This window comes from Rhinoderma darwinii, chromosome 2, assembly GCF_050947455.1.
Source record: "Rhinoderma darwinii isolate aRhiDar2 chromosome 2, aRhiDar2.hap1, whole genome shotgun sequence".
NCBI classification, from domain to species: domain Eukaryota; kingdom Metazoa; phylum Chordata; class Amphibia; order Anura; family Rhinodermatidae; genus Rhinoderma; species Rhinoderma darwinii.
In genome coordinates, this window is record NC_134688.1 from 370,878,440 (window position 1) to 371,022,618 (window position 144,179).

General features: G+C 43.9%; 1 long non-coding RNA gene across 1 annotated transcript; it reads left to right on the forward strand.

The window, feature by feature from the left end:
* The first annotated feature begins 27,522 nt into the window (after positions 1–27,522).
* Positions 27,523–78,684, forward strand: LOC142741359 (uncharacterized). The gene is made up of 3 exons (XR_012881109.1): positions 27,523–27,603; positions 69,122–69,296; positions 78,454–78,684. It is a non-coding gene; the product is annotated as an uncharacterized LOC142741359 (long non-coding RNA).
* Positions 78,685–144,179: the final 65,495 nt, after the last annotated feature.

The following is a 144,179-nucleotide window of genomic DNA, read 5'->3' on the forward strand; positions in this document are numbered from 1 at the left end:
GGCCGGTTCCTCAATGGTGGCATGTCCCAGTTTCAACTGTATCTGCTTCTTGTTCCAGCATTCATTATGCCGGCCATCAGTGACTCGGCACAGACAGGCGCGATGTAATGTCGTCATTGTGCCTGTCCGTGCTGAACAACACACTGCACATACCGAAGGAGCAGAAGGATCTCCTCCACTCATCATAGGAACGGGGATAGGTGAGTAATTATTTTTTATTTTTTTTATTAGGCACCTTGGGTGCATTATACTGGGTATGGGGGCCGCTATGGGGCAATATACTTTTTGAGGGCAGATATGGGGGCAGCTTTAGGGGCATTATACTGTGTGGGGACAGCTATGAGGGCATTATACTGTGTGGGGGAAGTTCCAGAGCATTATTCTGTGAGGGGCAGCTTTAGGGGCATTATACTGTTTGGGGAGGCACTATAGGGGCACTATACTGTGTCTGGGCAGCTATAGGGGCATTATCCTGTCTGGGGGCAGCTATGGTGTCATTATACCGTGTGGCTTTGGGCCCACTCAGATGTGTTTAAACCCCCCTCTGTGCTTAACCTCTAGCTATGCCTCTGATGACCACTGATGGATGGGACGGGTCACATTACCCACCATCAGCAGCCAAAATCAGGCCTCAGCGACGCACAGCAACAGGGTGCGTTGAGCCCTCCCCAACCCTTGCCTGAACAATTATCGTTGTCTTTGATGTTGCAGGGACTTTTTTGGGGAATGGAGCTAAGTACCGGCATCTAACTGCGAATGATGTTGACTTACATCAAACAATAAGTAGGGTGTCCCAAACAAAAGTCTCAGCCAATAGTGGGTCCCGGCCTAAGAAAATTTGGGAAACACTGGTCTAGATCATGGTGTTTGGCTTAAAAAGCCTAGACACCAGACTAACACATTGAAGCAAACTATGAATCAGATTTGTGCAGCTGCTACTGATGTATTTAATTCACAGAACATTACCTAGATTGATACAATTGCATCCACTTCTCAGCAGAACTAGGTACGTACAGTAATGGACAGAAGTAGAGATGAGCGAACTTATGAAAAGTTCGGTTCAGCTAGTTCGCCGAATTTCACAAAAAAGTTCGATTCGGACCGAACTAGTTCGGACCGAACCTGTAATTTCTGTGCGCCGAGCATGGTACTGTCCAGGGTGCTGATAGAGTTAATGGGCCGCACTAACTCTTTCAGCAACCTTGACAGTACATGCTCGGCGTGCGGAAAATACAATTTTAATGTAATAAAAAATAATAATAAATACGTTCATACTTACATTCCTCCTGTCCGGCCTCCAGCGATGACGTTTCATCCATGTCGCCGCTGCAGCCAATCACAGGCTGTAGTGGCGGTCACGCACGTCAGGATGACGTCAGAAGGCCGGCCTCCAGGGATGACGCTTCATCCCACGTGACCGCCTCTGCAGCCAATCACAGGCTGCAGCGGCCTCTGCAGCCAATCACAGGCTGCACCGGCCTCTGCAGCCAATCACACGCTCCTCTCCTGAAATACTCTGTGCTGCGCTGCCTTAAACTCTGTGGACAGGTCAGGATCCTGTTTCTTTTAAATGCTGCTGGGGAACCCGCTCGATCCACTGTATAAGGCTGCGCTACAGTGCAGCATTTAAAAGAAACAGGATCCTGACCTGTCCACAGAGTTTAAAGCAGCACAGAGTATTTCAGGAGATGAGTGTGCAAATTCAGTGCTGCTGTGAACTTTGCTCTTACCATTACGTAGCTCTCAGTCTGTTACCTCTCCTCCACTCCTGTCCTCAATAACACCTTCACATGATTGGCAAGTCACCACGTAATGGTAAGAGCAGAGTTCACCGCAGCACAGAGTATTTCAGGAGATGAGCGTGCGGCTCTTGTGCGGGGTGGTGACTTGCCAATCATGTGAAGGTGTTATTGAGGACAGGAGTGGAAGAGAGGTAACAGACTGAGCTACGTAATGGTAAGAGCAGAGTTCACAGCAGCACAGAGTATTTCAGGAGAGGAGCGTGCAGATTTAATACTTAATTTAATACATCTCCTTTAATACTCTGTGCTGCCTTAAACTCTATGGACAGGTCAGGATCCTGTTTCTTTTAAATGCTGCACAGCCTTATATAGTGGATCGAGCGGGTTCCCTAGCAGCATTTAAAAGAAACAGGATCCTGACCTGTCCACAGAGTTTAAGGCAGCACAGAGTATTTCATGAGATGAGCACGGCCGGCCACGGGCAGCCGGTCGTTTTTCCGAGCCGTGCTCCCATTATAAAGTATAGGAGCACGGCCCGTAAATTAAAAAAATAGAACATGTTCTATCTTTTTAACGGCACGGGCACCTTCCCGTGAGAAAACGGGAAGGTACCCGTGGCTAACAGAAGTCTATGGGCCCGCTATTTCGGGTCGTAATTACGACCCGTAATAACGGGTGTTTTTATGGTTGTGTGCATGAGGCCCCGTAATGACGGGTGGCTACATGTGTGCACCCGTCATTACGGCAGCGTTGCTAGGCGACGTCAGTAAATAGTCACTGTCCAGGGTGCTGAAAGAGTTAACTGACCGGCAATAACTGTTTCAGCACCCTGGACAGTGACTACCGATCACAATATAGAATAAACTGTAAAAAAAAAAGACGTTCATACTTACCGAGAACTTTCTGCTTCCTCCAGTCCGGTTTCCTGGCCGTTGCCTTGGTCACGCGTCCCTCTCCACATCCGGCCCGACCTTCCTGGACGACGATACAGCCCATGTGACCGCTGCAGCCAATCACAGGCTGCAGAGGCCTCTGCAGCCAATCACAGGCTGCCGCGTCAGAAAAGAAGGTCGGACTGGAGGAAGAAGAGGGACTCGTCACCAAGACAACGACCGGGTACGTATGAAATGCTTTTTATTTTATTATTAATCAGCAGCCTCTTTTCTCTATCAGTGATTGATAGAGACAAGTGGCTGCCGATTTGTATAATATTTTTGACCGGGTTCGGTCAAATGGGTTCGATCGAACCCGGTGAAGTTCGGATTCGCTGCGAACCGAACTTTTCCGGATGTTCGGACCGAAACCGGGTTCAGTTGTCCCGGTTCGCTCATCTCTAGACAGTATTAAGACACCTCTTAATAGTTGAATTCAGGTGTGTCATTCAGTCCCATTGCCACAGGTGAATACAATGAAGCACCTAGCCATGCAGTCTGTCTTTAGAACGACCCATTTTTTCACAAATGTTTATAAAGAGCTCACTGAATTTAAGCGTAGTACAGGATGTCACCGTTGTAACGTCAGTTTGTGAGATTTCTTCCCTCCTAGATATTCCATGATCAACTGTGAGTGGTATTAATTTAAGGCAGAAGCTTTTATGAACCATAACATCTCAGCCACAAAGTGTCAGGCCACGTAACATAACAGAGTAGGGTTGATAAGTGCTGCGGCGCATAGTGCATAACAGTTGCAATCGCTCTGCTGACTCTAACTGCAGAGTTGCACGTTGGGACTTTTTGGTACTTGTTGGTGGTGGACATTAATGTCCAAACTGGACCATAAGTAATTTTAGGGTGCTACAGGCATATATTACCACGTGGGTCACCATTTTCCGAGTGATTACTCTGCTTACTGATACAGTAGGTCTGCAGTGTTAGGGGTAGTATAGGGCGGGGCCGGACTGGGGCCGGACTGGCCATCTGGCAAATGCCAGATGGGCCGGTGAACAGTCGGCAGCCTGCTGGCCGCCGAAACAATTAGCACCGGCAGCCTGCTGCCTCTCCGAGGGGGCGGCAGCACCACTGAAACCAGCCACTGCCCCCTTCTGCACTAATTCTACCTTCCTTACAATTATGCTGGTTGGCAGGACAGAATGACTTACCCCGCCAATCAGCGCCTTTCAACGATGCTAGCATTGCGATTCGCACCGCTTCCATTGTTAAAAGGCACTGATTGGCGGGGCAAGTCATTCTGCCCTGCCAATCAGCGCTTTTCAACGACGCTAGGTATGACGTCAACGCGCCGTTTCCGTTGTTGAAAGGTGCTGATTGACGGGGCAAGTCATTCTGCCCTGCCGATTAGTGCCGTTGTTCAGCACCTGCAGACCCGCTCAGAAGAGAGCAGGCCCGCATTGACACAGGACAGCGTGCTAACGGGATCAAGGTGAGTATGTAAAGTTTTTTTTCCCACTTAAAAGTGTGAGTGGCATTATCTACAGGAGGGAAGCTATAAGTGAGATACTATCTACAGGGGAGGCTTTATGTGAGGCCTTATCTACAGGGGAGGCTATATGTGGAACACTATCTACAGGGGAGGCTATATGTGGGGCACAGTCCACAGGGGAGGCTATATGTGGGACACTAAGGGGGCTATATGTGGGGCACTATATACAGGGGAGCTATACGTGGGCCACATTCTATAGGGTAGACTATATGAGGGTCACTATCTGCATGGGAGCTATATGTGGGACACCTTATACAGGGAGGCTATATGTGGGGCACTATCTAGAAGGGGAGGCTATATGTGGGATACTATCTGCAGGGGAGGCTATATGTGGGACTCTATCTACAGGGGGCTATTTGTGGGGCACTATATACAGGGGGTGCTATATGGGGGGCACAATCTACCGGGGAGGCTACATTTGGGACACTATCTACAGGGGGGCTATATGTGGGGCACTATATACAGGGGGTGATATATGTGGGGCAAAATCTACAGGTGGGCTACAATTGGGTCACTATGTACAGGGGGGCTATATGTGGGGCACTATCTACAAGGGGGTTATATGTGGGGCACTATCTAAAGGGAGCTCTATCGGGGGCACTATCTAAAGGAGACTCTATGGGGCACTATCTATGGGGTTCACTGTGTGTGTGTGGGACACAGTGTATGGTGCTCCTATAATCGGGGACACAGTGCATGGTGCTATTATAATTAGAGGTGCAGTGTATGGAACTATTATATTTAGGGGTGTGTGTCACATTTACAGCTTGTCACCATTAGAATTTTATCTTCGTTTATAGGTGCAGAAATGTTTGAATAGTGAGAAGCTGAATACATCTGAGCGGCAAACTGCAGAAATTAGCCATGGCCGGGAGAAGTCATCATACACCGTGTTCCAAATTATTATGCACATTGGATTTAAGTGTCATAAACATTTAATTATTAGTTTTTCAATGAAAATCATGGATGGTATTGTGACTTAGGGCTCTTTGGATCATTGTAATCAATATCAAACATCTGTGATAATTAGTTTGCCAGGTGTGCCCAATCAAAGGAAAACTACTTAAGAAGGACGTTCCACATTATTAAGCAGGCCACAGGTTTCAAGCAATATGGAAAAGAAAAAGGATCTCTCTGCTGCCGAAAAGCGTGAAATAGTGCAATACCTTGGACAAGGTATGAAAACATTGGATATTTCAAGAAAACTTGAGCGTGATCATCATACTGTGAAAAGATTTGTGGCTGATTCAGAGAACAGACGGGTTCGTTCAGATAAAGGCATAATGAGGAAGGTTTCTGCCAGACAAATTATTAGGATTAGGAGAGCAGCTGCTAAAATGCCATTGCAAAGCGGCAAACAGGTATTTGAAGCCGCTGGTGCCTCTGGAGTCCCGCGAACCTCAAGGTGTAGGATCCTCCAGAGGTTTGCAAGTGTGCATAAAGCTATTATTCGGCCACCCCTAAACAATGCTCACAAGCAGAAACGGTTGCAGTGGGCTCAGAAATACATGAAGACTAATTTTCAAACCGTGTTGTTTACTGATGAGTGCCGTGCAACCCTGAATGGTCCAGATGGATGGAGTAGTGGATGGTTGGTGAATGGCCGCCATGTCCCAACAAGGCTGCGACGTCAGCAAGGAGGTGGCGGAGTCATGTTTTGGGCTGGAATCATGGGGAGAGAGCTGGTAGGCCCCTTTAGGGTACCTGACGGTGTGAAAATGACCTCTGCAAAGTACGAAGAGTTTATGACTGACCACTTTCTTCCGTGGTACAAAAAGAAGAACCGTGCCTTCCGTAGCAAAATTATCTTCATGCATGACAATACACCACCTCATGCTGCAAAGAATACCTCTGTGTCATTGGCTGCTTGGGCATAAAAGGAGAGAAACTCATGGTGTGGCCCCCATGTTCCCCTGACCTCAACCCTATTGAGAACCTTTGGAGCATCCTCAAGCAAAATATCTATGAGGGAGGGAGGCAGTTCACATCAAAACAGAAACTCTGGGAGGTTATTCTGACATCCTGCAAAGCTATTCAAGCAGAAACTGTCCAAATACTCACAAATTCAATGGATGCAAGAATTGTGAAGGTGATATCAAAGAAGGGGTCCTATGTTAACCCCTTCCCGCACCTTAACGTAACTGCACGTCAATGTGTGCAGTAAGTTCGCGCACCTTGACGTGCAGTTACGTCTGTGCTTTGACAGTTAACCGCCGCACGGCGCTACACCGCAGCAGCGGTTAACTGTGCAGGGCGTCTGCCCTGCATTCCCCGTTGCCGATCAGCGGCCTATCGCAGCTGATTTCGGCAGTTAACCCCTTAATTGCGGCGGTCGATTTGAACGCCACAATTAAGGTGTTTAGCGCCGATCGGCAGCCCCCATGTGAAATTACGGGGGCTGGCGATCGTACCCATGGCAACCGGACGCCAGACAATGGCTTCCAGGTTGCCATGTACAGAAGCCTATGAGGACCACCCAGAGGGTGGTCGTCGTAGGCTTCCTGTCAGTGTGACTGTTACGTCACAATGACAGTTGGAATGCATTACACTACGTGTGTAGTGTAATGTATTCCAGCATCGATCAGAGCTGCAAGTCTAAGTGTCCCCTAGTGGGACAAGTAAAAAAAGTAAAAAAAAGAATAAAAATGTTTTAAAAAAAGTGTAAAAATAAAAGTTATAAGTGACATAAACATGAACTGCTTTTTTTTCCTATAATAAGTCTTTTATTATAGGAAAAAAAATTAACACGTAAAAAAAAGTACACATATTTGGTATCACCGCGTTCGTAACGACCCCAACTATAAAACTATAATATTATTTTTCCCACACGGTGAACACCGCAAAAAAAAAAAATGAAAAACAAAGCGAGAATCACTATTTTTTGGTCACCACCCCTCACAAAATATAGTCGCATGCATGCCAAAATTGTACCGATACAAACTACAACCCGTCCCGCAAAAAACAAGCCCTTACACAGCTTTTTTGACTGAAAAATAAAAAAGTTACGGCTCTCAGAATATGGTGACACAGAAAATAAATTATTTTCTAAATAAGTTATTTTATTGCGCAAACGCTGCAAAACATAAAAAACCTATATACATATGGTATCGCCGTAATCGTACCGACCCGCAGAATAAAATATAACGGTCATTTATAGGCCAGGGTGAACGCTGTAAAAAATAAATAAAAATCATTGTCAGAATTGATGGTTTTTGGTCACCCTGCTTGCCGAAAAATGGAATAAAAAGTGAACAACAAAATCGCATGTACCCCAAAATGGTACCAATGAAAATTACAGATTGTCCCGCAACAAATAAGCTCTCACGCAGCTCCGATGGTGAAAAAATAAAAAAAGTTCCGGCTCCCAGATTAGGGCGATGCAAAATGTGCAGAGCGTTCCAAAAGCGGATAAGATCGGGCGCCATTTATAATATAAGTGCAACACTGGCCACATATCTGCGGATTATTATTTATTTACCCCATTATTATACCCTCTTATTATGCCCCTGATGTACTCTGCCTAACCTACATTTGCCCCCACATTATAAACTGAAATACCAGCAAAACGCCAGAGCTTCTACCAAGCAAAATCTGCGCTCCAAAAGCCAAATAGCGTCCCTCCCTTCTGAGCCCTACAGTCTGCCCCAACAGCCGTTTACGTCCACCGTTATGGCATCGCTGCGTCCGTAAAAGTCCAAGCTATTACAATATACCATTATTGAACTCGCACGGTGAACGCCGTGAAAAATAAAGAATTTGAAATGGCAAAATCGCAGTTTTTTGGTCACCTTCGCTCTACCAAAAAATGTAATAAAAAGTGCTGAAAAAGTCTTATGTACCAAAAAATGGTACCAATAAAAACTAAAGCTCGTCCCGCAATAAATAAGCCCCTACACCACTCTATTGACGGAAAAATAAAGACGTTGTGGCTCTCGGAAAGCGGGGAGGAAAAACGAAAAAGAAGAAGCAAAACATGGATCATTCCGGAAAGGGTTAATTTATTTTCTAATGAAAAAACATTTATGACCACATGTGGGGTATTGCCGTACTCGGGAGAAATTGCTTTAAAAATGTTGGGGTGCATTTTCTCCTTTATCCTTTGTGAAATTGAAAAAATTCAACATTTTAGTAGAAATAATGTTGATATTAATTTTCACGGCCTAATTGTAATAAATTCTGCAAAAGACGTGTGGGGCCTAAATGCTCACTATACCCCTAGATAGATTCTTTGAGTGGTGTAGTTTCCCAAATGGGGTTACTTTTGGGAGGTTTCCACTGTTTTAGTACCACCCAAATACTATTCCAGCTAAATTTGAGCTCCAAAAGCCAAATAGCGCTCCTTCCCTTCTAAACCCCGGTGTGGGTCCAAACAGCAGTTTATTACCACATATGGGGTATTTACGTAATCAGGAGAAATTGTTTTACAAATGTTGGGGTGCTTTTTCTCCTTTATTCCTTAAAGGGAATGTGTTGCCAGAAAAACATGTTTTTTTTTTTTTTTTAATTAAACATTTAGTGTCTGGGTGATTAAACATTGTTCAAATTTTTTTTATTTTTTTCACGAGTCAGGAAATATTATAAATTAATTCTAATTTATAATATTTCCCATTTCTGGTCACTAGATGGAGCTATTCCCAAAATTGCAGCCTTGCAAAATTGGGTAAAAAGCCCTCGCTCTAGTGAGCTCTCAGCATCCCCCCCCTCCTTTATCCTGGCTAGTGCCGGGATAAACGAGGGGTTTGAACGGTGTAACCTCCTACACTGTGTGTCGCCATTTTTTGAGCTAACACACAGTGTAGTAGGTTTACATACAGTAGTAAACACACACAAACACGAACATACATTGAAATCTCTTACCTGCTCCTGCCGCCGCGGCTCCCTCCGGCCCGTCCGCTCCGTCTGCTGCCGCTGGTCCAAGTGCACAAGTCCGGAAGCCGCGACCGGAAGTAGTAATATTACTGTCCGGCCGCGACTTCCGGTCCACAGGAAAATGGCGCCGGACGGCGCCAATTTCAAATTGGACTGTGTGGGAGCGGCGCATGCGCAGTTCCCACACAGACGCCGTACACACAAGTGAATGGGACGGGAGCCGTTCGCAGTCCCTATGGGACTGTGGCTGCCGTATTCCATGTCTGTATGTGTCGTTAATCGACACATACAGAAATGGAACAAAAAATGGCAGCCCCCATAGGGAAGAAAAAGTGTAAAAATAAGAAAAAGTAAAACACAAACACACAAATAAATATAAACGTTTTTAATAAAGCACTAACATCTTTAACATATAAAAAAATAATTTGTGATGACACTGTTCCTTTAAGTTCTTACAGAAAAAAAGTTGATTTTTAACTTTACAGACTAATTCCAATGACTTCAGCAAAACAACTGTGGGGTCAAAATGCTAACTTTACCCCTAGAAAAATTCCTTGAGGGGTGTAGTTTCCAAAATGGGGTCACTATTGGGGGGTTTCCATGGTTTTCATCCCTCCAGTGCATTGCAAACGTGACACGGCACTTAAAACTATTCCAGCAAAATCAGAAATCCAAAATCCAAATGGTGCTCCTTCCCTTCTGAGGCCTGCTGTGGGTCCAAACAGCAGTTTATTACCACATATGGGGTATTGCTATAATCGTAAGAAATTGCTTTACATATGTTGGGGTGTTGTTTCTACTTTATTCCTTGTAAATATTTAAAATTTTTAAGTTTTTTCACAAAAAAGTAGATTTTCATCTTCACATACTAATTCAAATAAATTTAGCAAAAAAACTGTGGGTCTAAAATGCTAACTATACCAATAGATAAATTCCTTGAGGGGTATAGTTTCCAAAATGGGGTCACTTTTGGGGGGTCTTTACTGTTTTGGTACCACAAGACCTATTCAAACCTGACATGGTACCTAAAATAGAATCTGGGCAATAAATATTGAGTTGCGTTTCTCTGGTAAAACCTTCTGTGGTACAGAAAAAATTTATTACAAATTAATTTTCGAAAAAAAAAAATGAAATTTGTAAATTTCACCTCTACTTTGCTTTAATTCCTGTGAAACGCCTAAAGGGTTAAAACACTTTCTGAATGCTGTTTTGAATACTTTGAGGGGTGCAGTTTTCAAAATGGGGTGATTTTTGGGGACTTTCTAATATATAAGGCCCTCAAAGCCACTTCAGAACTGAACTGGTCCCTGAAAAAATAGGCTTTTGAAATTTTCTTGAAAATATGAGAAATTGCTACTAAAGTTCTAAGCCTTGTAACGTCCTAGAAAAATAAAAGAATGCTCAAAAAACGATGCAAACATAAAGTAGACATATGGGAAATATAAAATAGTAAGTATTTTGTGTGGTATTACTATCTGTTTTACAAGTAAATGCATTTAAATTTAGAAAAATGCAAATTTTTTCTAATTTTCTCTAAATCTTGGTGTTTTTTACAAATAAATATTGAATTTATCGAACAAATTTTTTCCCTAACATAAAGTACAATATGTCACGAGAAAACAATCTCAGAATCACTTGGATAGGCAAAAGCATTCCGGAGTTATTACCACATAAAGTGACACATGTCCGATTTGAAAAATCGGCTTCGTCCTGAAGGCCAAAACAGGCTCAGTCCTGAAGGGGTTAACATGTAACTTGGCCTAAGTTTTTTTGATTGAAAGAGCTTTTGATTTCTGTAAATATGACCTCCTGATGTTGAAAATTCAACAAGTTACAATTTTAGTTCTCTTTACAACCTTTAAAATGTTTTGATCTCTGTTGTGCATAATAATTTGAAACAGTGCATTTTGAGTTTTTTACTTCTAAAAGAAAATCTGTTATCATTAGGAGATTTGTTCAATAAAATTCGCATTATACTTCAACGGTTGACGGCTTGAAGATTATACTGATTGTCATTTGCATCGACTATTTAGGAAAATCAGCGAAAAATAACATTTGCATAATAATTTGGAATGCAGTATAGATGTTTGGACTGGATGAAGAAGAAAAGAGAAAAACAACTACAATCTGAGACAACACCAGTGAGTCACTTAATGTAAATGTTTATTCTGCCTCTAATCAGTACTGTGGTCACTGTATGATCTGCAGCGAGATGATGGGTGGTATGATTTTTTTATGCTTAAACAGCAACTCCCAGCATATCCTTGCCATTGTTAGGTCCATGCTGGGACCTATAGTTTTACGCCGTACAAACCTATACTGCAGGTGTTGCACTAAATTGAACTGTATTTGTGCTCGTGCTGTTTTTATGTACTGGGCTTTGTTCTGGAGCTGCATATATGTACTGAGCCTTGTTCTGGGTCTGTATATATGTACTGAGTTTGGTTCTGGTGCTGTATATATGTGCTAAGTTTGGTTCTGGAGCTGTATATATGTACTGAGCTTGGTTCTGGTGCTGTATATATATGTACTGAGCATTGCTGTGGTGCTGTATATATATGTACTGAGCTTTGTTCTGGTACTGTATATATGTACTGAGCTTGGTTCTGGTGATGTATATATGTATTGAGCTTGGTTCTGGTACTGTATATACGTACTGAGCTTGGTTCTGGTGCTGTATATATGTACTTAGCTTGGTTCTGGGGATATCTATATGTACTGAGTGTCACATTCACAGGGTATGCGGAGAGGCAGCTGGCCTAGTCACAGTCTATACAAGAGTCTATAGCAGTACGTAACACAAGGGTAGCTGTGATGCATTCGACACAGTGGCCAAGGCTTCAGCACGGATGGAGGTGGGTGCAGCATGTTGCGCCAGAAGTATCGGATAACACTGGAAGTGGTAGATGACACTAGACGTAGCAGAGGAAACTGGATGTGGCAGACAACACTGGACGTGGCAGACGACATCAGGTGTAGTAGGACACAACTCCAAACTAATAGGCTCAGGAACAAGGACACAGCATGGGATACAGGATACAGGTAGCAGGGCACAGGTAACAACAGGAACGGGAAAACACTAAGGGACCATTTGCAAGACTGACATGGTATACACTAACAACACTCAGGCAAGGATCAGAAGGGCAGGGCCCTTCTTATAGTCCAGGAAATCATGGCAGTTGATGATTATGATTTCCACATATGCGTGCGCTGGCCCTTTAAGGCCGGGCAGGAGCGTACGCGCGCACCCTATGGGACACAGTGCACCGGAGCGGAAGTGAACGTTGGCATCTCCTGGGAAGGAGATGGGAGCCAGTGCTCATAGATCTGTGGCTGTCGGGGGGGGGGGGGGTGAGTAAACCCGGCGGTCTGCGGCCCTGGATGCTACACTGAGCTTTGTTGTGGTGCTGTATATATGTGCTGAGCTTTGTTCTGGTGCTGTATATATGTACTAAGCTTGGTTCTAGTGTTGTATATGTATATACTGAGCTTGGTTCTGTTGCTGTATATGTGTATTGAGCTTTGTTGTGGTGCTGTATATATGTACTGAGCTTGGTTCTGGAGCTGTATTTATGTATTGAGCTTGGTTCTGGTAGTGTATATATGTAGTGAGCTTGATTCTAGGGATGTATATATGTAGAACAGCCAGGGGGATGTCAATCAAAATCTGGGTGGCACCATTTCAAATTTCATCAGGCAGCAGAAAAGCTAGAATCGGCCTTGTGGACAGTGGTGAACACAAGCACCAACATTACAATAACTGCTGCCTCCTGGTGTTTAAAACCACATCTTTCCGAGATTTATTGCTGTGTCCTCTGCAATGATGGGAAGGAGCACTGCAGAAATGAAGTATAGTGCTTGTCGGCCGAGCTACAGCTAATCAGCTCTAAACTTGTTTTCTGCACTGATGCATCGCTCATTAGAGCACATCTCTGGCGCCGCAGAGGAAAAGGAGAATCAGTACCTGCCCTGTCTGCATGTACAAATCAAACCTAATGCTGGTTGGCTGAGCATCAGCCAATCAGTGATGGGCTTGCTCTTTCTACTGCCCCCTGAGCACAAATATGCATTTGTGTGAGTTTTGGGTCTTCTTCTAATGTATTAGTGGCATTTGTGTGCGTGTTGTTTTCAGTGTGAGTGGTATGTGTGGTATAGGTCTAGTGGGTATATATTATGTGTGGTATGTGTTTAGCATTTGTATGGTGTGTGTGCGGTATGTGTCTAGTGTAAGTAGTGCGTGCGGTATGTGTCTAGTGTGTGGTACGTGTCTAGTGTATGAGTGGTATGTGTCTAGCATGTGAATGGTGTGTGTAGCATTTGTGCCAGGTGTGAGTAGTGCGTGTTCAACATGTGTCCTTGGAGTGGGTAGACAACATGTGGCATAAGTCTTAGGTGTGAGTGGCGAGAGTGGAGGCTATATCCTAGGTGTGAGTGGTGTTCATGCGCATGTGTCCTAGGTGTAAGTGGTGCATGTGCGGCATATGTCCTAGGTGTGAGTGGGGGATGTGTTTTAGGTGTAAGTGGTGTGCATGCGCATGTGTTCTAGGTGTAAGTGGTGTGCGTGCGCATGTGTCCTATGTGTGAGTGGCACAAATGCAGCATGTGTCCAGCTTGTGGGTTGCGTCAGTGCGATGTCTCCAGAATGTGTGTATATGGCTGAATATAAAATTGAAATCATACTATTTAGTTAGAGTATGGCGATATTTTAGCATTGTATAATGGTATAATTTGCAATCTTTATACGTCAGTATTAGGTCATAATCACGCAATAAGGATTTGATTAGGATAAGTTCCTGATTCCACACCTAAATCCCTTTCAAATCCATTAACATTTTGCATCCATTACAAGTGAATGGACTATTTAAAATTTACATGCAGCGAAAATAAGTGTGCTTGAATTTTTCTTCGCTCCGCAAAAAAAATCCTCTACAATAATGAGCATGTTTATTATACTCGTAGAAAATCAGTGGATTCATTGGAGTTGGAGCTATCAGGAAAGATTCCTCTTTCATTTACACCTGTTTTAATAAATCTCCCCATGTCTTGTATAGCTAAAAGGGGGTCCCATGTACTCCAGCCCAACACTGGTGGCTGCGTATGGCCTGCGGTGGGCCTGTCTTCTTAAAAATGCCAGGGCTGATTTTAAGTCCCAGTCTGGCGATGGTTTAGGGTCAGTTCTTCATAGTAGCCAGATACTGTATGTAAAGACTTCAGTGCTGTAAGTAATCACTATATGGCTGGGTTCACACAGAGTTTTTTGCATGAGGAAAATCTGCCTCAAAATTCAGTTTGGAATTTTGAGGCAGATTTTGCTCTTCTTGCACAGCATTTTTCGTGGCATTTTTCGGCCACGGCCATTGAGTGCCGCAGGCAAAAAGCGCAGCGAAATACGCTTCTTCTGCCTCCCATTTCGCCGTCTGGCCGAACCCTCTTTTATACAGGCAGAATCTCTTGTCTGTTTACCGATCTGAATGCAGGTCCACACCATCTACAGGAGACGCTTGGGACTTGACAGTTGATCGGGAACTAGTGTAACGTCGCAACCTATGCCTGGCTGCGACGTCACATTAGAAGCGGCAAAGTTATCTTCGTTTCCCTGACAACTCGTCTGCGGGCAGTGAACATTAGAATCGCTGCACGAAGACCGAAAACATCTCCACCTTAGAAGAGATGGTAGGGAGCGCGGTCTCGGGACGGACGGGCGGTGGCTCGCGGCGCGATCGCAGCCTTATCTGGCACATGGATTTATCCCTGTGTTGGCTGCGGTCGTGCGGCGGATCTCCGCCCCTTACAGGATACATGTCCCCAAAATGTCACTGGGGGGGGGGTGTCACTAGTGGGAGGACATTAGGGGAGGAAACGGATACAAAAAGAGACAGGGAATTCCTCATTTGAGTGACGTCAGACGTCAGGAACAGACGCTGATATCTACCTTCCAGACGGGAAGCCTTTTTTCTTGCCACTGCAAGCATGCCTTTAACAAAAAGCACTTTCTTTACCAGACAGCTACATTAATCTTTATGTGCAGCTTCCCACGAACTTGGATGAAGCTGCACTGATGACCTATCTCCCCTGAGGAATCATTTGGTCAGGAAGAAACGCGTTGGGAGAGAATTTATCTTATACCAGAGGTTCAACAAAAACCAGGACATTGAAGACAACTACTAAAAGGAATATTACCATCCGAAAAAAGGGGTAGGAGGGCAACTGCCCTAAAAATCTTTCTAACACCCCTGTATCTCTTATATGCTAAACAAAGTAAACAAGCATTTATGAGAGAACCCTCTGAAGTTAATAACTACTGAAACAATACAGATTAGGAAACCTTATATAGGTGGACTTATTTGCTGTCTTAAAAAATTATGTTGGAAATGCATATCGTGAAAAATACATGAAAGATTGCATGCAACTTTGGCATATGAAAAGTTTTTATGCGCATATGTCGCAAATCACAAATGTCTTAACGAAATTCAGTAAAAGTTATATTTTATATATATATATATATATATATATATATATATATATATATATATATATATATATATATATATACTCCGGATCTATTTCTTTTTTTGTAAATGGGAGGTCAGAATCTTAAACGCCCGAAGATAGGGCACGTCCCTGCTTTTTCCCGCGAGCCGGTTTTTCCGCTCTCGGGAAAAAAAACCTCCGCCTCCCATTGAAATCAATGGGAGGCATTTTTGGCCGTTTTTTTGTCAAAAAACTCTGTGTGAACTGGCTCTATATCGTCTCATTGAGTGTCATTGACTTTATAGTTTATGTGCTATTACCGTATAATCTGACCATCCTTTCGAGTGTTATTGTCTTTACCATGTGAGTCTATACCTTATTATATAGGTTGTCGCACCACTGGTTACTATTGTCAACGGCAATTTTTGTTTTGTGCTTTTATGGGTAAGCGATTTTGTTTGCCTATTCGTAATTGTTTCATAAACGTAAAAATTGTTGTCGTTTTTTTTCTGAACTAAACTTTTAGAAAATCTTTTGTTATATGGCCAATTAAAAATCTTTGGCTAATTAAAGCGTTAAAACCCGTCCCAAACGGCTGATGACGGGGAATCTGCTACCCTCTTAACCCATCAGGTTAAACTTCATATGCCTAAAGTAGTTCCGCACTACTAACTGTGCCAGGCTTATTCTTTATCTCGTCTTACAGCCAGATTATTTTATTAAAGACATTTACAATAAAAATACATTGACATAGTCCTACCTACCTGCAGTTTATTCTTTAAGTGCAGTTCCTGTTTCCATATAGAAAGCACATGTTCTTGGTAAATATTGGTCGCTCTCAACTCAAGTATTTTACTTTCCACCATGTGTTTCTTTCAATACACAAAAGCATTTGTCACTAGAATGTTTTATTGGTGTCGCTGCAGTGACATGTTGCTCATTGGGGTGACTGTTTTGTATGTTGGTTGTTTTTCCAGTAAAATAGAAAATTTGCATTTATCATCATCTACTATTAATTCTAATCTATTACATATTCAATTTAGGGTAATTTGGTTGGTGCTAGCACTATGGCATTAATTGACAGGGGAGTTATTTTCTGTGCATTTTTTTATTAAATTTTACAGCAGCCCCAGTTACAGGGAAATTAGCCCTGTTATATAGTGATAATTGTCACTGTTAGGGCTGTGCTGGGTCTAGTTAAAACCCGCAGCTCTCTCCTATTACCTGTATCCAGGTGATCATGTGCTCACTCATGTGATTACTGCTACCTATAGAGGCAGCGGCACTACCGCAGCCTCTATTCCGTACACAGCGCTCAATGAGAGTGATAACCTCTACTTTCTCCTTTCCAGGGTCCCCAGTGCATTTTTAAAGTGGTTTTCCAGACAGTAAAAATTGATGGCCTATCCTCAAGATAGGCCATCAATAGCTTATCGGTTAGGGTCTGACTACCGGGACCCCCACTGATCAGCTGTTTTGAAGGGGGTGCAGGGATCGTACAAGCGCTGCTTCCCCTTCATTTCTACTTGCTAGCTGTGAATTGTCGACATGCATTTAGCGGTGAATCACAGGTATTGCAGCCTTTTCTCCAATTCACTTCAATGGGAGTAGAAGGCTGCAATACCTGTGAATCGCCGCTAAAAGCATGTGACGACAATTCACAGTGAGCAAATAGAAATGAAGGGAAAGCAGCGCTCGTACGATCGCTGCACCCCCTTCAAAACAGCTGATCGGCGGAGGTCCCGGGAGTCAGTACCCGACCAATCAGCTATTGATGGCCTAGCTTGAGGATAGGCCATCAATTTTTACTGGCTGGAAAACCCCTTTAAAGCTTTAACCCCTTAACAACATGTCACGTAATAGTACGTGATAGACTTTATGGGGAAGTATGGAGCGGGCTCACGGGCTGAGCTTGCTCCATACTCAGCGGGTGATGGCTGTGTTATACAGCCAACACCTCCCTGCAACTGACGGAATCAAAGATCACTTTGAGTCCACCTATTTAACACCTTAAATGCCGACCGCGGTATTTAAATTGTTAGAATCAGGGGGGCGCGCCCTCAAACACACCGTCGCACCCCCTGCAACGCGATCGGCTAGTGAAAATGGTTGTCATGGTAGCCTAGGGGTCTAATGAAGCCCCCCAGTGTCTGCCATAATTGTACTCCTTTGAAGCCCTGCCTCTGGCAGGGCTTCTAAGGAGACTGTCGGAATCACGATATACTGCAATACATTAGTATTGCAGCATATCATGCAAGCGAACCAACGATTGCTGGTTCAAGTCCCCTGGGACTGATAAAAAAAGGTAAAAAAATAGTTAAATAAAGTTTTTTTTTATGTTCCAAAAAAAAAAAAGGATTAAAAGTAAAATAAAAAACCGTTTTCCACTTTTCCCCCTAAAGCAATGTTTAAAAAAAAATAAAAGTTCAGATAACCGGTATCGCCGTGTCCGTAAAAGTCCAAACTATCACAATATAGCGTTATTTAACCGCTCAGTGAACGCTGTAAAAAAATAAAAATAAATAAATATATATATATATATATATGAAACATGCAAATTGCTGTTTTTTGGTCAACTTAGCTCTAAAAAAAAATTTAATAAAAGGAGATTAAAAAGTCAGATGTACCCCAAAATGGTATTGGTGAAAACTACAGCTTGTCCCGCAAAATTTAAGCCCTCACACCGCTAAATTGATGGAAAAATCTAAAAGTTATGGCTCTCAGAATATGGCGACACAAAACATTTTTTTCCAGCAAATAGTTTTATTTTTTTAAAAGTGATAAAATATAAAACAAAACATATAAATTTGATATCGCCGTAATCGTATCAACCTGTAGAATAAGGTGAATATGTAGTTTTTACTGCCTGATGAACGCTGTTATAACAAAACCATCCAAAAAATGACATAATCGCTGTTTTTTGACAATTTCACCCCAGAATTATTTTTTTTTCAGCTTCCCATTTCATTATGTGGTACTATAAATAGTGCCATGAAAAACTACAACTTGTCCCGCAAAAAACAATCCCTCATACGGCTAAGTGTACAAAAAAATAAAAAAGTTATGGCTTTTGGAAGGCGGGGAGGAAAAAACGAAAATGGAAAAACTCAAATTGGCCGTGTCTTTAAGGGGTTAAAGAAAGCCTGCTGTAAATTTATGGTCGGTGGTTAAAAAGGAAAAACACTTTTTCCATTTCAATGCAGAAAAAACTTACTATTGCTCATTGTTAGATTACAACCCCCATAGGCTTTGTACAATGATTAAAGTGCATGTTCACCTCTGTCCACAAAAATGTTCTGACATTTATACCAGACCAAACATCAGAAATATTGTAAGAAATCGGGCAGGGAGCTTAGCAGCGTCAAGTGACAAAATGGCCCTTCTCCCATTCCCTTCTGGTTTCATATGGTGGTTGAGGTATAAACACCTAATATTAAAAGCTGTAGTTAAATCCGGTCTCTGTAGAGAAGATGGGAAATGATTCTCATGAACTATTTTCTTACACCTTTTAATGTCGATAGACAGAAGGGAGATAGGCTGGTTGGATTCGGCAGGGATAGATTCATACCATGTTTAGGTCAAACTACAATGGTCTCCTGCATCAATTCCGGTAAACAACCCTCTGCCAATGCTGTCTGCAGTACTAATAGCAGCTGCGGCAAAAGTGACCCTACATATTTTCTATAGAATTTGCTGGGGAGGGCATTAACACTAGAAGCCTTTTACTGGGATCAATTTAATAGCCTCCTCCAACTGGATGATCCAAGGCCACTGTCAACATGGGGAAGGAGAGCAGACACAAGTTCTCAAATACTACTATCACCAATTCCATCTTTAGAAGTATATACATTTATATAGAACGTTTCCATAACACCAAGTATATATCTGATGTTTCAGTAACTATGTAACCTTTGGAATTTGTACAAGTTGCGCTATATGTGATGGACGATCTAACCACTGTTGCTAATAGATGACAAATAGATGACAATATTTGGACCTCCTTGAAATATCTCTGGTTATTAAAGTATCTTTTGTTGTCAGCTACATGCTTTAAGTGGTCCTAAAGGTGATCCTGAGCTGCTACCTATTGAAATCTAGTGATGGCTGGTCCCATTTGTCGATTTGGACTTTGCCTTACTCAGGGTGTATTTACAAAACCGCAGTAAAATGCGTGCTGCTTTGCTGCATTACGGACTACCGGCCCGTGTAAATACACTCTTAGCATTGGTTGTAGTTGGTCAGATCCCTTGTCCATTTACCAACTGACTGATTAAAGGCCTACATTTTCATATAGATACAGATTAATTAGTCACCACTCTAGATCATCTTCCACCAGATAAATTATGGTGTTTTTTTTTAGTAATTTGTTATTCTTTGTTGACATCCTGTTTCCACAGCACATAACTTTCTATATACATTGTACATTGTTGATGACTTTTATGGGACTTTCTCCTTAACTTGACTTGATATAAATGTGCTGTAATCACGTCTATCGTCTGCAGAGCTCCTGTTCATAACTGCCATCTACCACTATATGGTCACTACATGGTAACAGTATGCAGGTATTACTCAGTCACTATGAGGTTATGGTGTGGCGGTATTATTCAGTAACAGTATGGCGGTATTATTCAGTCACTGTGTGTATATGGTGTGGTGGTATTATTCAGTAACAGTATGGGGGCATTATTCAGTCACTATGTGGTTATGGTGTGGTGGTATTATTCAGTAACAGTATGGGGGTATTATTCAGTCACTATGTGGTTATGGTGTGGTGGTATTATTCAGTAACCATACAGTGGTATTATAAGTCACTGTGTGTATATGGTGTGGTGGTATTATTCAGTAACAGTATGGGGGCATTATTCAGTCACTAGGTGGTTATGGTGTGGTGGTATTATTCAGCAACAATATGGGGGTATTATTCAGTCACTATGTGGTTATGGTGTGGTGGTATCATTCAGTAACAGTATGGGGTTATTATTCAGTCACTATGTGGTTATGATGTGGTGGTATTCAGTAACAGTATCGGGTATTATTCAGTCACTATGTGGTTATGGCGTGGCGGTATTATTCAGTAACAGTATGGGGGTATTATTCAGTCAGTATGCGGTTATGGTGTGGAAGTATTATTCAGTAACAGTATGGGGGTATTATTCAGTCACTATTTGGTTATGGTTTGGAGGTATTATTCAGTAACATTATTGGGGTATTATTCAGTTACTATGTGGTTATAGTGTGGTGGTATTATTCAGCAACAATATGGGGGTATTATTCAGTCACTATGTGTGTAATGTCCCCAAAACATTACTAGAAAAATAATGTGTTGTACTTGTATTTGATGACCTTTTTCCAACGATTAGGTACTATCACTTTAAAGAAGTAAATGTGAATTTGCAATGCACTGTTTTACAGCTTATGCAGGAGTGTCGGATACGGGGGAAGTTTCCAGAAGGTGGGAGGAGCTTAGGGGAGAGAGGAGAGGCCTGAGGCAGTTGGAGAAGGCAGTTGAGGGAGAGAGTTGACGAGAGTGAGCAGTTGAGTGAACAGCAAAGTGGAGTTGCTCCTGGGTTCATCCATCTAAGATCCAGAGACAGGCTGCCTTCAACATCAGGCCATGGAAAAGCTCGCAGAAAGAAAGTGAACAAGCTGAAGGGAAATAGTTCTTAAAACAGAGAAACCAGAAGCCATTTTGGGATTTTGAACACCGCCACCATGTATGTTGGTGAGTCTCATCCTTCATTATACTAGCCCTGACTACCCATGATAGAGGCAGAAGTAGCACAGGCCATTACAGAGATTGGCAGAGATTGAACAGATTCTGGATTGTCCCGCATACTATTGGGTCAGCTAGAATTGCCACGGGTAGTATCAGAAGAGGAGCAGAGAGGGAGGGTCACCCACTCCTGCGGATTAGATGAGAAGCAGAAAGCTTCAGGGGCTTCTTTGTATTGGAAGGATTGAGTTTTACTATAAGGAATTGTGCCTCCATTCTATGTGGAAGATTGTAACTGCCATGTTGGAAACTGAAGTGAATTGGGCTGCAAGCTAGCCTGTTCAAGTGCCACCTCAGCCTCCTGTCTTATTCTGTAACAAACGTAACCATCAAGCGTATTGTGCCCAGTAAAACTACTGTGAAAGTTTATTGAACCCTGTCTCTTGGAACATCTTTATTTCGGGGTACACCACATAACACCCCAGGGGACAGAGAACAGTGTATCCCGTAAGTACCACTCTTATTTCACTGGTTCCGCAGCCCGAGAAGCGGGAGAGAGAGAAAGTGCGCCAACGTGTGCAAAGGGCGCGAAAACCAACGTCTGATTCGAGAGCCTCTCCGTCTGCGACTCGGCACCCGTGGTTTACCACACCACAAATTGGCGTCACGAACAGGATCATCACCTCTGTGTCTTTTGTGAGAGACTTTAGTGAAAATTCAGTACATAAGAGGTTAATCAGCCATTTTGCAAGATGCTTTGCTTTATTCCAGCACATGTAAGGTTAATCAACCATTTTGGAAAGACTGTGAAAAGATGCAACCTTATATTATTGATACTCTGCAGTGTGATCTGTGAGACATTTGTTTAGAAATTGCTGCCTTGAAAGTGACAAAACGTGCTGTGAGAGACTTTATTTGGGTTTCAAATTGCTTACTGCGCCACTGCTGCGCTTTACAACCTGCCCTTCAGGGGTTAGCTACGAGAGGCGCCTGTAATGTCGGGGTAGGGAGACAGACAAGTGAGCCCTAATCTACCCGCCACTCAGTCCCTGCCTACTTGCAACAACCCGCCCTAGGCGACGGGGTACAACTGGGCGACGGTCCCTACACTCAATAGGTGCACGACAGACAAACAGACAAGGGTACAAAGAAGCCAGGGAAATGGGGAAGTTGACCACGGAAACACCGTGAGCAACAAGTGAAGTGAACGAGCCGAGTCAAACCAGGAGATGAGCGAGGTACAAAAACGCAGAGCAGAAGAGTGGTCAGTAAAGCCAAGGTCAATCACAAGCAGAGGATCAGTAGTTCAAGAAGCTGCAGCAGGGCCAGGAAACCAGCAGAGAAGAATCACAAGCAAAGGAGGAACAGGAAAGGCAGGTATAAATAGACAGAGGGCGGGAGCTAGCTCCGTCTGGCCAGGCTGTGATAGGCTCTCCCAGTCCTAAGCCTGCCATCCTGGGTGGTGGAAGATGGAGTCTGTCCCACAGACATAGAAGCAGGTGCAGACTGATTACCTATGGGCGTCGACACAGAAGTTGTGTCTGGCAGATCCTTTACAGTACCCCCCTTTTATGAGGGGCCACCGGACCCTTTCTAGGTGGACCTGTTTTTTTGGGGAAATGAAGGTGGAACCTCCTGAGCAATACCCCAGCGTGAACATCCTTGGCGGGTACCCAAGCCTCCGTAAGCTGTTGTATAGTTGCAGACACAGAGTCCTTCCATGATTCCAATGCCCCCACCTTAGCTCGCAAGGCAGTTACTTCAGATTGGACCACGTGTAAATCCCGGCGCCACGCTACTTTCAGATCGCCAGCCATCACCTCCATGTCCCTCTTTGAGGGGAGAAGCACCAGCAAGGCTTGTAATGGTGACCCCTGAGCGTCTGGGCCGCCCGGTCCGGCGGCGGTAGATCTCCCATCAGACTGCCACCACCAGAGTAAAGTGGGGAGGACCTCTCTCCCACAAGCCCCCTACATCTCTGCCGCCTGCAGGTTTCTGGGGTTATCCCCTCTTCTTCCGACGAGTACTCCTCTCCCTCCTCTTCCCCAGGCTCGGCCTGAGCCTGGTCAGACCGCTGGTCCGACATCATCCCCGGGTCTGCCATCAGGGCCACTGTTCCCAGGTCCCTCCCGGTGACCTGCACACGAGAACCTGTTGACGCACTGCTTCTCACCTCCCCAGCGCCGTTCTCCTGCGCCACTGCAAAGCTCCGGTCCCGGCCGCCATCTTGGCTACGCCACGAGGTGTCGGCAGATGCAGGTAAGCAACATCCCCTGCTGTTGCTGCCCTTTCCCGGGTCTCTCCCCTCTTGCTCCTCCGTCTCCTGTGTCAGGGTCCTCCTCGGCCTCACTGCAGACTGGGCCTGCCCATTGACTTTTATAGATTTTGTCGAATTTCTGTCACAGAGCCTCTAACGCAGATGTGAACAGAGGCTAAGGTAAAGGCTCAGAAGCACACAGGAGCCACTTCAGACCGAGCTGTCAGACCAGCTAACTGATGGATTTGGCGTGCTGTAGTGAAGCTGCAGAAGTGTAACTGTACAACATATTTCTAAAAGCAAATGACAAAGGTGCTTTTTATGCTAAAATACATACATTTAATTAAAAAAAAGGCCAGCAAAGGTGTCCAAAACTTTTAACCAGCACCAGAAGAGGGGCCTATTTTAATCTTTGCTGTGTGCCCTCTCATTTCTACGTATCCACATAATAATAGGTATTGCTCCATTTCTTACACCGAGTAAAAACATCTGTTTGAAAGATAGATAACTATATAAATGACAGGTGAATAGAAGAATAATGCATGTAATCCTAAAGAGGATCTATGATAGAGACAGACGTCAAGAAATGATGGCAACATTCAGATAGCCTTATACACTAATAATGTAGATGCTATTGTACCCACAGAATAAAAAAAACAAAAAACGTGTGCCAGAAACATCTGCTTTACTGACAAATCTATTTATATAAGTGCATCACAATTGTTGCATTACAGTTTTCTTAGATTATGCAAATTGATCTGTCAAGGAGAAAAACTATTTTAATTAGGGCATCTATTAGATGCCCTAAATAGACTAAAGGCCCTTTACACCGGCCAATTATCGGGTAAATGAGCGTTCACAGAACGCTAATTTCCGGTAATTTCCCTGTGTAAACAAGGCAACGATCAGCGGATGAAGGAGCAAATGCTCGTTCATTGACTGATTGCATCGCTTTAAATGCCGAAACTATTATCGTTGTCAGCAGTGCATCATCCTGTGTAAATAGGGAAACATGCTGCCTAGATGATAATAATATATGGGGACGAGCAATCGGAGTAACGAGCGCTCGTCCACATATTAGCTCCTTGTGAAAGGAGTAAGCGAGTGCCGACCAACGAGCTGTCTCATTGATCGGCGCTCGTCTTCATAGCCCATGTCGGGTGAGTAATATCCCCTTAAGCCATTAGAGAGATCACACTGTGACCATCAGATGACCATGGACAGGTTTTTAGCCACTGCAAGCAAACACAAGTTTCCTATTGACTGACAGAAAGCAGAGAACAGTGGAGAATTTATACAGAAAGTATATTGAAAAATGTTATACATTTTCATTCTACCAAGATTAACATTTATTTGCCGAAGTTGGAGTACTGCTTTAAAATGTTATTTCGTTTTTTACACTGCAGTTTCTATGTATCCACTAAACATAGAAGCTGCATAGTGCCACAGTAAGCCAAATCCATCAGTCAACTGGTCTGACGGCTTGGCTGACAGCGGATACTGTGCACCTGCAACACTAAATATCACCCTAAGGCTTTATTCAGATGAACGTGAAAAAGGTCCGTGCAACGCGCGTGATTTGCACGTGCGTTGCACGGACCTATATGTGTCTATGGGGCCGTGCAGACATGTCCGTGATTTTTGCTCAGCGTGAGTCCGCTGAAAAAAAGTCACGACATGTCCGTTCTTTGGGCGTTTTGCACGCATCACGCACCCATTGAAGTCAATGGGTGCGTGAAAACCACGCATGCCGCACGGAAGCACTTCCGTGCGAACTGCGTGATTCGCGCAAGAGCTGTCAAAAGGATAAATGTAAACAGAAAAGCACCACGTGCTTTTCTATTTACAAACATCCAAACGGAGTGTCATTGAGAAGAGCGAACCCGGACAACCGGACCGAACTTCACCAGGTTCGGCCAAACTCGGCAAAAAAATTTCCGGTACGCGACGTCCGGATATAGTCACTGTCCAGGGTGCAGAAAGAGTTAAACTGTTTCAGCACCCTGGACAGTGACTTCCGATCCCAATATACATGAACGAGTAAAAAAAAAGTTCTGACTTACCGATAACTCCCAGCTTCTTTCTCCAGTCTGACCTCCCGGGATGATAATTCAGTCCAAGTGACAGCTGCAGCCAATCACAGGCCAAGCACAGGCTGCAGCGGTCACATGTACTGCCGCGTCATCCAGGGATGTGGGGCCAGATGTCAAGAGAGGCGCGTCACCAAGGACGCGTCACCAAGGACGCGTCACCAAGGCAACGGCCGGGAAGTTCTCGGTAAGTACGAACCTCTTTTTTTTTGTTAACAGGTTGCTAGATATGGTGATCGGAATTCACTGTCGAGGGTGCTGAAAGAGTTACTGCCGATCAGTTAACTCTTTCAGCACATTGGACAGTGACTGACGTCGGCTAGAATCATCTCTATGATGGCGGCTGCGCGAAAATCACGCAGCCGCGCATCATACACGGATGACACACGGAGCTGGCAAGTGATTTTTGCGCGCGCAAAACGCTGCGTTTTTGCATCCGCAAAAACGCCATGTTCGTGTGAATCCAGCCTAAGGCCTTATTCACATGAACATGTTTAAAGTCCGTGATACGCGCGTGAAAATCACGTGCGTTGCACGGACCTATGTTAGTCAATGGGGCTGTTCAGACATTCTGTGATTTTCACGCTGCGTGTCTCCGCTGCGTAAAACTCACGACATGTCCAATACTTGGGCGTTTTTCGCGCATCACGCACCCATTGAAGTCAATGGGTGTGTGAAAATCACACGCAGCACACGGAAGCACTTCCGTGTGTCGCGCATGGTTCGCGCAACAGTAGATAAAGAAATGAAGGAAAAAATAAAAGCACTTTCTTCATTTTTTTCTAAATATCAAAACCGCGTGTCATAAGGATGGCATATGCGTGAAAATCACGCAGCCATGCAGCAAACACTGATGACACACGGAACTGCAATGCGCAAAAAACGCAGCGTTTTTTGCGCGCGCAAAACGCACGCGTTCGTGTAAATAAGGCCTTATACTGATCTAATCGAAGTTGCAGCTTCAATCTATAGTGAATACATAGAAGATTTTGTATCTTGCATACATAGCTGATGCAGCGCAAAAACGAAACGAAATAAAATTTTAATAAATGGAATTTGCTAAATATATATATATATATAAACACATAAAACTTACTTTTTATTAAAAAAAAAATAAAAAGGCTACAAGGGTTTACTTAGCCTTTATGTAGTAGTAAATGAAAGCATATCAATGTCAATATATTTCACTTTGGGAAGTGTATACGTTTTTGTTAGGCCAGGATCACACACACAGTTTTGTTGCAGTTTTTATGGCAGTTTGACGAAAGGAAGGAAATATATGAAGGAATGGCTTATGCATCTCCTTTCTTTTGTGTCTACTTATGTGTTTGGCTCAAAAAACTGAGCCAAAAACTTGCACCAAAACTGTGTGTGTGTGATCCTGGCCTAAAGGCTATGGACACATTTGATTACATTTTTTTTATTGCATTGTATGGATGTTGGACTAAAAACCTTTTTTTCAATAGGTCTTCATTAAAAATGTCATTTTTTTTGCGTGCTGCCTGCATGTATTTATACACATTGTTGATTCCTCTGTACGCTCATTAAGCTGAATTCTGATAGTGATAAGAATTCAACTTAAATAAGTGTTTATGAATGCTCATAAGAAGAGAGAGAAAGGCTGGAGACCAAACCGTCAATGCACTAGACTGACGGACTTCACTGGGAACGGGACAGAGTAGCCTGCAATATATGTGACTATATGAAGGCTGCACAAGGAAATAAACAGTACAACATCTATAATAAAAAATTATTTTTAGCACAAAATCAGTACAATGCAATAATAAAAAAATGCATGCAAAGGTGTCCATAGCTTTTACCTTCCATTCACATTAACACAGTGAATAGAGAAAATAAACATAGAATAAAATGTGTAACACCGTCTTGCTCTTAAAGAACAACAACATTTATTTGACTTATCAATATAAATGTTTTTTGACAGACCATTATGGTTTTCTTGAAGAAATCTCTTTTCCTTGTACTTCTCCTTGGATTAGTCTCCCTTTCCATCTGTGAAAAAGAGTAAGTATTCATAAAATATGTTTTAACAATGAACTAACCATCTTAATCTGCCTGAGGGTATGTGCACACGATGAGAGGCTTTTACGTCTGAAAAGACATACTGTTTTCAGGAGAAAACAGCTGCGTCGTTTCAGACGTAAATGCTGCTCCTCGTATTATGCGAGGCGTCTTTGACGCCTGTAATCTTGAGCTGCTCTTCATTGACTTCAATGAAGAACGGCTCAAATTACGTTGCAAAGAAGTGCCCTGCACTTCTTTGCCGAGGCAGTCAATTTACGCGTCGTCGTTTGACAGCTGTCAAACGACGACGCGTAAATTACAGGTCGTCTGCACAGTACGTCGGCAAACCCATTCAAATGAATGGGCAGATGTTTGCCGATGTATTGTAGCCCTATTTTCAGGCGTAAATCGAGGCATAATACATGAAAATAGGTCGTGTGGACCCAGCCTGAGGATTGAACCTACTGAAAATGATCAATTGTAGGTTTGGTTTTTCAGTGGTTTACCTTAATTTTCTGTCCTAATGTAAACTCCATATGAGAACACAAATATAACATGAAGCGCCTGCATCATGACCACCATATTAGAGACAGCAAGAAGACCCCGAAATACAGCAGTAGTACATATAGTACCAGCAGTAGTTGTACACACACAGTGGCACCAGCAGTAGCACACACATAGTGGCGCCAGCACTAGTACCAATAGTACCAGCAGTAGTACACAGAGACACTAGCAGTAGAAAAGAAAACAGGCACCAGCGGTAGTACACACAGTGGCACCAGCAGTAGTACACACATAGGGGCAAGAGCACTAGTACAAATAGTACCAGCATTAGTATACACAGAGTTGCTCCAGTACTGGTACCAATAGTATCAGCAGTAGTACACACAGTGGCACCAGCAGTAGTACCAATAGTACCAGCAGTAGTACACACACAGTGGCACCACCAGCAGTAGTACACACATAGTGGCATCAGCAGTAGTACTAATAGTCAGGGCTGGCGTCAGCACCCGGCAAACCCGGGCAAGTGTCGGGGCCCACTCCACTTGGGGAGGGCCCACTCGGCTGCCGGGTGCTGACGCTGCTGTCGTTAAGGCATCACTGTCCATATATGGACAGTTAAGGAGAGAAGTCCCAGGCAGAGCGCTAGCAGCTCTGCTCCGGAACTCCGTCTGTAAAGGATCTGCCAGACACAGCTTCTGTGTCGACGCCCGTGGGTAATCAGTGTGAACCTGCTCCTAAGTCTGAGAGAGTGACACGATCTTCTAACAGTCAGGCTGGGAGGCTGAGGAGTGGGAGAGCCTTGCACAGCCTGGCCAGACGGAGCTAGCTCCCGCCCTCTGTCTATACCTGCATTTCCTCTGCTGATTCTGACTTAGTCTCCAAAATAGCGGCTTATCAAGTTTCAGCTCCCGGGAACCTTCCTGAGAACAAGCTGTTTATTCCCCTGCAATTCTGGCTAAGGGTACTCAGGGAAAATCATGACTCTGCTCTATCTGGCCATCCAGGCATCCTGGGTACCAAGCATCTCATTGCCAGAAACTATTGGTGGCCTGGGTTGCTTAAAGGTGTTAAGGCCTACGTCGCCGCTTGTGAAATTTGTGCTAGGTCCAAGACTCCCAGGTCCCGACCAGCGGGCTAACTATGTTCTTTGCCCATTCCCCAGAGACCTTGGACCCATACCTCCATGGATTTTATCACCGATTTGCCTCCATCTCAAGGCAAGTCGGTGGTGTGGGTTGTAGTAGACCGTTTCAGTAAGATGTGCCACTTTGTGCCCCTCAAGAAACTACCCAATGCTAAGACGTTAGCTACCTTGTTTGTCAAACACATCCTTCGTCTCCATGGGGTTCCTGTCAATATTGTTTCTGACAGAGGGGTACAATTTGTTTCACTGTTTTGGAGAGCCTTCTGTAAAAGGTTGGAGATTGATCTGTCCTTCTCCTCGGCCTTCCATCCTGAAACTAATGGCCAAACTGAGAGGACTAATCAGTCTCTAGAACAATATCTAAGGTGTTTTATCTCTGACTGTCAATATGATTGGGTCTCCTTCATTCCCCTCGACCGAATTTTTCCTTAATAACCGGGTCAGTAACTCGTCAGGGGTCTCCCCTTTTTTCTGTAATTCTGGGTTTAATCCACGGTTCTCCTCCGTTTCACCTGGTAGTTCCAACAATACCGAGGTAGATGTCGTTCATCAGGAACTGTGCACAGTCTGGGCCCGGGTTCAGAAGAACCTAGAGGCGTCCCAGAGCATACAAAAGACTCAGGCAGATAGAAGACGTTCTGCTAACCCCTTGTTTGTGGTCAGGGATCTGGTGTGGTTATGTTCTAAAAATTTGCGCCTTAAAGTCCCGTCGAAAAAATTTCCTCCCCGATATGTAGGGCTGTACAAGGTCATTGAAGTCCTTAACACTGTCTCCTTTCGACTGGAGTTACCCCTGTCTTTTCGAGTACACGACGTGTTTCATGCCTCCCTCCTTAAACGCTGCTCCCCGTCCTTGGCTCCCTCGAGGAGACCTCCGGTCCCTGTTCTCACCCCTGAAGGGGTAGAATTCGAGGTGGCCAAGATTGTGGACAGCAGGATGGTCCAAGGCTCCCTCCAGTACCTGGTCCATTGGAGAGGATATGGGCCTGAGGAGAGGACTTGGGTACCCGCCCGGGATGTTCACGCTGGGGTATTGCTCAGGAGGTTCCATCTTCGCTTCCCCAATAAGCCAGGTCCACATAGAAAGGGTTCAGTGGCCCCTCTTAAAAGGGGGGGGGTACTGTAAAGGATCTGCCAGACACAGCTTCTGTGTCGACGCCCGTGGATAATCAGTCTGCACCTGCTCCTAAGTCTGAGAGAGTGACACGATCTTCTACCAGTCAGGCTGGGAGGCTGAGGAGTGGGAGAGACTATCACAGCCTGGCCAGACGGAGCAAGCTCTCGCCCTCTGTCTATTTATACCTGCATTTCCTGCTCCTCCAGTGCCTGTGATTCTTTCCTGTTTCCTGGCTCTGCTTGTAAAGGATCTGCCAGACACAGCTTCTGTGTCGACGCCCGTGCGTAATCAGTCTGCACCTGCTCCTAGATCTGTGAGACTGACTCAATCTTCCACCACTCAGGATGGCAGGCTTAGGAGTTGGAGAGCCTATCACAGCCTGGCCAGACGGAGCTAGCTTCCGCCCACTGTCTATTTATACCTGCCTTTCCTGTTCCTCCTTTGCCTGTGATTCTGCTCTGCTTGTTTCCTGGCTCTGCTGCTTGAACTACTGATCCTCTGCTTGTTATTGACTCTCCTGCTCAGCGTTCTGTACCTCGTGCACTCCTGATTTGACTCGGCTCGTTCACTACTCTCGTTGCTCACGGTGTCTCCGTGGGCAGCTGCCCCGTTTCCCTAGCTTCTGTGTACCCTTGTCTGTTTGTCTGTCGTGCACTTACTGAGCGTAGGGACCGTCGCCCAGTTGTACCCCGTCACCTAGGACGGGTCGTTGCAAGTAGGCAGGGACTGAGTGGCGGGTAGATTAGGGCTCACCTGTCTGTCTCCCTACCCCGTCATTACACTGCTGCTATTATTATTGACCTTGCTTAATTTTGACCCTGGCTTTACTGACTACGCTCCTGCTCTGCGATTTGTACCTCGTACTCTCCTGGTTTGACTAGGCTCGTTACTACTCTTGTTGCTCACTGTGTTGCCGTGGGCAACTGCCCCATTTCCCTTAGCTTCTGTGTACCCTTGTCTGTGTGTCTGTCGTGCACTTATTTAGCGTAGGGACCGTCGCCCAGTTGTACGCCGTCGCCTAGGACGGGCCATTGCAAGTAGGCATGGACTGAGTGGCGGGTAGATTAGGGCTCACCTGTCTGTCTCCCTACCCCGTCATTACACCGTCTCTGGGAAAGCCCCTGATATCGCTGTCTATATATGGACAGTGAATATGGACAGCAATGCCAGGACCAGAGCAGTGTCCCAGCCTGACCGCACTGGTCCCGCCTCCAACTGAGCCTGCGTCCGCAGGACACAGAATCAGTTGGGTTGAATACTGGAGCCTCGCTCCAGCATTCACTGTGCCGTGAGCAGCTAGACACAGGCAGGTGCAACTGTATGCATATAGCACCATATATAACCCCTATTTGTCTACCCCAATTATCCCAAATAAATTAACCACCGACACGTAAACTTCTTTGAAAGTGGGATTGACCCGGGGGTCAGCCACAGCTTTATTAACACAATAGATATTTAAAATAACATTTGACAAAAATATAAACTCTTGATGACCTTAACAAAGGTCAATGAACAACCCGTATGCCTGCCTATACCAAGGACATGTAGGTAAATCCCCTTCTACTACCGCCATAAGGTGACCGTGTACTCCTCAACCATACGGCTCCCAACAAAAACAGAGCCTGCTCAACCCCATCCTGCAACCCAGACAAGAAAATATCCAATCCAATATCCGTCAGGTGCACCCCGTCTGGCAGCAACAATCCCCTGTTGTCACCTTCCAACACCCGATGACGAACCACCACACCACCTCTAGCTCGGACGAACCGAGACACCCTTGTATTTAACCCCTTCCCGCACCTTGGCGTAACTGTACGTCCAGGTGAGCAGTAACTTCGCGCACCTGGGCGTGCAGTTACGTCTGCGCTTTAACAGTTAACCGCCGCGCGGCGCTACACCGCAGCGGCGGTTAGCTGTGCAGGGTGTCAGCCCCGCTCTCCCCATTGCCGATCAGCGGCCTGTCGCCGCTGAAATCGGCAATTAACCCCTTCGATGCGGTGGTCGATTGCGATCACCACATCGAAGAGGTTTACAGCGGATCGGCAGCCCCCCACATGTATTTGCGGGGGCTGGCGATCCTTATCATGGCAACCAGAGGCCAGACAATGACCTCCGGTTTGCCATGTACGGAAGCCTCAGAGGATCAGCCTCCGGCCGTTCCTCCGATGCTTCCTGTCAGTGTGACTGTCACGTCACAATGACAGTTAGAACACATTACACTACGTGTGTAGTGTAATGTGTTCCAGCAGCGATCAGAGCTGCAAGTCTAAGTGTCCCCTAGTGGGACAAGTAAAAAAAGTTAAAAAAAGATAATAAAAATGTTTTGAAAAAGTGTAAAAATAAAAGTTAGAAGTGACATAAACAAAGAGTGCTTTTTATCCTATAATAAGTCTTTTATTATAGGAAAAAAATTAAAACGTTAAAAAAAGTACACATATTTGGTATCGCCGCGTTCGTAACGACCCCAACTATAAAACTGTAATATTATTTTTCCCGCACGGTGAACACCGCAAAAAAAAAAAACGAAAAACAGTGCCCGAATCACAATTTTTTGGTTACCAACCCTCCCAAAATATACAATAAAAAGTGATCAAAAAGTCGCATGTACGCCAAAATGGTACCAATACAAACTACATCCCGTCCCGCAAAAAACAAGCCCTTACACCGCTTTTTTGATTGAAAAATAAAAACGTTATGGCTCTCAGAATATGGTGACACAAAAATTAATTTATTTTATATATAAGTGATTTTATTGCACAAACGCTGCAAAGCATAAAAAAATTATATACATCTGGTATCGCCGTAATCGTATCGACCCGCAGAATAAAGTATAATGGTCATTTATAGCCCAGGGTGAAGGCCATAAAAAAACAAATAAAAAACATTGTCAGAATTGATGGTTTTGGGTCACCTTGCTTGCCAAAAAATAGAATAAAACATGATCCAAAAAATTTCTTGTACCCCAAAATGGTACCAATGAAAACTACAGATTGTCCTGCAAAGAATAAACCCTCACACGGCTCCGGTGGTGAGAAAATAAAACAGTTCTGGCTCTCAGAATATGGCGATGCAAAATGTGCAGTGTTCCAAAAGCGGATAAGATCGGGCACCATTTATAAGTACGACACTGGCCACATATCTGCGGATTATTATTTATTTACTGCATTATTATACCCTCTTATTATACCCTGATGTATCCCGCACAGATAACATGTACCCTGATGTACTCCGCACAGATTACATATGCCCCCACATTATAAACTGAAACACCAGTAAAACCCCAAACAGAACAACTACCAAGCAAACTCTGCGCCCCAAAAGCCAAATGGCGTCCCTCCCTTCTGAGCCCTGCAGCGTGCCTAAACACCAATTTACGTCCACAGATATGGCATCGCCATACCCGGGAGAACCCGGTTAATATTTTGAGGTATTTGTCTTCAGTGGCACAAACTGGGCATAACATATAGTGCACTAAAATGGCATATGAGTGGAAAATTTTAATTTTCACTCCGCACCATGCGCTGCGCATTAACCTCTGCGCGCACCATGACATAGCATGTCTTAGTGTGGGGGGTGATGTATGGAGCGTCTCACGTGAAAAATAAAGAATTTAGAACGGCAAAATCGCTGTTTTTTTGGTCACCTTGGCTCTACCTAAAAATGTAATAAAAAGTGCTCAAAGTTGTATGTACCAAAAAGTGGTACCAATAAAAACGACCGCTCGTCCCTCAATAAATAAGCCCTCGTACCGCTCTATTGACTGAAAAATAAAAAAGTTGTGGCTCTTGGAACGCGGGGAGGAAAAAACTAAGACGGAAAAGAAAAAAATGGATCACTCCAGAAAGGGTTAATTACTTTCTAATGAAAAACCATTTATGACCACACGTGGGGTATAGCCGTACTCGGGAAAAATTGCTTTACAAATGTTGGGCGGCTTTTTCCCCCTTTATCTTTTGTGAAATTGAAAAAAATGCAACATTTTAGTGGAAGAAATGTCGATATTCATTTTCACGGCCTAATTCTAATAAATCCTGCAAAAGACTTATGGGGTCTAAATGCCCACTATATCCCTAGATAGATTCTTTAAGTGGTGTAATTTCCACTTTTGGGGGGTTTCCACTGTTTTGGCCTCTAAGGGGCTTTGCAAATGCGACATGGCACCCAGAAACCTTTTCAGCTAAATTTGAGCTCCAAAAGCCAAATAGCGCTCCTTCCCTTCTAAGCCTTGCTGTGGGTCCAAACAGCAGTTTATTACCACATATGGCATATTTCCGTAATCGGGAGAAATTGTTTTACAAATGTTGGGGTGCTTTTTCTCCTTTATTCCTTGTAAAAATTAAAAATGGCTACCTTTTTTCAGAAAAAAAGTCGATTTTTACCTTTACAGAATAATTCCAATGAATTCAGCAAAACAACCGTGGGGTGAAAATGCTAACTTTACCCCTAGAAAAATTCCTTGAGGGGTGTAGTTTCCAAAATGGGGTCACTTTCCGGGGGTTTCCACTATTTTGTTCCCTCCAGTGTATTTCAAACGCGACATGGCACTGAAAACTATTCCAGCAAAATCAGAATTTCAAAATCCAAATGGTGCTCCTTCCCTTCTGAGTCCTGCTGTGGGTCCAAACAGCGGTTTATTACCACATATGAGGTATTGCTATAATCAGGAGAAATTGCTTTACATATGTTGGGGTGTTTTTTCTCTTTTATTCCTTGAAAAAATTACAAATTTCTAAGTTTTTTCAGAAAAAAAGTACATTTTCATCTTCACAAACTAATTCAAATAAATTTAGCAAAAAAACTGTGGGTTCAAAATGCTAACTATACCCCTAGATAAATTCCCTGAGGGGTGTAGTTTCCAAAATGAGGTCACTTTTGGGGGTCTTTATTGTGTTGGCCCCACAAGACCTCTTCAAACCTGACATGGTACCTAAAATATATGCTAAAAAAAAGGAGGCCCCAAAATCCACTAGGTGCTCCTTTGCTTCTGAGGCCTGTGTTTCAGTCCATGACCGCACTAGGGCCACATGTGGGGTATTTCTAAAAACTGCAGAATCTGGGCAATAAATAATAAGTTACATTTCTTGGGTAAAACCTTCTGTGGTATAGAAAAAAATGTATTACAAATGAATTTTGTAAAAAAAAAAATGAAATTTGTAACTTTCACCTCTACTTTGCTTTAATTCCTGTGAAACGCCTAAAGGGTTAATACACTTTCTGAATGCTGTTTTGAATACTTTAAGGGGTGCAGTTTTCAAAATGGGGTGATTTATGGGGACTTTCTAATATATAAGACTCTCAAAGCCACTTCAGAACTGAACTGGTCCTTGTAAAAATCGCCTTTTGAAATTTTCTTGAAAATATGAGAAATCGCTGCTAAAGTTAGAAGCCTTGTAACGTCCTAGAAAAATAAAAGAATGTTCAAAAAACGATGCCAACATAAAGTAGACATATGGGAAATGTTAACTAGTAACTATTTTGTGTGGTATTACTATCGGTTTTACAAGCAGATACATTTAAATTTAGAAAAATGCTAATTTTTGCAATTTTTCGCTAAATTTTGGTGTTTTTCACAATTAAATACTGAATGTATCGGGCAAATTTTGCCAGTAACATAAAGTCCAATGTGTCACGAGAAAACAATCTCAGAATCGCTTGGATAGGTAAAAGCATTCCGGAGTTATTACCACATAAAGTGACACATGTCAGATTTTAAAAATCGGCTTCGTCCTGAAGGCCAAAACAGGCTCAGTCCTGAAGGGGTTAAGGGGTGCCTCGCCCGCTCAATGGCATTCACATCCTGAGTCCCATGCCACAGCAACCGAGGAACAATCTCTGACCACACTAGCACCAACCGGGAAAAAAAAAGAAGCAAATCTTTCCAAATCCGACTTTATCAGCGAGATCAATTCACCCAACCTAACCAAACACAGATCATTTCCACCCAAATGCACAACCAAAACAGTTGGTACCAGACGATGCCGGCTGATATCGACCACTTCGGGCAGCGTCTGCAACCATCGCAGGCCCCGGGGGCCTCTTCAGTAGACTGCGGTATTTCCAAAGCCCAATGATCCTCCACCAGGGCGTATAGCAGCCCGACGCTCTGCCCAGAACACATATGAGTGCCCAACAATCCACACCGAGGGTCTTGGACCTAAAACTAAAACTAAATTAATGCAAAAGAAGATCAGGGCGAACATAACCAGCAATCCGACTTCCACCTACCGATGCGCCTCACTGCTGCATCAGATAACCCCAATTCACTGGCCATAGTGGACGCCCCAATATGGAAAGAATGAGACCCGTACTCCCCTGGAGGCTTACCGACCTGAACCAGAGCCTCACGAAAAATAGAAGAAAACTGAAACCTCGTAAGCAGCCTGCATATACGTCGCTCTAAGGCTGGGTTCACACGTGGCGGAATTTCACTTAAATTCTGCTGCGGACACTCCGCAGCGTTAATCCACAGCGGAGCCGTTTCTGCATTGACTTCCACTTCTATTTAGAAGTGTTCGTTTAGACGATGCGTAACATTCCGCTGCGGAGCATAGGCTGCGGAGCGGAATTTGGTGTCCGCAGCATGCTCTGTCTGTTGCGGAGCAGTGGCGGACTCATGGCGGAATTTCTCCATTGACTTCAATGGAGATTCTAAGTTCCGCAATGAAGTCCGCAGCTGTCATGCACATGTTATGTGTGCTGCGGATGCGTCTTGCTTTTTTGCCATGACATTTCTTCATTCTGGCTGGACCTATGTATTTCTAGGTCTACAGCCAGACTGAGGAAGTCAATGGGGCTCCCGTAATGACGGGAGCGTTGCTAGGAGACGTCTGTAAATAGTCACTGTCCAGGGTGCTGAAAGAGTTAAGCAATCGGCAGTAACTGTTTCTGCACCCGGGACAGTGACTACCGATCCCAATATACAGCAACCTGTAAAAAAATATAAGTTCATACTTACCGAGAACTCCCTGCTTCTGTCTCCAGTCCGGCCTCCCAGGATGACGTTTCAGTCTAAGTGACGGCTGCAGCCAATCACAGGCCAAGCACAGGCTGCAGCGGTCACATGGACTGGCGCGTCATCCAGGGAGGTCGGGCTGGATGCCGAAAGAGGGACGCGTCACCAAGACAACGGCCGGTAAGTATGAAATTCGTTTACTTTCACTAGGGAAAGTGCTGTCCCTTCTCTCTATCCTGCACTGATAGGGAGAAGGGAAGCACTTTTCCCGCAGTCCGCAGCAGCTAGTCCGCATCAATTTACTGCACATTTTGTGCAGATCCGCAGCAGAATCTGCAACGCAGATTCTGTGCGGCATTGATGCGGACAGTTGCGGAGGAAATCCGCCACGTGTGGTCATGCCCTAAGACGGATGTGTTTGGACAGGGTTGTTGGGTTTCTCTTCGGCCAGTACCGGGTGGGGCTTGTCCAGTGGCGGCTGTGGCGGCTTTCCTGGGGGTGCGTAGATCGGGGGTTCAATTTTTGTGACTTTTTGCGACAAAAATTGAACCCCCGATCTACGCACCCCCAGGAAAGCCGCCACAGCCGCCACTGGACAAGCCCCACCCGGTACTGGCCGAAGAGAAACCCAACAACCCTGTCCAAACACATCCGTCTTAGAGCGACGTATATGCAAACGAACCCCCACCGAAGAAGCCCTCAAAAAGAAGACCCCCCGGATGAGCTGCCCCCATCGGAACTAGCTTTGAAATACGCAGAGCCCCTAAATAACACAATGAAAAAGCCACTGAAAATAAAACGGATTAATAAGGGGGAAGAACAAACCGTCGGCAGCGTGCAATAAGTTCCTGCAATAAAGAAAAGGACACAGGACGACGCGACTCCCTCCTGGATGCCCACTTCTTCCAACCCTTCAATGCTTGCAAAATAAAAAAGGATTTAGTAACATCCGACCACCCCCTTAACTTAAAAAAGAAAGCAAGCCCAGCTGAGCCACCACCCCCGAAACACCACGCTCGCGCAAAGCTGACAAATATTCAAGCGTCACAGTCAAGTGCAGCCCCGGATGCTCCCCAACGAGTCTATCCCCCGTATCGCTCAACCATTCCTTCCACGCATTACCGCAAGTAGCCCACGTAGAGAGCGCAAGGGACGACCTCACCGATCTAGCAGCCTCCACAAGAACTCAGGGCAGCGCCCCCCACAATTCAACGGCGACAACTATGGGAAAGCGCTCCAACAATGTCAAATTTGCACACCAACCCATGTCCCGCCAGGAAGCAGGCCAAGCTTCAGCGCACCATGCCGAACCCAGAAACGCCCCAAATCCCACCGCACCAGCCGCGGCAGTAAACAACTCCAGGTTCACGCTGAAAATCAGCGGCGTCCTCCAACACGTACGCCCATTATAATCCTCAAAGAAAATGCGCCAGATGTGCAAATCCGTCTTAACAGAAGTAGAAATCCGAACACGATGAGAAGGCACTGAAACGCCCACTGTAGATAAGGACAACCTCCTGGCAAACACCCGTCCCATGAGCATAATACGACACGCAGAGACCAACAAACCCAACAAAGATTGAATCTGCCGCAACTCCAACTTACGCGCAGCCAAGGCCATATCCAATGCGGCACGCAAATTCATCACCTTCTCCGCCGGGAGGCGAAAGACCATAGCAACCGAATCTATTTCAATGCCCAGAAAACACAAAACCGTCACCGGTCCCCCAGTCTTTTCTTCAGAAAGGGGGACCCCGAAACGCTGAGCAAGAAATTGAAAGGACCTCAACAAAAACTGACAGTGCTCATAGGAAACGGGCCCCACAAACAAAAAATCGTCCAGATAATGAGTCACTGACCCAGAACCAGTGAGATCCCACACCGCCCATTCCAAAAATGAGCTAAACACCTCGAAATAATAAGAAATCGAACAGCCCATCGGCAAACACATGCCATAATAGAAAAACCCCTCCAAGGCACAGCCCAACAAATGAAAACAATCCGCATGAACAGACAACAAATGAAAAGCGGACGCAATATCGGACTTGGCCATAAGGGCCCCCGCCCGACACACCAAGTCGATTGCCCGATCAAATGAAGCATAGGAGACCGTCGCCAAGTCGCTGTCGATCCCGTCATTCACCAATCGCCCTTTAGGATGGGACAGATGATGAATCAGACGGAACATTCCAGGCTCCTTCTTAGGAACCACCCCCAGGGGCGACACCCTAAGATTAGGAAAGGGCAAAGCAGAAAATGGGCCAGCCATCCGGCCCAGCTCAGCTTCTTTTGCCACCTTCTCCCTAATGGCATCTGGAAACTGCACAGATTTCGTGACATAAGCGGGTCCGCCTGCGCCGTAAACGGAATAAAGAAACCAAAACAAAAACCAACTCTAAGCAGGGCAGCTTCCGCAATCTTGGGATACTGGTTTAACCAAGGGAGCATCGCGGACATGCGCACTGGCGTACTCCCCTCGACCAACATCCGTAGGGCGGGCGACCGCTGCAACCCGACGGGAACACCTAACTTCTGCCTGGGTGCCTCCACACGAGGAGCACTCGTGTCGGAATTTACAAGGGGCATAAAATCTACAGTGTCCCTCATTAAAGACCCAACAGGCCCCCGCCCTACAGACACCCTCAAACCCCCCGCTAACCCCACCCCCACTGGAAGGGGCAGAGTCGGGGGCGGCGGGCTGAAAGGGCCACTGCGCCATCATCAAGCGCAACCAAACATCAGTGGCTTTCGTATCCCAACCAACCTCGGGCCTCTGAGCCAGCCGCCTACGGAACTCCTCATCGTACCGCCACCAAGCCGTGCCACCATGCGTGTCCAAATAAACAAACAACCACCTTAGGCTTAACCAACACACCCCGCTCAAGTCGACGCTCTTTATCAACCATCGACGAGTCGACCGACAAAAGAGACCAAATGTCAATGTAATCATTCTTCCCTATTTTCTCATCCACCTCCTCAGACACATGAGCACCCAAGGGAGACACACTGCAAAAATAGGAATCTCTGAAAGCAGGGACCGAAGGAGTGGACATAGAAGTGGACGCCTCTGCCGTGGACCTCACACGGGCAAAGAGATGGCCCCTGCCACCAGAGATTGCACAGCAGACAATAAATCAGTGGCAGACATGTTATCAGCATTCCAAGCCCGAAGGCAGGCATACTTACCGTGTCCAGCAGATGGCGCACCTCCCAACGCGGACGGAACCACTTCGGCAGGCGTGGCAACATTGTTGTTTTCAGCACAGTGTGAACAAGGCTGTTTTCACATTACGTCCTGTCTGTCCATTTATCATATGCGGCGGAAAAGCTCCTGGCGTATAATTATTTTTTACTGGACGCCACTACATAAAATAGCGCAGTCCCACCCGAACTGAGGCTTTTTTAACTTCCATCAGGTGTATGGGACTGTTTACCATATGTTCTGGGTGCTTTCCCGGTGCATACATTACATGGATGGGCAGGATGTAATGTGATATTACCTTTAGGCTAATAGGGGCGGATACGCTGCATATAAGAACGCAGCGTATACGCCCTGTGCGCTGCAGGAAATTTTGGGTGAAAAACCGCACCAAACTGTGGACCAGTTTCTCGCCTGGAATGTCCGCTGCGAAAAACTGCAGCACTTAGCCAGCCTGCTTGCAGGCCGGCCTCCTGGGATGACGTTTCATCCCAGGAGATCGCTGCAACGGCGGTCACATGGGATGAATCGTGATCCCAGGAGGCCGGCTCTCTGACATCATCCAGGCCGGGCTCCTGGGGTGACATTTCATCCATGTGACCGCCGCTACAGACTTTGTTTGGCTGCAGCAGTCACATGAGATGAAGCGTCAGCCCATGAGGATGAAATACAGATTCCTAGGTAAGTATAATATATTGTTTGTTTTTTGAGTTGCGTTTTTTGCAGCAGGATCGCTGTGAACCCGCCGCAAAAAACGCAACCACTGCTATTTGTTGCAGAATTTACCTCCCCATTGAATACAATGGGGAAAATCCTGCAACAAATAAGGTGCGTTTACGCAAATACAATTGACATGCTGCGGAATAAAACTCTGCACAGCAGGTCAATTTCTGAGTTTTTTCCGCTCATCATTTACGCAGCGTGTGGATGAAATTTGTTTTATATCATCCACTTTGCTGCTACTGTATTTGCTGCGGATTTTCTGCAACGAATACCGTTGCGGAAAATCCGCAGTTTTTACGCAACGTGTGAACTGGCCCTTACTCCATTTTCTCAAAGGCTATCTTTTGTATAACAGAAAAAAATATTAAAACTACTGTCCACGTGGGCAATGTTGGTAATTTTTATTACTTCTTATTTAACTCACACTGTGAAGGCCGTAAAAAAAAAGTAAATAGCCAAAATCGCTGTTTTTTTGTTCACATTAGCTCTAAAAATAAATGTAATAAAAAATGATCAAAAGTTGCATGTACCAAAATATTGTACCAATAAAAGTTACATCTCGTCCCGCCAAAAATAAGCCCTCAGACCGCTTAGGCTCTATTCACATCTGCGTTGGGGTCCCGTTCTGACGCTCATTCGGAGGTTTCCGTCAGAACGGGACCCTGAGCAAACACAATCTGACACAGACAGAAACCAGAGTGATTTCAATGGCGACGGAGCCGGTGTCCGTGGTTTCCGTTTGTGTCTGTTGTGCACCGGACCCGTCATTTTGCGGAAGATTTAGCGTAGTCGACTACGCTATTGCTTCCCTACTGCTACCGGCAAAATGACGGGTCCGGTGCACAATAGAGACAAACGGAAACCACGGGCATCGGCTCCGCCACCATTGAAATCAATGGTGATGGAAACGAAAACCTCTAGTTTTCGTCGGTGTCAGTTTGTGTCTGCTCAGGGTCCCGTTCTGACGGAAACCTCCGACGGAACGCAGATGTGAACAAAGCCTTAGACGGAAATATAAAAGAAAGTTATGTCTCTCCGAATGCGGTGAAACAAAATGTTTTTTTTTATTTTAACAAATAGTTTTCTTTGTAAAAGTAGTAAAAAAAAACAAACAATATAAATTTGGTATCACCGTAATCGTTTTGAGCCGCAGAATAATGTTAAGTTGTCGTTTTTACCGCACGATGAAAACTGTAAAATCGAAACCCAAAAAACTATGGAGGAATCACAGTTTTTTCAAATTTTAGCCCACAAAGAATTTTTTTCAGTTTCCCAATACATTATATTGTACTTTAAATGGTGGCAATAGAAACTTCAACTCATGCCGCAAAAAATAAGCCCTCACACCACCGTATTGACGGAAAAATAAAAAAAAGTTATGGCTCTAGGAATGCAGGGAGTGAAAAACGAAAATGAAAAAGCAAAAAAGGTCTCAGTCCTGAAAGGGTTAAAATAAGGAAGCAGCCCATACTTACCTCTGTCTTTCCAGACGTTCCTGAGCAGGTGGCTCCGATCACCTCTGTTCTCGGTTTGTATACAGAGCGACTGCAGTGGTGACATCACGTCGACAGTACATCACCGCTGCAGCTGCTCTGTATACAAACGGTGAACAGAGGTGACGGTAGCCCGCAGCGCAGGAACGTCTGGGAAGAGAGAGGTAAGTATAAGTTATTTTTTTATTTTAACTTCTCCTCTACTGCTTCAACATAATTTCTTTTTAACCCCTTTAATGTAATGTGTACATGGTCTAAAAATGCAACAAATGGTAAATGTGCACTATGGAGCAAATAAATAATGTGCCTATCTGCCATTTATTACCAGTGTCGTTCAGTGCCACTTTAGTGCCCATTTGACACTTATTTCCCCTTTAGTGTCCTTATGTTCTGTGCCCCCTTGATGCATATTTGCCATTTACTGCTCCTTTAGCACCCTTTGTCACAGAACAAGAAATGGGAAATAAATGACAAATAGGCATCAATGGGGCACTGAACAGAACACTAAAGGGGTAATAAGTAGCAAATGGGCACCATGGTGGCACTGAATCCTCTACCCATTTGCCATTTTTAGACCCCCCATCAGTGCCCCCATACAACCAAAGCCCACAGTCTGACTGATCTGCTGGGCTTCTTACAGTGCACTGTGCCCACTGATGCTGCTGGAGATGAGCCCTGGGGAAATAGCGGTTTATGCCAGAGCAGGAACGCATGGTAAGATAGTCTCCTCCATCTCTTGAGTCCTGAGTGATGTCATCACGCCTGATCATCACTCAGGACGTAAGACGAGGAGGGGGAGCGGGTGAGCGGTAGTCGCGGAGCGGGGCAGCCAGTATTGAGGTCAGTGAGTGACCCCTGACCCGCTGGCGCCCCAAGCAGTAGCCGCAGCGCGGGGGCATATTTACCTGCTGGCGCCCCCCTAACAACATGGCAGCCGGCGCCCTGTGTGACCGCATCGGTCGCACGTAACAAAGGCTGGCTATGCTCGGCGAAGACAGGCGAGATAACGTAACTACATCTCACCTACCTGCGCTGAGCCGCTTGCGGCACAGTGAATGCTGGAGCAAGGCTCCAGCTTTGCACTGAACTGTATTTGCGTCCTGAGGATGCAAATACAGTTGGAAGCGCGGTCAATGCTGTGTGGCAACGGGGGCCCAATCGCAATTGCGACCGCTGCAACCCTTGTAGCTACGCCACTGTCCACTACATTAACTGTACTCAGAGAGTTATCACTGTGTTATCTGTGGTGATACATAGAACTGCAGGTAACATCTACATTATCTGTACTCAGAGACATATTACTGTTATCTGTGGTGTTACATAGGACTACAGCAGGGGCGTAACTAGGAAAGACTAGGCCCCATAGCAAACTCTTGACCGGGGCCCCCGGGTGCCACAAACAGCCCCCCTTATAAATAGTGGCCCCTGTAGAATGTGCCATAAAGCCCCCTTGTAGACAGTATCACACCCCATTTGTAGATAGCGCCCCACCTCCCCCTTGTAGATAGTGCCATATAACCCCCTGTAGATATCGCCATAAAGCCCCCACTGTATATAGCGCTGTACAGCTCCCACTGTATATAGTGCCACACAGCCCCCCTCCCGTGTATATAGTGCCACACAGCCCCCCCTAGTAGATAGTGCAACACAGCCCCCCTTAGTAAAAAGTGCCGCACACAGAACCCTGTAGATTGCGCCACATTCAGCCCCCTGTAGATAGAGCCACAACCCTCCCCTTTGTAAATAGTGCCAAACAGTTCCCTCATGTGTATAGTGCCACACAGCTCTCCCTTGTGTATAGCGCCACACAGCTCTCCCTTTGTGTACAGTGCCACAAGGCAATGGCGCATCTGAGAAAGTTGTATCAGCCAGGGAGATGTCGCTCAAACATGGAAAGGTGTGTTTGGAGGCAGGACTATGTGACTCTTCAGGATAGCGGCACCGCCCCATGATCCTTTAATGAGTAATTAGCATATAGCGTGCGCCGTTTTAAAAGTGGATTTTAATAATTTTGCTGCATCTGAAAAAAACAAACAAGGGAATGTTTGGAATTATTGTCAGGTCATGTATTACCACATGGTGGCAGTTCAAGGGGTTAAAACTACCAGACAGGCTCCCATGAAATATACAATGAATTGAGTACAATTACATCTGCCTTGCAATTTTGTTATTAGAAATATATCCTATATAATTACAGATCCAGAACCAAGCTCTGACATATATACACTGCCACATATTATTAACCCCTTGCGTACCTTCGCCGTAATAGTACGTCGCTGGCCGCTTATTCCAGCGTACCTTCGCCGTACTATTACGGCGCAGGAGTAAACTGTCACTATGTGAAATCACATAGTGACATAACAGCGGCGGCAGCTGTCATTGACAGCTATCCGTCTCTGCTACCGGCCTGGGGACCAATTAGCAGTCCCCAATGCCGGCGATTGCTGTGATTGGTCAGTCTCTGAAGACTGACCAATCACAGCCGTCTGTGATGTCGTCTGCAGGAGAAAGCTCCTTTCACTTTCTCTGATCTCCTCACTTCTGTGAGATACGTGAGGAGATCAGAGAAAGCGGTGTAAAAAAAAAACCACTATTTTTATTAACCCCTTCCCGAAAATGGGCGTATAGTAACGCCCTGAGGATGAAGCGGGCACAGGAGCTGTGCTCGCTCCATCTTCATCGGATGTCGGTTGTAATATACAGCCGACATCCCACTGTAACTACAACGATCACTGTCCTCTCCAATCGCTGTAGTTTAACCCCTTAAATGCCGCTGTCAATAGCGACAGCGGCATTTAAGTGATTGATACAGAGGGAGGGGGCTCCCTCCGCACCACATTGCCCCCCCCCGCGAAAAATCGCGGTGTTTTTGATAGTTGCAATTGCAACCAGGAAGCCTAGCAATGGCTTCCTGGTTGCCAGGTACGGGAGCCTATTAGGTCCTGCCCAAGGCAGGACGTAATAGGCTTAACTGTCAGTTGTAAAGTGACAGTTACAATACACTGCACTACATCAGTACATACAGAAGTAGTGCAGTGTATTGTGTAGGGGATCAGAAGATCAGATCCAGTCCCCTAGTATGTGTAAAATAATAAGTGAAAAAAAAGTAAAAAAAAAGTTTTAGATAAATAAATAAATACAAGTTTTACGTAATAAAAACAATAATCACCTTGTTTCCCTGATCAAGCCCTTTATAATTAGAAAAAAAAAATGAAAAAAAAGACAAAAACTAGACATAATAGGTATCGCCGCGTTCGTATTGGCCTGACCTAAAAAAATATCATATTATTTATCCCGCACGGTGAACACCGTAAAAAAAATACCATAAAAAACAATGGCAGAATTTCCTTTTTTGGTCACGTTGTTTCCAAAAAAATGGAATAAAAAGTGATCAAAAAGTCGCGCGTAGCCAAACATGGTACCAATAAAAACTACAGTGTGTCACGCAAAAAACAAGCCTTCACAAAGCTCCGTCGACAAAAAAATAAAAAAGTTATGGCTCTCAGGACATGGTGACACTAAAACATTTTATTTAGAAAAAAGTGTTTTTTTTGTGTAAAAGTAGTAAAACATATTAAAACTATATAAATTTGGTATTGCCATAATCGTATCAAACCGCAGAATAAAGTAAACATGTTGTTTATACTGTACAGAGAACGCCGGTAAAAAATTATAAAAAAAATAGTGAAAGAATTTCTGCTATTTGGTCTCCTCACCTCAGAAAAAATTGAATAAAAACTGATCAAATTATCGCATGTACCCCAAAATGATACTAATAAAAACGACAGCTCGTTCCATGAAAATCAAGCACTCACATAGCTCGTCAACCGAAAAATAAAAAGTTCTGACTCTTGGAACGCAATAATGCAAAACGACGGCCCAGACTAATTTATATGTGCAGCAGTTCTTCACCTAAAACCCCACGTCATCATTTGCAGCCCCCATTGGTAGACCCTGTAAATGCAGCGAAAACGATGACATTTTGGGGTCTGTGCTACATATGGGGCTAGTGAAGAAGTCAAAGATTAGGCAATACTGGAGTGCGGATATTTTGTACAACACCACAGACACCCTTTAGAAGTGCGACTCCTGCACCCAAAAACCCGGCCTGTGCATGAAGGATTGGTTCAAAGCGTACGTCACTATCCAGGGATAATTCATTTTATTATTCATTCTCCCCATTATTACATCATCCTATTATGACCTATTGCACTCCGCCCAGCTTACATATACCCTGATGTACTCCGCCCAGTTTACATATACCCTGATACACTCCGCCCAGCAAACATATACCCTGATGAACTCCGTCCAGCTTACATATACCCTGATGTACTCCGCCCAGCTTACATATACCCTGATGTACTCCGCCCAGCTTACATATGCCCTGATGTACTCCGCCCAGCTTACATATACCCTGATGTACTCTGCACAGCTTACATATACCCTGATGTACTCCGCGCATCTTACATATACCCTGATGTACTCCGCCCAGCTTACATATACCCTGATGTACTCCGCACAGCTTACATATACCCTGATACACTCCGCCCAGCTTACATATGCCCCCACATTATAAACTGAAACACCAGTAAAACACTAAACAAAACTACTACCAAGCAAAATCTGCGCTCCAAAAGCCAAATGGCGCTCCTTCTGGGCCTGGCAGTGTGCCCAAACAGCAGTTTATGACCACATATGGGGTATTACCGTACTCTGGAGAACCACTTAAAGGGAACCTGTCACCAGCATTTCACCTATTAAACCAGCAATACCTGGTGGTAGTGGGTGAAAAATCATTTCTATATAACCTATAATTGTCTTCTTAGTCGCTTGTGTAGCTTTAGTATTCAGCTTTTTAGTGTTCCCACACCGTATGCTAATGAGCATAAAAGAGTCAGATCTTCATTTGAAAAGAGTCAAATCTTCGTTTGAGATGAGTCATATCTTCATTCCTCAAGTCTTTCCGAGTTTATCCCACCTCCTTACTTTTGATTGGCAGCTCCTCGCCTTCCCCCAGCACACAAAATCCTGCGCTTGTGCATTGATGTCCTCTTCTGGTGTGTGTGCACAAAGGGACACCGGATTATTACGATAAAAGGCGCAAAATGTTTGCGGACCGTTATTTACAGTCGGAGGAGGAATTTAGGAGAGGGGATAACGGCAATTAACTTTTTATAGCAGCGGCCAGTGAGGGATATGTAAAGTTCAATAGGTGAAACTCTGGTGACAGGTTCCCTTTAACAATTTATGGGGCGTATGTCTCCAGTGGTACAAGCTGGGCCCAGCACATTGGGCACTGACATAGCATATATGTGGAAAATGTCAATTTTCAATCTGCAACATCCACTGTGCACTAATTTCTGCAAAACCTTTGGGGGTCAAAATGCTCACTACACTTCTAGATGAATTCCTTGAGGGGTGTAGTTTCCTAAATGGGGTCACTTCTCGGGAGTTTTCACTGTACTGGTACCTCAGCGCAATGCAACATGGCGTCAAAAACTAATTTTGTAAAATCTCCACTCCAAAAACGAAATTGCACTTTTTCCGTTTAGACCCTTGCCGTATGTCCAAATAGAAGTTTACAACCACATATGGGGTATTTCCGTAATCAGGAGAAATTGTGTAACACATTTTGGGATGTCTTTTCTCCTGTATTCCTTGTGGAAATGAAAAATTCTGAGCTAAAGCTACAGGTTATTGGAAAAAAAAAATGTTTTCATTTTCACGGACCAATTCTAATAAAATCTATAAAACACCTGAGGGCTCAAAATGCTCACTACACCTCTAATTTAATTCTTTCAGGGGGTATAGTCTCCAAATTGGGATCACATCTGGGGAATTTCTACTGTACTGGTACTTCAGGGACTCTGCAAATGCGACATGGCCCCCAGAAACCAATTCAGCAAAATCTGAGCTGCAAAATCCAAATGGTGCTCCGTCCCTTCTGAGCCCTGCCGTAGGTCCAAACAGCAGTTTATTACCACATAATGGGGTTGTAATGGCAGGAAGGAGGTGAAGGGAAAGTGAGCCCTAATCTACCCACCGCCCTGTCCCTGCCTACTTGCAACGACCCGCCCTAGGCGACGGGGTACAACTGGGCGGCGGTCCCTACGCTGTCTAAGTGCACGGGAGAACAAACAGGGAACACGCAAGGGAAGGGGCAGTAGCCACGGAACGCCGTGAGGAAACGGAGCGGTGAATGAGTAGTCAGGACCAGGATGAAGTGGAGTATACCAAAGAGAGCACGGAGAAGGAAGCAAGCCAGGGGCAAAGCAAAGCAGGTTAAGCGGAGCTGCAGCAAGGCAGAAGCACGGCAGAAGCAGGCTGGAGCAAGCAGCAGTGAGGCCAGGAATCCAGAAGAATTACAAGCACTGAGGAAGAGAACACGGCAGGTAATAAAGGACAGGGGGCGGAGCTAACTCCGACTGACCAGGCCGCGATAGGCTCTCCCACTCCTGAGCCTGCCACCCTGGTTGGTGGGAGATGGTGTCAGTCGAACAGGTCTGGCCTCAGGTGTTGATTGATTAATCCCAGGAGTATACCTAGACGTAGTACCTGGCAGATCCCTAACAGGGGTATTACCGTAATCAGGAGAAATTGCCTTACAAATGTTGAGGTGCTTTTTCTCCTTTATTCCTTATAAAAATTAGAAAATTCTGTGTTTTTTCCAAAAAAAAGTCTCTTTTCATCTTCACAGACTAATTCCAATAAATTCAGCAAAAAACCTGTGGCGTCAAAATGCTAACTATACCACTAGAAAAATTCCTTGAGGGGTATAGTTTCCAAAATGGGGTCACTTTTCGGGGGATTCCACTGTTTAGGTCACTCCAGGGCGTTGCAAACGTGACACGGCACTGAAAACCATTCCAGTAAAATCAGAGCTCCAAAATCCAAATAGGGGCCCTTCCCTTCTGAGCCCTGCTGTGGGTCCAAACAGCAGTTTATTACCACATATGGGGTATTTCCGTAATCGTGAGAAATTGCTTTACAAATGTTGGGGTGCTTTCTCTCCTTTATTTCTTGCAAAAATTAGAAATTTTTACGTTTTTCCAGAAAAAAAGTAGATTTTCATTTTCACAGACTAACTCCAGAAAATATAGCAAAATACCTGTGGGGTCAAAATGCTAACTATACCCCTAGATAAATTCCCTGAGGGGTGTAGTTTAAAAAATGGGGGTCACTTTTGGGGGTTTCCACTGTTTTGGCACCACAAGACCTCTTCAAACCTGACAAGGTGCCTAAAATATATTCTGAAAAAAGGAGGCCCCAAAATCCAAGAGGTGCTCCTTTGCTTCTGAGGCCTGTGTTTCAGTCCATTAGCGCACTAGGGCCACATGTGGGATATTTCTAAAAAACTGCAGAATCTGGGCAATAAATATTGAGTTGCGTTTCTCAGGTAAAACCTTCTGTGGTACAGAAGAAAATGTATTACATATTAATTTTGTAAAAAAAAATGAAATTTGAAAATTTCAGCTCTACTTTCCTTCAATTCCTGTAAAACGCCTAAAGGGTTGAAACACTTTCTGAATGCTGTTTTGGATACTTTGAGGGGTGCAGTTTTCAAAACGGGGTGTTTTATGGGGGTTTCTAATATATAGGGCACTCAAAACCACTTCAGAACTGAACTCGTCCCTGAAAAAATAGCTTTTTGAAATTTTCTTAAAAATATGAGAAATTGCTGCTAAAGTTCTAAGCCTTGTGAGGTCATAGAAAAATAAAAGGATGTTCAAAAAACGATGCAAACATAAAGTAGACATATGGGAGATGTTAATTGGTAACTATTTTGTGTGGTATTACTATCTGTTTTACAAGCAGATACATTTAAAATTGGAAAAATCATAATTTCTTCATATTTTCGCTAAATGTTGGTGTTTTTCACAAATAAGCAATGAATTTATCGACCAAATTTTTGCACTAAACTAAAGTACAATATGTCACGAGAAAACAGTCTCAGAATTAATTGGATAGGTAAAAGCATTCCAGAGTTATTACCACATAAAGTGATACATGTCAGATTTGAAAAAATGGGTCTGGTCCTCAAGGCCAAAATGAGCTGGGTACTCAAAGGGTTAAACCTAAAAAAACAACCTCAAAACAGAAGAACAGGGAGTCCCCACAAACTGCAGAGCAACCGAAAAACAAAGGGGACAAAACACCCACTATTATACCTATAAATGTATAACTGACACGTATTTACTAAAATATTATAATCTTTATTAGTACATGATGAGTAACAATACGTGATACCAGAAATAATGACAATGATAAAAATAAGTCAGATTCCAAGAACAGCATCAGAGTGGTATAGATGAAATTATACCTGAGGGTATACAGAAGCAACCCATCTAAGGACAGAAAAGCCAAATCATGCAAACCCCATGAGATATAAAGGGCATGTGTAGCTGTAAAAAACAGCAATGATACACAGCCCACACAAAGGTTATAACTATAGGTAAATATGAATGGTGAATAGCCATATATGTATAACCCTGAATAGAGTACTATCTAATGGGAAAAAGGCATTATACTACGAAAAATGAACCATACCTATAGACATGGTGGCAGGAGATGGACGATCCGCCTAGATGTGGCACAGAAAAAAGAGCACCTCGACGCGCGTTTCGCCTGGGACCGGCTTCGTCAGGAGATCCAGAACCAAGCTCTGACATATATACACTACCACAACCAAGCTCTGATATATATACAATACCACAACCAAGATCAGTACATAAATACAGCACTAGAACCAAGCCCAGTACATATATACAGTACCACAACCACGCTCAGTACATAAATACAGCACTAGAACAAAGCTCAGTATATAAATACAGCACTAGAACCAAGCCCATACATATATACAGCACAGAAACAACCTCAGTGCATAAATACAGCACCAGAACCAACCTCAGTGCATATTTACATCCCCAGAACCAAGCTCAGTACTTACATACAGCATCAGAACCAAGATCAGTACATATATACAACACCAGAACTAAGCTCAGTACTTACATACAGCATCAGAACCATGATCAGTACATACATACAACAGCAGAACCAAGCTCAGTATTTACATACAGCATCTGACTCAAGATCAGTACATATATACAACACCAGAAGCAAGCTCAGTACATATATACAGCACCAAAACAAATACAGCTCAATTTAGTGCAACCCCCGCCGTATAGGTTTGTACGGTGTAAAACTACAGCTCCCAGCATGTCCCGAACAATAGAAAGGTTATGCTGGGAGATGCTGTTTCACAAAAAAAAAAGGATCATACCGCCATCATCTCGCTGCAGATCATACAGTGACTGCAGTGCTGATTAGAGGCAGAATAAACATTTACATTAAGTGACACCGGTAACGTCTCAGATTCTAGTTCTTTTCTTCTCCCTCTGGTCCAGAAATCTATGATGGATTTCTACCGGCCATGACCCATTTCTGCAGTTTGCCGCTCAGATGTCTTCAACTTCTCACTTTTAAAACATTTCTGCACCTATAAATAAAGTTAAAGTGAAACAAAGTTAGTGCCCTACATAGAAACCCCTGTAGATAAGTGTCCCACATACAACCCTCTGTAGATAGTGCCCACATATGGACTCTAGAGCTGCAAGGCAATAGTGCTAACCACTGAGCCACTGTGCTACCCTACACATAGCTTCCCCTATAGATAGTGCTCCACGTATAGCCTACCTCTGTATATAGTGTCCCACATATAGCCCACCCCTGTAGACCGTGCCCTACATCTATCCCCCCTGTAGCTAGTGCTCCACAGGTACCCCACCCCTTTATATAGTGTCCCACATATAGTCCACCACTACAGAAAGTGCCCTAAAAATAGCTCCCCTATAGATAGTGCTCTAGATATAGCCCACCCCTGTATAGTGTCTCACATATAGCTCCCCCTGTATATAGTGCCTCAAATATAGACCCCCTGTAGATAGTGCCCCGCAACCCAACAAATAGACACCCCTGTAGATAGTGACCCACATATAGACGAGCCCTGTAAATAGTGACCCACATACAGTGAAGGAAATAAGTATTTAATCCCTTGCTGATTTTGTAAGTTTGCCCACTGTCAAAGACATGAACAGTCTAGAATTTTTAGGCTAGGTTAATTTTACCGGTGAGAGATAGATTATATTAAAAAAAAAAAATCACATTGTCAAAATTATATATATTTATTTGCATTGTGCACAGAGAAATAAGTATTTGATCCCTTTGGCAAACAAGACTTAATACTTGGTGGCAAAACCCTTGTTGGCACGCACAGCAGTCAGACATTTTTAGTAGTTGATGGTGAGGTTTGCACACATGTTAGATGGAATTTTGGCCCACTCCTCTTTGCAGATCATTTGTAAATCATTAAGATTTCGAGGTTGTCGCTTGGCAACTCGGATCTTCAGCTCCCTCCATAAGTTTTCGATGGGATTAAGGTCTGGAGACTGGCTAGGCCACTCCATGACCTTATGTGCAAACACGGCGAGTTGAGTTAATGCCAAAGAGCTCAATTTTAGTCTCATCTGACCACAGCACCTTCTCCCAATCACTCTCAGAATCATCCAGATGTTAATTTGCAAACTTCAGATGGGCCTGTACATGTGCCTTCTTGAGCAGGGAGACCTTGCGGGCACTGCAGGATTTTAATCCATTACGGCGTATTGTGTTACCAATGGTTTTCTTGGTGACTGTGGTCCCAGCTGCCTTGAGATCATTAACAATTTCCCCCCGTGTAGTTTTCGGCTGAGCTCTCACCTTCCTCAGGATCAAGGATACCCCACGAGGTGAGATTTTGCATGGAGCCCCAGATCGATGTCGATTGACAGTCATTTTGTATGTCTTCCATTTTCTTACTATTGCACCAACAGTTGTCTCCTTCTCACCCAGCGTCTTACTTATGGTTTTGTAGCCCATTCCAGCCTTGTGCAGGTCTATGATCTTGTCCCTGACATCCTTAGAAAGCTCTTTGGTCTTGCCCATGTTGTAGAGGTTAGAGTCAGACTGATTAATTGAGTCTGTGGACAGGAGTCTTTTATACAGGTGACCATTTAAGACAGCTGTCTTTAATGCAGGCACCAAGTTGATTTGGAGCGTGTAACTGGTCTGGAGGAGGCTGAACTCTTAATGGTTGGTAGGGGATCAAATACTTATTTCTCTGTGCACAATGCAAATAAATATATATATTTTTGACAATGTGATTTTCTTTTTTTTTTTTATATATATAATCTATCTCTCACTGGTAAAATTAACCTAGCCTAAAAATTCTAGACTGTTCATGACTTTGACAGTGGGCAAACTTACAAAATCAGCAAGGGATCAAATACTTATTTCCTCCACTGTATAGACCCTCCTGTATATAGTGGCCCACATCCCCACATATAGACCCCGTGTAGATAGAGCCCCACATCCCCACATATAGACCACCACCTGTATATGGTGGCCCACATCCCCACATATAGACCACCACCTGTATATGGTGGCCCACATCCCCACCTATAGACCCCCCTGTAGATCGTGCCCCACATCCCTACATATAGACCCCCCTGTAGATAGAGCCCCACATCCCTACATATAGACCCCCCTGTAGATAGAGCCCCACATCATCACAGTGATCTCTATATTTAAGCTGTTTGCCTGATCGGCTTCCGTAGCCGCCGGCAAGATGGCGCTGGCTCAGGACCTGATCCGGCGTCATCAGCGGTGGAAGTCAGCTGTATGTTACAGCTGACATCCACCTGTAATGGCAGGAACCAGAGCTAGCTCCGATCCCAGCCATTAACCAGTTCGATGCAGCAATCGAAAGCGATCGCTACATCTTAGCGGTTGCTAGCAAATCGCCAGCCCTGACAGGCAATCAGGACCGGCGACTGCTGCTATGGCAACAGGATACACAATGGCCTCCTGCTCTGCCATTACGGAAGCCGATTAGACAGATCTAATACATTGCACTACGTAGGTAGTACAATGTATTAGAAAAAAATAAATCTGGCAGTTGGACCATCAAGTCCCCTAGTGGGATTTGATAAAAAGTATAAAAAAGTGTAAAAAAAAAGTCAAAAAAATAAAAGTTTGAAAACAATAAAAGTTTCAAGTAATAAAATAAAACACAATCGCCGTCTTTCTCTTATCAAGTCCTTTATTATTAAAAAATAATAATAAGCCATACGTACTTGGTATCACCGAGACCGTAACGACCTGAGGTATCAAAATATTATATTATTTATTGCACTCTGTGAACAGCGTAAAAAAAGGTTCTGTTTTTTGGTCACTTTGTCCTACAAATATTTGAATAAAAAGTGATCAAAAAGTCGCACGTATCCAAAAATGGTGCCTATAAAAGCTATAGCTCGTCTTGCAAAAAATAAACCCTCATATAGCTCCGTCGACAAAAAAGTTAAAAAGTTATGGCTCTCACAACTTTGTGACAGAAAAAATACATTCTTTTAACAAAAGTAATTTTGTTGTGCAAAAAGTTGTAAAACATAAAAAAGTTCTATAAATTAGGTATCGCCGGAATCGTACTGACCCGCAGAATAAAGTTAACATGTAATTTATAACGCGTGGTGAACTCTGTATAAAAAAAACTAAAATAAAAGCTAAAGCAAAAATTCGCATGTACCCCAAAATGGTACCAATAATAACTACAGCTCGTTCCACACAAAAAAGCCCTCATACCACTACGTCTTTGAAAAAATAAAATTAGTTAAGGCTCTAATAAGTCAGCAAATAAAAAATATGCAGTTGTGACGGTGCGAGGGGAACATTTCTTCTGTTTCAAGAGGCGATTTATCAAGGACCTAAAATTAGGGAAGTGGAGAGCCCAAACATATCCGCTGGAAACGACAGTGCCCGTATTATACCTAGACAACACTTTCCCAGCAAAATTCCCCAAACTGCAAAGGTGCAGAGTGTGGACCAAAAGGGGGATAAGAAAGGACGCCATATATCAGTGCGACACCGGCCTGTGCAGAAAGGATTGCTTCACATCATAACACACATCTATGGATCATTTTATTGTTTTACCCCATTACTATGCCACCTGACTATGCCCCTGATGTACTCTGCCCAGCTTACATGTACCCCCACATTATAAATGGAAACACCAGCAATACTCAAACAAATCTACTACCAAGCAAAATCCACTCTCTAAAAGCCAAATGGCGCTCCCTCCGCTCTGAACCCTACAATGTGCCCAAACAGCAGTTTCGTTCCACATATATGGCATCGTTATACCCAGGAGAACCCTTTTAACAATTTTTGGAGTGTGTGTCTCCAGCGTCATAAGCTGGGCACGACATATTTGCCATTGAATGGTATATCTAGGGAAAAATATAAATTTTTAATTTGCACCATCCGCAGTGCAATCATTTATGGAAAAGACCTGTAGGGTGAAAATGCTCACTACACCCCTTAATAAATGCCTTGAAGGGTGTAGTTTCCATAATGGGGTCACTCCTCAGGGGTTTCTTTTTATTATTTCACATCTGAGCCTCTGCAGTTGTAAACCAATACTTTGTAAATCACCAAATTAGGCCTCAATTTTACATGGTAAGCTTTCACTCCTGAGCCTGGTCGAATGTCCAGGCAAAAGATTAGTGCCCCATGTAGGGTGTTTCTAAAACCGGGAAACACCGCATAATAATTAGAGAGCTGTCTTGTTATGTTGGCACAAGCTGGGCACCACATATTGGCATATCTATGGAAAAAATCCCATTTTCACTCTGCAACATCGAGTGCACACTAATTTCTACAAAACACCTGCAGGGTTAAAATGCATACTACACCCATAGGTAAATGCACTGAGGGGTGTAGTTTCCAAAATTGGGTCACTTCTGGGGGGTTTCAACTGTTTTGTGCCCACAGGCGCCCAGAAACCAATCCAGCAACATCTGCACTCCAAATGTCGCTCCTTCCCTTCTGAGCCCTGCTGTGTGCCCAAACAGCATTTTATGACCACATATGGGGTATTGCCGTACTCGGGAGAAATTGCTTTACAAATGTTGGGTTCTTTTTTTTTCCTTTATTTGTTGAGAAAATGAAAACTTTTGCTCTAAAGCTACGTCTTATTGAAGAAAAAGGATTGTATTTATTTTCACTGCACAATTCTAATAAATTCTATGAAACATCTGTGGGGTCAAAATGCTTACTACACCCCTGGATGAATTCCTCATGAGGTGTAGTTTCCTAAATGGAGTCACTTTTTGGGCGTTTTCATTGTTTTGTCCCCTCAGGGGCTTTGCAAATGTGACATGGCCTCTGCAAACCATTCCTGCTAAATGTGATCTCCAAAAGCCAAATAGCGCTCTTTCCCTTCTAAGCCCTGCCGTGTATCCAAACAGCCGGTTATTACCACATGTGGGGTATAGTTTTACTCGGGAGAAATTGCTTTACAAGTTTTGTGGTGCTTTTTCTCCTTCAGTCCTTGTGGAAATGTAAAAAAATTAGCTAAACCTACATTTTCTTTGAAAACAATTTAGATTTTTCTTTTCAGGGCCTACTTCCAATAATTTCTGTAAAAAACCTGTGCGCTCAAAATGTTCACTATACCCCTAGATAATTTCCTTGAGGTGTGTAGTTTCCCAAATGGGGTCACTTTTGGGGGATTTTTACTGTTTTGGCACCGCAAAAGCCCTTCAAACCTGACATGGTGCCTAAAATATATTCGAATAAAAATAAGGCCCCAAAATTCACTAGGTGCTCCTTTGCTTCTGAGGCCGGTGCTTCAGTCCAGTAGCACGCTACGGCCACATGTGGGATATTTACAAAAACTGCAGAACCTGGGCAATAAATATGGAGTTGCATTTCTCTGGTAAAACCTTCTGTGTTATAAAGAAAATTCGATTCAAAATTAATTTCTGCAAAAAAATATGAAATTTGTAAATTTCACCTCCACTCTGCTTTAATTCCTGTGAAATGTCTAAAGGGTTAAGACATTTTCTAAATGCTGTTTTGAATACTTTGAGGGTTGAAGATTTTAAAATGGGGTGACTTTTTGGGGGTTTCTAATATATAAGGCCCTCAAAGCCACTTCACAACTGAACTGGACCCTGTAAAAATAGCCTTTTGAAATTTTCTTGAAAATTTGAGAAATTGCTGCTAAAGTTCAAAGCCTTGTAACGTTCTAGAAAAATAAAAGGATGTTCAAAAAACGATGCCAATCTAAAGTAGACATATGGGGGATGTTAATTAGGCACAATTTTGTGTGTTATAACTGCCTGTCTTACAAGCAGATACATTTAAATTGAGAAAAATGCAAATTTTTTTTCTATTTTAGGCAAAATTTTGGTGTTTTTCACAATTAAATACTTAACATATCGATCAAATTTTGCCAGTAACTTAAAGTCCAATGTCTCACGAGAAAACAATCTCAGAATCGCTTGGATAGGTTAAAGCATTCCGAAGTTATTACCACATAAAGTCAGATTTGAAAAATGAGGCTCTGTCAGGAAGGTCAAAAGTGGCCAAAGAGGGAAGGGGTTAAGGTCAACCTTTCCTTTATTAAAAATAATAAAAAAAATTGACATCAATTTTTGAAGGAACCCGAGGACTGCAAAATGTAGAACAGTCTAAGAACATGTTTGTTTGTTTTTATTGCATCCAAATATGTGCATTGAATTGTAAAAGCAGAACACTATTCCTGCAAATTCTATAAATATCAAACAAAAACCTTCCCATCTGGAAACAAAGCACTTATACAGAGACGCTCCTAAAACCAATAGAACTATAGCACGTGTGCAGCAGTGAACAGAAAACAGCATGCAGCAGTAATACAAAGCATGTCACTACGGTACAGCTTAGCTACTCATGTTCTTGTTGTGTCCTGCTTCTGGTATGTCATTGCCGCTGACAACTATGGTGAATGTGTCTCCACACTCATGCTATTTAGTATGCAAGCAATAAAACAAGGACAATGCTATGGATATGTTCTTTAACACTTTTACTGCTGGGACAATTTTAACACTTCTGATATATAAAAATAAAAGTTGAATTGTAAAATAATAATAAATCACATTATACCCCCTATATCTATATATTATCTGAGAGTAGACACCTGCACATTGTGAAACTGACACCCAACACTCGCGGGCGCCTTTAGACAATTTTGCATCAAAGTGTAAGGCTGGGTTCACACGAGCATGTTACGTCCGTAATGGACGGAACGTATTTCGGCCGCAAGTCCTGGACCGACCACACTGCAGGGAGCCAGGCTCCTAGCATCATAGTTATGTACGATGCCAGGAGTCCCTGCCTCTCCGTGGAACTACTGTCCCGTTCTGAAAACATGATTACAGTACGGGACAGTTGTCCTGCATCGAGGCAGGGACTCCTAGCGTCGTACATTACTATGATGCTAGGAGCCCAGCTCCCTGCAGTGTGGTCAGTCCGGGACTTGCGGCCGAAATACGTCCTGTCCGTCACGGACGTAACATGCTCGTGTGAACCCAGCCTTACGGCTGTAAAGAAAAGAAAAGAAATTAGAAGTTTGTAGCTGAAAACTCTGACCCAAGTACAGCCCAAATGCTCAACACCACCTAAAAATAAAAGTTCAAGATGTGCTAATTTCATACATGCCACTTATGCCTATGTCTACTTGCACATACATTCCTCAACATTAAAATTGCAACACCAAGAAGGGCCAGCTGTAAGGTTATGCAAATCGAGGAAGGTGCAGGTGTCGCTAACATAGTTACATAGGTTGAAAAAAGACACAGGTGAATCAAGTTAAACATTTCTCAATAAATTACACGTCATTCATTGCAAGATTAATTATAACGCTCAATGCCATACGTCAATAAATAAGCATCTAGGCCTATTTTACATGCTGACATAGTATCTGTCGATACTACCTCTTGGGGTAGGGCATTCCATAGTATGACTAATCTAACTGTGAAGAACTTTTTCCTATATTGCTGTTTGAAACGTCTTCCACACGCAATGAATGTTCCCTGGTCCTTTGTAGAGTCCTTGGAAAGAACAGATTATGTGCTAGTTCTGTGTACTGACCACACATATATTAATACATGCAGGGGCGTAACTAGGAAAGACTGGGCCCCATAGCAAACTTTTGACTGGGGCCCCCCTCCCCTGGGTGTCACACAACCCCCCCCCTTGTAGATAGTGCCTTTTTTACAGCCCCCCCTGTAGATAACGTCATACAGCCCTCCCCCTGTAGATATCGCCATACAGCCCCCTCTGTAGATAACGCCATACAGCCCCCTCTGTAGATGGCGCCATACAGCCCCCCCTGTAGATAACGCCATACAGCCCCCCTGTAGATAATGCCATACAGCCCCCTCTGTAGATATCTACAAAGGGGGCTGTATGGCGTTATCTACAGGGGGGGCTGTATGGCACCATCTACAGAGGGGGCTGTATGGCGCTATCTGCAGGGGGGCTGTATGGCGCTATCTACAAGGGGGCTGCATGGCGTTATCTACAGGGGGGCTGCATGGCGTTATCTACAGGGGGCTGTTTGGCGCTATCTACAGGGGTGCTGTATGGCGTTATCTACAGAAGGGGCTGTATGGCGTTATCTACAGGGGGGCTGTATGGCGTTCTCTAGAGAGGGGGCTGTATGGCGTTATCTACAGGGGGGATTGTATGGCGTTATCTACAGGGGGTCTGTATGGTGTTATCTACAGGGGGTCTGTATGGCGTTCCCTACAGGGGGGGTCTGTAGGGAACGCCTTACAGCCCCCCCTGTAGGGAATGCCATACAGCCCCCCCCTGTAGGGAACGCCATACAGCCCCCCCTGTAGGGTATGCTATACAGAACCCCCTGTAGGGAATGCCATATGGCCCCCCCTGTAGGAAATGCCTTACAGCCCCCCTGTAGGGAATGCCATACGGCCCCCCCTGTAGGGAACGCCATACAGCCCCCCTGTAGGGAACGCCTTACAGCCCCCACTGTAGGGAACGCTATACAGCCCCCCCTGTAGGGAACGCCATACAGCCCCCCCTGTCGGGAACGCTATACAGCCCCCCTGTAGGGAATGGCCATACAGCCCCCCCTGTAGGGAACGCTATACAGCCCCCCGTAGGGAACGCCATACAGCCCCCCCTGTAGGAAACGCTATACAGCCCCCCCTGTAGGGAACGCCATACAGCCCCCCCCTGTAGGGAACACCATACAGCGTCCCCAACCCCCTGAAAAAATGTGACCTACAGTGTGAAAAGACAAAAGACATGTATCCCCTATCCACAGGATACATGTGTGATCGCTGGCAGCGATAAGCAGAACGGGGGACTGAAAGTCCCCCAAGTTCTCCATGACTAACCTGTGACTTCCGGCGTCTGCGCAGCTCAATAAAAATGAAAGGAGCGCTGATCACGCATGCGCACAAGCGCGACCGGCGCTCCATTTATTTCTACGGAGCTGCCGACACAGACCCCGGAAGTCCGAGGTTTGTGATGGAGAACTTCAGGGGACTTTCAGTCCCCCGTTCTCCCTATCAATGCCAGCGATCACACATGTATCCCCTATCCTGTGGATAGGGGATACATGTCTTTTGTTTAATGGCAGAGCGGGGAGATACCTCCCTGCTCTGCTGTAGTAGTGTTAAGTGTCGCCGCGCTGTAGCAGCCATAGCGGCTGCTAGCGGAGCCTCCGGCCATGGTCGGGGCCCGTGCCGGCGGGCGACACGGGCCCCCTCATGCCGCGGGCCACATAGCAGCCGCTACGGCTGCTATAGCGGCAGTTACGCCACTGAATACATGTTAATAAGATCACCACTAAGGCATCTTTTTTCCAAGCTGAACAAGCCAAATTTCTCTCGATTTTCATTGTAAGCGACACATCCCAGCTAGTCGCCAGCCTTTGAACCCTCTCCTGTTCTCCTATATCCTTTTTGCAATGTAGAGCCCAAAACTGAATTCCATATTCTAGATGTGGCCTTACAAGGTATTTATTGAGGGGTAATATTTTATGCACCATAAAATCCTATTTGCTTTTGTAGCTGCTGCTTGACATTGAGTACTGCTGCTTAGCTTATTTGTAACTAGAATACCCAGGTCCTTCTCTTGTTCCGTTATCCCCAGCTTTATTACACTTACAGGGGTTGTCCAGGAAATTTATTTTTTCTAAAAAGTGTCCCCCAGCCTTGGTTTGCCTTCCCTAATACCCCCCTTTTTTTTTTTCTTTAAAGCCCGAGCTGTGCTTTCTATCACCCCTAATTATCCCTAATACCCCCTATTAAACTTCTAACCAGTTTCTGTTTGCTCTCCATCGTCACTGCTTCTCTTTCTGTTTGTTTACATCCCTTGCTGTCTGTTTACATCTCTTGCTGTCTGTTTCCTGTCTTGTAACCCACCATACCCATGATCCCCTGCTGCATCTGAGGAGACAGTTGCATCCCCCCCTTCCTCCAAAGCATCTCAGCTATTTGCATACTGCCACGCCCCTCTATGTTCATAGGGTCCTTCCCTGCTCTAATTACAAATTACAGGCAGTCTGCTCCCTCCCTGCACACTGTCTTACACACTAATAATCATTATCCTTTGTGCCTCCATCTATTCCTGATCTAAGTTCAGGCACTTATCTCCCTCCCCCGCCCTTTTCACAGCCTGATAAATGTAAGGGGAGATTCACACGAACGTTGCGTTTTTGCGCGCGCAAACAACGCAGCGTTTTGCGAGCGCAAAAACCATTTGACAGCTGCGTGTGTCATGCGTGTCTGATGCGCGGCTGCGTGATTTTCGCGCAGCCGGCATCATAGAGATGAGGCTTGTCGACGCCCGTCACTGTCCAAGGTGCTGAAAGAGCTAACTCTTTCAGCACCCTCGACAGTGAATGCCGAACACAACAGCGAAAAACCTGTAAAAAAAAAAGATAAAGTTCCTACTTACCGAGAACTTCCCGGCCGTTGCCTTGGTGACGCGTCCTTGGTGACGCGTCCTTGGTGACGCGCCTCTCTTGACATCGGGCCCCACCTCCCTGGATGACGCGGCAGTCCAAGTGACCGCTGCAGCCTGTGATTGGCTGCAGCCTGTGCTTGGCCTGTGATTGGCTGGAGCTGTCACTTGAACTGAAGTGTCATCCCGGGAGGTCGGACTGCAGGAAGGAGACAGGAGTAATCGGTAAGTTAGAACTTCGTTTTTTTTTACAGGTTCATGTATTTTGGGATCGCAAGTCACTGTCCATGGTGCTGAAACAGTTTAACTCTTTCAGCACCATGCACAGTGAATCTCTCCCGACGTCGCGGACCGGAATTTTTTTGCCGGGTTCGGCCAAAACGAGTTTGGCCGAACCCGGTGAAGTTTGCCTCGGTTGTCGGGGTTCGCTCCTCGCAAAGACACTCCGTTTGGATGCTTGGAAACAGAAAAGCACGTGGTGCTTTTCTGTTTTCATTCATCCTTTTCACTGCTGTTGCGCGAATCACGCTCGTCCCACGGAAGTGCTTCCGTGTGGTGCGCGTGATTTTCACGCACCCATTGACTTCAATGGGTGCGTGATGCGCGAAATACGCAGAGTTATTGAACCTGTCGCGCTTTTTGCGCAGCAGACAAACGCTGCGCAAAAAGCACGGACTGTCTGTACTGCCCCATAGACTTGTATTGGTCCATGCGTGCCGCGTGAAAACCACGCAGCCCGCACGGACCGAATACACGCTCGTGTGAATCCCCCCTAAGTCTGCCCACTCCGCCTATGTCAGACATCTTGGCACACACAGGGCCAGCCCTAAGATAGATGGCGCCCTATGCGAAATTATCTTTCGGCGCCCCACCCCGTCATTAAAAAAAATGCCCCATAAAAAAATTGTAATGCCCATTTAGTGCCCCCATACAGTATAATAATAATATTTAATAATATATTACAACCCCTTCAAGGACACAGTATTTTGTCCTCTAATTGTGCCCACAGTATCATGCCACCTGTAGTACCCCTACACAGTATAATGTCCGCTTAGTGGCCCCCACACAGTATAGTGCCACTCCGTAGATTTTGCCATATAGCCTCCCTGTATACAGTGCCATAATCCCCCACCTCCTTTTTGTAGATCGTGCCATACAGCCCTCCCACCTCCCCCTTGTAGACCGTGCCATATAGCCCCGCACCTTCCCTTGTAGACAGTGCCCCCAAACAAAAACAAAAATTGTACTCACCTAGGCCCCGTTCCCATGACGAACTGAGCTGCTCCACGACGGGATCCTGTAGCCTAGTACAGAGTTTCCCAACCTTTTCGGACTCGAGGCAGCAATGGAAAAATAAAATTTTCTCAGGGCACCCCTACCAAAATTGTTTCGAGAAAGACAGAAAACGGCTAAGAACAAGCGCTACACTCGTAAGGTATGTTCACACATGTTTTTTGTAAGGCAAAAAAAATCTGCCTCAAAATTCCTTCAGGAAGTGACAGTGCTGTGTGACCTTTTTTTGTGTTTTTTCTTAAGCCGTTGAAGCGAATGCAAAAGACGCAGCAGAAAAAAGCTCCAAATGGGCAATGCAAATATTTTCTGCCTCCTATTCATTTCAATTGGAGGTCAGAGGCGGAAACTACTTAAAGACCATCAGCCCCCCACTCACAGTAAAATGACCATCAGCCCCCCACTCACAGTAAAATGACCATCAGCCCACCACTCACAGATTCCCCCTGTAGGTAGCGCCACACAGCCCCCTTGTGGGTAGCACTACATAGCCCCCTTGTGGGTAGCACCACACATCCCCCTTGTAGGTAGCACCACACAGCCCCCTTGTGGGTAGCACCAAACAGCCCCCAGCCCCCTGGTTGGTAGTGCCACACTGCCCACAGCCCCCTTGTAGGTAGTGCAAGGACTACGAAATGACCCTGATAGCTGGCGGGCAATAGACATTCAAAAAAGGACAACTGTGCAGGAGAACACAAAATACCCAGCTTTCCCGGCTATCGAATAAATGTGTGGAAATAAACTAAGATATAACTTTTATTTAGTCTAGCTAAAAGGATTAATCCTTTTAGCTACATTAAAGAAAAGTTATATCTTAGTTTATTTCCACACATTTATGCGATAGCCGGGAAAGCTGGGTATTTTGTGTGCTCCTGCACAGTTGTCCTTTTTTGTAGGTAGTGCCACACAGCCCACAGCCCCCTTGTATATAGCAAACCCCCCCCCCCTTCCAGTATAGATAGCGCCACTGTAGCTCCCCCGTGTGGCCGGGGATTCCGCTCCTGGGGCGCTCCTTGATGTCTCTGTCGATATATGGACAGTGACATTAGGGGAAACTCCTGAAGCGGAATAACCATCCACAGTGACCGGGGATTTCACTCCAGGAGAAGCTCCTGTCGTTTGTGTCCATGACGTCATTGGCTTATCCTGGAGTGACCGGGGATTCCGCTTCAGGAGTTTCCCCTGGACAGAGACATCAAGGAGCGCTCCAGGAGCGGAATCCCCAGCCACATGGGTGTCCGCTAGCAGGCGCTATGGCTGCTACAGCGGTAGCGACGGCCACTAAGTGAAGAAGCGCCCGGGCGGAAAGGCGACTGCCTAAGGCCGGCCCTGGGTGCAGTTAGCGAGTGTTCACCTGACCCGCTGGAATTTGCAACGGCGCGGGGATACACACACCCGCTGGCGCCCCTCTTGCAGTGTGGCGGCTGGCACCATGTGCGACCGCACTGGTCGAATGTATCGAAGGTCGGCCATGGGTACACACAATCCAGTCAGCACATTTTCCTCACCTGCTGCTGGATCTGTTCCAAGAGATCCTGTATTAGGCCCTGTTCACACTGAGTTTTTTTGCTGGCAGAAAATTCTGCCTCAAAATTCTGTCTTGAAATTTGAGACAGAGTTTGACCTGCCTGCACGCCGTTTGCCACATGTTTTGGCCGCGGCCATTGAGGGAAAAAGAAGCGACATGCCCTATCTTCGGGCGTTTACTCCTATGACCTCCCACTGACATCAATGGGCGGCAGACAAAGCGTTTTTCGCAGCGTTTTTACCCGTGGCGCTCAATGGCGTGCAGGCAGATCAAAATCTGCCTCAAAATTCAAGCGGAATTTTGAGGCAGAATTTTCAGCCTGCAAAAAAACTCTATGTGAACAGGGCCTTACAGTGAAGCAAACACCAATCACTACTCCAAACAATGGTAAAACTTTTCTTTTTTTACATAATTTACTATAAATGTATGTAAGGCCCAATGCACACGAACATGCTTTTCCCCCGAAAATCCATTGGAGAATTGCGGCCCCATTCATTTCTATGGGCCCACGCACACGACCGTGGTTTCCAGGCTCAAAGCAAATAATGGCCGCGGCCATGTGCACGGCCCGCGATCTGCGGGCGGCTCGCGGGTGACACTCCGAGGCCAGCTGACCTGAACATCACGGCCGTGCACATGGCTTCGGTCGGCTCAATCACAGTTACCACGGGAAACAGCCACCACCCTGATAAATGTGCGCAAAATGGTGCAAAGCACCCTGCAGAAAATGACTGCTGCAGATGATGTGGAGGCATATATAACCATGTTTGAAAGGTTGGCGGAGCGAGAGAAACTCCCTCTGAAAGAGTGGGCAGAGGTCTTGGCACCATACTTAGTGGGAGAACCACAAAAGGCATACTTCGACCTGACACAGGAGCAAGCCAGTGACTATCACCTATTAAAAGCAGAGATCATGGCTCGGTTGGGGGTTACCCTTTCTGTGCAGGCTCGTCGGGTTCATGCTTGGCGGTACAAGAGGACTAAACCGCCGCGATCCCAGCTCTTCAGACTCCTGCATCTGACACGCAAGTGGCTTCAGCCCAAAGTCCTAAATCCTAGAGAGATGGTGGAGAGAGTGGTGATGGACCGCTACATGAGTAGCCTTCCAAGAGAGTTGTATTGCTGGGTTGCCCAGGGAGACCCCCAGACTCTAGATCAAATGCTTTCGGCAGTCGAGAGGTATACCTCTACTACACCTTTACGAATCCGGTCCCCAGGACCCGAATGGCGTAGTTGCTACGAGGAGGGATGCTAAAGTTTAAACCCCTAGCACCCGGCACCCAACCGTTCCAGTCTCCAATCCGGAGTAGACCTGATTTTCTCTGTTGGAGGTGCCAGCAGCCGGGCCACATTGCGGTCCACTGTCCCCAGAACGCGGAGCCGATGGATTGCAGTGCCACTCGACGATGCTCCCTGTTTGCCCATTTGGCCTGCAGTGCTGGTACCCGACAGGATGAGCGACTACAGGAGCGACAATTCCATATGAATGGGGCCGTTGTCACAGCCCTCCTGGACTCAGGGAGTCTGGTCACGCTCTTGCGGGCCACCGTACCACATGTACTGGTTAACCCTGAAAGGCGGGTGATATGTGTACATGGTGACACCAAGGACTACCCGGTGGCCAACGTCACTATAGAGACTGACTCTGAGGTCACGGTTGTAAATAAATTGATTCATGCCTTTATCATTGGCCGTTACTTTCCCTTATTCTGGGAGCTGTGGGATCACAGGTCGGCTAGGGGAGGCAGGAATAATGTTGATACTTTGTCTTTCGACCCTGTTCCTTTTAAGTGAGGATGGGCCCACTGAGGCGGTAACTGAAAAGGGGGCCGACAATTTTCCTCTGGCTGTTTTATCAGGAGAAGAGGGTGAGCCTGCAGATCCTGAGGCAAGTCCCCCTGATCTTGAGGTATCCCGGGACAACTTTGGAACAGCTCAACTGAGAGACCCCACCCTAAAAAATGCCTTTGAAAATGTGACCGTCATTAATGGTGTTCCGCAGGGTCGTTATGCGGATAAATGTTTTCCCCATTTTGCTCTTACTTTTAAAGGGGATCTACTGCATCGGGTCACGCAAATAAGGGAGACCCTAGTTGAACAGTTGCTGGTACCCGCCCCGTATAGACGTATGGTACTGGACATGGCTCAAACCCATGTGTTAGGTGGTCATTTAGGTACAGATAAGACTCAGGAAAGGATCCTACAAAGGTTCTACTGGCATGGCTGCTATAAAGAGGGTGCTGACTATTGTAAATCATGCCCAACCTGTCAGTTAACTACTCCTGTAGCCCACTGTAGGAGCCCGTTAGTTCCCTTACCTATAATCGTGATGGACCTAGTGGGACCGTTGGTTAAGTCTGCCCGATGCCACCAGTATATTCTAGTGGTGTTGGACTATGCCACCAGATACCCTGAGGCTATCCCCCTTGCGAAACACCTCCTCTAAATATATTGCTCGGGAGTTGGTTCACATATTTTCGAGAACTGGCCTGCCAAAGGAAATACAGACACATCAGGGAACCCCTTTTATGTTTAAAATCATGAAAGAGTTATGTAGGATCTTGAAGATCAAACAAATAAGAACCTCTGTCTATCATCCTCAGGAGAAATGGAACAAAAAACACGGCGCCACATAGTGCAGGTTACCCAGGTAAAATGTAGTAAAGTGGATGAAGTACTACTAACCTGGTGGTAGATGATAAAAGGCTCTAAATCGTATGTGTGCTGCTGCCGGGACTCGATGCCGGTAATCCTTCAGGAGACTGCAAATAATATGCTATAGGTGCAGGAAAAAAAGAGAGAGTCTCCGAGGGGCGCTGCTACACTCTGGATGACATATAGACCCGTGAACTGTAATAAGTCACGTATGAGATGCAAATGAATAAAAAAGGTTTATTGTGGATGATAAAAGGCTACGCGTTTCATTGCCACACCGGCATCTTCATCAGGCCATATAGATAACTGTACAGACATCCGTGTTTAAATACAACCACGTTGTTAGAAAAAAAACCGCCAATGTCATCGGGGTCAGAGTACCTCGGTGACGTCATAGATCAAGGTTTACAATTAAAGTATCATTGTTGGTCAAGAGGAAAACAGTAATACATGGGTAAAGTGTTGAACATCAATGTTTCTACAATAAAATTGAACAAAAACATAAACATAAACATAAAACAATAAGGAATCTCATAGTAGTGTGTTAGACATCCATTTGGATGCTAACGTAGCGCATTAAACATCCATTAGGATGTTAAAACCTAAGCATCCATTTGGATGCCGAAATGACGTGTAAGACATCCATTTGGATGCTAAAACCGAGGCATCAGTCTGGATGCCAAAACAAGCGTAATAAACATCCATTTGGATGGTAAAACACGGGCGTCAAATTGAAAGCCGGAAGGCGAGTGTTACACATTCATTTGGATGTTAATGGGATTGTGAAAACAACAGCTGGTGCAATTGAAGGAAAATTTGTTTAGAATAGTATAAACCCATAAGAACAGGAGATTACGCATAAAAAATAATGAATTATTAAAATTAAAAAAATGGTGATATATGAAAAAGTATATGTATAAAACTATTTAATGAAAGTAATACATGGTATATGAAAAATTCTATGTATATAACTATTACAAGACAGTAATACAATAAAATTACATCTAAGAATATATAATAATGTATAAAAACTAAGATAATTAATTTATGTTAATACAATAGAGAAACAGAACATCGGAAAGCTTGAATTATGCAGAAAACGAAAGAACAGCATTCCAAGGTGCCACCGATTACTGGGAAACACCAACTATATCAGTGGACATATCTGAAGAAAGGACCACAGAAAACTACTGTGAAATTACCTTTGAAAGGACAAAAAGGAACAAGGCTTCGAAGTGTGAGTATTCCGACATAATCATAATACTTTTGTAGTTTATTCAAGGGTTGATTCTGATATATCGTTCAGACCGTCTGGTTGGAGGGTCTTTAATTTGAAGATCCAGTAGTTTTCTCGTTGTTTCAGCTTACAAAATCTGTTAGTAACACTATGTGGAATCTGCTCTATAGGTGTAATAAGGATGTTACTGAATTGGCTGTTATGTGCAGAGGCAAAATGCCGGTAGATACTATGTTTCATGCAACCCATATTTACATTAAACCTATGATTGTTAATTCTTGTACGTAGGCATTGTGTTGTGCGACCGACATACTGCAAGTGACAGGGACATTGCAACATATAAATTACATACTGCATAGAGCATATGCTAGAGCCAGAGCAATCCCCAGAGCAGAGCTACTCTACGGTAGAAATAACAACAACTACTCAAACAATGTTAACGGACAACAATCCTCTCCTATTTGATGTATAGGGAATTTTGACACTTGCTCCTATCAAATCAAGAATGTTTTACAAAAACATTGGTCTAGCTTACAGGCAGATTCAGATTTATGTGATGCAATTTCGAGTGTTCCCAACATCACCTATCGGAGAGGCAAGAATCTTCGGAAATTTCTTACACACAGCCATTACTCTAGACCTTCCATTGAGCGTAACAGTTGGCTTCCACCTCCCACACATGGGTCCTTCCCATGTGGCAGATGTTCCTTCTGTCCCTTCATGCCCACGACCAAGACTTTTTCCAATCCATTTGACGGAAAGAGCTTTACCATCAAACAATTCATCAATTGTCAAAGCAGTGGTATTATTTATGCTGCCCAATGTCCCTGCCCCAAATTGTATGTGGGCAAGACCATTCAACAGCTTCGAAGGAGGATCTCAAAATATATCAGCACTATTAATACTAAAGAGGATACCCCTCTTTCCAAACATATTAGATCCATTCATCAAGGCAACACCAGTGTCCTCAAATTCTGGGGTATTACCCAAATTAAATTGGGTCCCAGAGCCGGAAATTTGGATAAAAAGCTCTTACAGGAAGAAGCCAGGTGGATACATAGGTTGAGTACCCTAACCCCCAATGGTCTAAACGAAGGCTTCACTTTTGTCGCCTTCTTATAGTTTTTCGTATCTGGAGGCTTATTTGTATATCCACTCATACCTACTGACGGTATGTCAAGATGTCATCACTATTATAATACTGTCTGTATCACTACTGTAATATATGTGGCATCCTTACTTCATAACATATTCGACCATCACTTATCTGTCTGTCCATTTGGATCGACTGTATCTCTCTTCCTCGTTTAATCGATCCACTCCGAAATATAATTCATTTACGAACCTCATTCCCTATACAGCGTATTGTCAGGTAATGACAGCTACCTGGTCTATTCATTCTCAATGAATATGACCCATCACTTTACACTATTAATATACAAAGTAACTTAAATGTTACCACTTATGATTCCTATAGCTAATGCAATCCGCTGATCTCCTTAACTTCAGGAGTTAATATGTTAATATGTTAATATGTAAATACGTATATATGTATCTTTATATTATAAGTGGTCCTTTGTACACATATCTATCACTTACCTCAATGTAGCGTATATATTTCAGATTGCGGACTCTAAGTCCTCAGACATGCGCACTCGCCGTTTTGAAACCTCAAATCGGCTAAGTCCACTCTGGGACGCTACACGCATGCGCCTCCCACGCATACTGATTGGCCCACATATACTTCTCCCTGATTGGCTAACCTACACGCCAATCTTGTGATACAGAGGCTCGTCGCTGCTAGTGGAATCCTATTGACTCCCACACAGGTGATTCCTGTGTGAGGTATGTCCGAGTTTTTAAATAACGAGGAAACAGAGTGCGCGCTCATAAGCTCCATTGTGATCCCCTGAGGATGCTGTGTTACAGCGAAACATGTCGGGGGGGCTAATACAATTTTAACTGCTATAATATACTAGCCTCTGTACTATTACACACTGGGACACTAGCGTACGTTCAGCAGTCTGCAACTGCTGACGCAGGCACTCGCACCCCAGCAATTGGTATACTCTATCCTGCCACGGTCTGGCAGAGTTTACATAGAGCATCTGCTAGTTGTCTATAGCCACATTTTAACTCATTGTGCTCCTGCTGTCCATCTGTGGACCTTTTACTAGCATACTATTAAAAGTTATATTTTATCTACATTTAGTTAGTAGCTGGGAAATTGGTTTCATTGTGCCTCTGGCACATTAGTTCTTCGATTTAATCCTATACTTGCCAGCTACTAGTGTCTTTCTAGTATCTTAGTGTTATTATAAGAGAACACTGCCCACGGGAGAAACTGCACCCAACCATCATGCCGCTTGGAAATAAAGTGACCTAGATAGTTCTCCATAATCTGGTAACCCTCTCGACTTGCCCATTGGACTGGGGATGATAGGCCGAAGAGAAGTTCAATTTTACACCGAGGAGACCGCAGAGTGCTCTCCAAAACTTCGAGGTAAACTGGACCCCTCGGTCCGACAATATGCAGTGGCAAGCCATGCAGACGAAAGATGTGTTGGATATAGAGTTCAGCCAATCGCTTAGCAGACGGCAGGCCGGTCAAGGGGATGAAATGAGCCATCTTGGAAAATCGATCCACCACCACCCAGATCACACTGCAACTCGCAGAAGAAGGAAGGTCCGTGACAAAGTGATAGCGACATGTTGCCAGGGGGCAACGGGCACAGGCAGTGGTTGGAGCAGGCCAGCAGGTCTGGAGTGAGCAACTTTATTTGCTGCGCATACCGTGTATGTGGAGACAAAGTCCATAACCTCTTTGGGTAGCGTGGGCCACCAGAACTGATGGGCGATTAGATCTTGTGTCTTACGAGCACCTGCGTGACCTGCCAGTTTAGAACTGTGACCCCAGCGAAGAATTCTTCCTCTGTCTGCCAGACGCACAAAAGTCCTTCCCGGAGGAATGTCTCTAACTTGCAGGGGATTCACAGAGAAGATGCAGGATGGATCAATAATATTCTGTGGGGATTCCATAGTGTCCTAAGTTTCAAAAGACCTAGACAAGGCGTCGCCCCTCACATTCTTGTCGGCGGGTCGGTAGTGGAGTTCGAACCGGAACCGAGCAAAGTCAACGACCACCTGGCGTGACGAGGATTCAACCGCGGTTCCGTCTGTAGTTAGGTCAAATTCTTGTGATTCGTGAAGACTAGGATAGGATGAAACGTGCCCTTCAGTAGATGTCTACACTCCTGCAGAGCCAGCTTGATGGCCAGTAACTCTCGGTCCCCAATGGAGTAGTTGCGCTCTGCGGAAGAAAACAGCTTGGAATAGTAGCCACATACCAGAGCCTTGCCTTTCGATCCACCAGCACCAACAGAGGAAGCATCCACCTCTAACAAAAACTGTAGGGATACATCAGGATGGTGCAGAATGGAGGCAGACGTGAAGGCTTTCTTTAAGGATTCAAATGCAGCTTCAGCCTCCGGAGTCCACATTTTGGCATTCATACCCTTCTTAGTGAGGGTGGAGATAGGAGCAGTCAAAGATGAGAAGTTGGGATTGAACAGCCGGTAGAAGTTGGCGAATCCTAGGAATCGTTGTATGGCCCTTAAGCCTTGGGGGCGTGGCCACTCCAGGACAGCCTTTACCTTTTGGGGGTCCATCTCGAGGCCCTGATCGGAGATGATATAGCCCAAGAAGGATAGAAATAAAAATAAAAATGACAGCTCCTTCCACAAAAAAACGCGCCCTCACACAGCTCCGTCAACGGAAAAATAACACGTTATAACTCTCAAAACGCAATGATGCAAAATGATGATAAATGACGGCACAGACTAATTTTTTCGGTCCAGTAGAATTTCACTAAATACCCCACATCATCATTTGCTGCACCCCACAGGTGGAGCCCGTAGATGCAGCGGAGATGAGGAAACTTTAGGGCCTTGTGCTGCTTATAGGGCTAGTGAAGAAGTCAAAGATTAGGCAATACTGGAACACAGATATTTTGTATAATACCCAATAAACCCGGCCTATGCATAAAGGATTGGTACCACTCCAATCCATGGATTATTCATTCTCCCCATTATTACATCATCCTATTATGCCCTGATGCATTCCGCCCAGCTTACATATACCCTGATGTACTAGGCACAGTTTACATATACCCTGATGTACTCCGCCCAGTTTACATATGCCCCACATTATAAGATAAAATACCAGTAAAACACCAAGCAAAATCTGCACTTCAAAAGCCAAATGGTGGTCCAACTGAGCCTGGCAGTGTGCCCAAACGGCAATTTATGACCACATATGGGGTATTACTGTATTCTGGAGAACCCGCTTAACAATTTATGGGATGTGTGTCTATGTGTGGTACAAGCTGGGCACAACACATTGGGCACTGAAATGGCATATCTGTGGAAAACGGCAATTTTCAATCTGCAACATCTATGGTTTACTCATTTGTGCAAAACACTTGTGCGGTCAAAATGCTCACTACACCCCTAGATAAATTCATTGAGGGATCTAGTTTCCAAAATGGGGTAATTTTTTGGGGGTACCACTGTACTGATACTATAGCTCAATGCAACATGGTATCAAAAAACGAATCTTGTAAAATCTCCACTCCAAAAACTAAATGGCGCTCCTTCCTTTTAGAGCCTTGCTGTGTGTCCAAATAGCAGTTTATAACCACGTGTGGGTTATTTCCCTACTCTGAAGAAGTGGCTTTACAAATGTTACGGTGCTTTTTCTCCTGTATTTGTTGAGAAAATGAAAAATTTTGAACTGCTACATCTTATTGGAAAATAATGTAATTTTTCATTTTCACATCTATGAGACACATGTGGGGTCAAAATGCTCACTACCCCCTTAGATGAATTCCTCAATGGGTGTAGTTTGCCAAATCTAGTCACTTTTGGGGAGTTTACGCTATACTGGTACCTAATGGGCTTTGCAGAAGCGACATGGTGCAGAAAAAACAATCCAGCAAAATCTGCTCTCCAAAAGCCAAATGGCGCTCCTTCCATTCTGAGCCCTGACGTGTATTCATACAGTGGTTTATTAACACATATGGGGTATTTCCGTACTCTGGAGAAGTTGCTTTAAAAATGTTACGGTGCTTTTTCTCCTTTATTTGATGAGAAATTGAAACATTTTGACCTAAAACTACGTCTTAGTGGAAAAAAAATGACATTTTTGATCTTTACTGCCCAATTTTAATCTATAAATCTATAAAACACCTGGGGGGTCAAAATGCTCACTACACCCCTAGTTAAATTCCTCTAGGGTGTAGCTTCACAAGTGGAGTCACTTTTGGGGGGTTTCCACTGTACTGGTACCTTAGGAGCTTTACAAATGCGACATGGTGCCGAGAAATCAAACCAACAAAATCTGTACTCCAGAAGCTAAATGGCGTGCCTTCCCTTCTGAGTCCTGCCGCATGCCCAAACAGCAGCTTATGACCACATGTTGGGTATTTCCGTACTCTGGAGAAGTTTCTTTACAAATTTTGGGGTGCTTTTCCTCATTTATTTGTTAAAAAAATTAAAAATTCGGAGGTAAAGCTACATCTTATTGGAAAATAATGTAATTTTTCATTTTCAACTGCCCAATTCTAATGAAATCTATGAAATACCGGTGGGGTCAAAATGCTCACTACACCCCGAGACAAATTCCTCTAGGGGTGTAGTTTCCCAAATGGAGTCACTTTTGGGTGGTTTCCTTTTGTTTTTGCACCACAAGACCTCTTCTAACCTGACATGGTGCCTGAAATATAATCTAAGAAAAGGAAGGCCGAAAAATCCTCAAGGTGCTCTTTTGCTACTGTGGCCTTTGTTTCAGGCCCGTAGCACACTAGGGCCACATGTGGGATATTTCTAAACTGCAGAATCAGGACAATAAATATTCAGTTATGTTTCTCTGCTAAAAACCTTCAGTATTACAGGAAAAATTGATTCAAATGGAATTTATGCAAAGAAAATGAAATTTGCAAATTTCCCTTCCACTTTGCTTTAATTCTTGTGAAACGCATAAAGGGTTAAGAAACTTTCTAAATGCTGTTTTGTATACTTTAAGGGGTGCAGTTTTTAAAATGTGGTGATTTGTGGGGGTTCCTAATATATAAGGCCCTCAAAGCTACTTCAGATCTGAACTGTTCCCTAAAAAAATAGGCTTTTGAAATTTTCTTGAATGGGTGAAATTGCTGCTAAACTTATAAGCCTTGTAACATCCTAGAAAAATAAAAGGATGTTCAAAAAATGATGCAAACATAAAGTAGACATATGGGAAATGTTAACTAGTCATTATTTTGTGTGGTATAACTATCTGTCTTACAAGCAGATACATTTGAATTTAGAAAAATGCTAATTTTTGCAAATTTTCTCCAAATTTTGGTGTTTTTCACAAAAAATATTGAATTAATTGACCACATTTTTTCACTAACATAAAGTACAATATGTCACGAGAAAACAGTCTCAGAAGCGCTTGGATAGGTAAAAGCATTCCGAAGTAATTACAACATAAAGTGACACATGTCAGATTTAAAAAATGAGGCTGTGTCATTTGGTCCAAAAGTGGTTGCGTCCTTAAGGGGTTAATTATGCAGCGTTGTTTTTATTTATATTTTTATCAATTTCTTTAGCAACTTCTTCATTATGTCAACCATTGTTAAATTTAGCTGTGTTACATTGAGTTGAGCCTGGTCTGCCCGTGTTGTAGGCGAGAGTTCTGCCACTGGGCCACCAATGAAATTGTACCCAATCTTAGGCATACGTTTTATTTTATTTTATATACCTCGTATACCTTTTTGGCTCTTAATGATCTCATTTAGTGTATTTGCACTTTTATTTGTTTGAAGTATTAACATTTTAAATGTAAATTGTGGTCTATTTTGCATTGAGTGAAGTTCTTTTTCTGAACTCCTATTTTGCATTGAGTGAAGTTCTTTTTCTGAACTGCAGTTGCATCACCATGATCCTTGTGATGTCAGAATTGAACTTTGACCTATAACTTAGCAGTTTTTTCAAACCTCTTATGCATGTGACCACACTGACTATATAAGTTGACTGTTTTATGTTTTATGGTTGAAACGCGTAGTCTTTTGTAATAAATTATTTATTTTTATATTTCAAAACACTGGAGGAACAGCTTCTACCTTTTATTACCAGCAGCGCCGTTTATGGTCCACCAATTTTTTCTTCCTGCAAATACTTTACAGTGGTAACCACCTCCAGTTACCGGATAGGACCTGGCTGCAGCGGTCTAATGATACCTATTTCATTATAAGTCTACAACAGTGTTGTGCCTGTGCTAGCAGAACGCCAAGAGGTGAGCTCAATTGACTTTCCTCTGTCTTATTCCATTATTTTTGGTGATCTGCACTATGTGGCGCTGTGCGTTTTTTGCTTTCTACTCCAAATTTATTAAGAGGCACATCTCCGCTGCTCTTTAGATTCAGATGCCAGTCTTAATGAATTCCCACCTTTAGAAGGAAACCACCCTTAGCCCCCTACACACAAGACGGAATTGCTGCAGCAAAGTGTCAGGTCCGTATATCAGGGAAGCTCCTTTCTCCCTGTCATTTCACACCGAATAACCACCTCTGTAAATTGAAAGCTGAAGGCATGCCTGGAAAGAAGTGAACGAGTCAGAAATGTTCGCTAAACACTTTCCCTTCATCAGAAAAGAGGAGAACTGAACTTTATTCAGAACAAAGAAACAGACAGAGGAGACACATGCCCCTCCCTCGAGATGTGGGACTTGCTTAAGTCCCATTGGCTCCTCTGTTGTAAGTTTTCCTGTACATTCTTCTGCACACTCCTCTTTGCATTCCAGGGGGCGGTGTCTTCCATAGGCGTGTTATGCAGGCTCTTTGTGCTCCATGAATCCAATCTCTTTGAATAATATACTGAATATATATATATATATATGTAAGGATAATATTTTTCAAACAATATACATGGTAATGATCCCTGACAAAAGTAGCTGGCAATTAAACAAATCTCATCCACACGATTCAGAAAAAAATCATCAGAAAACAAGTGTGGAAATTGACCTACGGTGCGGATTCTCAATCTACAGTCATTTTATTTTGTGGAAATTCCGGATGGAAATTCCACAGCATTTCTGTCCCGTGTGCTTTAAAGGGATTGTTCAGTATTAGGAAAAAAATGTTTGCTTGTTTTTCGAGAAAAAAACACCACTATTGTCAATGGGCTGTGTTTGTGTTTACTAGAATGGGGATGAGCTGCAAAACCAGACACCACCAATAAACAATAGTGGTGCTGTTTCTGACAAAAAAAAGCACCACTATTTGTTTATTGGATAACCCTATTAACTTTTCTTTTGCACTACTTTACTAAATCTCCCCCTGTAACTGTCACTGATTATCTCTGTTGGAACCAAATCAGGACCTTCAGGGTATGTCCTAGAAACTGCAGGAATTCCAGCCTAAAAACCAGAACATTCCAGCCATAATCTCCAATGTGGAAATCATGCTGGAAAAAAAAACAATACTTGTGATGCGGGCGGTGTCCTAGTGATGCGGCCTCCTGGGTTTGACTTCTGCAGCCTGTAATTGGCTGCAGTGGTCACGTGGGTTTAAACGTCTTCCCAGGAGGCCGGCCTGAGTGAGGAACAAAGGAATGTGTCGCTATGACAACACCCGGAGGAAAGTATTAACTTTTTTATTACTTTTAAACAAAAAAAGGGATGTTTTTTTCTTCTGATATGCGATTTTTGCTAATTGTTGCGGACTTTACCTCCCATTGAATTCCATGGAGAAAATCCGTAAGAAAATAGTAGTGATTCCGCCGCATAAATTGAGATGCTGCGGATTAAACAAATGCAAAGGTCAATTTATGAATTATTTCTCGAGAGGTTTTTTCGGCAGCGTGTGTATGTGATTTGTTTGAATCTTATCCACTCTGCTGCTACTGTAATATGATGTGGGTTTCTCAACAATAAAATCCACTGTGGATAATCTGCAGTGTTTACGCTGTGTGTGAACATAACCTCAGAGATCATCAATCACCGCATTTCAAAGCAGCACAAGAAGTAAAGAAATAAAATAAATTCTAATATAATATTGATTGACAATGTGGGAATGATCAGCACAATAATGTTTCATTAAATTTGCATTGTCCCCTAACAGAAAAAGAGAAAAATAATAGGATGAACATGAAGAGGAAGATGATGACGAGGGAATTGATGAAGGGGGAATTGATGAACGGGAGAGTGAAGAACAGAGGGGTATGCCAATTGCTTTGGCAGTATGGGCTCAAAAATTTCTTAAGAGTCAACAACAATAAGTGCAATGTTTAATAACTCCAGGAAGCAGAATTATTACTAATTGTAACAAAAATACAATGAAGCATATTTAACTCATATAATGCTCTGATTATTTTTCATACAATCATTTTTCCATGTCCAAACGTGTAAAAACACAGTAATAAAGGAGTCGACTGACCAAATGTAGGCGTCTATAAGGTATGCCTCGGCGTTCACGTCTGCTCAGAGGAGGATTAGTAGTGGGTTACCCAAGATTAGTCTTTAATTTTGTTTTCACAACTGTATCTGACAAAACTTGGGATTTATTACTATTTCTCAGTTCAGATAATCCACAAAATAAAAACAAGAATAAGCATAAAAATACTTACCACAAAGTATCAGCTGTATACACAGCAATAAATGGCAACAGGTTATATAAAAATTATAGAAACAATAAAGCATACCTACATGCAGGCCCATGTTTGCCCCTAGGTACGGTATGTGAAGTGCTTAGGGTGTCCAGCAGGGGGGTAGGGGGCTTCAGGATTGTTTATATATTTATTTTTTTCTAAACAAATTAACTTTGTGACCTGACCGACCAGCGGTCAGGTCACTCACAGGGCAGGGGCAGGGGGGTGGATACCGCAGCGCTTCTAAGACACGCCATCTGTTCATGGTTTGGACAGAACTGCTCACATGGGCAGCTGTAGCGAATCAAGGAACAATTGGAGTGTCTCAGACTCCGGGCCCGCACGGAGGATACACGAGCAGAAGAAGCAAGAGGAGAGGCAGAAGCTCTGCCCACAGCCCGACCTGCAAGAAGCCTGTGAGGAAGGAGATTGGTGAGTGCTCAATCTGTCTGCTGTTTGTGCCTCTATATGTCTCTGTGTGTGTATATTTGACTATGTTTGTTTATATGTCTCTGTGTTTGAATGTGTATAAGTTACAGTATATGTGTCTCGGTGTGCGTATTTCTGTGTCTAAGTGCCTATATATGTGTCTGCAGAGCCGGCTCCAGGTTTATGTTGGCCCATGGGCGACAGAAACTTAGTGGGCCCCTTTGCGGTGCAACTTGAGCGGCGGTTGTATAAAGGCAAGAAACATAATGCCAAAAGGATGTAACCATGGATCACTTACCATTCACATGTAAGTCATGGGCCAATGAATCCAGATAGTGCCGTTTCTGCAATGTGTGAATCTTGATGTACCTGTTACCTGTTACATGGAGGTTGTGATTTCCGGAAGACCTGGTAGCTGTAGGCTTGAGTATTTCAGTACCTGGAGGAATTAGAGGTAAACATGATGTTGATAACACCCCAAAAAAGGTGACCTTCAAGAAAATAGTTAATGTTCAGATTTAGTGCCACCTTTCTACTCCCTACACAGTAATACCCCCTATGTGCTCCCACACAGTAGTAATGTCCCATTTTTGCCCCTAAAGAATAGTAGTTCTCTTTCGTGCCTCCATATATTAGTTGTGTCCCTATATATTAGTAAGGCACCCTTTGTGTCCCTATATATTTTTTAGGTCTCCTCTGTGCCTCCATATATTAGTTAGGCCCAGGGGCGCTGCTAGGGTCTTAAAAGATATGGGGCACAAACCCTGAGACATATATTTACCCCCGAAAAATAAATAAACTTTTACATACATGTCGGAGATAGCATATCTATAAGACTAAGGCTCCTATAGCTACACCGCTGGATAGAATTGGAAGCATTTTCTCAGCAGACAGTATCATACATGATGGGCTTAGATACATGGCACCAGCAGATAGTATTACACATGATAGGCTTAGACACATGGCCCCAGCAGACAGTATCACACATGATAGGCTTCGATACGTCATCCCAGCAGACAGTATCATACATGATAGGCTTATATACAGGGCCCCAGCTGTAAGTATCCTTGTACTATGAAACAGCATATCTATAGCACTACGACCCTATAGCTATGAATAGGATTAGATACAGTGGCTCAGCAGACAGTATCACATATGATAGGCTTAGATATAGGGCGCAGCTCGCTAACATTGCGCCTCCTGCGCTGGACCCAGGAAAGATAAGAATTGTTTTGCTTGTTTTATGTTACTAATTTTTTTTATATTTGTATTTTTTTACAGGTTCAGATGTTGGACTACTTCGGATTCGAGGATTACTTCGATGACGGCATTTTTTTATTCTCAATAAAATTGTTAATGAGGGTTATGTGAGGATTTAATTTCAATAAAACATGTTTTCTATGTCCTTGTCTTTTTTAAAACTTTATTACTACCGCTTGAGTAATGACCGCTGGCTGATTGACAGGGTCCATTACTAAGTCAGGCTTAGCGCTAGCCGGTGTAGAGGCTAACACTAACACCCATTATTACCCCAGTACCCACCACCACCAGGGGTGTCGGGAAGAGCCAAGTACGGTCCAGTACCCGACCAGCTGTAGCGCTGGTTGGAAACTGGGGCGGCGGCAGTCTGGTATTATTAGACTGGGAAAAGCAAAAAACAGTGGCCCTTCCATCCTGGTAATGCTAGCCTGCTGCTGCTGTGTTGTATCCGGGTGGTTATGAAAAACTGGGGGGAACCACATGTCGTTTTTTCCATTTAAAAAAATTAAATAATAGAAAGAAAAATGACGTAGGGGTCACCCCTATTTTTCATAACCAGCCAGATAAAACACAGTAGCAGCAGCCTGGCATTACCAGAGTGGGAATGACCACTGTTTTTGGCCTTTTCCAGCCAAATAACACCAGCCTGCGGCCGCCTCAATGACCAAATATCGCTACAGATGGTTGGGTACTGGATCGTACCTGGCTCTTCCCAACGATGCTGGGTACCGGGGTAATAATGGAGGTTAGTGTTAGCCTTTTTACTGGCTAACATTAAGCCCCACCTTAGTAATGGACATTGTCAATCAGCCAGCGGCCATTACTAAGGTGGTAGTAATAAAAGTTTAAAAGAAAATACAAAGACATAGAAAATGTTTTAATCGAAGTAGTCCTGGAATCTGACGTAGTCCTACGACCGAACCTATAAAAAAACACAAACACAAAAAAATGTTTGTAACATGACTGTATTCATAGTCTAGCAATGTCCCCCTCCTATTTTGTTTTTTGTTTTTGGTTTATGTCTTTACATGTGATACACATATATTTATATCGATTTTTCGCATTGTATTCTCTTTATTTTTTAGATCATAAGGTGATTGCAGGACCACTCCAGATTATAGAGTACAAGTGCGACCCTGATTAGATGGAAGATGGAAGCTGGATATTCAAATCATGATGTCCTGTGACTAGTACTCATGTATTTATGTTTGAATTATATTTTTACTTGTGTATGTGACAGGAGCGCAGTAAAAAAGTGTTGACATTATTATATTGCATCGACTCTGTTCTGAAAGGTTGTTGTGGAGTTGCTCTATGGGTTCGATACATGATTGTTGGTTTTAATGGTGAGATTAGACACACGGGAGTGTGACACGATCGATCCGCGAACCTTGTTGTTGGAGTATACAGATTACGTAACCATGACCCTGACTCCTCCCCTCTCGTGTGAATCCTATCTCCGCAAATCAATATGTATAATAATCGAGACTTACTAAATAGAATTTTACTTACTTCATTATGAATAGACCGAGAGGTGCGTGCCTATATACAGTGAAGGAAATAAGTATTTGATCCCTTGCTGATTTTGTAAGTTTGCCCACTGTCAAAGTCATGAACAGTCTAGAATTTTTAGGCTAGGTTAATTTTACCAGTGAGAGATAGATTATGTAAAAAAAAATAAAGAAAATCACACAGTCAAAATGATATATATTTATTTGCAGTGTGCACAGAGAAATAAGTATTTGATCCCCTACCAACCATTAAGAGTTCAGCCTCCTCCAGACCAGTTACACGCTCCAAATCAACTTGGTGCCTGCATTAAAGACAGCTGTCTTAAATGGTCACCTGTATAAAAGACTCCTGTCCACAGACTCAATGAATCAGTCTGACTCTAACCTCTACAACATGGGCAAGACCAAAGAGCTTTCTAAGGATGTCAGGGACAAGATCATAGACCTGCACAAGGCTGGAATGGGCTACAAAACCATAAGTAAGACGCTGGGTGAGAAGGAGACAACTGTTGGTGCAATAGTAAGAAATTGGAAGACATACAAAATGACTGTCAATCGACATCGATCTGGGGCTCCATGCAAAATCTCACCCCGTGGGGTATCCTTGATCCTGAAGAAGGTGAGAGCTCAGCCGAAAACTACATGGGGGGGAATTGTTAATGATCTCAAGGCAGCTGGGACCACAGTCACCAAGAAAACCATTGGTAAAACATTACGCCGTAATGGATTAAAATCCTGCAGTGCCCGCAAAGTCCCCCTGCTGAAGAAGGCACATGTACAGGCCCGTCTGAAGTTTGCAAATGAACATCTGGATGATTCTGAGAGTGATTGGGAGAAGGTGCTGTGGTCAGATGAGACTAAAATTGAGCTCTTTGGCATTAACTCAACTCGCCGTGTTTGGAGGAAGAGAAATGCTGCCTATGACCCAAAGAACACTGTCCCCACTGTCAAGCATGGAGGTGGAAACATTATGTTTTGGGGGTGTTTCTCTGCTAAAGGCACTACTTCATGGCATCAATGGGAGAATGGATGGAGCCATGTACCGTCAAATCCTGAGTGACAACCTCCTTCCCTCCACCAGGACATTAAAAATGGCTTGTGGCTGGGTCTTCCAGCACGACAATGACCCGAAACATACAGCCAAGGCAACAAAGGAGTGGCTCAAAAAGAAGCACATTAAGGTCATGGAGTGGCCTAGCCAGTCTCCAGACCTTAATCCCATCGAAAACTTATGGAGGGAGCTGAAGATCTGAGTTGCCAAGCGACAGCCTCGAAATCTTAATGATTTACAGATGATCTGCAAATAGGAGTGGGCCAAAATTCCATCTAACATGTGTGCAAACCTCATCATCAAGTACAAAAAACGTCTGACTGCTGTGCTTGCCAACAAGGGTTTTGCCACCAAGTATTAAGTCTTGTTTGCCAAAGGGATCAAATACTTATTTCTCTGTGCACACTGCAAATAAATATATATAATTTTGACAATGTGATTTTCTTTTTTTTTTTTTTATATATAATCTATCTCTCACTGGTAAAATTAACCTAGCCTAAAAATTCTAGACTGTTCATGTCTTTGACAGTGGGCAAACTTACAAATTCAGCAAGGGATCAAATACTTATTTCCTTCACTGTATATGCTATATCCGGTCAGTTTTTTCTGCCTTCCTTTTCACCTATATACACATATGTACATTGGTCTGTTTACCTCTTTTTGATGCTAATCCGGGACATCTATAGATTTATGTCTAGAATATTCCATCTCTATTTCTAATATGACATCGATCTATCCATGTTTTGTCTGTCTGTACTTAGTGACTTCTATTTTTAATAAATACATACTTATGATAAAAATTCATAGTTACCTGTTACTCGGCAACGGACTCCGGATGTTTACTTCCGGTTTTCGTCTGTCTGGCGCGTGCGCAGAGGCAACACTGGTTTGTTGATAGCTGATTACCTGGCAAGCAATCCGGGACGTCACTTCCGGTTGCGGTCAGCCTGATGCATGCGCATTTAGTAACAGTGAACTCCGGGCATGGATGATACAATCCAAACACGCTGTAAACAGCTTGCATGAATTAAATATCAACCTTCTGATTGGTGAGTGGGCTGTCAGCCTTAATTTGATACACAGCTTTAGAATATTTGATTAAACTGGAATTGTTTTGCAGATTATTTTTTATGTTTTTTTATGTCACATATCACTGATGTATCAATGTTTTAATTTTTTGATACCGTAATAGTTGATTTAAACCTATTTAAATTTTGTGTACACTTTTTTAATTATCTTAACGAGCAAGATTGCTTTTACTTGATGCACACTATATAAACCACAAATGCTGTATGTATCTTTATGCTTGAAAAAGGTCCTAATGTTGGACTGAAACGTTGCACCTTTTGTATGTTGGCGTGAATAAAACCACCGTTTTTTCCTTCTACTTTATTGGAGTGCTGCAAGATTTACTTCTTTGGTGTATATATATATATATATATATATATATATATATATATACATATATATATATATATATATATATATATATATATATATATATATGTATATATATATATACATATATATGTATATATATATACATATATATATTTGTATATATATATACATATATATATTTGTATATATATATATATACATATATATATATATATATATATATATATATATATATGTATTAGATTTGATTGGCCTCTGCCCTATTCCGATTCAGCCCAAATTGCTAATTAGACCACTATATATCACTTGTATGTAATATGTTCTCATATATTGTGAGATGGTTATATGTATTTATTATGAAGATAGTGCACTTTATATAATTGTCGTTTGACATGAGATGAAATTCATATTTATACAACTGTTTCTAACATATTGTACATTAATTTAGTTTTGACTAATTGTACTTCGTATTTATACCTTGCACTGTGTGCAGTCTGTAGTAGCTTGAGAAAGGTTCTGTGACGAACCGAAACGTCGCTCACTTGAGGTGAATAAATCTACCCTGTTTCATCTACTCTGAAGTCCTGGTGCCGTTACTCTGTTCTATGGTTGCTCTACATTCTAGTTGGGGAACTAACCATATAAATATATAAACATAATTAATTAACAATTAATAATAGAGGAAGGGGCCTTTGAAGTCACCATTTTGTCTCCTTTTCAACATCAGCACCACCTCTACGCCCTCAGTAGCATATCGCGGTTTTGATTGCCCTCCTGCTGACTGTTGCACCAAAATTATCGTCCCGCTGAGACCTTGGCCCAGTAGGGACATACCAGTTACCATATAGGTACCACCCTTTGGGACTCCCCAAACATGCGATGGCTCTCCCATTCTCCTATAAGTGTACCAGCTTTAAAGACCCCGTTCCTGCCACGAAGCCCAAGCATGACCCCCTATGCGCGGGCGACTCGCCACAGCTGAATTGCTTTTTCCACAACTTTCAAAAACGCCAATGCCCATATGTCGGTGCGAATGTCGTTCAAATGAATGCCATCTGAATGCAAATGCGCATGAGAAGGGACTTCTAAGTCCCGATGCCTGACCACTAACGCACCATTACATGCCACAAAGCGCGACACCTCTCTATTAACGTTAATGCTTGCCTTGTTGAGCCTCTCTACAATTCTGGCGTGCTTCCAGGAGAGCCGGGCAACAATGTCTGAGCTAACAAACACCAACTGCGAGAAGGATGACAAAAGGTGCACTTAATGTCCTTAATCAACTCTCTTAACGCCCGTACACATTAATCATTCCCCCCTGCATGAAGGACCAGTATATCTGGAGGTTTGTCCAAATAAGCATGGAAGTGGAACTCGGGCATAACCCTGCTCCACAGCATAACTCACACGCCGATCCAGTGGACAAAAACGTCATCCCTAGAGAGGCCCAACTGCCGGTCCGATGGTCTCACGTACGCTCTCAGAGCTCCCCAGTGGATGTACGATTGCCCTAGCACCCATATCAGCAAAGGCAGGGAAAAACATATAAGTAAAACAAACAAAGTCAAGACACCAAACCACCACCAAGCATACTTACAGCAAATGTGGACGCATGTAAGAACGATATCGACACGACTCCCATCTCCCAATCTTACGCACAACCTCCTCCACCATCCCCCACCGAGCCGCCTCGGTAGCTGCAACAACCCGAAAGGAATATGACACAAAGTCCTTTGCATTCAAACCGCACTTAACCAGACACCTCCGAAAAATGCTAACAAACTGATAATCAGACAACATGCATCAAAAAGGACCCCAGGCGGGAGCCCCGCACCAACAAAAAGGAAGACACCCACCTCACCGGGCATTCCCTCAGAAAAGCCACTCCCTACAATTCTATCACAAATCCCCTTCCAGTAACATCAGTCTTGGACTTCCGCAAGCAGCAACGCACCACACCAGGTTCACAACACACATCCAAAAGCTGCAAACCCCCATGTACTGTCACATTCCTGCTCACCAATTCACAAAGCTGAAAAGCCCCAAAGAAGGCAATGACGAAAACAAGCAACTAAAACAAGCAACTAAACAAGCAACACTCATAATCGGACACACAAACTGCCCCCAACGAATCCAGCAAGCCAACAAGGAAATAAAAAAACACAGGCCAATCCTGAACCACATGTCCCCTTGTATATCCATGGAGAGCTTGACGCACCACAAAATCCTTAGTAACGTCTCTCAGCCCCATCAGTTTGAACCAAATCACAAGTCTAGCGATCCCACCATTCACCACCGACACCGATAAACCATCCCCACAAGCCTTACCCAACATATACAGCACCAGAACCACACAGTCATCATCAGAATTACAGCCGCCCACAGAGGCTTCCAGAGTCCCCCACAAATCCCACACTGCAGAATAATTATCCGACGTGCCAGGAGCCAAGGACCCCTTCACCAAAATTCACTGCTGATCCAAGACTATGGTGAAAATCCACGAGGCCAATCGGAACCTAGTTGCTCTGCATCTGGCGCCAAGTCCCGGAACCGATCTCACTGAAGTCAAGACAAAGCATCATCCAGAGAATTCTGAACACTTGGCACATGAGAAGCACAAATCCACACATTAAAGCTCAAACATTTCAACACCAAATGACGCAACAAACACACAACAGGAGGAAAAACTGGCAGACAACGTGTTCACACAATGAACCACACTCATGTTATCACATAAAATACTTACCCGTTTATTTCGGAGCTCGTCACCCCACACTTCCACCGCCACCACAATAGGGACAAGCTCCAGCAAAGCCAGATTCCTGGTCAATCCAATCAATTTCCACGTCTCGAGCAATTCACCAACACACCATTTTCCAGCAAAATAGGCCCCGAAACCATGTGCACCTGCAGCATCAGTAACTAACTCCACATAAACTAAATCCACATTGGACGGCATCCGATCCATCCATATTGAACAACCATTGTAACACTGGAGAAATTCATCCCAAACACCGAGGTCCGCCTTATGAGCGGAAGTCAACCTAATAAAATGCAAAGGGCATGAAACTCCCGCTGTCGCCTGGGACAGGCGACGTGAGAAAACCCTACCCATGTGCAAAATCCTGCAAGTGAAATTGAGCTTGCCCAACAAAGATTGCAGCTGACACAACCGTATCTTCTTTACTGATAAGGCCGACTGAACACAACAAATTAAATCCAGCAACTTATCTTCTGGCAATCCAACTCAATCCCCAAAAATTGAATGACAGAGGTTGGACCCTCCGTCTTGTCCGTGCCAGAGGTATCCTAAAATGACTAGAAACCTGCTCCATAGCACGGCAAACAACAATCTACATAAAACATCCCATTCCACTCATAACCCGGCAAAGGAAAACTGTCAGGGTGAAAGGGTAACAGGCGAAAGGCGGCCTCGATATTCGTTTTAGCCATCAAGGCCCCCCCCCCAAAATGGCAAATGCAATCAACGGAGCATTCATGTTTAAATTTACACGAGGGGCCGAAGCGGCAGTCTTTTTCATTAAAACACCAAAAGCAACCCTTTCAGGGGCCATTGCAGGATCTTGCCGCGTTGCCAAAACCCCCCCCAGCATGAAAGGGCTGTGATTGCGCACAGGGAGCAGCGATGAGGCGCATCCACACGCTGATATCCTTGTGGTCCCATTTCAAACTAGGCCTAAAAGCTTTTCTCTGCCTAAACTGCTCATTATATCGGAGCCACACAGTAAATAAATACGATAAGCCTCCCCGATAGAATCTAGATAGCAAAAACAAAGCTGAACAATTCTGAGGAGCATTTTCACCCACTACACTAGCCAAAGTAGCAAAAACCTGAAGCCAATTCGAAAAAGAATAAGGAATGAGACGATTTTGCCTCTTCTCCTCTGCCTCCTCCTTCTTACTCTCGTCAGGCTTTACACGTTCCAAGTTAAACTTCTCAAGGGGCAAAAGGGAAAAAATCTCAACATACTCATCAAGCCAAATTTTATCCCGTACCTCCTGCTTCAAATGCACTCCCAACGGGCCATCAAAACAGACATAAATCTCCCCCCTAGCACGATCATCCAAACGCACCATGTCCATAGCAGATGTCCCAGCTACCGGGGAGGCCTCACCCAGATTCAAACTCAGTTGCTCAGTCGCAACTCCAAGCACCAACAAATCCCTCATAAATCTCACAAACTGCGACACAGCATCATCAGACTCACACACAGCAGCCTCACCAACCGCAACCACAGCTGGCGCACATCTCGCAACCGCCATACTATCACCTAAACGTACAACATACACCTGTAGAGGGCGCAGATAAGCCATGAGACTTACCAGACTGACTACGAGCTAACCCGCGATGGTCAATCCTGGGATCCTCATCGTCCGGTAGTTGTCCTTCCTCAGCAGATCCAAAATGTCTTCAACAGAGCCAGCAGGTTCCAGCCGGCGACCATCCAGTCCAGCCATGGGTATTCCCCTGATGGCAGCAGCAGGATGAGCAGTAGGGCCCACCGATGAACCGGCCTTCTCCACGATGCACCCCCTTTGAACGCCACTCACCCGACGCGGCCGCGGAACAGGCAAAGGCAGGGGCAGTTCCACTAAAGTCGCAGGCTCCAAGGCCCCGACGTCCCTCCGCTCAGAGCGGAGCGACCACGTGACACGGCCGCCCGCTGATGCAAGCCGCCTTCCAATCTCGGTATCCGGGTAGGGGGTGACCCAGTAATGATGACCTCGCTGAGGAAGCGGATTACTCCCGGAGCGCCGGGAAGCCAGAGTCAGATGTGGCTCACCCCCTGGCCTCAGAGGGTCCCTGACGGGCTCCTTTTCTTGCGCGCGGCATCGGAGTGATCTCCGGACTAAGCCGCACAGGAGGCTGAGAACTCTCCATACCCCTCCATTTCTATCTTGCTAACAGTGCCGCACCTGCCATGAGGCGAGGTGAGCCAACAGCCTCAGGTGGCGCCACCTAGCTATAAATGGGGGGTGGCATTTTTAGCCAGGGACGGACTGGACTGGGGGAGGGGGCATACAGACTTAGCAGACGTGCCGCATGATGGGCACGTCTGTAACACTCCTCCTCCTCTCTGACGCTGTACGCAGAGAGGAGCAGGTCTGCAGGAGAAACGGTCGAGCAAAGAAGAGAAGTGACGAGACGCACGAGGTGATCGGTGGCCTATATTAAAAACTGAGCGCCATAAGCTCCTGCCTTAACTAATTTAAAAGGGGTCGGTCGGCTGAAGCTGCTGGGACCGGGACCCGGGAGTATACTGCAAGGGGGTCTGGGAATTTTACTGACAGCCACGGGCTCTATGGGAGTGGTATAATCCACCCCATAGAGCCCTCACATCACTATAATGGAAGAATAGCAGGGTGGGTGGGTGGTCTGAGCGTCAGACTTACTGCAGAGGTCTCCATAGGGGGGATTCTGCCCCCCCTTTAGAGCAGTCAGTCAGATGCTCAGACCCCCCTAACCTTACAGTATATTAACTAGTGAGGGCTCTATGGGGGGATAATTTCCCCTTATAGAGCCCTCTGCTGTCAGTAAAACGCCCATACTCCCCCCTTGCAGTATACACCCAGCCCCCCCAGCATTGGCCGACCCCTTTTATATTAGTAGAGGCAGGAAGCTGGGCGCAGTATAATCCTTCCCCATAAACCTGCCCCCACTAATTTAAAAAAGATCGGCCAACGCTGAAGGGCGGGGATTCTATTAGGGGCGGTCTGAGCATCTTACTGACAGCCGACTGCTCTATAGGGGGAAATAATCTTCCCCATAGGGTCCTCACTAGCTACCATACTGCAAGGTTAGCGGTGTTTGAGCATCTGACTGAATCCACCCCTTAGAGCCCTTAGCAGTCAGTTAGACTCCCAGAACCCCACCTTGCAGTATAGTAATTAGTGAGGGCTCTATGAGGGGATTATTCAGCCCAATAGGGCCCTCGGCTGTCAGTAAGATGCTCAGACAACCTCCCCATCACTTAAATTAGTGGGGACAAGAAGCTGAGTGCAGTATAGCTCCCCCCACAGCACTCCCCCACAGCAGTCAGAGTCAATGCCCTCCTTGCAGTATAATCCCCCCCCATAGCGCCCTCTCTATTTATAATACTGCAAGGGGGGGGGGTTGCAGTGTGATTGGTGCAACTTTTGAATTACTTTTTATTAAAAATTATTTTTACATTTTGAGATACAGCTGCTCTGAATAGAGCAGCTGCATATAGCGCTGAATCCTGTATCCGTCACGTCAGCAGGACTGACGGATTCAGTGTCAGCGCGTCCTGCAGGATCGAGCTGTTACCGATCACATCTAAGTTCATAACTTGGATTTGATCGATAATAGGCGACCTAATGGATTTAGGTCTCAGGATACAGGATACAAAGCAGCTGTATCTCAATAAGTAACAATAATTTTCAATAAAGAGTAATTAAAACTTGCACTAACCACATTGATAGATATCTTGCAGGATCGAGCTGTTACCGATCACATCTAAGTTCATAACTTGGATTTGATCGATAATAGGCGACCTAATGGATTTAGGTCTCAGGATACAGGATACAAAGCAGCTGTATCTCAATAAGTAACAATAATTTTCAATAAAGAGTAATTAAAACTTGCACTAACCACATTGATAGATATCTTTATATATATATATATATATATATATATATATATATATATATATATATATATATATATAAAGAAAGAAAATTTGCAGCACTCCAATGTGAAAAAAGTGGTGGTTTATTCAATCCAAGAACAACAGCAACGTTTCAATCCTACAATAGGATCTTTATCAAGCCTAGTGACACATCTACTACAAGAAATTAATATAGGGTTGAGACTACTTAACATAATTAGTCTCATTATAATACAATAAAGCATCGTCTTCACGTGCATAGGATGTCCCATCCCCCTCATCCGTGTAACGGACCAGGATTGTCGTATCAGCGACACCATCTCTCATAAAGCATATATTTTTTTTTCTCACATTTTCTTAAAAAAATCTTTTTTTATATATAAATATCTCTACATCACTAGACACCACAGTAGGAGACTAGAAAAAATTCAACAGATAATGCACGTGAAGACGATGCTATGTGGTTCCTAAACTCTAGGTAGAAGGACGCTCTGGATACTTAATTGCGGACAGAGCTCTTTGTGCCAACGTGTGGATCATCCATAAGAAGCTGATATAATAACATAATATTGTAATACTATTTTAATATCTCCATTCCTTACCATGAGGAGCATTGATTAATTTATTTGTATTGTTTACAATTCAGACTTTTTGTCCGACACAGCCGTGTTACTAGTTATCCGTTACATAGTTGCATCAGTTGCCTGGCAACCTATGATGCCGCTTCACACATGATCAGTTCAGTGGAACGCATTGACACGCATTACATCATATTGATGCGTCCGATGCGTCTTGCTGCTGATCGACGATGCACTTCCGTCTCTTAGTTTTATACGGATGTATCGAAGTCTAATGACATTAGGTGTGCAGCTGTTTGCTACAATATATGCCTACGAATTTACACACTAATGATTCACCTGATGTATCTGAAGTTCTGGTTGGTGAGTGTGGTTATGACGATTGATTTTAACACCACTGAGGCATAAATGATTATGTTGTAATCAGTTGTTTTTAACGTTTGTGTCATTGTACATTGCCACTTACACTGTGATATATACACATTCGCACTTTTTGTATCATGTTTATGTTTTATAATGATACCTTATACCATGCATTATATGAGTTTTCCAACACTATATACTTTATTGTATTATAATGAGACTAATTATGTTAAGTAGTGTCAACCCTATATTAGTTTCCTGTAGTAGATGTGTCACTAGGCTTGATAAAGATCCTATTGTAGGATTGAAACGTTGCTGTTGTTCTTGGATTGAATAAACCACCACTTTTTTCACATTGGAGTGCTGCAAATTTTCTTTCTTTATATACTACTACACGTCCGAGGATCGGGACGTTTTGCTAGGCACCTGATCGATCGATTCTGTGTGAGTGCTGCTGCTTTCTTGTTTGATATATATATATATATATATATATATATATATATATATATATATATATACACATATATATATATATATATATATATATACATACACACAGTCTAGATACAAGTGAACACAGCACCCCAACATACCCATATATCAGGCCATGTGCTCGTCACCAGGGGATGAATCAATTCCCCAACTTAGATAGAGAAAAACGGCACCAGGACTTCAAAGTAGATGAAAACAGGGTGGATTAATTCACCTCAAGACAGCGACGTTTCGGTTCAACAGGAACAGGAACTTTTCTCAAGCTATCACAAACTGAACATAGTGTAAATAGGAGGGACATACATTAGTTCACAACAAGCCTATTAAACATACAGTTCCCATAAAATTCATATAAACATATATTCCCCAGCCTATATCAAAAGCTGGTTGTAAAGTGAAAATATTTCTTTATAAAACTATATATAAACAGTAAGTTATACATGAGAGTGAGGTGTATACACATAATAAATAGTGAATATAAGAGCAATTAGGATGATTGGAGAGATGCAGTGTTTGACATACCAGCGTGTAGTATCTGCCCGCATCTACTGCGCATGCTCAAAGAGGGAGCACAAAACGGATATTTAATCGGGTGGAACGCATAGAGCAAAAGAATCGCTATTGCGCATACCTGAGCATGGAACTTGCGTTCCAGTCCTATTGCGCAGGTGTCAACAGCGGCGGAAAGGAAATATATGTATAATAAAGAGTATAATAGTTGTAAGTAGACCAAATCTATTGCATTAAATTGATGTTGTAATATATTATCCAAATAGATATATCATAAGTCAAACAGGAGTGAAACGACTATCAATAATAGTATAATTATTTATATATCTCAGAACAATCATGTCCAAATCAAGTGTTAATGTAACTGTAGTCACCATTAGAACATATAGAGCTATCATAATTAATAGGAATATTATCAACCCAATCAGGGATATCCAATATATCCAAACCCAAAATGTCAAGGGAAGGACGCATACGAAAAAAATATTATTAGACATGTGTTTATTGTTAAAGAGGAGCTCACTATGTTTTAAATATAACATGGTTCAAAAAATGGAGGAGAAACTCTGCTGTCAAATTCACTACAGCTTTACAATCAGGAATATGAAAACATATAAAATACTACATCGCTGTATTCTGAAGTAGATATATTGTTATAGAAAACGCTGATGTATATTTCAATTCGGGACTTTATGATCCCAATAAATAGGCCTCTACTACTTTCCAACATCCCTCATATTGCTTCACATCAAGTTGTGTGTCTGAAAGGTGTAAAAAAAGAGACAAACAAAAATTAATATATAATATTTGTAAATACAAACACAGTAAAATTAACCCCTTAAGGACACGGACAATTTTGGCCTTGAGGACAGAGCAATTTTTTTAGATTTCCCTCTTTGCATCCCGACGCTCATAACTCTATTATTTTTTCTACGATGTAGTTGTATGAGACTTTGTTTTTTGCGGGACGAGTTGTACTTTATGTAGGTACCATTTTGTGGTACAAATACATTATCGTTTAATTTCTATAAATTGTTATTTTGGCGAAAATGCATAAAAAAAGCAGTTCCGCAGCAGTTTTAATATTTTTTTTTTTACACCACACACCGATCATCCTAAATAATGTTATACATTTATTGTACAGGTTGTTACGGTTGTGGCGATACCAAATATGTCTATATTATTTCCTGTTTTGGGAGTTATATTTGAAAAAGTTTATTTATTATAAAAAAAATGAGTGTTTCTGTGTATTTTTTTTACTTTTTATTTATTTATTTATCATTATTTTTTTTTTACATTATTACATAGTTACATAGTTAGTATGGCTGAAAAAAGACACATGTCCATCAAGTTCAACCAAGGGATGGGAAAGGGGAAGTGGGACGGGAAAAGGGAAGTAAAAAATGACTACACATAGGAGCTAATACTTTTTTGTTCTAGGAAATTATCTAACCCTTTTTTAAAGCTATCTACTGTCCCTGCTGTGACCAGCTCCTGCGGTAGACTATTCCATAGATTCACAGTTCTCACAGTAAAGAAGGCTTGTCACCTCTGCAGGTTGAACCTTTTTTTCTCCAGACGGAGGGAGTGCCCCCTTGTTTTTTGAGGGGGTTTTACATGGAACAGGATTTCACCATATTTTTTGTATGTGCCATTAATATATTTATATAAGTTAATCATGTCCCCCCTTAGTCGTCTTTTTTCAAGGCTAAATAGGTTTAATTCTTTTAATCTTTCCTCATAACTTAAATTCTCCATGCCCCTTATTAGCTTCGTTGCTCTTCTTTGTATTTTTTCCAAATCCAGGGCATCCTTTCTATGAACTGGAGCCCAGAACTGGACTGCATATTCTAGATGAGGCCTCACTAATGCTTTGTAAAGTGGCAATATTACATCCCTGTCCCGCGAGTCCATGCCTCTTTTAATACACGACAATATCTTGCTGCCCTTTGAAGCAGCTGCTTGACATTGCATGCTGTTATTTAGTTTATGATTTACAAGTACACCCAGATCCTTCTCAACAAGTGACTCCCCCAGTGTAGCTCCCCCTAGGACATATGATGCATGCAGGTTGTTCGTACCCAGGTGCATAACTTTACATTTATCTACATTAAACTTCATCTGCCAAGTGGATGCCCAAACACTTAGTTTGTTTAAATCCATTTGCAATTCATGAACATCTTCCATAGACTGAACTATATTACATAGCTTGGTGTCATCTGCAAAAATAGAAATAGTGCTATTAGTCCCCATCCTCTATATCATTGATAAATAAGTTGAATAATAGTGGTCCCAGCACTGAAACCTGGGGTACACTACTTATAACCGGGGACCATTCAGAGTAGGAATCATTGACCACAACTCTCTGGATACGGTCCTTGAGCCAATTGTCAATCCAATTACAAACTATATTTTCTAAACCTACAGTCCTTAATTTACCCATTAGACGTCTATGAGGGACAGTGTCAAATGCCTTTGCAAAGTCCAAAAACATTAAATCCACAGCGGCCCCTCTGTCTAGGCTTCTGCTCACCTCTTCATAAAAACAGATTAGGTTAGTTTGACAACTTCTGTTCTTAGTAAAACCGTGCTGGCTGTCACTTATAATGCTATTTATTGTCACATAATCCTGTATATAGTCCCTCAAACATTTTCCCCATGATGGATGTTAAGCTTACTGGTCTATAATTACCCGGGTAAGACCTAGAGCCCTTTTTGAAAATAGGCACCACATTTGCCCTGCGCCAGTCCCTTGGAACTATACCAGTCACTAGAGAATCTCTAAATATTATGAAAAGGGGGACAGAAATAACTGAACTAAGCTCTTTAAGAACACTAGGGTGTAACCCATCTGGTCCCAGGGCCTTGTGCACATTTATTTTATTTAATTTAGCTTGGACCATATCTACATTTATCCAATTCATTATATCAACTGATATATTAACAGCACTGGCAGCGGCTACATCAGCTGCTCTTTCTTCTGTTGTGTACACAGAGTTAAAGAACCCATTTAGTAACTCTGCCTTCTCTTCATCCCCTGTGACCAACTCCCCATTACCACTATCTAGGGGTCCTACATGTTCAGACCTTGGCTTTTTTAGCATTTATATACTTGAAGAATTTTTGGGGATTTGTTTTACTATCCTTTGCCACCTGCCTTTCATTTCGTATTTTTGCTAATTTTATTACATTTTTACAGATTTTATTAAGCTCTTTATATTTTACAAAGGCTGCAGATGTACCCTCAGATTTGTATTTTTTAAATGCCCTTTTTTTGTCATGTATTGCCCCTTTCACAGAAGGTGTAAGCCATGTGGGATTTAATTTTAGTCGTTTATACTTGTTACCTATAGGAATAAATTTTGCACTATAATAACCCAAAGTAGATTTGAAAATCTCCCATTTATCATTTGTCCCATTATTTGACATTAGTTCTTCCCAGTCTATACCCTGAATTGCAGCCTTCATCCTGGGGAAATTGGCTTTCTTAAAATTAAACGTTTTTGCCCTCCCAGCCTGTTTTTGTTTTTTACAGTATAGGTAAAATGTAACTATATTGTGATCACTGTTACCGAGGTTTTCACGAACATTGACGTTCCCAACAAGCTCTGCATTATTAGAGATGACCAGATCCAACAGAGCTTCACCTCTAGTTGGGTCTTCCACAAACTGGCCCATAAAATTTTCCTGCAACAGGTTGAGGAAATGTCTCCCCTTTGCAGTTGAAGCCGAACCATGACACCAATTAATATCCCGGAAATGAAAATCTCCCATTATCACTACAGTACCCGCCTGTGCAGCCCGCTCCATCTGTTTGTATAGCTGACCTTCCATCTCCTCAGTTATATTGGGGGGGTCTATAGATTACACCAAAAGTAACTTTTTCAGTGTTTACCTCCCTTTGTAATTCCACCCACAAGGTTTCAGCCTCCTCACAATCTTCACCCACTATTGTCTCTTTCACACTTGCCTTCATATCGCTTCTCACATACAGACATACACCACCACCGTTCCTATTTGTCCTGTCTTTCCGAAACAGTGTAAAACCCTGTAGATTTACAGCCCAGTCATGTGAAGAGTCCAGCCATGTTTCAGCAACACCAACTATATCTATATTTTCTTCCAGTACCAAGGCCTCCAGCTCCCCCATTTTGCTTGCTAGACTTCTGGCATTTGTGAACATACACTTTAACTTGCCTTTCAGTTTTTCACTTTTATTATCAGAAATGTGATTTGACATTATTTGGGCATTTTTATTTACACTGCTGTTCTGTAACAAAAGGATCTCCTTATCTTGTTGCCTAGTCCTCTCCCCACATTCTGTTTCTCCCCCCCACCAATATAGTCTGACCCCTCTCTAACCTGGCTACCCCTTTTTTTTCTACATTGACCTCCCTCCTCAGCCCTAGTTTAAATACTCCGCCACCCCAGCTAGAATTCTCTCCCCCAGCACAGCGGACCCCCTTCCATTTAGGTGCAAATCATCTGCAGAATACAGTTTGTACCCAAATGAAAAGTCAGCCCAGTGCTCTAGGAACCCAAATCCTTCTCCTCTACACCAAGACTTAAGCCATGCATTTAACTCCCTGAGCTCCCGCTGACTTTCCTGTGATGCGCATGGCACAGGCAGTATTCCTGAGAATACAACCTTGGAGGTCGTTCCCTTCAGCTTGTAGCCTAGTTCTTTAAAATTATTCTTAAGGCTCCTCCACCTACCATTTATTCTGTCGTTGGTACCGACATGGACCACGACAGCTGGATCATCACCAGCCCCTCCCAGAAATTTGTCCACCCGTTCCACCACATGCCGAACCCTGGCACCAGGGAGACAGCAAACCATTCGGTTGAGGTGGTCTTGGCGACAAATTATTCTATCCGTCTTCCTGATTATAGAATCCCATACGACTATCAATTGCCTTGGCTTACCTGCATTACCATCCCGCAGACTACTAGATGGGCTGTTCTCCCGGCTGTTAGGGAGATCAGTATCCACTAGTGCTGCCATTTCTGAGACCGACACCCTCGCATCATCACCCAAGTTGGCAATTTTGGTTGAGATGTCAGAAACCGGATCGGCCTTCCTTTTCTTTGACCCCTTTCTACTGCCCCTGACTACATTAACCCAGCTACTTACCTGATCCTGCTCACCCATGTATTCACCCTCCAGTTCTAACCCACTAACTGCATGCTCCGTGAGCAGCATGCTTCGCTCAAGATTGTCTATCCTCCTCAGTGTTTTATTTTGCTCCTCCAGATCTCTAATACGAGCTTCCAGGTGACCAACATGCTCACATCTGCCACAGAGATATTCACCCTGGAACTCCGGCTCCAGTCGTGCATACATATGGCAAACTGTGCACTGAAGAAAACCTCCAATCTTGCTATCCATTATCCCAGTTACAAAAAAACAACGAACAGTTGTTAATGTAAAAAGAAAAAGAAGAAGAGTACTTACTGGGGCTTAACTCCTCTTTTCAACTCCGGTTTTTGGAACTCCACTTGATATACAAACCACTTGTTTTCAAGCCCACAGAGCAGGCTCTACAGAGTACTGAGGCCTGATTTATACCACCTGGGACCAGCTAACCCCTCCCCCTAGTCAGCTGCTCAGCAGGAAGTAAGCTGCAAAGAAAAAATGGTTTTAAATTATGTCACTTTTGCAAACTTTTTAGCAAGCAAGCAATCAATACATACATATATCACATACAATGGCCCCCCACTTTGTCACACACAACACAGTAAGTCAATGCGGTTTTTGGAACTCCACTTGATATACAAACCACTTGTTTTCAAGCCCACAGAGCAGGCTCTACAGAGTACTGAGGCCTGATTTATACCACCTGGGACCAGCTAACCCCTCCCCCTAGTCAGCTGCTCAGCAGGAAGTAAGCTGCAAAGAAAAAATGGTTTTAAATTATGTCACTTTTGCAAACTTTTTAGCAAGCAAGCAATCAATACATACATATATCACATACAATGGCCCCCCACTTTGTCACACACAACACAGTAAGTCAATGCGGTTTTTGGAACTCCACTTGATATACAAACCACTTGTTTTCAAGCCCACAGAGCAGGCTCCACAGAGTACTGAGGCCTAATTTATACCACCTGGGACCAGCTAACCCCTCCCCCTAGTCAGCTGCTCAGCAGGAAGTAAGCTGCAAAGAAAAAATGGTTTTAAATTATGTCACTTTTGCAAACTTTTTAGCAAGCAAGCAATCAATACATATATCACATACAATGGCCCCCCACTTTGTCACACACAACACAGTAAGTCAATGCGGTTTTTGGAACTCCACTTGATATACAAACCACTTGTTTTCAAGCCCACAGAGCAGGCTCCACAGAGTACTGAGGCCTGATTTATACCACCTGGGACCAGCTAACCCCTCCCCCTAGTCAGCTACTCAGCAGGAAGTAAGCTGCAAAGAAAAATTGGTTTTAAATTATGTCACTTTTGCAAACTTTTTAGCAAGCAAGCAATCAATACATATATAACATACAATGGCCCCCCACTTTGTCACACACAACACAGTAAGTCAATGCGGTTTTTGGAACTCCACTTGATATACAAACCACTTGTTTTCAAGCCCACAGAGCAGGCTCCACAGAGTACTAAGGCCTAATTTATACCACCTGGGACCAGCTAACCCCTCCCCCTAGTCAGCTGCTCAGCAGGAAGTAAGCTGCAAAGAAAAAATGGTTTTAAATTATGTCACTTTTGCAAACTTTTTAGCAAGCAAGCAATCAATACATATATCACATACAATGGCCCCCCACTTTGTCACACACAACACAGTAAGTCAATGCGGTTTTTGGAACTCCACTTGATATACAAACCACTTGTTTTCAAGCCCAAAGAGCAGGCTCCACAGAGTACTGAGGCCTAATTTATACCACCTGGGACAAGCTAACCCTTCCCCCTAGTCAGCTGCTCAGCAGGAAGTAAGGTGCAAAGAAAAAATGGTTTTAAATTATGTCACTTTTACAAACTTTTTAGCAAGAAAGCAATCAATACATATATCACATACAATGGCCCCCCACTTTGTCACACACAACACAGTAAGTCAATGCGGTTTTTGGAACTCCACTTGATATACAAACCACTTGTTTTCAAGCCCACAGAGCAGGCTCCACAGAGTACTGAGGCCTAATTTATACCACCTGGGACCAGCTAACCCCTCCCCCTAGTCAGCTGCTCAGCAGGAAGTAAGCTGCAAAGAAAAAATTGTTTTAAATTAAGTCACTTTTGCAAACTTTTTAGCAAGCAAGCAATCAATACATATATCACATACAATGGCCCCACACTTTGTCACACACAACACAGTAAGTCAATGCGTTTTTTGGAACTCCACTTGATATAGAAACCACTTGTTTTCAAGCCCACAGAGCAGGCTCTACAGAGTACTGAGGCCTGATTTATACCACCTGGGACCAGCTAACCCCTCCCCCTAGTCAGCTGCTCAGCAGGAAGTAAGCTGCAAAGAAAAAATGGTTTTAAATTATGTCACTTTTGCAAACTTTTTAGCACGCAAGCAATCAATACATATATCACATACAATGGCCCCCCACTTTGTCACACACAACACAGTAAGTCAATGCGGTTTTTGGAACTCCACTTGATATAAAAACCACTTGTTTTCAAGCCCAAAGAGCAGGCTCCACAGAGTACTGAGGCCTAATTTATACCACCTGGGACCAGCTAACCCCTCCCCCTAGTCAGCTGCTCAGCAGGAAGTAAGGTGCAAAGAAAAAATGGTTTTAAATTATGTCACTTTTGCAAACTTTTTAGCAAGCAAGCAATCAATACATATATCACATACAATGGCCCCCCACTTTGTCACACACAACACAGTAAGTCAATGCGGTTTTTGGAACTCCACTTGATATACAAACCACTTGTTTTCAAGCCCACAGAGCAGGCTCCACAGAGTACTGAGGCCTAATTTATACCACCTGGGACCTGCTAACCCCTCCCCCTAGTCAGCTGCTCAGCAGGAAGTAAGCTGCAAAGAAAAAATTGTTTTAAATTAAGTCACTTTTGCAAACTTTTTAGCAAGCAAGCAATCAATACATATATCACATACAATGGCCCCACACTTTGTCACACACAACACAGTAAGTCAATGCATTTTTTGGAACTCCACTTGATATAGAAACCACTTGTTTTCAAGCCCACAGAGCAGGCTCTACAGAGTACTGAGGCCTGATTTATACCACCTGGGACCAGCTAACCCCTCCCCCTAGTCAGCTGCTCAGCAGGAAGTAAGCTGCAAAGAAAAAATGGTTTTAAATTATGTCACTTTTGCAAACTTTTTAGCAAGCAAGCAATCAATACATATATCACATACAATGGCCCCCCACTTTGTCACACACAACACAGTAAGTCAATGCGGTTTTTGGAACTCCACTTGATATAAAAACCACTTGTTTTCAAGCCCAAAGAGCAGGCTCCACAGAGTACTGAGGCCTAATTTATACCACCTGGGACCAGCTAACCCCTCCCCCTAGTCAGCTGCTCAGCAGGAAGTAAGGTGCAAAGAAAAAATGGTTTTAAATTATGTCACTTTTGCAAACTTTTTAGCAAGCAAGCAATCAATACATATATCACATACAATGGCCCCCCACTTTGTCACACACAACACAGTAAGTCAATGCGGTTTTTGGAACTCCACTTGATATACAAACCACTTGTTTTCAAGCCCACAGAGCAGGCTCCACAGAGTACGGAGGCCTGATTTATACCACCTGGGACCAGCTAACCCTTCCCCCTAGTCAGCTGCTCAGCAGGAAGTAAGCTGCAAAGAAAAAATGGTTTTAAATTATGTCACTTTTGCAAACTTTTTAGCAAGCAAGCAATCAATACATATATCGCATACAATGCCCCCCCACTTTGTCACACACAACACAGTAAGTCAATGCGGTTTTTGGAACTCCACTTGATATGATATACAAACCACTTGTTTTCAAGCCCACAGAGCAGGCTCCACAGAGTACTGAGGCCTAATTTATACCACCTGGGACCAGCTAACCCCTCCCCCTAGTCAGCTGCTCAGCAGGAAGGAAGCTGCAAAGAAAAAATGGTTTTAAATTATATCACTTTTGCAAACTTTTTAGCAAGCAAGCAATCAATACATATATCACATACAGTGGCCCCCCACTTTGTCACACACAACACAGTAAGTCAATGCGGTTTTTGGAACTCCACTTGATATACAAACCACTTGTTTTCAAGCCCAAAGAGCAGGCTCCACAGAGTACTGAGGCCTAATTTATACCACCTGGGACCAGCTAACCCCTCCCCCTAGTCAGCTGCTCAGCAGGAAGTAAGGTGCAAAGAAAAAATGGTTTTAAATTATGTCACTTTTGCAAACTTTTTAGCAAGCAAGCAATCAATACATATATCACATACAATGGCCCCCCACTTTGTCACACACAACACAGTAAGTCAATGCGGTTTTTGAACTTCACTTGATATACAAACCACTTGTTTTCAAGCCCACAGAGCAGGCTCCACAGAGTACTGAGGCCTGATTTATACCACCTGGGACCAGCTAACCCTTCCCCCTAGTCAGCTGCTCAGCAGGAAGTAAGCTGCAAAGAAAAAATGGTTTTAAATTATGTCACTTTTGCAAACTTTTTAGCAAGCAAGCAATCAATACATATATCACATACAATGCCCCCCCACTTTGTCACACACAACACAGTAAGTCAATGCGGTTTTTGGAACTCCACTTGATATGATATACAAACCACTTGTTTTCAAGCCCACAGAGCAGGCTCCACAGAGTACTGAGGCCTAATTTATACCACCTGGGACCAGCTAACCCCTCCCCCTAGTCAGCTGCTCAGCAGGAAGGAAGCTGCAAAGAAAAAATGGTTTTAAATTATATCACTTTTGCAAACTTTTTAGCAAGCAAGCAATCAATACATATATCACATACAATGGCCCCCCACTTTGTCACACACAACACAGTAAGTCAATGCGGTTTTTGGAACTCCACTTGATATACAAACCACTTGTTTTCAAGCCCACAGAGCAGGCTCCACAGAGTACTGAGGCCTAATTTATACCACCTGGGACCAGCTAACCCCTCCCCCTAGTCAGCTGCTCAGCAGGAAGGAAGCTGCAAAGAAAAAATGGTTTTAAATTATATCACTTTTGCAAACTTTTTAGCAAGCAAGCAATCAATACATATATCACATACAATGGCCCCCCACTTTGTCACACACAACACAGTAAGTCAATGCGGTTTTTGGAACTCCACTTGATATACAAACCACTTGTTTTCAAGCCCACAGAGCAGGCTCCAAAGAGTACTGAGGCCTAATTTATACCACCTGGGACCAGCTAACCCCTCCCCCTAGTCAGCTGCTCAGCAGGAAGAAAGCTGCAAAGGAAAAATGGTTTTAAATTATGTCATTTTTGCAAACTTTTTAGCAAGCAAGCAATCAATACATATATCACATACAATGGCCCCCCACTTTGTCACACACAACACAGTGAGTCAATGCGGTTTTTGGAACTCCACTTGATATACAAACCACTTGTTTTCAAGCCCAAAGAGCAGGCTCCACAGAGAACTGAGGCCTAATTTATACCACCTGGGACCAGCTAACCTCTCCCCCTAGTCAGCTGCTACATTCATTTAACTTTTTATTTAATCCCATAAAGGGATTTATCATTTTGATTTTTATTTTGTAACTGTAATGTACTGGCATAGATCTATATGCCAGCACATTAGCCTGTTACTGATTGTACACAGGCAGTTGTTAGGGCATACCTCAGTATGCCCTAACAACAGGAAATATGTTCAGACAGCCCTGGGGTCCTTCAATGGACCCTGGGCTGTCTGGCCATACGAGTTATGGGCTTTGATCGCAATGTGCAGTCCTCCCTCCTTGAATGCCGCGATCAGCTTTCATCGTGGCATTCAAAGGGTTAACGGTGGAGAGAAGATGTTTCTCTCTTCTCCGCTGTCAGAGCGGGGCTGTGTCTGTGTATTACAGCCGTTGCCCCGCTCTCGATCGCGAGCACAGACGGCTGTCACACAGTACGAGAATGCTCGTCCTAATGTGCGAAGTACTCGCCGCTCAGGACAAGCATTCTTGTCCTGTGTCGGCAACCAGTTAAACATAAAAATGTATATGTAAAGAAGAAGTAAAAATTGGACTCTAAACTATATATAAACAGGAAACAAACTATACCTTCGAGAGCGCAGGCCAATAGTTTCCCCCAGGTAACAGGGCAAATTACCCCCCACTGCTTTAGATATGTGGGTCGCAAGGATATTCTATGTTTAACCCCTTTGGAGACATAGTTTCCAACCTATATATCCACTCTAGCTCTTTTCTTTTAAGGGCCAACCCTCTATCACCACAGCGTCTCAATTGAGGTATTGAATCAATAATTCTGAATTTCAATTGTGACAAACTATGCTTGTTTTCAATAAAGTGTCTTGACACTGGTAAATCCTGTCTCTTTGTGTTGATGTTAGATTTATGGTTTCTCATCCTCAGGCGAACTTCTGTTGTAGTCTCACCTACATAGTGTAGACCACAAGAACAGCTCAGAAGATAAATGACAAATGATGATTGACAGAATTCAGCAATTCACTTCTTCATGATCCTGGTTTGTGGCCAAATATAAGAAAGAAGTTAATAGAATTTCTTGTTTTGAATGGTCCGCAGCAGATTATGTCCTTTAGATTTCCAAAGGACAAATACAATAGAAGATTTGACCGGAGACATTATTGGAGAGAATTGCCTAACCGTGAGATATCAGAAAGGCAATGGCTGATGTACTCAACAACCAACAATTCTGTATATTGCTTTTGCTGCAAATTGTTTCCACATAGATCGGTTGTATCTATGGTTTGCACGACTGGGACGTTGCATTTCGTGGGAGATCTCAAAAGCTTTATGAAGCGAACAATGGCAACTTCCTCAACTTTGTGGAGGCAATTGCAGAGTTTGATGCATTTCTTGAAAAACACTTCAAGCGAATAACCAACCATAGCATTCACACTCACTACCTTGGAAGTTGCACTCAAAATGAGATTATCCAATTATTAGCTACACAAATCAAGCAGAAAATTCTTGTACAGTTATATGCAGCCAAATACTAGTCTGTAATTCTAGACTGCACTCCTGATATAAGGAAATTTTTCGCAGCATGTGAACTGGATTGCGGAAACCTCATATTCATGGGATGCAGAAACATCGGCATGTCATCGGAATCTGTATCAAATCCAACATGTGTGAGTTAAAAAAACCTCTGTTAGGCCAAATGCAGACGATACTTATTACATGCAAATTTGTTGCGGGTATTTTCGTGCAGCAAATCCGCAATGTAATACAGTACCAGCAGAGTAAATGAGATCAAGAAATCACATTTTCAGCAAAAAAATTTACCTGCTGTGCGTATTTGAAAATATGATACATGTCAATTTATCTTGCGCTTCCGCTTGCAAATTGTTTCTGACTAGTTTAAAAAAATAAAATAAAATCTGCAGCATAAAACCTGCACCTATTTCCGCATCAAAATGTAAAAACCACACCTAAAAACTTATCAAAAGCGCACTATTAGGTGCAGATTTTACCTGCAGAATTACCTGCGGTTTTGATGCAGATTTTGTGCACCAAATTCCTCAATGTTTGCGTTACAGAATTTGCTCGGGATTTACAGCAAATTAACCCTTTAGGCCCCATGCACACTCCCATCACCGTTTTCACAGCCGTTTTTCACGGATCCGTGTGTCCGTGATTGGATCAGTGTACTTCCCGTGTGTACTCCGTGTACACTTCCGGAGGCATGGCCTAATACAGTGGCGTAACTACCGCTATAGCAGCAGTAGTGTAGTGTAGCTATGGCTGCTACAGCGGGACGACACTGAACACTACGGCAGAGCAGGGAGGTATCTCCCTGCTCTGCCATTAAACAAAAGACATGTATCCCCTATCCACAGGATAGGGGATACATGTGTGATCGCTGGCAGCGATAGGGAGAACGGGGGACTGAAAGTCCCCTGAAGTTCTCCATCACAAACCTCGGACTTCCGGGGTCAGTGTCGGCAGCTCCGTAGAAATGAATGGAGCGCCGGCCGCGCTTGTGCGCATGCGTGACCAGCACTCCTTTCATTTTTAGTGAGCTGCGCAGACGCCGGAAGTCAGAGGTTAGTCATGGAGAACTTGGGGGACTTTCGGTCCCCCGTTCTCCCTATCGATGCCAGCGATAACACATGTATCCCCTATCCTGGGGATAGGGGATACATGTCTTTTGTAGGACACACTGTAGGTCGCATTTTTTTGGGAGGGGGGACGCTGTATGGTGTTCCCTACAGGGGGGACGCTGTATGGCGTTCCCTACAGGGGGGCTGTATGGCGTTCCCTACAGGGAGGCGCTGTATGGCGTTCCCTTCAGGGGGGGGGGGCGCTGTATGGCGTTCCCTACAGGGGTAGCTCTGTATGGCGTTCCCTACAGGGGGGGGCTGTATGGCGTTCTCTACAGGGGGGCTGTATGGCGTTCCCTACAGGGGGGGCTGTATGGCGTTCTCTACGGGGGAGCTGTATGGCGTTACCTACAGGGGGGGCTGTATGCCATACAGCCCCCCTGTAGAGAAAGCCATACAGCCCCCCCTGTAGGGAACGCCATACAGCCCCCCTGTAGGGAACGCCACACAGCCCCCCTGTAGAGAACGCCATACAGCCCCCCTGTAGGGAACACCATACAGTCCCCCCTGTAGGGAACGCCATACAGCCCCCCTGTAGAGAATGCCATACAGCCCCCCTGTAGAGAACGCCATACAGCCCCCTGTAGAGAACGCCATACAGCCCCCTGTAGGGAACGCCATACAGCCCCCCATGTAGGGAACGCCATACAGCCCCCCTGTAGGGAACACCATACAGCCCCCCCTGTAGAAAACGCCATACAGCCCCCCTGTAGGGAACGCCATACAGTCCCCCCCTGTTGGGAACGCCATACAGCCCCCCCTGTAGAGAACGCCATACAGCCCCCCCTGTAGGGAACACCATACAGTCCCCCCTGTAGGGAATGCCATACAGCCCCCCTGTAGGGAACGCCATACAGCCCCCCTGTAGGGAACGCCATACAGCCCCCCTGTAGGGAACGCCATACAGCCCCCCTCTAGGGAACGCCATACAGACCCCCCCTGTAGAGAACGCCATACAGCTCCCCCTGTAGGGAACACCATACAGTCCCCCCTGTAGGGAACGCCATACAGCCCCCCTGTAGGGAACGCCATACAGCCCCCCCTGTAGGGAACGCCATACAGCCCCCCTGTAGGGAACGCCATACAGCCCCCCCTCTAGGGAACGCCATACAGATCCCCCCTGTAGATAACGCCATACAGACCCCCTGTAGATAACGCCATACAGCCCCCCCTGTTGATAACGCCATACAGACCCCCTGTAGATAACGCCATACAGTCCCCCCTGTAGATAACGCCATACAGCCCCCCCTGTAGATAACGCCATACAGCCCCCCCTGTAGATAACACCATACAGCCCCCTCTGTAGATATCTACAAAGGGGGCCGTATGGCGTTATCTACAGGGGGGGCTGTAAAAAAGGCACTATCTACAAGGGGGGGGGGGGTTGTGTGACACCCAGGGGAGGGGGGCCCCAGTCAAAAGTTTGCTATGGGGCCCAGTCTTTCCTAGTTACGCCCCTGGCCTAATATATTGCCTGTCAGTTTTACACAGACAGGCAATAATATACTTAGTATACCAAAGCATTATATATGCGATCGGCAGATCGATAAGGGAAGTCCCCTGGTGGGACTAAAAAAAAAATGTAAAGCAGTTAAATAAAGTTTGTGAAAAAAAATAAAATAATTTACAGTCAAAATCAAATAAAACTACTTTTTTTGCCCAAAAAGTGGTTTTATTTAGTAAAAGCGTCAAAACAAATAACACATACACATATATGGCATCCCCGCGATCTTAATGACTTGAACAATAAAATTAACACATTAATTAAACCGCCGGATGAACGGCGTCCAAAAAAAATGTAAAAAACAATGTCAAAATTCTCTCTATTCTCCCATTCCCCCCATAAAAAATGTAATAAAAGTTAATCTATAAGTCCTATGTACCCCAAAAAAGTACTAATGAAAACTACACCTTGACCCGCAAAAATCAAGCCCACGTACAGCCACATTGACGAGAAAATCAAAAAGTTAAGGCTCTTGGAATGCGGCAATGCAAAAACAAGTAATTTTTTTCTAAAATGCTTTTTTTTGTGCAAACGTAGGAAAACATATAAAACCTTTACATATTTGGTATCCCCGTAATCGTGCCGACCCATAGAATAAATTTAACATGTTATTTATGCTGCATAGTAAACGGCATAAATTTATAACGTGAAAATTAATGCTGGAATAGCTGCTTGTTTTCAATTCTCTCCTAAAATAAAGTTAATAAAAGTTAATCGATATATTATAAGCATCTAAAAATGGTACAATTACAAAACACAACTCGTCCCGCAAAAAACAAACCCTTATACGGCTATGTCGACGGATTAAAAAAAAAAAGTTACGTCTCTTGGAATGCGACTGTGAAAAAGCAAAAAATAATCCTTTTAAAGCGCAAAATGGTCTGGTCATTAAGGGGTTAATGTTTCATTAAAAAAAACCTGCAGCAAAAAAAAGTCACTACTTACCCAGAACTCCCTGTTTGCCAGCTTCTTCTTCAAGTCCGGCCTCCTGAGATGACGTTTCAGACCATGTGACCGCTGCAGCCAATCACAGGCTGCAGCGGTCACATGGACTGCCGTGTCACAAAGGGAGGTCGGATTGGATGTCAGAAGAGGGACGCGTCACCAAGACAACGGCCGGGGTATGTATGAACTTATTTTTCTTTCTATCGCTGCGTTCCAGCACTGATCAGCAGCCTCTTCTCTCTATCCGTGCTGATAGAGAGAAGGGGCTGCCGATTAGTGGAGTGCAATATCGGGCTCTGTGTACCTCTGCCCGCCCGGCCGTTGCTAGGCAACGGCTTCGTCACACACGGACGGCACACGGATGCCTGCTGTATGCCTTCAGTTTTTTTGACGGACCCATTGACTTGTATGGGCCACACGGTCACGGAATCTCGGACAAAGGTAGGACATGCTCTACTTTTGTCGGAACGGAACAACGGGACCGTCAAAAAACCCAAAGTGTGCATGGCCATATTGAAATGAATGGGTCAGTGTGCTAGCCGTCAAAAAAAGGGCTAGCACTCTGAAGGAAAAAGCTTAGGTGGGCATGAGGCCTTACATTGTAAAGAATGAAATACATTACAATTCAGCAACATAATAGGCATGCAGCTGATTTAACCCATTCCCCCCTTGGCCATTTTTGGGATTTTCACTTTTGTTTTTTCCTCCCCACATTCCAAAAGCTATAATTGTTTTTTTTTTCCGTCTATATAGCCATATGAGGGCTTGTTTTCTGCGGGACAAGTTGTAGTTTTTCATGCCCCCATTCATTGTACCGCATAATGAACTGGGAAGCTGAAAAATAATTATTTGTGGGGTGAAATGGGCAAAAAACAACAATTACACAGTTTTTGGGGGATTTTGTTTTTACGGCATTCCATCAGGCGGTTTAAACGACATAGTCACCTTATTCTACGGGTTGATACGATTACGGCGATACCAAATTTATATGTTTTGTTTTATGTTTTACCTCTTTTAAAAAAATAAAACTATTTGCTATATTAAAAAAAAAAATTGTGTCGCCATATTCTGAGAGCCATAACTTTTTAATTTTTCCATCAAATTAGCCATGTGAGTGCTTAAATTTTGCAGGGCAGCTGTAGCTTTCACCGATACCATTTTGGGGTATATGCGACTTTTTGATCACTTTTATGGAGCGCGAAGGTGACCAAAAACCTGCAATTTGTGTGTTTTATATATATTTTTTACGGCATTCACCCAGCGGGTTAAACAACGCTATATTGTGTTTAGTTCTGACATTAAGGAGACTAACGTGTTAATCGTCTGTGTGAAGGACATTTTTTTTAATGGCCGTCACAAGGCTGCATGTATTTCTAGGAGGTTATTCACACGGTCGTTGTTTTAACGGACCGTGTGAAGGGCCTGTAAAAAAATAGGACATGTCCTATTTTTGTGCATTTTCACGGATCCCTCAATAGACTAGAGTCTATGAGGTCTGGAAACGGGTCCAACACGGATGCAAATCGGCCGTGAAAAACGGCCGTTCTTCACGGCTGATTTCACACACTTTTCTTCTGAATTTTGCCTTATATTGTAATTTCTAGTGAATTTTCAGTGCGCAATACACACCGAAAATAGGAGACAAGTAAGTGGCCTTATTCAGACGTCCATGTTCAGTCTGTGATATACGGACCGTGTATTGGCCATATTTCTCAGACTGACCACAGTTCAGGGAGCCGGCTTTCTAGCATCACAGTTATCTATAATCATAGGAGTCCCTCCCTTCCCATGGGAACAAATCATTAGTGAGGCCTCATCTAGAATATGCAGTCCAGTTCTGGGCTCCAGTTCATAGAAAGGATGCCCTGGAGTTGAAAAAAATACAAAGAAGAGCAACGAAGCTAATAAGGGGCATGGAGAATCTAAGTTATGAGGAAATATTAAAAGAACTAAACCTATTTAGCCTTAAAAAAAGACGACTAAGGGGGGACATGATTAACTTATATAAATATATGAATGGCACATACAAATATATAGTGAAATCCTGTTCCATGTAAAACCCCCTCAAAAAACAAGGGGGCACTCCCTCCGTCTGGAAAAAGAAAGGTTCAACCTGCAGAGGCAACAAGCCTTCTTAAGGCTTGGTTCACACGACCATGTTACGTCCGAAATGGACGGAATGTATTTCGCCCGGATGTCCCGGACCGAACACAGTGCAGGGAGCCGGGCTCCTAGTATAATAGTTATGTACGACGCTAGGAGTCCCTGCCTCGCTGCAGGACAACTGTCCCGTACTGTAATCATGTTTTCAGTACGGGACAGTAGTTCCACGGAGAGGCAGGGACTCGTAGAATCGTACGTAACTATAATGCTAGGAGCTCGGCTCCCTGCAGTGTGTTCGGTCCGGGACTTGCAGCCGAAATACGTTCCGTCCATTACGGACGTAACATGGTCGTGTAAACCCAGCCTTACTGTGAGAACGGTGAATTTATGGAATAGTCTACCGCAGGAGCTGGTCACAGCAGGGACAGTAGATAGTTTTAAAAAAGGCTTAGATAATTTCCTAGAACAAAAAAATATTAGCTCCTATGTGTAGAAATGTTTTACTTCCACTTTCCCATCCCTTGGTTGAACTTGATGGACATGTGTCTTTTTCAATCGTACAAACTATGTAACTATGTAACACTGTCCCCGATCCCGTACTGAAAGCATCATTACAGTATTCCCACAGAGAGGCAGGGACTCCTAGCAGCATTGATAACTGTGATGCTAGGAGTCCGGTTCCATGAATTGTGGTCGGCCTGGGAAATATGGCCGATACACGCTCCATATATCACGGACCAAACACGGCTGTCTGAATAAGGCCTTAGTCTAGTTACACAGTGCACATGGTTTTGCCACGATTTTTATATAATCGCGGCAAAAATGGCGCAGTTTTGCGAAAGTTGCGGTACAAAACAATAGCTAGGAAAACGAAAAAAAACAAAAAACATTTTAACATACTTTATATATTCTACAAGAGGGGTCAGGAAGAATGGGAAGCAGGATGGAGAGGGGAGAAAAACTCACCAGCCTGCAGGTCCGGTCAGCTGTGTATAGGAGCTGGCTGGGGGGCGGGATCTCCACACGGAGTTTCTGTTTCTCATGCTGCAACTTCCCCGTCCAGTTCGTGAAGCAACAGGTATGCAGGGGGGCCGCGAGCGTTGCGAGGGGGGAGCCCGCGAGGTTGGGGGTGCCGCGAGCGTTGCGAAGGGGGGGTGCCATGAGCGTTGCGAGGGGGGCCCGCGAGCATTGCGAGGGGGACCGACAGTCCGGGGGGGGGAGCGACGACAGCCTGGCCGGCCCCTTTTCTTCAGCCATGTGGCCGGGCCCCTGACGGGAGTACTACTGTACTGCCCTGATGGCGGCCAATGTCGTCAGGGTCTTGAATTGACCAGCGGGGTCCATTAGCCTGAGCGTACTGCCACGATCTGTGGGTATGTGGACCCACTTTGCCGTTCCGCCATAGCGGTATAGCAGCTGGCCAAACAGGGTACAAAGTCAATGTCTATTGTTAGGATAAAGGTACCTGTGGCAATTCAGACAGTAGCGATGGTTTAGGCTCGGGTGGAACTCTGGCAGCAGGCAGACAACAGGTGTGAAGAAACACAGTGGGTGTAGTAGGCAACACAACACGACTCCAACTCAGTATAGAACAGGAACACGGTAAACAGGATACAGGTAGCAGGAACGGGAACACTGGAACTGGAAAACACTCAAGGAACCATTTGCAAGACAGACATGGGTAGATACAAACACGCTCAGGCAATGCATGGAGGGGCAGAGCCCTTCTTATAGTCCAGGGTTATCTGGGAGCAATCAGATCAATCTCACACATGTGTGCATTCTGGCTACTTAAGGCTGGACTGAGCTCACTAGTGCATGTGCAGAAATCTCTGGAGAGAAGAGGGTCGACAGGATGGGAGGAGTTCGTGGTCAGTGAACACGGACGTTACAGGGGGAATTTATTTATACATTACAATACTGCCTTTGTAATGGCCGCTGTCTGACAGACAGCATCAATAACTAAAGCGGGGCTAAGAGTTAGCCAGTGAAAAGACTAGCAGTAAGCCCCCATTATTACACCGGTACCCACCACTCCCAGGGGTACTGGGAAGAGCCGGGTTTGATCCAGTACCCAACCATATACAGTGATGGTTGGGCACTGGGGTGGCCGCAAGCTGATATTATTAGGCTGAGAAAGCGCAAAAACAGTGGACCTTCCCAACTTGGTAATGCTAGCCTGCTTCTGCTATGTTGTATCTGGCTGGCTATGAAAAATTGGGGACCCCACATGTTTTTTTTGTTTTTTTTATTTTTTTCATAACCAGCCAGATACAACATAGCAGTAGCAGGCAAGCATTACCAGAGTGGGAAGGCCCATGGTTTGGGGCTTTCCCAGACTAATGATGCCAGCCTGCGGCCGCCTCAGTGGCCAAGCGCCACTTCAGATGATCGGGTTCTGAATCGTACCCGGCTCTTCCTGGAACCCCTAGTGGCGGTAGGTATGGGGTAATAGTGGGGGGTTACTGCTAGCCTTTACACTAGGCTAACACTAAGCCAAACCTTAGTAACGGACGCTGTCAATCAGAGAGTGGCCATTACTTAGGCGATAGTAATAAAATGAAAAAGAAACACAGACACACAGAAAAAATATTTTACAGAAATAAAAAACCTACACAACTCTCGTTAACCATTTTATTGGAAATAAAAAAACATTGTAATCTAATATGTACTCGAATTCGAAGTAGTCCAACAACCGAACCTGTAAAATACACAATCCAACACAAAAGAAACATAATAGTAACACATAAAAAAGCAAAACATTGTTACTTCCCTTTCCTGGATCCAGCGCTGGAGCTGCAATGTCAGCGAGCTACGCTGTATCCATAACTTCGGGAGTTATGGGGGGCTGCAGCCGTAAAAGTGCCTAGGGCAGCATCAACTCTAAATACGGCCCTGCCTACACGGGGACATGCTGCCAATATTTTTGACAATAGACGTTGTCTTGTTTATGAAAAATGTAGATCTGTGGGTTAAATTTTAAACCCAAGACCCGACTTCTTTGACAAAAAAATATGGGAAGCCAACTCCGCTCAAGTACAATGGCTTCACATCTGATTCAATACAATTCCAAGTGTATCACTATGCACATTCAAGTAAAACTCTGTTCACATCTGCATTGTGGTTTCCGTTGGGATAGTAAATGTGTACTTTATGTTATTCAATAACATTTGAAATAAGGCGTACATGCTTAAAGGGCCTCAAAACTGCTTACAGCGTTATATAGGGGAGGGGGAGGGCATTATAACAAAACCTGTTGTCTCAGTCAGGCAAGATGCCTGACCAGTTGCAAGTGCTGCGCTCTGCTCTGCTCTGAATGTTGGCTCTGGCGTCCAATCAGTAGACCGCTAAGCTATCACTCAGCGCAGAGGGCGGGGCTGGCAGTGTGCAGAGAGGAGAGCCAAGGAACACTTGCACATCAAGAGGCCTCAGTGGCACTTGAACTGAGGGATCGGGGGAATTTAATGTTTATTTCTAGGTAATGTAAAATGCGTAACTGAGATAATAGACTGCCCTCCCCCATATAGCGCTGTCAGCAGTTTTAAGGGGTATTTCCATCTCGGACATTAACCCCTGTCCTCTGCAGCCACTTTTGACCTTCCTGATAGAGCCCTATTTTTCAAATCTGACATGTTTCAGTTTATGTGGTAATAACTTTGGAATGCTTTTACGTATTCAAGCGATTCTGAGATTGCTTTCTCGTGACACATCGGATTTTATGCTACTGGCAAAATTTGCTCGATTCATTCAGTATTCAATTGTGAAAAACACCAAAATTTGGCAAAAAATTGCAAGAATTAGCATTTTTCTAAATTTAAATGTATCTGCTTGTAAGACAGGCCGTTATACCTCACAAAATAGTTGCTAACTAACATCCCTCATATGTCTACTTTAGATTGGCATAGTTTTTTGAACATCCTTTTATTTTTCTAGGACATTACAAGGCTTAGAACTTTAGCAGCAATTTCTCACATTTTCAAGAAAATTTCAAAGGGCTGTTTTTACAGGGGTCAGTTCAGTTGTGAAGTGGCTTTGAGGGCCTTATATATTAGAAACCCCAAAATGTCACCCCATTTTAAAAACTTTAAAAATGTATTTAAAAAAACATTTATAACGTTTCTTAACCCTTCAGACCTTTCACGGCAATTAAAGCAAAGTAGAGGTAAAATTTATGTCAAAAAAGACAAAACTATAGTAGGTATGATTTAACATTGCACATTGTTTCTGGCTAACACGGTACTACATTATTTTTGCAGAAATTCATTTTTAGTCCTTTTTTGCAGAAATTCATTTTTAATCCTTTTTTTTTTTTTATAACACAAAAGGGCTTACCAGAGGAACGCAACTCAATTTTTATTGCCCAGGTTCTGCAGTTTTGGGAAATATCCCACGTGGGGCCCTAGTGTGCATATGGACATGCCTTGGAAGCAAAGAAGCACCCAGTGGATTTTCAGGTCTCTTTGAAGGGCTCTTGCGGTGCCAAAACAGTGGGAATCCCCCAAAAGTGACCCAATTTGGGAAACTACACCCCTAAAGCAATTTATCTAGGGGAATAGTAAGAATTTTTACTCCACAGGTTTTTTGCAGAAATTATTGGAAGTAGGCCATGAAAATTTTTATTTTTATTTTTTTAAATAAAATGTAGGTTTAGCTTAAAAAAAAATAATTTTCACAAGGACTAAAGGAGAAAAAGCACCCCAACATTTGTAGATCAGTTTCTCCCGAGTAAAAAAAATACCCCATATGTGGTCATAAACGGCTGTTTGGACACACAGCAGGGCTCAGAAGGGAAAGAGCGCCATTTGGCTTTTGGAGCTCAAATTAAGCAAGAATGGTTTGCGGAGGCCATATTGCATTTGCAAAGCCCATGAGGGGACAAAACAGTGGAAACCACCACAAGAAAAGCACCCCAACATTTGTAGAGCAGTTTCTCTTGAACAAAACAATACCCCATATGTGTTAAAAAAAATGGCTTTTTGGACACACGGCAGGGCTCAGAAGGGAAAGAGCGCCATTTGGTTTTCAAATTTAGCTGTAATTGTTTAGGGAGTCCATGTTGTATATACTAGAGGTATAGTGAGCATTTAAAAAATTATTCAATTAAAAATCGATGGATGTGTGATAAACTTTGAAGCACTCCTTTATACATAAGCCAGCTTTTTCGGAGCAGGTTTCGCAATGATAAGTTGTGTTTCGTCTTCTCCCCCTTTTGTAACACACTTTGCGCCTTTTTTGGGTCCTTCCCTTTTTAACAGTGGAGGGGATATCGCTGGGAAAGTGTTGCCATGGTACAATACGCGGACCATCGGTTCTAGAAGTACTGGGGCCCTCCCCTTCCTGGTTCCCAAATACAAGGGCCTTGATAACCGCTTCTTGAAACGGAAGGAATGTCCCTGTCCGGCCTGCACATAGGTAGAGCAGGTAAGAGTTATACAATGCCATCTGTACCATGTGCACAGCCAGCTTTTTGTACCACACCTTTGTTTTACGCATGGCACTGTACGGCTTCAGTACTTGATCAGAGAGATCAACCCCTCCCATGTACTTATTGTAGCCTAGGATGCAATCTGCATTGGGGGTCATTGTAGTGCTACATCGGACAGGGATAGGGTTGCTGCCGCAACCGTGTATTGTGGTCAACATAAAGACATCTCTCTTGTCCTCCTACTTGACCAGCAACATGTTCTCGCTGTGTAGTGCCCTACTTCTCCCTTTCTTAGAAGTTGCCCAATTAGAGTTTTAGAGAGGCCTCTCTGGTTTTTGCGCACGGTACCGAATGCTGCCGAACTTCCGGTGGAGAGGCATTTAAATAATGGGATGCTGGTGTAGAAGTTATCCACGTCAGGGTATGTTCACACGGCCTATTTACGGACGTAAATCAGGCGTTTTTGCCCCGAATTACGCCCGAAAATAGCGCCTCAATAGCGCTGACAAACATCTGCCCATTGAAAGCAATGGGCAGACGTTTGTCTGTTCACACGAGGCGTATATTTACGCGCCGCTGTCAAATGACGGCGCGTAAATAGACGCCCGCGTCAAAGAAGTGACCTGTCACTTCTTTGGCCGTAATTGGAGCCGTTATTCATTGACTCCAATGAATAGCAGCGCCAATTATGGCCGTAATGGACGCGGCGTTCAAGCGCCTGCACATGCCGTTACGGCTGAAATTACGGTGATGTTTTCAGGCTGAAACATCCCCGTAATTTCAGCCGTAACGGACGCCCTCGTGTGAACATACCCTAAAGGTGATAACCCTGGTCCAGCAGTGGGTGCATCAAGTCCACACTATTTTCCCACTAACTCCCAGGACAGGGCGGCATTCTGGATGTTCTATTCTGGTGTCCTTCCCTTCATAAACCCTAAACTTGTAGGTGTTCGCTGAGCTGCTCTCGCACAGCTCGTACATTTTAATTCAATACCTCGCCCTCTTGCTTTGCAGGTATTGGTGGAATTTTAGTCTCCCCTTAATGTACAAGGGACTCATCTATTGCAATGTTCTTTTTGGGGGTATACACTTCTTGGAATTTGGTGCAGAAATTATCAATGATTGGCCTGATTTTGAATAGGCGGTCATATGTCGAGTCATTACGGGACGGGCACTATGCATTATCATTATAATGCAAAAATTTCTGAATTATTTCTAAACGTGTCCGGTGCATTGCCATACAGTAAAATGGGGTGCTGTATAAAATGTCCGCACTCCAGCATTACCTAACCTCCGGCTTTTTTACTTGACTCATATGTAGCACAAGGCCAAAAAAATTTCATCATCTCCGCTACCGCTATGGGGGTCCACCTAGCAAATGATGATGTGGGGTTTTGGGCTAAAAAATGCTGAGCATATTAATTTGTCTGGGCCACCATTGAATTAACAAAATCCTCAGAGAAAAAGTGAATTTCTGCGAAGCCTACAGTCTTAAACCAAAATCCTGAGCAGCCTATGAAATCTGGAAGGTAAGGCTGATAATTCTCAGGAGATAGGTTCCATATGGTATCACTCACTTACGGGGTGCCTCAGCTGATGTCCTGGGGCATCTTTGTGGGGGTTCCTCACCACTGGATGAGGATGATGAGGAGGTCAAGAGGAATGGGGCAATTTCCTCTTCTACTTTGCTGGCCGAATCAGTGTCAGAGGTCAGGATAGCGTATGCCTCTTCGGCTGAATAGACCCTTTGGGATGATTGGGGCATTTTTATTAGGGGGGCATGTAGTGCTTGCACACATGTAATACTCAATTTATTTTTACAGAGGTGGTTGTGTGTGTTGTGCTTTTACATGTGTATTTGAAATTTATAGAGAAGAAAAAGAAGAATAGAATAAGATAAAAATTTAGGAGAAAGAAAATTACTGAACGTCCAATATAAAACTGTAAAAAACTGCTGACTACCTGACACTTTAACAAATGAACCCTAACACTGGAAAAACTGGAAAAAAAATTGAGCTACAACTTTGTCACTACGCTATAAAAAAATGTAGTGAACGAACTTCAGTTAAAAAAACCTGAATGTCCGTCACTAACTGATGCTAACTATAACGCTGTAAATGTACACTAAAACTGTCGCTATGCTATCAAAAATTTAGTAAATGAACTTCAGTTAAAAAAGAAATGAATGTCCGTCACTAACAGACGCCAACTATAACGCTGTAAATTTTTACTAAAACTGTAGAGAAAGAGGTAGGAGTACAGGGAAAAGAAATTTGGGGACAAAAGTAGTTCTGCTGCTAAAAAAACCCCCAATAATTCAGCAGCAGCACAAATGATGATGATGATGACCACTCAGAGTGATCACACAGCAGCAGGAGGCAGACGGATGAAGACGTCCCAGCAGGATCGCAGCACAGAAGGCCTCAGAACCGGTATCAGCTCACAGATGGTCACACCAGCTCTCCTCAGTTATGAACAGCAGTCATCTTTACTTTAGATCAGTCTTTTTTTTATCGATTCGGGTCCGACTCCCGGATCCCGCACCATTTCGGTGCTCCGGCTGCCTGTGAGCACCCGATATTATGGCAGATTATGCGATGTACGGAGTCGGAAGCAGTTGGCTCCGTACATTGTATAGCGGCCGTGCTGTAGAACTGCATCTCTGCTCCTATTCACTTGAATATCAGCAGAGCTGTAGTACTGTAGTTCGGCTGCTATTCCATGGCCGGAGCCAACTGCTTCCGGCATGTACGTCCGGTGCCCGGAGGCAGCCGGAGTGGCTTAAGTGTGCAGGGTGCAGGAGTCGGACCCCACGATCATATACTGATGACCTATCCGGTGGATAGGTCATCGGTTGTCCAGTAGACAATTACATCAGTCTATTACTGACACTCTATAGTATACTTACCAGCAAAATTAGACGGAAGACAAGGATACCCATCCGTTTTTGCCAGTCCCTAGCTCCTCAGGCTGGCCAGGGTTGTGTAGGTTTTTCTTTGTTCGATAGTTCATCTAAAATTGCGTAATTTCCTCTTTCTTCTCAATGAGTTTATTTTTCAAAACATTTTATTAAAATATGCATCTACGTTTTTTTGCAGCAGTTTTAATACGAAAATGCTGTTAGAGCTAGTCCACAAGTGGCATAAATACTGCGGATTTCCATATTTCGAAAATTCTCAGCATAATACAGTAGCAGAAAAGTGGATGAGATTTCAAGAAATAAAAGAGATTCTGCACACAAATTGATCTGCGGTGTGGTATTTTAAGCCGCAGCATGTCAATTGTATTTGCGGAGTCGGCTTTATTTTGTTGTGGGTTTTCCCCATTGAATTAATTGGGGATCTAAACCCGCAACAAACAGTCAAGTGTTTTGCGACAGAATCACAAAAAAACAAAAAACCTTATACTTACCTCTGACGTTCTGTAGGCAGGCCTCCTGGGATGACATTTCATCCCATGTGAACGCTGCAGCCAATCACAGGCTGTAGCTGTGGTCACATGGGATAAAAAAGCATCACAGGAGGCCGGCCTGGATGACGTCAGAGGGTCTGCTTTCTGGGAGGACCTTTCATCCCATGTGATCGCTGCTGTAGCCAATCACAGGTTGCAACGGCCTCTTGGGATGAAACAACATCCCAGCAGGCTGGCTAATGCTGCAGTTTTCCGCAGTGAACAATTTCGTGCGGTTTTTCACCCCAAATTACCTTTACACAGCGTATCCGCCCTATCTCAGCTTTAACCCTTTGGAGACACAGCCAATTTTGACCTTGTGGATACAGCCTATTTTTTCAAATCTGACGTGCAAATTCATGTGGTAATAACTTTGGAATGCTTTTACTTATTTAAGCGATTTTCAGATTTTTTTTCTCATGACACATTATACTTTATATTACTGGTAAAATGTAGTCGATACATTAAGCATTTATTTGTGAAAAACACCAAAATAAAGAGAAAATTTGGAAAAATTAGCAGCTAAATTTAAATGAATCTGCTTGTAAGACAGTTAGTAATACCACACAATATAGTTACTAGTTTACATTAACCATATGTCTACTTTATGTTTGCATCCTTTTTTGCATGTCTTTTTATTTTTCTAGGACGTTACAAGGCTTAGAAATTTAGCAGCAATTTCTCACATTTTCATGAAAATGTCAAAAGCCTATTTTTTTCAGGTACCAGTTCAGTTCTGAAGTGGCTTTGAGGGCCTTATATATTAGAAATCACAACATTTTAAAAACGGCACCCTTCAAAGTATTCAAAACAGAATTCAGTAAGTGTCTTAACCCTTTAGGCATTTTACAAGATTTAAAGCAAAATGGAGATGAATTTTACAAATGGCATTTTTTTTTATGAAATTCATTTGCAATAAAAAGCTTCTGTGTTACAGAATTGTTTTACCAGAGAAACACAACTCAATATTTATTGCCCAGATTCTGCAGTTTCTAGAATTATCGCACATGTGGCCCTAGTGTGCTAATGGACTGAGAAACAGGCCTCAGAAGCAAAGTGGTACCTGGTGGATTTTCAGGCCTCCTTTTGAAAATATTTTAGACAACATGTCAGGTTTGAAAGAGTCTTGTGGTGCCAAAATATAGGAAAAACCCTTAAAAATACATCATTTGGGAACTACACCCCCCAAGGAATTCATCTAGGGGCATAGTGAGCATTTTGACCCCTCCGTTATTTTGCTAAATTTCTTTGAATTAAGCAGTAAAAATTAAAATCTATTTTTTTTCCAATAAAACATACAATATTTTCATTTTTACAAAGAATAAAGGAGAATAAACACCCCAATATTTGCAATACCCCTGAGGAATCAAAACAGCGGAACCCCCCCAAAACTGACCCTATTTTAGAAACTACACGCCTTATAAAATTTATCATGGGGTGTAGTTAACATTTTGACAACATAGGTTATTTGCAGAATTAATTGGAACTAGGCCGTGAAAATGAAAATCTACATTTTATCATAATAATAATAATAATAATAATCTTTATTTATATAGCGCCAACATATTACGCAGCACTTTACAATTTAGAGGGAACATGAAACAAACAATATCAGACATTACATAGTGACAAAGTTCATTTACAATTCAAACCTGGGGAGTGAGGACCCTGCTCGCAAGAGCTTACAATCTATGAGGACATAAGGGAGACACAAAGTGTAACAGTGTTTGTTCTGTACAATAGTCCGGCCATTTTTATACACATGCGGTGGTAACATAAAGCTGCATGAGCCGGTCACCAGCCACTATCCGTGTATGACGGACATGAAGAGAAGGAGTGTGAGGGAATCTTATTCTGATGACTAATCTAAATGGAGGGCCATGGAAAGGAGTCAGATTAGGGAATGTTATAGGCCTGTCTAAATAGATGTGTTTTCAGGGCACGTTTAAAACTGTGGATATTGGGAATTAATCTGATTGTCTGGGGTAGCACATTCCAGAGGACGGGTGCAGCACGAGAGAAATCCTGGAGACGGTAGTGGGAGGTTCGGATTATGGAGGATTTTAATCTAAGGTCGTTGGCAGAACGTAGAGTCCGAGTAGGGTGGTAGACAGAGATGAGGGAGGAGATGTAAAGAGGTGCAGCACTGTGGAGAGCTTTGTGGGTGAGAGTAATAAGTTTGAATTTTATTCGGAAGGGGATGGGCAACCAGTGCAGTGACTGGCACAGATTAGAGGCGTTGGTGTAGCGGTTGGTCATAAAGATGAGCCTGGCTGCTGCATTGAGGATAGATTGGAGAGGGGAGAGTTTAGTGAGGGGAAGACCGACTAGTAATGAGTTACAGTAGTCAAGACGAGAGTGAATCAGAGCAACAATGAGAGTTTTGGCGGTTTCCTCCGTAAGAAAAGAGCGGATTCTGGAGATGTTTTTGAGGTGAAAATGACAGGAGCGTGAAAGTGATTGTATGTGAGGAGTAAACGAAAGATCTGAGTCAAAAATAACCCCGAGACAGCGGGCGTGCTGCTTAGGAGTTATGATAGTGCCACACACAGAGATGGAGACATCAGGTTTAGGGAGGTTAGTAGATGGTGGGAACACAAGGAGCTCAGTTTTAGAAAGATTCAGTTTCAGATAGAGAGAGGACATGATGTTAGAGACAGCGGACAGACAATCACTGGTGTTCTGTATTAGAGCAGGGGTGATGTCACGTGAAGAGGTATATAATTGGGTGTCATCAGCGTAGAGATGGTACTGGAAGCCAAATCTGCTGATGGTTTGTCCAATAGGAGCTGTGTAGAGAGAAAAGAGGAGCGGACCTAGGACTGATCCCTGAGGAACCCCGATATCAAGGGGAAGAGGAGAAGAGGTGGAACCAGCAAATGACACACTGAATGAGCGGTCAGAGAGATAGGAGGAAAACCAAGAGAGAGCCGCGTCCTGGAGGCCAATAGAGTGGAGCATGTTAAGTAGGAGTTTGTGGTCTACAGTGTCAAAGGCTGCAGAGAGATCCAAAAGAATCAGGAGAGAGGATTTACCGTCCGATTTAGCCGCCAAGAGATCATTTGAGACTTTAGTAAGGGCAGTTTCTGTGGAGTGTAGAGTGCGGAAACCAGATTGTAAGGGGTCAAGAATGGAGTTAGCAGAGAGATAGCGGATAAGGCGAGAGTAGACCAAGCGTTCCAGGAGTTTAGAGATGAAGGGCAGATTAGAGACTGGTCGGTAGTTGGCAGCGCTGGATGGGTCAAGTGTTGGTTTTTTCAATAATGGGTTTATAATGGCATGTTTAAAAGAGGAGGGAAAGATACCAGAGGAAAGAGAGAGGTTAAATATTTTAGTGAGGTGACTAGTGACAGCTGGGGATAGGGACTGGAGGAGGTGTGAGGGGACAGGATCACTAGGGCAGGTAGTAGGACGAGAAGAAGAGAGGAGCTTCGAGACTTCTTCTTCAGTTATTGGGTCAAATGCTGAGAGTGAAGAAGAGGGAGTGCGGGAGGGAAGGGGATCGATGTTACTAGGGGACTGGGAGATAATATCATGCCGGATGTTGTCAATTTTAACTTTAAAATAATTGGCCAGGTCTTCAGCACTGAGATCTGTGATTGGCGTCTGCACTTTAGGACTAAGGAGGGAGTGAAAAGTATCAAAGAGGCGTTTTGGATTATTAGATAGTGTGGAGATGAGAGAAGTGAAGTAGACTTGTTTGGCGCGGTGAAGGGCAGAGTTGTAAGTTTTGAGCATAAATTTGTAATGGAGGAAATCTGCATCCAAATGCGATTTTCTCCACAGTCGTTCGGCACATCTCAAGCACCGGTGAAGAAAGCGGGATTGAGGCGTGTGCCAGGGTTGTCGTCGTCTTTGTCGGGTGGTTCGGAGTGTAGTGGGGGCTGCTTCATCCAATGCATTTTTGAGAGTGTTATTATAAAGTTTGGCAGCCAGATTGGGACAGGAGAGGGAAGAGATAGGGGACAATGAGGACTGTAGACTGTCTATGAGTTTCACAGTGTTAATGGCATGTAGATTTCTGTATGTCTGATACGTAGGGATGACCTGAGGAGGCAGAGAATATTTGATAGTAAAGCAGAGAAGATTGTGGTCAGAAAGCGGAAGAGGAGAGTTAATAAAGTCAGAAACTGAGCAGAGCCGGAAGAAGACCAGGTCAAGTGAATGCCCGTCTTCATGTGTAGGAGAGTTAGTAAGTTGTGACAGACCGAGGGACGAGGTTAAAGATAGAAACTGGGAGGCAGATGAGGAGATTGGGTTATCAATGGGGATGTTGAAGTCACCCATGATGAGAGTGGGTGTTTCAGAGGATAGAAATTGTGGAAGCCAGGCAGCAAAATGATCCAGGAATTGGCGGGGTGAGCCCGGTGGGCGGTAGACAACTGCCACTTGGAGGGGAAAAGGGTGAAAGAGTCTGAGGGTGTGGACTTCAAAAGAGGGAAATGTGAGTGAGGGGACCGGGGGAATGACCTGGAAAGTGCAGTGTGGGGAAAGAAGTATACCTACTCCTCCACCCTGCCTGTTCTCAGTTCTGGGGGCATGAGAGAACTGGAGACCACCATAAGATAGAGCAGCAGGGGAAGCAGTGTCAGACAGGTGTAGCCATGTTTCTGTAAGAGCCAGAAGGTTGAGAGAGTTAGAAAGGAATAAGTCATGAATAAAGGTGAGTTTGTTGCACACGGACCGAGAGTTCCAGAGAGCACAGTTAAGAGACAGGAGAAGACATACAAGGAATAGCAAGAAGATTTGCAGGGTTTCTATGTGTGGCAGGTAAGTGGTTGAGCTTGGCAGAAGAAAAGGGAGGCCCAGGGTTGGGAGAGATGTCCCCTGCAGCTAGTAGCAGGAGAATGGAGAGAGACAGCAGATGGTTCTGTGATTTATGAGAGCGTTTTTTATGTTGGGCAGTGGGATGAGATGGGTTAAGTTGACTGAGGAAATTGAATAGTGAATGGGAGCTGTACATGGGCGAGGCAAGGAGAGAGGGACTGATGTAGACTGTTTTTGTGCAAGTCTTAAATGGGCGATAGGATTGAAAACCAAGAGCAGCTATAATGATGAGAGCGGTGGCAAACATGTTTGTTTACAGATAGTTAGAAATCTAATATTGAGAGCGTGGGCTAGTTTGTCTGGTTTGGTAATGCAGCTTACCTGTCACTGACCCTGTGCAACTGCCATGTATAACTGCCAGGACACTTTGACAGTATGACACTTAGACAGAGATGACTTCTGCCGTCGTGCCCCCCGAATAAAAATGTAGATTTAGCAACTAAAATTTGTAAAGAAATTTCTCCTGAGCACAGCAATGCCGCATATGTGGTTATAAATTGCTATTTGGAGACTCGGCAAGGCTTAGAAGAGAAGGAGCGGTTTTTGGCTTTTGAAGCTAAAATTTTGCTGAAATGGTTTGTGGCACCATATTGCATTTGCAAAGCTCCTGAGGGATTAAAACAGTGGAAATCCCCCAAAAGTCACCCCATTTTGGAAACAACACGCCTTATGGAATTTATCTAGTGTTATAGTTAGCATTTTGATCCCACCGTTTCTTTGCTAAATTTCTTTGAATTAAGCCGTAAAAACTAAAATCTAAATTTTTCCCAATAAAACATACAATATTTAAATTTATACAAAGAACAAAAGGAGAATAAACACACCAACATTTGTAAAGCAATTTCTCCCGATTACAAAAATACCCCATGTTTGGTTATAAACCAATGTTTGCACACGTGGCAGCCCTCAGAAAGGAAGAAGCGCCATTTGGTTTTTGGAGCTCAAATTTTGCTGGAATGGTTTTCAGGCGCCATGTCACATTTGCAAAACCCCTATGGAATCAAAACAGTGGAAACCCTCCATAAGTGACCCCATTTTAGAAACTACACGCCTTATGAAATTTATCTAGGGGTATAGTTAACATTTTGACCCCATAGGTTTTTTTCAGAATTAATTGGAAGTAGGCCGTGAAAAGGAAAATCTAAGTTTTTTCCAATAAAATGTCGTTTTAGCTTAAATTTTTTTCATTTTCACAAGGGCTAAAGGAGAAAAAACACCTTAAAATTTGTAAACCAATTCCTCCTGAGCACGGCAATGTCCCATACAGTGAAGGAAATAAGTATTTGATCCCTTGCTGATTTTGTAAGTTTGCCCACTGTCAAAGTCATGAACAGTCTAGAATTTTTAGGCTGGGTTAATTTTACCAGTGAGAGATAGATTATATATAAAAAAAAAAAACAGAAAATAACATAGTCAAAATTATATATATTTATTTGCATTGTGCACAGAGAAATAAGTATTTGATCCCCTACCAACCATTAAGAGTTCAGCCTCCTCCAGACCAGTTACACGCTCCAAATCAACTTGGTGCCTGCATTAAAGACAGCTGTCTTAAATGGTCACCTGTATAAAAGACTCCTGTCCGCAGACTCAATTAATCAGTCTGACTCTAACCTCTACAACATGGGCAAGACCAAAGAGCTTTCTAAGGATGTCAGGGACAAGATCATAGACCTGCACAAGGCTGGAATGGGCTACAAAACCATAAGTAAGACGCTGGGTGAGAAGGAGACAACTGTTGGTGCAATAGTAAGAAAATAGAAGACATACAAAATGACTGTCAATCGACATCGATCTGGGGCTCCATGCAAAATCTCACCTTGTGGGGTATCCTTGATCCTGAGGAAGGTGAGAGCTCAGCCGAAAACTACACTGGGGGAACTTGTTAATGATCTCAAGGCAGCTGGGACCACAGTCACCAAGAAAACCATTGGTAACACATTACACCGTAATGGATTAAAATCCTGCAGTGCCCGTAAGGTCCCCCTGCTCAAGAAGGCACATGTACAGGCCCATCTGAAGTTTGCAAATGAACATCTGGATGATTCTGAGAGTGATTGGGAGAAGGTGCTGTGGTCAGATGAGACTAAAATTGAGCTCTTTGGCATTAACTCAACTCTCCGTGTTTGGAGGAAGAGAAATGCTGCCTATGACCCAAAGAACACCGTCCCCACTGTCAAGCATGGAGGTGGAAACATTATGTTTTGGGGGTGTTTCTCTGCTAAGGGCACAGGACTACTTCACCGCATCAATGGGAGAATGGATGGAGCCATGTACCGTCAAATCCTGAGTGACAACCTCCTTGCCTCCACCAGGACATTAAAAATTGCTCGTGGCTGGGTCTTCCAGCACGACAATGACCCGAAACATACAGCCAATGCAACAAAGGAGTGGCTCAAAAAGAAGCACATTAAGGTCATGGAGTGGCCTAACCTTATGGAGGGAGCTGAAGGTCCGAGTTGCCAAGCGACAGCCTCGAAATCTTAATGATTTACAGATGATCTGCAAAGAGGAGTGGGCCAAAATTCCATCTAACATGTGTGCAAACCTCATCATCAACTACAAAAAACGTCTGACTGCTGTGCTTGCCAACAAGGGGTTTTCCACCAAGTATTAAGTCTTGTTTGCCAAAGGGATCAAATACTTATTTCTCTGTGCACAATGCAAATAAATATATATAATTTTGACTATGTGATTTTCTATAATTTTTTTTTCTATAATCTATCTCTCACTGGTAAAATTAAGCTAGCCTAAAAATTCTAGACTGTTCATGACTTTGACAGTGGGCAAACTTACAAAATCAGCAAGGGATCAAATACTTATTTCCTTCACTGTATGTGGTCATAAATTGCTGTTTGAGCACACGCAGGACTTAGAAGGGAAGGAGCATGTAACGTCCATGGTCACTGACCACAAACTCCTTCCATCCGGTCGACGCCCTTCTCTCCAGAGATGTCTGCACTTGCGACCGTCCTGTTCCACAGTAGCCACCAGGGTGCGCTCGCGAGCTAAAGTCCAGTCTTAAGGAGCCAAAGCGCACACAGATGGGAGATTGAACTGATTGCTCCCAGAGCACCCTGCCTTGCCTGAGCTTTGTTGTCGTTACCCTAGTCGGTCTATGCAAATGGTCTCCTAAGTGTTTTCCAGTTCCCAGTGTTTTCCGTTCCTGCTTCCTATAACCTGTATCCCGTTCTATCCTGGTCAAGTGCCGTATCGAGTTGGAGTCGTGCTGTACTGAGTACTACGCCTGTCCTGCTACACCATGCCTGGTACCTGCCTGCTGCCTAAGTCCCAGCCGAGCCCGTCTTGCTACTGTCTGAGCTACCACAGGTACACCTTGGAAACCGATCTTTTTGTATCATTTTTATACACAAAATGTATTTATATTTGAATTATAAGGCTTATAATCTGAAAAAAATGTAAAAAAATTAATACTTTTTAAAATTTTAGTACATTTTTCTAGTAATCATATAGTGTGGCGTAAAATAGAATATTCGTGTTTCTCATCATCTACTATTAATTCTAATCTATTACATATTCAATTGAGGGTAATTTGGTCGGTGCTAGCACTACGGCATTAATTGACAGGGGAGTTATTTTCTGTTATTTTTTCATTAAATTATACAGCAGCCCCAGTTATATAGTGACAATTGTCATTGTTAGGGCTGTGCTGGGTCTATTTAAAACCCGCAACTCTCTCCTATTAGCGGCATCCAGGCGATCATGTGAATACTCATGTGGTTACTACTACCTATAGAGGCAGCGGCACTAACGCAGCCTCTATTCCATACACAGCGCTAACTGAGAGTGAAAACCTCTATTTTCTCCTTTCCAGCACAGGTTTAAAGGAGTTTTCCAGTCAGTAAAAATTGATGGCCTATCCTCAGGATGTTAGACCACGTAAAATTACAAAATGGGGTCGTTGAGTGCTGAGGCGCATAGTGCATAAAAGTCACAAACGCTCTGCTCAATAAAATGTCTCTTTTTGATTGATGTATGGTGCCCTGATGAAACTTTAACTGAGAAACACGTTGGGACTTTTTGGTACTTTTTGGTGGACATTAATGTCCAAACTGGACTTCAAGGCATTTTAGGGTGCTATAGGCATATATTACCATGTGGGTCACCATTTTCAGGGTGATTACTCTGCTTACTGATACAGTAGGTCTGCAGTGTTAGGAGTGGTCTAGGGTCAGTTTTACATAGTAGCCAGATACTATATGTAAAGACCTCGGCGCTGTAAGTAATCTCTATAAGTCATCTCATTGAGTGTCATTGACTTTGTAGTTTATGTGCTATTACCGTATAATCTGACCATCCTTTTGAGTGTAACTGGCTTTATCATGTGAGTTTATACCTGATTATATAGGTTGTCACACCACTGGTTACTATTAAAAAAAAAACAGCAATTTTTGTTTTGTGCTTTTATGGGTAAGCGATTGTGTTTGCCTATTTTTAATAGTTTCATAAACGTAAAAATGTTGTCGTTTGTTTCTGATAGTTAAACCTTTAGAAAATCCTTTGTTATATGGCCAATAAAAAATCTGTGGCTAATTAAAGAGTTAAACTCCCTCCCAAACGACTGATGACGGGGGATCTGCTACCCTCTTAACCCATCAGGTTAAACTTCATATGTGTAAACTAGTTCCGCACTACTAACTGCGCCAGGATTATTCTTTATCTTGTATTACAGCCAGATTATTTTATTAAAGACATTTACAATAAAAATTGACATAGTCCTACCTACCTGCAGTTTCTTCTTTAAGTGCAGCTCCTGTTTCCATATAGAAGGCACATGTTCTTGGTAAATATTGATCGCTCTCATCTCAAGTATTTTACTTTCCACCATATGTTTCTTTCAATACACAAAAGCATTAAAATGACAGTCATGCCATGTTTACAGTATGTGACTGTTCTCAAACAGGATCAGAAGCAGGTGACTACCCACAATGAATAGATGATACTGTATTCTCAGTATCTCTCCTGCTACCGGCATTCTAGGCGATCATGTTATCACTCACATGATTACTGGCACCTATAGAGGCAGCGGCACTACCGCAATGATTAAAGTGCATGTTCACCTCTGTCCACAAAAATGTTCTGACGTTTATACCAGACCAAACATCAGAAATATTGTAAGAAATCTGCAGGGAGCTTAGCAGCGTCAAGTGACAAAATGGCCCTTCTCCCATTCCCTTCAGGTTTCATAAGGAAGTTGAGGTATAAACACCTAATATTAAAAGCTGTAGTTAAATCCGGTCTCTGTAGAGAAGATGGGAAATGACTCTCATGAACTATTTTCTTACACCTTTTAATGTCGATAGACAGAAGGGAGATAGGCTGGTTGGAGTCGGCAGGGATAGATTCATACCATGTTTAGGTCAAACTACAATGGTCTCCTGCATCAATTCCGGTAAACAACCCTCTGCAAATGCTGTCTGCAGTACTAATAGCAGCTGCGGCAAGAGAGACCCTACATATCTTCTAAAGAATTTGCTGAGGAGGCCATTAACACTAGAAGCCTATTGCTGGAGTCACCGAGCAGAGGATCAGCTAGGAGAGTAGACACAAGTTCTCAAATACTACTATCACCAATTCCATCTTTAGAAGTATTTACATTTATGTAGAAGGTTTTCATATCACTAAGTATATATCCGATGTGTCAGTAAATATGTAACCTTTGGAATTTGTACAAGTTGCACAATATGTGATGGACGATCTAACCACTGTTGCTAATAGATGACAAATAGACGACAATATTTAGACCTCCTTGAAATATCTCTGGTTATTAAAGTATCTTTTGTTGTCAGCTACATGCTTTAAGTGGGCCTAAAGGTGATCCTGAACTGCCACCCATTGAAATCTAGTGATGGCTCGTCCCATTTGTCGATTTGGACTTTGCCTTACTCAGGTTGTATTTACAAAACCGCAGTAAAATGCGTGCTGTTTTCCTGCATTACAGAATACCGGCCCGTGTAAATACATCCTGTTTCCTCAGCACATAACTTTCTATATACATTGTACATTGTTGATGACTTTTATGGGACCTTCTCGGTAACGTGACTTGATATAAATGTGCTGTAATAACTTAAATCGTCTGCAGAGCTCCTGTTCATAACTGGCATCTACCACTATATGGTCACTACATGGTGTTAGTATTGGTCTTTGTATAGTGGTTTTTATTCAGTAACAGTATGGCGGTATTATTCAGTCACTATGTGGTTATGGTGTGGTGGTATTATTTAGTAACAATATGGGGGTATTGTTCTGTCACTATGTGGTTATGGTGTGGTGGTGTCACGGTCACATGGTATGTGGACCCACTAGGCCGCTCCGCCGTAGCGCGGAGGCAGCTGACCAGGTCACAGTCTGTACGAAAGTCAATAGCAGATAGCAATGCTTGGGTACCTGAAGTAGTCCAGACAGTGGCTGTGGCTTCAGCACGGATGGAGGCCGGTGCGGCAGGTAGCACCAGACGTGGCGGGCAGTATCCGATGCAGCAGAAGACACTGGACGTGGCAGAAGACACTGGACGTGGCAAACGACACTGGACGTGGCAAACGACACTGGACGTGGCAGAAGAACCTGGACATGGCAAACGACAGCAGGTGCCTTAGATACGACTCCAACACTGGTAGGCACAGGAACCAGAACAATACGGAATACAGGAACGGGTAACAGGGCACGGGTAACAACTGGAACGGGGAAACACTAAGGGACCATTTGCGAGACAGACTGGGATAGACTAACAACGCTCAGGCAAAGATCAGAAGGCCTGGGGCCTTTTTAGAGACCAGGAAATCATGGCAGTTGATGATGATGAGGATTTCCTTTGTGCGCACGCTGGCCCTTTAAGGCCGGGCACGAGCGTGTGCGCGCACCCTATGGGACACAGCAGAACGTAGCGGAAGATAGCACTGGCGTCTCATAGGAAGGAGATGGGGACCAGCGCTCACGGATCCATGGTTGCGGGCGTCGGGAGGTGAGTAAACCCGACGGCCCGCGGCCATGGACGCTACAGTATCCCTCCTCTTACGCCCCCTCTTCATGAGGCCAGAGCGAGAGAGGAACATTTTAATAAGAGCAGGAACACTGAGGTTCTCTTCTGGCTCCCAGGACCTCTCCTCAGGACCAAACCCTCTCCAGTCCACCAAATAGAAAGTCCTTCCTCCTACCCTTTTGCAGTCCAGGATCTCCTTTACATCAGAAGGACCGCTGGGAGCAACTGAGGAACTAGAAGTCTTGCTGAAGCGGTTCAGGACTACTGGTTTCAGGAGGGGCACATGGAAGGAGTTGGGGATTCTGAGGGTAGGAGGCAGCCGCAGCTTATAGGAGACAGGGTTGATTTGTTGCAGAATCTCGAAAGGACCAAGGAACCTGGGAGCAAATTTGTGTGAGTGCACCTTCAAGCGAATGTTTCAAGAGGACAGCCAGACTTTAGTCCCCGGAAGATACTGAGGCGACTCTCTTCTCTAGTATCTGCTTTTCGCTTCATGCGATCTACTGGCAGCAAAATAGAGGACCGGGTCTGTTGCCAGATTTGCAGGAAGTTCACATATGCAGAGTCAGCAGCAGGTACCAGAGATGAAGTCAACACAGTAAGAGGGACTCTAGGATGTGGACTGTATACAATGTGAAATGGAGTGGATGTGGTGGACTTACTTGTGTGGTTGTTGTATGAGAACTCTGCCTATGGAAGAAGCTGTACCCAGTTATCGTGCTGTGAAGAGATGAAGTGGCGGAGATAATTCTCCATGATCTGGTTGATGCTCTCATCTTGCCCATTGGACTGGGGGTGATACGCTGAGGAAAAGTCCAAACTCACATCCAGGAGTTTACAGAGGACTCTCCAGAACTTAGAGGTAAACTGAACACCCGGTCGGACAGAATGTGAAGAGGTAAGCCATGCAAGCAAAAGATGTGTTGAATGAAGAGACTCGCCAGTCGGGGAGCAGAAGGTACGCCGGTCAGCGGGATAAAATGTGCCATCTTAGAGAACCGGTCCACCACCACCCAGATGGTGTTGCATCCTGCTGAGAGAGGAAGGTCTGTGATGAAGTCCATTGCAATGTGCTGCCAAGGGGCATTGGGTACAGGCAGAGGTTGAAGCAGGCCGGCAGGCTTGGAGTGAGAAACTTTGTTAGAGGCACACACCGTGCAAGAAGAGACAAAGTCCAGAACATCTTTAGGTAGCGTGGGCCACCAGAAGTGCCGAGCAATCAGGTCTTGGGTTTTACGGACACCAGCGTGCCCAGCCAGTTTAGAACTGTGTCCCCAGCGGAGAATTCTTCTCCTGTCTGCCAACCGAACAAAAGTTCTCCCCGGAGGGATGTCTCTAATCTGCAGCGGATTAGCGGTGACAAAGCAAGATGGGCCTATGATAGTCTGAAGGTACTCCACCGTGTCCTCCGTCTCAAACGATCTGGACAGGGCATCGGCCCTCACATTCTTGTCAGCGGGACGGTAGTGGAGCAGAAACTGGAAAAGGGTGAAGAACAGAAACCACCTGGCTTGACGAGGATTCAGTCTTTGAGCGGACACAAGGTAGGTAAGGTTCTTGTGGTCGGTGTAGCTCAAGATGGGGTGAGCTGCGCCTTCTAGAAGATTTCTCCACTCCTCCAGAGCCGATTTCATGGCCAGTAGCGCCCGATCTCCAATAGAGTAATTGCACTCAGCAGAAGAAAACAGTCTTGAGTAGTAGCCACATACTACTGCCTTTCCTTTGGAGCTCCTCTGGAACAGAAGTGCACCTGCACCAACAGAGGAAGCGTCCACTTCCAGTGAGAACTGCCGAGATACGTCAGGGTGATGGAGGATCGTAGCTGAAGTGAAGGCTTTCTTGAGGCTAATGAATGCAGACTCTGCCTCTGGAATCCACATCTTGGCATTCACACCCTTCTTGGTAAGGGTAGAGATGGGAGCCGTCAGAGATGAAAAGTTCGGAATAAACTGCCGGTAGAAATTGGCGAATCCCAGGAACCGTTGTATGGCCCTTAGGCCTTTGAGGACGTGGCCACTCCAGGACAGACTTTAGTTTCTCAGGGTCCATCTTAAGACCTTGATCTGAGATGACGTAGCCCAGGAAGGGCAAAGACTTCTTTTCAAAGACGCACTTCTCCAACTTGGCATATAAGCTATTCTCTCTTAGTCGCAGAACAACTTGACGGACATGCCTCCGATGGGTCATCGGATCTGGGGAAAAAATCTAACTATCATCGAGATAAACAACAACACAGACATAGAGGAGATCTCAAAAGATATCGTTGACGAATTCCTGAAATACTGCGGGAGCGTTACACAGTCCGAAGGGCATCACTAAGTAATCGTAGTGCCCATCGCGGGTGTTAAATGCCGTCTTCCATTCGTCACCCCGGCTAATCCAGATTAGATTATAAACCCCCCGCAGATCTAGCTTGAAAAAAATTTGGGCTCCTTGTATGCGATCAAATAGCTCGGATATAAGTGGCAACGGGTATTTGTTCTTGACCGTGATTTGGTTGAGACCACGGTAGTCAATGCAGGGTCAAAGAGATCCATCTCTCTTTTTAGCGAAGAAGAAGCCTGCCCCAGCCGGGGAGGAAGATTTTCGAATAAAACCCCTCTCCAAGTTCTCCTTGATATAGGCTGACATAAATAAAGTCTCTGGCAAGGAGAGAGGATATACTCGTCCACGGGGAAGAGAAGCATTAGGAACCAGTTCAATGGGACAGTCATAATTCTGATGTGGAGGCAACGTCCCTGCCTCTCGTTTGCAGAAGACATCCACAAAACTGGCATACTGAGATGGTAGAGTGGAGAGTGATTGAGGCAGAGGGGGCATAACAGGACGGACTTGTGACAGGCAATGGCTATGGCATCTGGAACCCCATTGAAGAACCTCTGCGTAATTCCAGTGAAGGACCGGGGCATGTAGGCGGAGCCATGGCAGACCCAGCAGGATAGGATTGATAGCCTTAGGTAGTACCAGGAATGTGATCTGTTCTGAGCGAAAAGCTCCGACATGTAGTGTCAATGGCTCCGTGATGAGCATTATCGGATCGGGCAATGGTAGACCATTCACAGAGGCAACAGCCTGGGGTCTCTCCATACGGACTGTGGGTAGGCGTAAACGATCCACTAGATCCTGCTGGATGAAATTAGCAGCCGCTCCAAAGTCAAGATAGGCGGAGAAAGGATGTGACTTTTCTCCAGAGACGATGGCCACAGGAATCGATAATCTGGAAGAGGTTTTAACGTTTGGAGATGTTCCACCTAGAGTTGCCTCTCCAACCAACCCTAGGTACTGGAGTTTCCCGGTTTCTGTGGGCATTGGCGCACAAAATGACCCTTAAGGCCACAATACATACATAGTCCAGGGGAGCGTCTGCGCTGCTACTCCTGTTAAGATAACCGGACTCCTGCATGGGTTCTTCAGGTAGCGCACTAGGAGAAGACAATAATGGTCTCTGGACCGAGGGTGCTGGTCTGTGGACCCAGCTCTCCTGTTGAACCTCTTGAGTGTGCTCCCGGATTCTCATATCAACCCGGGTGGCTAACAGGATGAGGGCATCCAAGGTAGAATGAAGGTCGCGGGCCGCCAGTTCGTCCTTGATGTGAGAGGACAGTCCCTGCCAGAAGGTTGCCACCAGTGCCCCATTGTTCCATGCCAGCTCGGCTGCTAGGGTACGGAAGGAGATAGCATACTCCCCTACTGTGGAGCCCTCTTTCTTGAGGGTCAACAGAGTGGCTGCGGCAGAGGATGTTCGACCCGGCTCCTCGAACACGGCACGAAAGGACTGCAGGAACAAGGCTAGGTCCGAGGATACAGGTCCTTGTTGCTCCAAGATTGGGTTCGCACATGCGAGGGCCTTGCCAGCGAGGAGGGAGATAATAAACGCCTCTTTGGCCTCCTCGGAGGGGAAGAGATGAGGCCGCAGCCTAAAATGAACCGTGCATTGATTAAGAAATCCTCTACATGCTCTGGGATCACCGTCGTAGCGAGGAGGAAAAGGCAGAGGAACTGTGGATCCGGAACAAACAGGAGGAGCAACGGGCAGTGGCACAGCCACAGCCTCAGAAGGAAGAACCTGGGGTGGAACAGTGAGTAGATCCAGGCGGACCAGGATACAATTCACAGCCTCAAGGAGTTGATCCTGACGTGTGCGTAGGTCATGCATCTCTGTCTGTATCTTCTGGACTGCGGTCTTGGGCTGGCCAGCGGGTTCCATGGCCTGAGCGTACTGTCACGGTCACAGGGTATGCGGACCCCCTAGGCCGCTCCGCCGTAGCGGGGAGGCAGCTGACCAGGTCACAGTCTGCACGAAAGTCAATACACCGAAAAAGGCCATACTTACAAATGGACACAGCCAGGTCTGAAACGCTGATGAAGGCGAGTGAGCAGGTGCTTTAAATAATAATAGCCACTCCCACTAGTCTTGAGGGGAGTGGTATGTGGTGCATGGGATGTGTAGTAAGAAATAATAAATGAATAGTGTATGTGCAAGTGTAATAATGTAAGTGAAATATAGGGGGCAGTAATGAGTAAAGTGCCTAAAAAATAAATGAATAATGGGATGCAAGTGTGTGAAACATGGAGGGATAGTGTGTAAGTAATGAGGCGCAACGTGACTAGCCAGGTAGAAGCCTATTTGTGACGCCTTGATAATTCATAGAGCGGGCTACCCTGCTTGCTAGGCCAAACAACAACACACCATGCTCTCCCAGCATCAAAGACCTGGCTGTGTCCAAAAGAAGCAAATATAAGTAATAATGAAAAATACCTGGGGTATTAGTGATCATTTTGGCCAAAAGGACGCAAGCTCGCAATCCACGTCTGGGGTTCCTTGTCGTGGATTGCGAGCTTGCGTCCTTTTGGCCAAAATGATCACTAATACCCCAGGTATTTTTCATTATTACTTATATTTGCTTCTTTTGGACACAGCCAGGTCTTTGATGCTGGGAGAGCATGGTGTGTTGTTGTTTGGCCTAGCAAGCAGGGTAGCCCGCTCTATGAATTATCAAGGCGTCACAAATAGGCTTCTACCTGGCTAGTCACGTTGCGCCTCATTACTTACACACTATCCCTCCATGTTTCACACACTTGCATCCCATTATTCATTTATTTTTTAGGCACTTTACTCATTACTGCCCCCTATATTTCACTTACATTATTACACTTGCACATACACTATTCATTTATTATTTCTTACTACACATCCCATGCACCACATACCACTCCCCTCAAGACTAGTGGGAGTGGCTATTATTATTTAAAGCACCTGCTCACTCGCCTTCATCAGCGTTTCAGACCTGGCTGTGTCCATTTGTAAGTATGGCCTTTTTCGGTGTTTTTGCATAAATGTCCTTGTTTTTATCTGTTTTGTCTGTACATCAGGAGCTTTTCGCTCCAGTTAGGGACTCGCAAGTCTGGGGATCCTTGTCGTGGATTGCGAGCTTGCGTCCTTTTGGCCAAAATGATCACTAATACCCCAGGTATTTTTCATTATTACTTATATTTGCTTCTTTTGGACACAGCCAGGTCTTTGATGCTGGGAGAGCATGGTGTGTTGTTGTTTGGCCTAGCAAGCAGGGTAGCCCGCTCTATGAATTATCAAGGCGTCACAAATAGGCTTCTACCTGGCTAGTCACGTTGCGCCTCATTACTTACACACTATCCCTCCATGTTTCACACACTTGCATCCCATTATTCATTTATTTTTTAGGCACTTTACTCATTACTGCCCCCTATATTTCACTTACATTATTACACTTGCACATACACTATTCATTTATTATTTCTTACTACACATCCCATGCACCACATACCACTCCCCTCAAGACTAGTGGGAGTGGCTATTATTATTTAAAGCACCTGCTCACTCGCCTTCATCAGCGTTTCAGACCTGGCTGTGTCCATTTGTAAGTATGGCCTTTTTCGGTGTTTTTGCATAAATGTCCTTGTTTTTATCTGTTTTGTCTGTACATCAGGAGCTTTTCGCTCCAGTTAGGGACTCGCAAGTCTGGGGATCCTTGTCGTGGATTGCGAGCTTGCGTCCTTTTGGCCAAAATGATCACTAATACCCCAGGTATTTTTCATTATTACTTATATTTGCTTCTTTTGGACACAGCCAGGTCTTTGATGCTGGGAGAGCATGGTGTGTTGTTGTTTGGCCTAGCAAGCAGGGTAGCCCGCTCTATGAATTATCAAGGCGTCACAAATAGGCTTCTACCTGGCTAGTCACGTTGCGCCTCATTACTTACACACTATCCCTCCATGTTTCACACACTTGCATCCCATTATTCATTTATTTTTTAGGCACTTTACTCATTACTGCCCCCTATATTTCACTTACATTATTACACTTGCACATACACTATTCATTTATTATTTCTTACTACACATCCCATGCACCACATACCACTCCCCTCAAGACTAGTGGGAGTGGCTATTATTATTTAAAGCACCTGCTCACTCGCCTTCATCAGCGTTTCAGACCTGGCTGTGTCCATTTGTAAGTATGGCCTTTTTCGGTGTTTTTGCATAAATGTCCTTGTTTTTATCTGTTTTGTCTGTACATCAGGAGCTTTTCGCTCCAGTTAGGGACTCGCAAGTCTGGGGATCCTTGTCGTGGATTGCGAGCTTGCGTCCTTTTGGCCAAAATGATCACTAATACCCCAGGTATTTTTAATTATTACTTATATTTGCTTCTTTTGGACACAGCCAGGTCTTTGATGCTGGGAGAGCATGGTGTGTTGTTGTTTGGCCTAGCAAGCAGGGTAGCCCGCTCTATGAATTATCAAGGCGTCACAAATAGGCTTCTACCTGGCTAGTCACGTTGCGCCTCATTACTTACACACTATCCCTCCATGTTTCACACACTTGCATCCCATTATTCATTTATTTTTTAGGCACTTTACTCATTACTGCCCCCTATATTTCACTTACATTATTACACTTGCACATACACTATTCATTTATTATTTCTTACTACACATCCCATGCACCACATACCACTCCACTCAAGACTAGTGGGAGTGGCTATTATTATTAAAAGCACCTGCTCACTCGCCTTCATCAGCGTTTCAGACCTGGCTGTGTCCATTTGTAAGTATGGCCTTTTTCGGTGTTTTTGCATAAATGTCCTTGTTTTTATCTGTTACGAAAGTCAATAGCAGATAGCAATGTTTGGGTACCTGAACTAGTCCAGACAGTGGCTGTGGCTTCAGCACGGATGGAGGCCGGTGCGGCAGGTAGTGCCAGATGTGGCGGGCAGTATCTGATGCAGCAGAAGACACTGGACATGGCAGAAGACACTGGACGTGGCAGAAGACACTGGACGTGGCAGAAGACACTGGACGTGGCAGAAGACACTGGACGTGGCAGAAGACACTGGACGTGGCAGAAGACACTGGACATGACAAACGACACTGGACATAGCAGAAGACACTGGACGTGGCAGAAGACACTGGACGTGGCAAATGACAGCAGGTGCAGTAGACATGACTCCAACACTGGTAGGCACAGGAACAAGAACAATACGGAATAGAGGAACGGGTAACAGGGCACGGGTAACAACTGGAACGGGGAAACACTAACGGACCATTTGCGAGACAGACTGGGATAGACTAACAACGCTCAGGCAAGGATCAGAAGGCCTGGGGCCTTCTTATAGACCAGGAAATCATGGCAGTTGATGATGATGATGATTTCCTTTGTGCGCGCGCTGGCCCTTTAAGGCCGGGCACGAGCATGCGTGCGCACCCTACGGGACACAGCAGAATGGAGCGGAAGTGAGCGCTGGCGTCTCATAGGAAGAAGATGGGGACCAGCGCTCACGGATCCATGGCTGCGGGCGTCGGGAGGTGAATAAACCTGACGGCCCGCGGCCATGGACGCTACAGGTGGTATTATTTAGTAACAATAAATATTATTATTTAGTCACTATGTGGTTATGGTGTGGCTGTATTTTTCAGTAACAATATGGGGGTATTATTCAGTCGCTGTGTGGATATGGTGTGGTGGTATTATTCAGTAACAGTATGGAGGTATTATTCAGTCACTGTGTGGTTATGGTGTGTCGGTATTATTTATTAACAATATGGAGGTATTATTCAGTCAATATGGGGTTATGGTGTGGCAGTATTATTCAGAAACAGTGTGGGGGTATTATTCATTAACAGTATGAGGGTATTATTCAGTCACTGTGTGGATATGTTGTGGTGGTATTATTCAGTAACAGTTTGGGGGTATTATTCAGTCACTGTGGTTTTGGTGTGGCAGTAATATTCAGTAACAGTACAGGGTATTAATCAGTCACTATGTGGTTGTGGTGTGGAGTTATTATTTAGTAACCGTATGGAGGTATTATTCAGTCACTATGTGGTTATGGTGTGTGGTATTATTCAGTAACAGTATGGGGGAATTATTCAGTCACTATGGATATGGTGTGGCAGTATTATTCAGCAACAGTATGGAGGTATTATTCAGTCACTATGTGGTTATGGTGTGGCAGTACTATTCAGTAACAGTATGGGGGTATTATTCAGTCACTGTATGGATATGGTGTGGCGGTATTATTCAGTAACAGTATGGAGAAATTATTATGTCACTATGTGGATATGATGTGGCGGTAATATTTGGACCTTATATTGTGTTATTATTGGTAATATTGATCTTATATTAGTGAGCTGTGTTCAGTAACAGTATGCAGGTAATATTTCATCTGGTATAGTGGTATGGTATAATAACTGTATATGTATGTAGATAATTTTTTTGTTTGTGCGAGGGGGGGACATTTGCTTTTGTGGCTTGCAGCACTCCTGTACGTGCTAGAAATCAGCGATACAATTCTCTGCACACCGTCTGCTGAGTCTGTATTATTGATACAGTAAGGCTGTGTTCACATCAGTGTTGGGTTTCCATTGATTGGTTCCACCAGACCTTTCCACCGGAAGGACCCATCAGCGGAACGGCAAATGGAAATCATAGCTTCCGTTTACATTACCATTGATTCTAATGGTAATTCTTCCGTTGAAAATGGCTTCCGTTTGTCTTAATTCCGTAAGGTATTCGTTTTCTGGAGTGAATCAATAGTGCAGTCGAAAAAATCCTGAAACCTTATGGAAACCATTAGCAACGGAAACATTACAAATGAAATCAATGGTTATGCAAATGGAAAGCTATGGTTTCAGGTTGGTTTGCATTCATGGGTTCCCCTGAAGTAAAGATATGACAGAAGCCGTCAATGGAACCCCGACGCAGATGTGAATAGTCTCTAATTCAGAATTTGAGGCCCCAATTTAAGCTTTGCCCAGGGCCACGCTGTCTAAAACCAGCCCTGCTTACTTTCCTTCCAAACTAGGCTTGCCCCTTCCATCCCTCTCCCAATACAAAGCATAGATGTATATCAAGAACTTGTCCAGAAAATATGTAATTTTCATAATGTCATTACCTTAATCTATCTAAAATCTCCAGTTTAGAATTTGCCACCTAAGATTATTGGTAAATCTATATCATTTTAACGTTATTTGTAACTTGGGATAAATGAACTCATGACAAATGTGATCAATATGTGCACTCCAATAGCATTGGTACTGCGGGCTAGGTACGGTTCAGAGAGAGAAAACGTCCCCCCATAAATTATCACATAGGCAGCTCCATAATATATATCAAAACGCAGAGCAGAGAAAAGAGTTTATAGCCAGAAATATATGTATAAAATATATATTTTATTAACATATATAATCAAACAATTTAAAAAAAAAAATGTAATATATATATTGAAAGGACAAGACTCTAGTAAAAAGGTTAGGAGCGATTACTATCAATTATAGTACAAGGTAGGTTAGCAGTGCTACCAAATATCTGATCCTATTCATACATTCAAATACAGAATTCCCCTTTAAAGAGTAGAGGATCAATTGAAAAAGTGTGCACAGTCTATGTTTAAGTTTAAAGCGACCAAGAGGATTCAAAGATCCTTATAAAGTGCTAGTGCATAAAGATAGGTGAAACAGATGGCAGAAGCTTACCCATAGTATAATGTAGTGATAATCAGTACTCGCTCCAGCACATAAGCCCCAACGCGCGTTTTGCTGACAAATTGCTTCCTCAGGATGAGATATGCGTGTATATGTACTATGCCTTGCTACCCTTTTATAGTGTGGTGTATCTAGGAACAGTAACGACGGTTCTCGGCGCATGCCCCGTGATGCGACCGGAAGCGAGGACTGCCCCACTTCCGTCTCCAGGCGCTGGAGCACACATCCGGATTCCCGACGCGTAACAGGAGTTCCGGGCATGCGCAGTGCACCATCGGAGACGAAGCGGGGACAGCGTCACACCAGCGGCTGACACGGGCATGCGCACTCATCGTATTGCAGGACTTCAAATATGTAAGTAGATTAATGTCTGTTTGGGTGTAATTATTTATGTGTGTGCACAAAAGCAATGCCCAACTAACCTCACATAGGCATGAAAAAAATGTCTTAGGGTCTGAACAGGTTATAAGAGGATATATAGCTGTTATACTAGGAAATAAGAATTTAATTAGATAGAAGCACCAGCCTACCATAATATATGATGCAATAATATATGGATGTAGTGAAAAAGTGAGTGAAATTATAGTAAATAATACAGGAGATAGTACTATTCATCATCTTAGCACATTTAGTGTATGTATGTATCTTTTCACCATACCCCCCCCCCCTTTTTTATTTTTGGTCAGATATTCTTAATATTGTATAATTGTCACTTTGTATATATCAATAGCTTACGCTATTGTTTTATTCTTTTTATCACAACTATTTATCATTTTTTACTATCTTTCTTCTTCTTCCTTTTTTTACTTTTGAGTACTGATCTTGTACTATCTCTTTTATTATTTACTATAATTTCACTCACTTTTTCACTACATCCATATATTATTGCATCATATATTATGGTAGGCTAGTGCTTCTATCTAATTAAATTCTTATTTCCTAGTATAACAGCTATATATCCTCTTATAACCAGTTCAGACTCTAAGACATTTTTTTCATGTCTATGTGAGGTTAGTTGGGCATTGCTTTTGTGCACACACATAAATAATTACACCCAAACAGACATTACTCTACTTACATACACTACCGTTCAAAAGTTTGGGGTCGCCCAGACAATTTTGTGTTTCCATGAAAACTCACACTTATATTTATCAAATGAGTTGCATAATGAATAGAAAATATAGTCAATACAGTGACAAGGTTAGAAATAATGATTTTTATTTGAAATAATAATTTTCTCCTTCAAACTTTGCTTTCGTCAAAGAATGCTCCATTTGCAGCAATTCCAGCATTGCAGACCTTTGGCATTCTAGCTGTTAATTTGCTGAGGTAATCGGGAGAAATTTCACCCCATGCTTCCAGAAGCCCCTCCCACCAGTTGGATTGGCTTGATGGGCACTTCTTGCGTACCGTACGGTCAAGCTGCTCCCACAACAGCTCCATGGGGTTGAGATCTGGCGACTGCGCTGGCCACTCCATTACAGCTAGAATACCAGCTGCCTGCTTCTTCCCTAAATAGTTCTTGCATAATTTGGAGGTGTGCTTTGGGTCATTGTCCTGTTGTAGGATGAAATTGGCTCCAATCAAGTGCTGTCCACAGGGTATGGCATGGCGTTGCAATATGGAGTGATAGCCTTCCTTATTTGAAATCCCTTTTACCTTGTACAAATCTCCCACTTCACCAGCACCAAAGCAACCCCAGACCATCACATTACCTCCACCATGCTTGACAGATGGCGTCAGGCACTCTTCCAGCATCTTTTCAGTTGTTCTGCGACTCACAAATGTTCTTCTGTGTGATCCAAAACCTCAAACTTCGATTCGTCTGTCCATAACACTTTTTACCAATCATCCTCTGTACAATGTCTGTGTGCTTTTGCCCATATTAATCTTTTCCTTTTATTAGCCAGTCTCAGATATGGCTTTTTCTTTGCCACTCTGCCCTGAAGGCCAGCATCCCGGAGTCGCCTCTTCACTGTAGACAGTGACACTGGCGTATTGCGTGCCAGTTGAGTACCTGTGAGGCGTCTATTTCTCAAACTGGAGACTCTAATGTACTTGTCTTGTTGCTCAGTTGTGCAGCGGGGCCTCCCACTTCTCTTTCTACTCTGGTTAGTGCCTGTTTGTGCTGTCCTCCGAAGGGAGTAGTAAACACCGTTGTAGGAAATCTTCAGTTTCTTGGTAATTTCTCGCATGGAATAGCCTTCATTTCTAAGAACAAGAATAGACTGTCGCGTTTCACATGAAACTCTCTTTTTATAGCCATTTGGAGAGTTTAATCGAACCCACAAATGATATGCTCCAGATTCTCAACTAGCTCAAAGGAAGGTCAGTTTTATAGCTCCTCTAAACAGCAAAACTGTTTACAGCGGTGCTAACATAATTGCACAAGGGTTTTCAAGTGTTTTCTAATCATCCATTAGCCTTCTAACACAGTTAGCAAACACAAT